We start from the raw sequence: 144,179 nt of genomic DNA, 5'->3' as shown, positions 1-144,179 counted from the left end.
GCATGAGTTGTACCACTCTCCCAATCTGGCAATGATGAGCAGGCAAGGGGTGTGGCAGCCCACCAGAAGACGGGTTCCTGGATAGGCATTGGTAGCACCCCTCCTCCCCCCCCAACCCTTCTGGTGCTGCTTTCCTGGTGCAGCCTTCCTGGAGGGTCAGTTTCCAAAGCTGCCGCCAGTGGGCAATCACTTATTTGCAGGGTGAAACAGCCCATAGCATGAATGCAGTTTGTGCATACCTGCAACAAAAGTAAGGCAAATGAACACCCAACTATTTGCTGGTTTTTTAGAAAAACTTTTCTCTCTCTCGATCAAAAAGTATTTAAAGAAAATCCTAAGAGGCTGATAACCATAAGCCAGAGGGAGACGGAGAAACAAAAAAGAGCTTGCATGTTTTTCTTCCTCTGGTAAACAGGATATTCTTAGCCTCATCTTGTTATCTTCCATGGACAAAGCTCCCATGGTGAATGCTTCAGAAAATGGGTTTGGTAATACTAATATGTCACTGCTATTATTAAGTGTCATCTATTGAAGCATCCTAACAAGAATCAATATTACAGTCGGGTTTACGAGACTGCATCATCCAAGCTGCATTACTCAAAAATACATTTTAGAAAACACCGGACTCACTTTCGCTTGTCGTCTTTCACCTCTAAACATGAGTAAATTGAGGGGAGTGCCTATTAAATTAATATCACCTTCATAAAGAGTAGCAAGTGGAGCATTCTCTTCACTGCTGTTTCTTACATTCTGTATGCTGGGAATATAATGCTTTCAGCATCTACACTGAGCCAAAATGCACAAAAGAAATGAAAAATGCACTGAAGAAATGAAAAATACACTGGGGGGGGGGGACTGGCCTGCAACTAGCAATGGGGAAGTGCTTCTCCTTGAGTGAGGTATGTTGAGGGGGTCACATTGGCCAGGGAAAGTGATCTCAGGGAAAGAGCCAGTGTGGTGTAGTGGTTAAGAGCAATAGACTCATAATCTGGGGAACCGGGTTCGCGTCTCCGCTCCTCCACATGCAGCTGCTGGGTGACCTTGGGCTAGTCACACTTCTTTGAAGTCTCTCAGCCCCACTCACCTCACAGAGTGTTTGTTGTGGGGGAGGAAGGGAAAGGAGAATGTTAGCCGCTTTGAGACTCCTTAAAGGGAGTGAAAGGCGGGATATCAAATCCAAACTCTTCTTCTTATTATTTTGCCCCAAGAGAGCTCCATGTATGCTAAGTTCGTGCAAGCTGCACAACACCTTCCAAAATGGGATTTCATGCTGAAAACCATGGAGGCAATGAAATTAGGAAGTAAAATAAATCATGGAATTAGTGCAATATACAATAACCAGAAAGCCAAATTAATCATAAATAATGAATTAACAGAAACATTTAACATCGAGAAAGGTACTAGACAAGGCTGTCCACTGTCGCCACTTCTATTTATTACTATTCTAGAAACATTACTAACAGCAATAAGAAAAGAACCAAAAAGAAAAGGTATCAATTTGGGTAACAGATATTATAAACGCAAAGCCTTTGTGGATGACTTCATTATAACTACCGAGAATCCAACGGAATGCATATTAGAAACACTGACAAAAATAAATGAATTCGGGAAAGTCTCAGGCTTTAAATTAAACAAAGATAAAACAAAATTATTAGTGAAAAATATGAATGAAGAAAAAAAGAGAATTAGAAATTAAAACAGGATTAAAGATAACCAATAAAGTGAAATATCTAGGTATTTGTATCACGTCAAAAAATATAAATCTCTATAATGATAACTATGTAAAAATATGGAAATAAATTTTAAAAAATTGGAAATTGGGAGAAGATTAAATTTGTCACTTTGGGGCAGGATGTCCATAGTTAAAATGACCATGCTACCAAAGATGTTGTTTCTATTCCAAACAATACCAATAATTAGTGGAGTAAAATGTTTCAAAGACTGGCAAAAAAGATCTGGCAAAATTTATTTGGCAAGGCAAAAAACCAAGAATAAAATCCAAACGATTAACGGAAATTAGAGACAGAGGTGGATTTGCAGTTCCAGACCTTAATTATGTTGGAAATGCCAAGAGTCAAAGGGGACCTTAATATGTGGTGGTCATATAGGAAGGCTAAAGAATATTGGGTAATGACTTATGTAGAATTTAAAAAGATATTTAGGTTTACATTCCCAAAAAAACCAGATGCCTTTTTATTAGGTTTAACAAGGGTACTCTTACTCTTCCTCTATGCAACCACAGTGGCTAGATTATTATAAGCACAAAAATGGAAGGGTGACAAAATCACAACAATAGAACAGTAGCAAAATAAGATGATAGAATATACAGAGTTAGCTACTATGACAGCAAAGATAAGAACTCAAGATGAGACACAGATGAGAGAGGAGTGGGAATATTTGGAAGAGTATCTAAATAGGTATAATAGTCAAATAAACCTCCAAGTAGGGTTGGAATTGTGAACAGAAGTAAAAAACAAAAACAAACTAGAAGCAGTATAGAATGAAACTGGGTGGATATGCAGCAAATTTAGGATTAAATAGGATGCCATAGAGGGATGGACTGGGGAGTCTGGAGACATGAGATAATCAAAGGTAATGGTAAGATGTATAAATTTAATGTTGGAAAATATATATATATTAAAGGATTGTATCATGTGAGTGGCTTTTTAAAGGATAGGGCAGGTTTGGGACATGACCCTATTAGAGAAAAATGTAAGAATGGCAAGAAGCAAATCTTAACCTATGAAACACTACGCTGCCCTTCTATTTCCTAGACATCTTCTGACACCCGCTATCCTGAAATGAGATAATTTGGCTGTCTTGATTTTCCACTTCTTTTCTCAGCAGGTCCTCCGTTTAGCCGGTATGAAGCTTCATGCAGTCTCTTATTCTTACTTGTAATGGCAATCGATAAGTTACTAGTCAATACACGGTTGTAACCTCAGCTGCAACTCTTTAATTCTTTCACCTTTTTCTTTTGTATTACTTGGGGACATTGTTGTTTATATCACTGTTGTTTATAAGTCTTTATAAGTTGCAGTAAAATACAGGCACTAAGTATGCAATTTGACTAGGGAGAAGTAATCAAATATTCTATTTTGGAAAAAAGATACTTGCGAAGATGGTGTTCAAGCACAGAGAATATCTAAGGAGGAGGTGGTGCATCAGTCTTAATATTTTTCAAAAATGTGGCATCATCAGCTCCTCTGCTTCCACATACAGCAACACCTCCAAAAAGTCCTCAATACAAGACAGACTATCATACTTTAGTTGACATAGATTCTGCAGATGACAATCCTGACTATTCAGCTGATCTGGACCCCAAGCAACTCAAGACACCCCTGGGCCCTTGCACTGAGGAAAATCTGAGGAATGACCTTGAGAATACTGAAAAGAATTTATTGCACTCCTTCTGTGCTTTGCCACAAGAAGCCCAGAATGAAATATTAGATTTGACTTCTTCTGTTCGTGCCCAATAAGTTTGAAGAAGGCTCAGAAGGGATTGTGAAAGCAAAACTTGACCCTTTGTATTCCAGATCCAACCCACCAGATACACCACCGTGAGTTGAATTTATGGGCTCAGAAGCCATCCTTCCCTCACCATCAGCAGGTCACTGCAGATATGAAACCCTCTTTCCTACAAATTGGAGATGAAAAGCTTCCCCAGAGATTTGGTCCCCATGCAATCCCTTACAGAGGCCAATAGGGCCACAACATTTGCCTGGCTTGCAATGAGAAAGCTCAAAGTGTGTGAACAGGGATCTCCATATGAAGTACCTAACATGAGTGCATTAGTTGGCTACACTTGCAAGTGAGCACTGATCCTTAGTTATTATATGTACCTGAGTGGACAGTTTATTTGGAATTTATCTGCTGGTGAAGATCCTGGAAACAGTTGACTTATCCCGGAAACACTGTTCTGTTCCCGTTTTATTTGCTGTTTATTGCTGCATTCTACGGCAGTTTGAATATATTTTCCCTACGTTGAAGCACCTACCACTGCTGCCGCTCTGCCGTGAGTTTGTGGGGAGGACCGCTCCCCCTGCAAGCCCATTCTCCACCTTGGGCCTGGGGGCGGGCCCCATACTCCACCTCAGCATATAAGGCTCCAAGGAGGCCTCGGGACATTGCTGCCGCCGCTCTGCCGTGAGTTTGTGGGGAAGGCTCTTCCCCCTGCAAGCCCATTCTCCACCAGGCCCGGGGGGCGGGGCCCACACTCACTACCGCCACAACTTTAAGGACACTGGTGCTGCTGCAGCAAATGTTTAAAATGTTTTTATATTTTTTAAAGTGTTTTAAAAGTGTTTTTACTTTTTACTTTGTTGTACCACCATAAACGGTGGTTTTTATCCATGTATTTTTATTTTGTTTTGTTTTATTTTGGGGTGGGGTGGGATGGTTGTTGAGTGGGGTGGGGATTGGTTTTGTTTTGGTGTAATTGTTTTTTGACTGTTTGCTTTTATATTTTGTAAATGGAGGCGAGTATGAGGCTTGGGATTCCTACTGTGGAGGGGCGAGGGAGGTATGGCGGTGGGGGCAGATGTCATAGGCGAAGGGGATCGAGATACGGATATGCTCGTACCCCTTCCAATCTGCGCCCCATCCCGAGAGACGAGGGTAGGGTGAACAAGGATTACTCACCTCCGTCACTGGTGTTGTGCAATGCCAGGTCTATAGGCAACAAAACCGCCACCCTGCGAGATTTCTTCATCTCGCAGGGGGTCGACCTGGCTTGTGTGAGGGAGACCTGGGTGCACGAAGGGGATACTGTTACCTTACGAGAGATGGCGCCCCCGGGTTTCTCCGTCCTCCACCAGTCGGGGACTGTGGGCCGGGGGGGAGGGGTGGCATTATTAATCCGGGAAGATTGTTCTTTCAGGGCTCTACCATCGCCATCGATCCCCAGCATTGAATGTGTTGACCTAGTATGGGGCTCCAAGGTGAGCTTGGCTGTCTGGCAGGTGTACTGACCACCTAGGACATCAGCAGCCACCCTGTCAGGCCTGCTGGAGGCGGTGGCCGGCTGGGCCTTGGAGTTCCCTAACCTATTGGTATTGGGGGACTTCAACATCCATGCTGATGCCACTCCCTCCTCACAGGCTCTGGACCTGGTGTCTTCCATGGCGACACTAGGGCTCTCCCAGTTTGTTTCGGGCCCCACACATCAAGCAGGCCACACGCTGGATTTGATCTTTGGTGTAGGTATAGATGTGATCATGTTTCCTTTGATGAAGGTGCCATGGTCTGATCGCTACGCTCTGAAAGCCAGGATTGACGTTCCACCCCCACCCTGCTTAGGTGGCGAGCCGATTTGGGCTCACCCGCAGAGGCTGATGGACCCTGATAGATTCCATCAGGCCTTGCGGGACCTTTCTCCCCCTGGCAACTCATTGACTGAGCTTGTTGAGGGCTGGAATACCCAGCTCCTGGCAGCCATCAATGAGATCGCACCTAAGCGCCCTCTACGACCCCGAAGAAACCGGGCTCCCTGGTTTACCGAGGAGCTCCGGAAAATGAAGCGGGACCTCAGACGGCTAGAGCGAGTATGGCGGGGTGCCCGTGACGGAGCTTCAAGAACATCTTATAGGGTTTTTATGAAAACCTACGAGATGGCAGTGAAGGCCGCTAAGAAGTCCTACTTCTCGGCCTCCATTGCATCCGCTAGCTCTCGCTCGGCGCAATTATTTAGTATAATTCGGTCTTTAATGTCCCTCAAAGGACAGGCAAATTTAAATAACAATTTGACACACAGCTGTGAGGCATTTGCGAGCTTTTTTTGTGGAGAAGGTCCTGTTGCTCCGCCATGACCTCCCTGCCAATTTGGACACAATAAAGGAACTGGAGGCCCCTCGACTGTCCTCAGGTCCAGTATTGGACCACTTTGACCGGATATCCCCAGCCGATGTGGACAGACTCCTCCGAGCTGGAAAGCCCACCACTTGTCCTCTCGACCTGTGCCCATCCTGGCTGATTAGAGCGTGTCCAGACGAGGTGCGGGCCCCCCTGGGGGATATCATCAATTTGTCCCTTGGCACCGGGACATTCCCAGGGGAACTGAAGGAGGCAGTGGTGCGCCCGCTTTTAAAGAAAACATCATTAGATCCCTTAGATCTATCCAATTACCGCCCGGTTTCGAATCTTCCATTCCTGGGTAAGGTGATTGAGAGAGCGGTTGCTGAACAGCTTGGTAGGTTTCTGGATGAAACATTGGCTCTGGATCCATTCCAGTCCGGCTTCCGCGCTGGTCATGGGACCGAGACGGCTCTGGTCGCCCTAACAGATGATCTCCGCAGGCAGCTGGATCGAGGTGGGTCGGGGCTGCTGATTCTTCTAGACCTGTCAGCAGCCTTCGACATGGTCGATCACGAACTCCTGGACCACTACCTTGCTGACGTGGGGATCCAGGGCACAGTCCTTCAATGGCTGCACTGGTTTCTCTCTGGTCGGGGACAGAGGGTGGCGCTTGGGGGGGAATTGTCATCCCGCCACTCCTTGGTGTGTGGAGTGCCCCAGGGTGCGATACTCTCCCCGATGCTTTTTAACATCTTTATGCGCCCCCTCGCCCAGCTTGTCCAGAGTTTTTGGCTGGGCTGCCATCAGTATGCTGATGACACCCAACTCTATCTGTTGATGGATGGCCATCCTGACTCGGCCCCAGACACACTGATCAGATGCTTGGAAGCTGTGGCTGGATGGTTACGTGGGAGCCGGTTGAAGCTAAATCCTTCGAAGACAGAGGTCCTCTGGCTGGGACGGGACGATATGAGATTGAGGGGGCAACCCATCTCTTGCGGGGGTGCAATTAGTGCCAGCACCGTCCGTTAAGAGTTTGGGTGTAATCTTCGATACCTCCCTCTCCATGGAGGCACAGATTGCAGCTATAACAAAGGCGGCATTTTTTCATCTCCGCCAAGCTAAGCAGTTGGCTCCTTACCTCTCTCGCCCTGACCTAGCCACTGTGATCCATGTGATGGTCACCTCCAGACTGGATTATTGTAACTCGCTCTACGTGGGGCTGCCCTTGAGACTGACCCAGAAACTCCAGTGGGTGCAGAATGCCGCAGCGAGACTCCTTACGGGGTCTTCGCTGCGAGATCACATTCATCCGGTGCTATACCAGCTGCCCTGGCTCCCGGTGGAGTACAGGATCAGGTTTAAGGTGCTGGTTTTAACCTTCAAAGCCCTATACGGCCTAGGACCCTTGTACCTACGGGACCGCCTCTCCTGGTATGCCCCACAGAGGAACTTACGGTCTTCAAATAAAAACATCTTGAAGGTCCTAGGCCACAGAGAGGTTAGGCTGGCCTCAACTAGAGCCAGGGCTTTTTCAGCTGTGGCTCCAACCTGGTGGAACGCTCTGTCACAAGAGACAAGGGCTCTGCAGGACTTGACATCTTTCCGCAGGGCCTGCAAGACAGAGATGTTCCACCAGGCCTTTGGTCAGGGCGCAGGCTGATTCCCTCCTTTGGCAATCTTTACAAAACTTTAGTTTATGGTTGCCATCAATTTTGATTTTAATTAATTTTTATAATGTTTTTATACTGTTTCACTGTTGATAGCCGTCCTGAGCCTGGCTTCGGTTGGGGAGGTCGGGATATAAATAAAATTTATTATTATTATTATTATTATTATTATTATTATTATTATTATTATTGCTGGACACTGCCTATTGAAAGGCATCCTGCCTTCGTTGTGGTGTTCCCTGGAAGCATTTTTTACACTCATTATTTCTTGTTTAAGAAGAAGAAGAGTTTGGATTTGATATCCCACTTTATCACTACCCAAAGGAGTCTCAAAGCAGCTAACAATCTCCTTTCTCTTCCTCCCCCACAACAAACACTCTGTGAGGTGAGTGGGGCTGAGAGACTTCAGAGAAGTGTGACTAGCCCAAGGTCACCCAGCAGCTGCATGTGGAGGAGCGGAGACGCGAACCCGGTTCCCCAGATTACGAGACTACCGCTCTTAACCCCTACACCACACTGGCTCTCAGTGCTGTCCATGTAGAAAGATTTAGTGGTTCTTAATTGCTCGGTGATGTGGTAGTGTTGTGTTGTATTATTTATGCAAATTGATTTTCTCTGGAGTTAAAGATCTGATTGGGACAAACTTTTGCATAACTATACATACATTATATGTGGATGTTTATGATTTGTATATTTTGTATTATGACCTAACAATTGATGATACATTATTAGCCACGTGTTGCGGTTGGTTTTGCAACACAGGGGTTCCGTTTTTGTTACATATCATAGAATGTGCAGCAGAACCTGCTGAAACTACAAAATGGGTTAACGGAAATGAGTGCTGCCAAAGAAATTCAGACTGACCGCCCCGGCTGTCCCCTCTGTGGTGGAATATTGCAGGTCAGACAAAAAAGGCATCAGATCCCTTTTTTATTGAATTTATTCAAAAGCCTGGGATCGTATTTCTCCAGGAGACCTGGGTCACAAGGGACATACCTGTCAATGGTTTTGCCTCATACTGTTTAACAGGATTCCCTAGTGACAAGAGTGGGTGAAACAAAGGAGGCCTGTTTACCCTGGCATCAACAAGGCTGAGTGTTTCCTTTGTCAAATTGGGGGCCCTGAATCATCTAACCTCTGCCCTGCTAGCAAGTTGCAAATTTTATCATCTCCTATCAATCAATCAATCAATCAATCAATCTATATATTCCCCTTCAAAGAAAAATCTGATGGTAAAAAATGGTTGGGTTAAGTTGGAAGCGTATACAGTGGTACCTCAGGTTAAGTACTTAATTCGTTCCGGAGGTCCGTACTTAATCTGAAACTGTTCTTAACCTGAAGCACCACTTTAGCTAATGGGGCCTCCTGCTGCTGCCGTGCTGCCAGAGCATGATTTCTGTTCTCATCCTGAAGCAAAGTTCTTAACCTGAAGCACTATTTCTGGGTTAGCGGAGTCTGTAACCTGAAGCATATATAACCTGAAGCGTATGTAACCTGAGGTACCACTGTATTGACAATTTGACAAATAGGCTCCCCGAAGCTTCAGATTTGAAATTCTGGGCCCAACCTGAAAAATGTTTGTGGGCCCCGAGTTCACAGCCAAAGTCTGCAGAATCTTAAGAGATATAAAGATATTTAGCACTCCCAGAATCTGAGCGTCTCTGCAAATATAGTAAACAGGAACCCGATACTTTGGAGCATATTTTCTTTTCTTTTGATTTTGGCATTTATGCCAGAAGACAATTATTAGAGGCCTTACAATTCAACAGGCTCAATTCTATGCTACCAACGGTTCAGGACCTGCTCTCGGACAGGAATGATCAAATTACTTTAATAGTGGCTGAATTTTTGAGCGCTGTCCATGTAGAAAGACTGGGCCATTATAAACTAAAGAAGAGTGGCAAGAGAAACTGATGAACCATGCTGAGATGGCAGGACTAACAGGGAAAATTCGGAACCAGCAGGACCAGACTTTCCCATAGGAATGGAAGAAGTTTTCTTTTTTCTTTTTTTAAATCATTTTTATTGATTTTCCAATAAAAAACATCCAATTAAATATCCAATCATAATACTTCAATTAAAATAAAAAACTAAAATAAAAAAGATCAAATTATAGTCCAAATTGTATTTATTAATTTCTCGGAGCTCCCCACGGTCTAGATCTCTGAAGCATATCTCCACATCTTAGTCCTGCTTCTCCTTGTTGTTTCCATATTTTCCACATCTCGATTTTAGCGCTTCATAATTCTTTGTCTCTGGGTCTATGATTCTTATTCATGTCAAACATCATATACTTTCATCCGCTGCATACAGCTTTGTTAATATATATATTTCCAACTGTCTTTTTATCAGCTCAGCTTCCTCTGATTCCATTCCAATCTGGGATGTTGTCCAAATCTGTTATCTTTGATGGCGCAGCAACTCATTAATTGTCCAAACCTTCCTTTAGAGCTTTATTAAACCAGTACCTTCCAAATTAAGTTATTAGGCCAAACTGTTTACAATATTAAACTGTGTTCCACAATACCAGTCATTTGGCGATCGATCGACCTTTGCAGACTGAACTCCCCCCCCCGGGCCCTAGAGAGGGGGCTGCTAGACATCCCTTAGCCTTCTCTTTCGCTCATAATGAATATAAAAAGCTTCTGCAAACAGCTGTACTGTATATTGTTCCAAGTTTTTATCTCGATTCATCACAAAGTCAATTGGCACACAACTCCTCCTTGTCTCGAAGAAAGGAAAGGATATAGTTTTTCATGGGTAAAGGGTAAAGGGACCCCTGACCATTAGGTCCAGTCATGACTCTGGGGTTGCGGCGCTCATCTCGCTTTATTGGCCGAGGGAGCCGGCGTACAGCTTCCGGATCATGTGGCCAGCATGACCAAGCCGCTTCTGGCGAACCAGAGCAGCGCACGGAAATGCTGTTTACCTTCCCGCCGGAGCGGTACCTATCTACTTGCACTTTGACGTGCTTTAGAACTGCTAGGTTGGCAGGAGCAGGGACCGAGCAATGGGAGCTCACCCCGTTGCAGGGATTCGAACCGCTGACCTTCTGATCAGCAAGTCCTAAACTCTGTGGTTTAACCCACAGCGCCACCCCATATATTAGTGGGAGCCATCTTGTCTCCTCCTGCATCTCCGTCAAATCCCTCAAGTCCGAAATGAGGCTGAGCGGTTAAACACCTAATTATAAATAAAAGTCCATCTGTACTTTTTAAAATTATTATTTAAGTTCTTAATGAGGCTTGGCATAAAAAAAATTGTAATTGTTAAGTAGAGAGAGAGAGAAAAAAAACCATTCCAAACATAATCCAAACACCATGATGAGAATCTCTTTGAAGTTCAAACTTAACCCCCAGGAACTGTACACTTCTGCAGCTTTTTTCTCAAGCTTCTTTGATCCAGTCTGTATCTGTTAATTGTCCAAATCTATTCATTTTCCCAAACAGATGTTCCCAGCTATGAGAATGACATCGAGGAGTGCCAGCCGTTCTGTGCTCTTTGACCCAGTGCCCTGCCGCCTGCACCTTGATGCAGGTCAGCAATCTTGGACAAACCGCGGGTCTACGAGACAGTCCTCCCCTACCCTGAGGAGACTGCCAGGGCTAATTACCCCCATATCAGCCCTGAATTACCAGCACAGCTGGGGTCCAGTCGTGTGGGAGCCAGCCATTTCCCACTGCCGGAAACAGGAAGCTCCAGGAATGGAAGAAGTTTTCGATATATTTGGAAAGCAATTGTAATCAATTGGCATTGCTTATAGGGTTAAAAGAAGTTTTGTAAGGAGTAATTCATTTATTATTGTGAAAAGAATTAAAAATAGATGTATTGGAATTTTGAGTTTTTAACAATAATTATAGTAACAAAATGCATAATCAGAAAGACTTTAGAATACCATCAGTGGAGGAAAACTGATAAAATAGCAGAATTAACCAAATTTCTTGAATTCGCGGAGATGGCAAAATTAACAGCATCAATTAGAGGCTACTCTAATCAAAAAATTAATAAAGAGTGGGAATACATTTATAAAGTTGGTGCTAGAGCTTAATAATTAATATGCAAAAGTTTAAAAGCAGCAAGGAGATAGGATAATAATATATTAAGGATGGAATAACAAATTTGCAGTTGCCAAGTCAAAACTCCGCCCCTTCCTCTTCCTCCAACAGGGGAGAAAGCCCTTTTGCTTTCACTCTTTCCCCCTCCTCTCACTGACCTTTTCGCACCTTCGAGTTTTTGGGCTGGCTATTCCTGGCCTCCCTCCCTCCCTCTGTTTCTGAGCTCAGACTGCTGTTTTGTGTCTCTCTGCTCTGGCTCCCCTTTCCTTGTTCGCTATGCTCAGGGATCAGGTTACCATTGCTATCTGCTGCCTGCTCTCTGTTCCCTGAAGCCATGCCGCTAGGCTGTCCCTCCTCCCTCTCCCATTCCAGCTCACATTCCAGTGTCCTTATCTCTCTTTGTCTGTTCTCATTCCCAGCCTCTGTCAGCTCCGGAACGAAGCTGTCAAGAAAGCAGCAAGAAGTATCAAGTAAAGGTATCGGAGATGAGATCAGTGTAAATGAAAACATGAGATTTATGGTTTTGTTACTGAGGATATTTCACCCCTCCCATTGCAAGAATCTGCTGATGTTCCAGAGAGGAGGGGGCGGATTGTGCTCGCTACTTATTCCGCTCCAGCCTCATGTCAAAGGGGGAGACTGAGTGTTATCTCTGTATAGATGTGATACTCTCCCCGATGCTTTTTAACATCTTTATGCACCCCCTCGCCCAGCTTGTCCAGAGTTTTGGGCTGGGCTGCCATCAGTATGCCGATGACACCCAACTCTATCTGTTGATGGATGGCCATCCTGACTCGACCCCAGACACACTGACCAGATGTCTGTAAGATCAAATAGGTCCTTCTTGGCGCACAGAGAATGCATAGCCTCGAACGCATCCAAAGCAGCCTTGGTGATTAGAACCCTGTACTCCAAGAAACAGGCACAAACTGTCAAAGTTGCCTTGCGACTCTTTAAAATGAAAGTCCTCCCTCTTCTGCTGGTGGGCATTGCCTTGGGCTCACGTAGGGACTTTGAAAAATTGGAATCTATCCAAACCCAATTCCTCAGGGCCATACTCAGGATCCCCCCCTCCGTGGCAGGCGCGATCATGAGATTGGAAACCGGTTGTCAAGCCTTTAGGTATGTGGCCCTGAAAGCGAAGTTATGGCTATGGCTCAAGCTCTGTTTCAGACCGGTGTGTTTGGCCCCCTTAATTCTGAGGGATAACTTTAAATCTCCATGGTAAGGGGAGATAGTGGAGGAAGTGCAGAAGTGTGGGTTGTCCTCCCTTTATATAGAGTCCATGACGTATAGCCACGCAAAGGCGGTGATCGCTCAAAGATTAAGGGATATTGCCAGGCAGGAGGACATAGCCCGTGTGAAACCTGGGTTGTTTCTGGGGGAGCAGTTGTATCGGGCTGCTCCAGCTCGCTACCTGGCGGATATCCACTACGTGGAATACTGCAGACTATTTACTGCGGCTAGGCTGAATGTTCTTGACTCGGCGGTTCTGAAGGGAAGATATGGAGGAGTCCCATATGACCAGAGATTATGCCACTGTGCATTGGTAGAATCCACAGAGCACATTTTACTGAGCTGTCCCATTTACAATGATTTAAGACAGTACCTTATAACTCCACACTTACCCCAGCTCAGTTCCCGACAAAGAGGAAAGCAGACAGCATATCTGCTAAATAAGTCTTCTGGGAAAACAACTTTGTCAGTGGCTAAATTCCTTTTCCTGGCACTCAAGTGTCGGAAACGTATAACTGATTGCTTTGATGTGGGTTATCTGTGAGAGGTCTAGTACTGTGGCCCTACCTTATTTATGTACCCCTATGATGTTATAGTTTATAATTATTGTGTAATGTTTTATTTCTGACTATCGGTCGAATAAAGGAAATTGATTGATTTTGGAGGGGGGGAAGCGCCAGAGTCGTGGAAGGAAGCTTATATTACACTCATACCAAAAACTGAGTCTGAAAAAACACAACTCAAGAACTACCGCCCCATATCCCTACTTAACGTGGATTATAAAATTTTTGCAGACATTTTGGCTAAAAGATTGAAAAAAGTATTAGTTGAGGAGATACACAAAGACCAAGCTGGCTTTCTCCCGGGTAGACACTTGTCTGATAACACGAGAAACATAATTAACATTTTAGAGAAACTGCAAGTGAATATTAATACTAAAGCAGTTTTGATATTTGTTGATGCGGAGAAAGCTTTTGATAATATTTCTTGGAGTTTTATGAAGAAAAATCTTCAGGGGATGGGGGTTGGTCAAGGTTTTGAAAACGGTATAGGTGCAATTTATTCAGAACAAAAGGCGAAATTGATAGTTAACAACGTGGTGACAGAAGAATTTAAGATGGAGAAAGGGACACAACAAGGCTGCCCAATTTCCCCAGGACCCAATTTTCATTTCGGTCCTGGAGGTTTTGCTAAACATGATTAGAAGGGACCATCTGATTAAAGGTATTCAGGTCGGAGCTAAACAGTACAAACTTAAAGCGTTTGCAGATGACTTAGTATTGACATTACAGGAGCCAGAATCTAGTACTAAAAGAGTATTAGAATTGATTCAGGAATTTGGTCAAGTGGCAGGATTTAAATTGAACAAGTTAAAGACTAAGGTTCTTGAGAAAAATTTAACACCGATTGAGAAAGAGAGGTTTCAGAAGGAGACGGGTTTAACACTGGTAAAGAAAGTAAAATACCTGGGGGTTAACATGACCGCTAAAAACTTAAATTTATTCAAAGATAACTACGAGAAATGTTGGTCAGAAGTGAAAAAGGATCTTGAAATATGGTCAAATTTGAAGCTTTCCTTGTTTGGTCGAATTGCCGTTATAAAGATGAATGTATTGCCAAGAATGTTATTTTTATTTCAATCATTGCAAATTTTGGACAAAATGGACTGTTTCAAGAAGTGGCAGAGAGACATTTCTAGATTTGTCTGGCAGGGCAAGAAGCCCAGAATAAAATTTAAAATATTAACTGATGCAAAGGATAGAGGTGGATTTGCCCTGCCAGACCTTAAACTTTATTATGAATCAGCAGCATTTTGCTGGTTGAAAGAATGGCTGCTTCTTGAGAACACAGACATTTTGGATTTAGAAGGTTTCAATAACGTTTTTGGATGGCATGGATATCTGTGGTATGACAAGGTTAAAGCACACAAAGCATTTAAAAACCATATTGTCAGAAGAGCATTGTTTAATGTCCGGACAAGATACAAAGATTTACTTGAAAATAAAACCCCAAGGTGGCGATCATCGATGGAAGCGAAGGCTCAGAAAAAGCTCAATATGGAGGCCAAATGGCCAAAATATTGGGAGATTTTGGAACAGGAGCGTGACAAACTGAAATTGCAGAGTTTTGAGAAACTAAAAGATAAAGTGCGAGATTGGCTTCATTATTATCAAATAAGGGAGGTCTACAACTTGGACAAAAAAAATGGTTTCCAGGTGGAAAAATCAAAATTGGAAACAGAACTGTTAGATCCCAAAACTAAGAAATTATCAAGAATGTATAACTTGCTGTTGAGATGGAACACTCAGGATGAAATGGTTAAATCTGCTATGATAAAATGGGCACAAGATGTTGGACATAACATAATGTTTGCTGACTGGGAACAGTTGTGGACCACAGGTATTATGAAATTCACGGCATGTAATGCCTTAAGAGAGAATATTATGAAAATGATATACAGGTGGTACATGAATTGGAATACAAAAAAGGGAGGTGTGAGGAGGTCAGGAAACAAGTAATTGAAATCTAAGATACGAAAAGATTGATCTGTTTTTAATTGTTTTTTATTTATTTTTTATGTATTCTGTATTTTTCTTTGTATTTTTGTATCTTTTTTCTTTTTTATTTTTCTTTTCTTATTCTGTAACTTTTTTTGTCTGTAAAATTTCAATAAATATCTTTTTTTAAAAAAAAGAAAATATATGTAAAAACTAATTAAAAAAATATTATTATTATTTTAAAAAATACATTGCCCTGGTGTGGAGGGGTGCCTTAGGAGCAGGGGGCCCAATTTGGCCAAATTGTCCAATTGCAGCAAACTTAAAAGCAAATACCCGGTAAAGAAGAGGCTGAAGCTGCTACCAACTAACAGGAAAATGTACGTGGAAGTGCTGAACAAACAGGAATTCTACCCACTGTCATGAACTGCCAAATGAGCAGATCTGGGTGCTACTAACTAGGCTCTTTTAAGTGCAAACTCACGACTTGGCTGGCTGGTTGAAAGGCTCCTGCAGTTGCTGTAAAGATCCAGTTGGTCCCACCTACTGGGAGTGAACGCCGTATCTCTTCACCTGCTGGAATCTTGCTCTGTAGCTGTTTGATGTTTTAGTTTTGTAAGGAAAATAAAAAGTTTTTGTAAGAACCCTTTTGCCTTGACTTGCTATTTGAATCTGGATGGGGGAGTCTAAGAAGACGTTGTTTCTCAACACCCACAGCAAGAGTGTAAGGAAGTCCTGTCCCTCTGGAATACAGTCACCAGGTGGGTACCGGAGCAATGATCAATCCTGCTGACTTTCCCGCAGTGGAATCATTCTATCGAAGATTCATTGTCTGGCAGAAATGACAAGGCTCTTGCAGGACCACTAGACTGGTTCCATCCACAGGCAGAGTGTCAATCACCTCCCAGAAGGGCTGACCCATAACATTTTGCCGTTGTAGATAAAACACCCTGCCACCACCTCCCTCCTTCCCCAGTCAGGCCTTGCCCCCACAGCTGTGCTCTCACCCTCCATTTTCTGAGTAGGGATTTCCAAGGAGAGTCCCAGATGCATGGCTGCCTTGTTTTGGAGAGACCAAACTCCACCAGGGTCTCTCCAATACAAACAGGGCTTTTTTTCTTCCCTCTCCTGGGGGAGGGGAGAACTCAGAGAAAATGGGAGGGCTTCAGATTCCATTTCAGAGCTGCAGTATTTAAGAAGTGCACCAATACTAGCAATACTTCACCACCTCCATTGCATCTGAGGAAAACAGTACCAGGAGACTCTTTTTATTAATAATAATAATTCATTAATTTTAATTTGACAAAGTAGTAATCATAAATAAATGTAGTAATCATAAATAAATAAGAATAAACATGTGCACCACACCACCGAGACCATTCCATTGTGCCAATGCAACCTGCCAGGAGACTCTTTCTGGTGGTCCATAGTCTAACAGAACCACCTTTGCCATCAGGGTCTAGTAAGAACTCCAAGATCTCTTGCAACTACTTTGAAAAGCTTTTTTTTTTCTTCTTCTCCCAAATAAAACCTTTCAAATCTGGAAGCTGAGGAGAGAGGAAAGATTAGAGAAGGAAAGTACAGAATTAAGAGAGATACAAGAGGCAACCTGGGACTCGATTGCAATTCTTGAGATGAAACAGAGAGAGCTGATATTATGCTTTAGGGGAGAATCAGAGATATCAGAAGAGAATATTGGAGGAGAAATATAGGAGATAAGTAAAACACAAGAAGAACTATTGGATAATATGTCAATGTTAGATATGAGGCAGAAACAATTGAATTTGAAATTCAGAGGGATTCCTGAGGGGATAAATGAAACTATAAGAGCTAAATTAATTAAAGAATTAGCAAACTGGCTGGACATGAGGGAAGAGGAGATAGGTTATACAATAGCAAATGCATTTCGAATAAAGGTAAAATCTGCTAGAGCAAGAGGGAAGAAATTGCCGGGGGACGTACTGGTTATGTTTAATTCTATGGACATGAGGAATGAGATATTGAGATTAAATTATAACAAAAACTTATGCATTGATGGGAAGGCAATTATTGTATTCAAGGAGGTTCCAGCCAGATTTCTTTGATGTAGAGACATCTATAAACAACTAGTGGGTCAGTTAAAAAAAAATGGAATACAAATCAAACATTCCATAAGACTTACCCAATGGGCTGAAGGAAAGAAACTGATAGGCCCCGAGCAAGCAGGATTCAGACCGAACCAGTCAACTACGGACCATGTTTTAGTCTTGCACCATCTAGCCCGGAAATATTCCTCTTCAAACCGAGGCCAACTCTGTGCGGCTTTTATCGACCTTAAGGCTGCATTTGACAGCATCCCCAGAAGGAAAAGTTGGCCTGATGGGGAATTGATAGAAGACTTTTATGGTTAATAATCCAGCTGCATGAGGGGTCGGCTGCTAGGGTGAGAATAACCGCAGCCGGCGATCTCACAAACTCTGTGCCCATCAACAGAGGAGTCCGGCAAGGATGTATCCTAGCTCCTTTTCTTTTCAATTTATTCATTAGTGACATGAGGATACCATTGGCTGAATCTCAGGAAATCACCCATGCCCCCCGTCTTGCAAACTATCGTTGCCCATTATTACTCTATGCTGATGATGCTGTGATTTTATCCTTCTCAAGAATTGGCCTCAGGAGAGCATTAAATTTTTTTGTTTCATATTGTAAAACAAATTCCCTCACTATAAATCAATCTAAATCAAAAGTACTAATTTTCTCAAAAAGTCGGAAATCCTATAAGTGGCAATTAGATGGAAAACCTATTGAACAGGTCTATAAATTTCAATACCTGGGAGTTTTTCTCCAATATAATCTGGGTTGGAAGGCGCATATTGCACATATTTTAAACAAGGCCAAGGCCCTATCCTTTGCGCTTTTGCGCTTTTTCTTTTCGGACGGGGCTCTTCATGTTCCATCTGCCCTGAAAGTATTCAAAGCTAAAGTAATTGCAATATTGGCATATGCTGTTCCTTTATGGGGGACCGCAGTAAACTTGATGCCCTTGGAGGTAATTCAAAATCAATTTCTAAGACGACTGCTAAAACTTCCTCAGTGCGTTAGTAATGCAGCTATTCGCTTAGAATTAAAAACTACATCTTTAGAAAATACTCTTTGGAGGCGCAGCCTTTGTTACTGGTTGTCCTTAAGGCATAGGCTCCCGAATCTGTATTTGATCCAATGCCTCTGGAGAGATAATTTTCCCGTCCTAGGGGCAAAAGAGATCCATTCTAAAGTAGTGACCTATGGATTGTCTCCATCAGAATTATTGGAATCGGACCTAGCCACAGCAAAAAAAACCCTCACTCAAAAACTTGAGGAGATTGACCTACAACAAAACACCATTTTGGGTAGTGGCACTTGCTCACCATTAAATCTTGGCATAGTGCCCCCACAGCAGATACCACCTTATTTGACTTCCTTGTCTGTAGCGGCCCACAGATATGCCTTTATTAAGGCAAGATTTAACGCCTTTCCTTCCAATGTCTTGAATAATAGATTTTCCAATGGTCAGATCTCAGCAGTGTGTGTATGTGATAATAGATCTATAGAATCTTTACAACATATACTATTCTGTTGTTCACTACATTCAGTTTCTCGGATCAGATTTTTGTCTCCTTTATTAATGGAAATCTCAGGTGACTCCTTGGAAACACAGCTAATACATTTATTGCAAGATTCTGATCCGAGTAGGTCCCTTTCTGTTGCCAGATTTCTGATAACAGTATTAGCCTATAAAAGGAAAAATGGATTACTCTATGATTATTGATTTTGCCTAAATAATATTGATTTATACTGATAATTTGATATTTTAAGTGTTATATTGTTCTTATTTTAATGGAATTTAGAAACTTACGGTTTGAGATGTACTTGATTTAAATGTAATTTAATTTATTAATTTTATCTTGTTATACCTGTTTTGCTGTATGATGTATTGAATATGGGCCTATGGCCGTAATAAACTATCTATCTATATAAGAAAGAGAAAGAAGACGATCACAGAATAGAGGACTATCTACAAAAACATCAAATACAACAAATTACAAAAGAAGAAAGAGAACAACTGAACCAGTTAATCACAGAACAAGAAGTCAGAAAATAAAGAAGATGAAGATTGGGAAATCTCCAGCACAGACGGAATATCGGCCAAATACTACAAAACATTATGTGATCAAATAACAGCAGTATTCTGTGAGATTATGAATAATATCTTGAAAAAAGGCAAAATCCCAAATATGTGGAAAGAAGCCTATATAACCCTAATTCCAAAAAAAGATACTGACGGCCTAGAGGTTAGGCATTATAGACCCATTTCATTACTGAACAATGTCTATAAATTATTTGCAGATGTCTTGGCAGAAAGACTGAAAAGGCTCCTAAACAAAGTAATTCATAAAGATTAAGCTGGCTTTTTACCGGGGAGACAGCTGAAAGATAATGTAAGAATTGTAGTAGATATTATTGAATATTTAGAAAATAGAATTGAAAAACAAGCAGCGTTGATTTTTATCGACGCCAAGAAAGCATTTGATAATGTCTCCTGGTGATTTATGAAAAAGAATCTAAAAATAAAAGCAACCAAACTACAGTCTTGAACCCACCTAGGACCCCTGCAGCAACTGCAAACAGAAGTAAGTCGGGGATCTCCAATATAGACGGGAACCTGCGGGAACTCCAAGCCCCCAGTAGAAAAAATGAATGGATCCTGGTCCTAAGCCCGGAAAAGATGGTATTCACGAACTATCCAAAACCACTGGGTCCTCGCACAGGGACAGACCGCGTGAGGCACCTGCTGGCTATTATAAACAACATTCTACCTGGGGCAGTTGAAGCAACTGACATAGACAGTATAGACTACCTATATCAAGATGGACATTCAGTCTGTGCCCTGATCACTTTCACAGATCATAATCTGGTCAACTTCATCTTTAGAACAAGAAATCAATTTTTAAAGAAAGGAATAGATTTATTAAGAATCTCCCTACTGGCAGCCAAGGGGGAAGGGAGACCAGGAACAGAGGAACAAAACGATAGAGTGCATATGCAACAAAACCAACAAAACCAGAGCCTAGTGCACCAGCAGGAAAACATAGCCCCTATTGAGACTCAACTTCATTTGAATGACAGAGAGGACTTTTTCTCCATAGAAGAACATACCCTAATAAATCGGTTCTGGTCACTGCAGATGCCAGCCCAAAAGGAAATCTTGGTTAGACTGGACACCCTGAGAAGCAGACTGACCAAAAAGGAGGCCCATGTTGAGACTACGGAAGGCCCACACACACGGCCTATATCCCCCAAGTGCCTAGTGGACAAGAGGACGGTGGGAGGCGCCTTTAAATGTGTAGATTCGGAAGACCAATCGCAGCCCCCGCTGGTGTATGGTAAGGCAAAACTAAAACAGACTGTCACATCCCCGAGTACCTGGTTCAACTATCTAAAACTCGCCCCAAATGAAATAGCTACTCCCCCAAGTCCAAACCACCCCCTTAAGTCCCTAAGAGTTATGGATAATCATTCCCTTATGCAGCAGATGCCTATTGACAAACTTAATGGGAGTGTTTTTTTAGATGTAAAGGGGTCACTGGACACCGTGGACCCAACAAATCTACACCATGGAGGGACAAAGAATAAAAGCTGCTGTCCTGGAACATTGCAGGATGGCGCGCTAAGAAAAACAATCAACAACTTGCAATGTTTCTTAAGCGATTCGATATCATCCTCCTGCAGGAGACCTGGCACAGCGACCCCATTCTGTTCAATGGGTATTCGTATTCTTGTCACTCCCTATTTGCTACTCCATCTGTGAGGGGAGGTAGGCCTAGTGGAGCTTTAGCTAGCCTTATCTCCACAGAGCTTGAACATTCCTTAAAAGCCCTCCCAAACTGCAATTCACTAGCCACGGCAGTCCTACTCAAATTTAAGAGAGATGCACTGGTAGTGGTCAATGTCTACCTGCCTCCCTGCCAAAAAAAATCTATAGTGAAAGCTAACTGGGCAGAGTTAGAGGCATTCCTAGAGTCCATAGAATCTTCCCACCCTTCCACACTGATTATAATCGGAAGGGATTTCAACGCCCGTATGGGAATTGATGATAACAATCTATATAGCCAATATAATCAGATTGTTTGGAGGTTCTAGCAGGGGAGCGCAGCTATCGTATACCCTTGACCGAAGAACGGTACACTCCTTCTATCTGGGATGGTTGTCCTCTTCCACTGAGCGCGCAGCTTCGGGAGGGACGCACATGGAGCGGTGAGGGAGGAAGGGGACACCCGCCTAGCCAGCCAGATCAGCCGAATCAACCCTGGCGATCAATGGGGTGACAGATGTCGCAGCCAGATCGCCCTCACATCCAGAGGCGGACTGGTTTATCCCTTGGAGTTCTGATGAAAAGGTCCTGAATAAGGCAGGTAATACATTACTGGAGATTGCCTTTAAGCATAATTTGTACAACCTGCATGGTACTTACATGGATAGGTCAGGAGGTTTCTTTTCTTTTATCGGCCCTCGTGGTGCAAGTGTGATTGACCATATCCTGGTCTCTCCAACAATTTTGGAGAGGGCACAGGGTCTCAGCACTTTTAACAGAACTGAGAGCGACCATCTTCCTAGAGCAATCTCACTAACTCCCCTCGAATCAGGGGGATTACAACAACTACATTGTGCAGTCCCTCCTCAAGCACCGGCCCCACGCGGGCGTAAATGGAACAGCGAGCTGGAGCTTAAAATTAAACAACACCTGCACTCTCCAGATTTATTGGTTCTGAGAGACCAGTGTCTCTTACCTAACTCTGATCCTTTTTCACTATATCAGCGGGTCTCAGAGTCTCTTTTCCCATTACTTACAAACACCAGGCCTCCCAAACAACATAACAAATTGGGGGTCTGGTTTGACAAAGACTGCCGGAAGCTAAGATCCTTGCTTAGGAAACAACAAAACAAGGTAAAACAGGAGAGGACTCTGTCATCTATGGTAAACTTCCACAGATGGCGCTCTTACTATAAAAACACCTTAAAACTCAAGAAATCCCTTTATAGGAAAGAACAATGGGAGGCACTTGATAAGGCGATTAAATCGCGAGACGATAGAAAATTTTGGGCAATAGTAGCACAGGGAGTCTCATCCAAAGGAAAAATTGTAAACAACAGTATTCCATCTGATGTGTAGTTTCAACACTTTTTCCAGCTATACACACCCTCAAATATTGCTAATTCGAGACCGTCCCTCCCATTGAAGAATGTTCATCTAGCTAGTTGGGATCCTGTTACGGAATCAGAGTGCCTACAGCTAATTAAAACATTAAAAAATGGCAAAGCTCCTGGTGAGGATATGATCCCCCCTGAGGTATTTAAATCAAATACCCAATGGTGGGCCATCTTTTTGGCCAAACTTTTTACGGCAATAAACAACACATGTAAAATCCCAGCAAACTGGAAACTAAGTGTGGTAGCCCCTATCTACAAGAAGGGAGATATTCAAGATCCAGCAAACTACCGCCCTGTAAGCCTCCTGGACATCGCATACAAACTTTATACCAGGTACTTATTAAACAAGTTGGTAGACTGGGCGGACCATTCTAACCTGTTCAACCAGGAACAGGCAGGATTTAGAAAGGGCCACAATACGATAGGTCACTGTATGGTACTACAGACCCTGGTAGCTAAATATGCAAAAGCGTTTAAGAGCAGACTTTTTGTGGCCTTCGTTGACTTGACATCTGCCTTTGACTCAATCTGTAGAGATAGACTATGGAAAAAATTATATGAAACGGATATTGATAGATGACTTTTAAAAATTCTCAGAGAGTTACACACAGATACTACAGTCAAAATCAGAACTGGGCCATTGGGAACTCTTACGGACCCACTGCCATTGGGGAAAGGGGTCAAACAGGAATGCCTGCTAGCCCCATTTCTTTTTAACTTTTATATAAACGATATTGTTCAGTACATGACAAAGTACAAGTCATCGGCTCCAGCCATTGAAGGTAAACGTTTGAATATATTGCTATACGCCGATGACATGGCTTTAATGGCACTCACCCGAAGAGGCTTACGCAGCATGCTGGAGGGGATCGCAGCCTACTGCTCCCATAACTCACTAAAGATAAACTATGACAAAACAAAAATTGTGGTGTTTACTAGAGCTCGCCACACCTTTAGATGGTCTTTAGATGAACATGTGATTGAACAGTGCCCCTTTTTTAAATATCTGGGTGTTACATTTCAGGCTACATCTAGTTGGCTAGCCCACTTTAAGGCTGTAACCATCCTAACACGAAGAACAATTGGTGTCCTGCTTAGTTTCTTCCATACCCGGGGAGGACAACTGGTGATCCCGGCATTAAGAGCTTTTGTTGGGAAAGCTATTCCCCAGATGCTATATGGGATAGGACTCTGGGGGTGGAACCAGAGGCTGTTGGAACGGCTTGAAATTTTGCAAAATTATTACCTCAAGAGGATTCTAGGCCTTCCTCAAGGAACACCAGCAGCTTTCTTGAGGGTGGAAGTTGGATTACCCTCTGTGTCTGCCAGGGCCCACTTAAGATTCCTACGATTTTACATCAACCTTGCAAACACTTCAAACACCTTATTGGCCAAACAAGCCTTTGTATCTCTTCAAAAGAACACCACTTGGCGTCAAAATCTATCTGAGATCCTGGTTAGATACACCCTACCGGAGTTTAATATTCTCAAACTGTGGAGCCCGGACAAAGTTCGGGAATGGATCCTGGAGAGAAACGCTCTGTTAGATATCACAAAAATACAGAACCCAGGGTCCTCCCACTGGTTTCCCCGACTGAAAACAGTCAAAACCTGCACCAATTATTTGGCGAATATCACCAATCCCACCCTTCGGAGAGCTTTCACCATGGCCCATTTTCAAACCATTCCTACGGCCTATTTGTCAGGCAGATATGCAAAAATCCCAGTAGAGCAGCGTATATGTCCTTGTCATATGAGAACCAAAGAGGATCTCACACATTACATGTTGTATTGTCCCATCTACTCGGCCTTCAGGGATGCGATGTTACAAACTATTCCCAAATCAATAGCCAACTCTGAGGACCAAGTAAAGTTTTTACTGGTGGACGCTGATCCACGGATTTCTCACGTGGTAGCGGTCTTTGTGGTGAAGGCTATGAAAACTAGGGTATGGTTCCTGGAGGAAATGGTGAGGTCCCTCCCATTGCTCTCCTAACCTGTTGCTGTATCTTCTTTCCTGAATGGCGAGGTTTTTTTGGGTAGTTTCCTTGCTGGGACAGCATGGCATGAATTTTAGCTTATTTTTATAATTTTATTGTTTATCTTTTAATAATGTTTTATGGTATTTTGTGTAAAGGCATGGACCTCACAAATCTAATAATAAACTTTATAATCAGATTCAGGACCCTGAAAGTCCAACCGAAGCAGGCGTTTCACGACTTTCTAAAGATGATAAATGCAACTTCTCGGGACTATGTCTAGCCCAGGTCGCAAAAAGAAGGGAGCTGATGATGATGGGAATAGGAGAGGAATTTATGAAGGGTGTAGAAGCCATATATCACAATCAAACAGCCAAACTTATTATAAATAATAATGTTTCGGAGACCTTTGATATCTCAAAAGGGACGAGACAGGGGTGTCCTCTATCCCCCCTGTTGTTTATAACCGTACTAGAGGTACTTAAGACCATGAGAGAAAATCCAGAAATTAAAGGGATTAAGGTTGAACATAAAGAATTTAAAATAAAAGCGTTTGCGGACGATATAGTATTAACTTTGGAAGATCCAAAGAGAAGCTTAAAAGAGGCATTACAATAAATAGAAGAATTTGGCAAAGTAGCGGGGTTTAAACTCCATAAAAATAAGACTAAAATGTTAGTGAAAAACATAAGCAAAGAAGAGACAGAAGAACTGCAACAAGAGACAGGAATCACAGCGGCTAAGAAAGTCAAATATCTTGGAATATGGTTGACAGCAAAAAATATAAATCTATATGAAGATAACTATGAGACCACATGGAGAGAAATTAAGAAAGACAGATATTTGGAATAGACTGAGACTCTCTTTCTTAGGGAGAAGATAAGACATTTTGGGTATCAAGAGAATTATCACTGAGGAGAAAAAACAGAGGTTCGGCCAAAGACCTTGTCTGATCATAACCCAGTCTTATTGCTCCTGAGAGGGGAAGGAAAAGCACCACAGTGACCAAGATTGAACGAAGGAATTCTGAACGATAACGTGATCTTACAGAAAGCAGGAAAACCATTAAATGTTTTTTTTTGAATTCATATTAAATCAGGGAACAGATATAAAGGTAGTCTGAGACATGAGCAAAGCCATAATGAGGGGCTTTTCCATACAACAAAATTTGAAGCCGTAGATTTGAGAAGTGGAGATAGAAAACGCAAATCCTGTGAGATGGGCAAAAGCAAGAGGGAACTCTTGTTAGCACTCTGCAAAGGAGTAAGTAAGAAAAGTGAGCCAGGGAACTAGAATGGATGAACTCGTCAAACAATAATTTCCCTAGCAATAAATTGCAGCTTAGGGGAATTAATAAACCATACCTAAAGTGTTCTCTGGAATCAAAAATATTTCTCCTGGGACCTAACATCTTTGTGTGCACATATAAATGTTATCAGATAGACTCTGCATCCTCTGAAGAACAAATAAATCATTTGCAATACCTTAAAACTTAAAAAAACAAAACCCTTCCCCATCCAAGGTCAAATCATCCAGCTTTAGCTTCCATCTGATTTCAATATAATGTTGAATCCACTTGTCATTCCATTTACATAAGTCATTTAAAGCTTTATCTCTTGTGAATTATGTCTGTGTCCACAGGCCTGGGGAAAATGGTTATTTTATCACTTCTTTCAAAATCAAGGGTGTTTTTCTTTGAACTGTGGCTGCTCATAAGAAAATCCTGCAGCCTTTCAGAAGTGGGTTCTGACGGCTTTTTAACAATGGCTCCAACCTGAAACACTTAGTACAAATGATATGACAAAAAATTTGCTTTAATGGTTACTTTGGGATAGCATTGGTTAGATGTGCACACATTGAAAAAGAAATGTTGAAGGGCAACAAGGAAAAGTTTAAAAAGTTGGCCAAGTTCATTTGACTGCTTAGCCTGAAAAGCCCCAACAATGATGCAGTCGACAATAAATACATAAAAACAATGAGCATTAAGAAAATTTCGGGGGTAGCTTGCCAAAATAAGACTCCCATGCTTTGCCAGGTCAAGCAATGTATCCCATTAGTATTCAGAACATGCTCAACCACTCATGATGATGGTGAAAGTGATGAATCAACTGCTGCATTGAGAACTAGTGTTGTATAGCAGCTGAGCAACTAAACAGTGCAATCCTATACCTGTTTACTCAGAAGTATGCCCCATTCAGTTCAACAGGATTTCCTCCCATAGTTGGTGGAATCCTAACCATGTTTAATCAGATGTTAAGGCCCACTGAGCTCAATGGGTCTTTGCCAGGACACAAGGAAGAAGAGTCAAGACAACCAAATGGTATATTTAATAAATATAACCTATTTATCCACAACTCGAGAATCTGCAAAACCAGTTCCTCCCATGGTTAATGGAATCCTAACCATGTTTAATCAGATGTTAACTTCTACTCAGCTCAAAGAGTCTTTCTCCAAAATGATGTAAAGATGGTACTTAACTCCTGTAAAACTAGTAAAGATCTATCATAACAGTGATAATCTATGTTGGAAATGTAAAGAAAAAGAGGGTACCTTTTATCATATGTGGTGGACTTGCCCCAAGGTGGAAGATTTATAATGAATTGAAAAAATGTTGAAATATACATTTATTAAGAAACCAGAAGCCTTTCTTCTTGGAATAACAGGTTTGGAATCGCCCAAGAAAGATGTTAGACTGTTTTTGTATTCCACAACAGCAGCTAGAATTTTGTTAGCCAAGAATTGGAAATCACAAGAAGTGCCAACAGTGGAAGAATGGCAGATGAAGATGATGGATTTTTCGGAGCTAGCCCACCTGACTGGAAGAGTCCGCGACCAGAAGGAGGAGGAGTACCAGGAAGAATTGATGAAATTTAAAGACTATTTAGTTAAATATGCTAAGATAACTTAATTGGAAAAACTTGCAAATACCAGATAGGCCTAGGATTTAAATATGTAATGTTAGAGAATAATAAGTTTAAAGTTAAAATGAAAAGAAATAAAGATGTTAAGTGAATAAGTTAATATTATGAGAAAAATTGGTTTTGGAAAACAATGATATACACTGAAATTCAGCTAGGGGGATTTGAGGAAGTCACCTAACAATGTTACTAAGATTGGATTAAGTTCAGTTATGATTTTTGTTTGTTTGTTTGTTTGTTTAAAATTTTGGAAAATCATTTTTTTTTTGGAAAAAAACAAAAACAAAGGGTCTTTCTCCATGCCAAGTGTACTTAAATTTGTAGCTTAAATTTGTAACTTTCAGGGCTCAAATCTTTTTGCAAGGCTCTTGCTTGTATGGCTGGGCTCATATATGAAACACTTTGTGAAATTTCATTCACCACTAACAAGCCCCTAGAAACTGACAGAAGCAAGGGGCGGGGGACACCAGGGACTGCCCCTCCACCCCCTCAACAATCTAATGGTTGTGACTATTTGTGCACAGAAAAAGCAGGAGTGGGTACATAGACACTGGCCCTTTTCAAATACCTTTACCCATGGAAGCCCAATATATTAATTTATGCTTATTCAAGTGCCTCTTTATATTTATTAGCAGTTTCACTGAACTGTTCAAAAGTGGATCAGAGCATGCATATTGGTAAGAGATGGAGTGGTAGTATACAGCAAGCATTTCTTTGGGGCAGTTTTCTACTAAATGTTTATAATGGACAGTCAGAAAGCATGTCCAGCTTTCTGGAGGATGCCTCTGACTTTGTTTCCCATTGGATTTCCAGTAAGTTAGGCATCCATCCATCCAAATCATTTTTACTCTGTTCTTTGCCCCTATCTCCACCCCAAAAAGGCTCCCAGAGCAGTTTACGGATCAAAACAAGTTAAACCACCCCTGCCCTCAAATCTACCGTTTAAACAGATATAGCACAAAAGGAAAACAGGGAAGGGAGACAAAATATACATTATAGTGTTTCCAATGTATATACTGAAGACACACCTATATACTCTGGCCTTTGAGGTGTTTGTTTTCAGAATGCACTCTATTTTAAGGACTAACTTGTCTTAAGTTTTCAATATTGAATTTTAAATGGTTCTAAACCACCCTGGGACCTGCTGGCCAAGAGCAGGTGATAAACTGAACATTGTTCTGAAATTTCTGAATTATCAGCCCTCAGATTCTTGTCTGCGCCCTCACAGCTATGACCGAAGAAATCCAGCACATCTCAAACTGGTTCAAATACATAGCAACAAAGCTCAACCTTACAGAAAGCATTTCATTGTCAGAAAGGGGCCTAACACCTTTCTTTTAATAGATAAAGAATGAAATATGTTATCTCCTCCGGCCAAGTATTTGTATTCCCCTAGCCACTTTTAGATACTAAAGTGGACACTCTCCTTATCTTATTAAGTAAAAACCACAATCATTTATTCTGAATTCACCAGAGTCATTTATCAAGCATTGGGATTCATTTGAAAAGTGTCTTTGTGCAGCTTTTTATTGTACTAATCATTTTGTGACCCAATGCTTTGGACAAGATACAACCCATCTCTTAAAAAGAAAAGTAGTGTCTTTTAATCTCTCTTATCAGTTCTGCAGCATTTTATATTCCAATCTTGTTTCCCTAAGTGAGACCTAGCAATGACAAACTGGCGAGATGGCTTGGAGAGAGTGAAAGCTGGACAAATAGGAAAGGAAAGGATTTTTAATCATGCCATTATAAAGGCATTGATTTTTTTGTCGCAACACCTGCATGACTTAGGTAGCAATTATAATTTTAGATCAGAACAACTTTAATAAAGAACCACTATCCAATTTTGTTCACTTTAGGCATGACAGTTTCAATAAAACTGCATTGACCCTGCAATCCATGTGCCAGCTCCTTTGAAGTAGTCCCACTAAAGACAATTACAAGTATCCAAAAGTATTGAAAGATGACAGCTGAACTCAGGAGGACAGATTCATTCATACTTTATTTCTCCTTCTGTCAGCTCCTCGGCTTAGTTTCTCGACAATCCTAACAGAAACAAATCTTGACATGATATAGTTAAAGATGGGACGATGAGTGTATTGCCAGAGAGAGACTGAGAATGAGAATAACCTTGCTTGGTTTTGTAGAGGCTTTCCATTTCTCCTTATGCATTTTGCTGACCACCCCCTTAAATCCCCTTCTGTAATATCACTGGGTAAACAAAATAATGTTTTCAACAAGCAGCTCCCGCAACAAGTTTGACTGAAAGGATGGGAACGAGAGCAGATAAACTGGAATAAAATGTAAATATGATCCGATTATGAATGCGGGGCCATTCGGCAATGAAGGGGCTGCCTCAGGCAGTTGGTCGGTGGTAGTGAAGAGATGCTGGAAGACAGAGCTTTATGCACCATACACAGACTGCGCAACACTCCCTAAGCTAGCCCTCAAATGCAATAGTGGATGCTGTCCAGTTGCCAGTGTGGAAATAAGGTTTATCTGTCAGCCTAGTTAACTTATTGGGAGGGGATGCCATCTTGTCCTTGGCCTCAGGCAGCAAAATGCCTTGGGCTAGCACTGTGCTGATGCAATGGGTTGCAAAAAGTGACTTTCGAACTTGGTGCAGTGCATTTGGCAAGCAAAGGGGAACCTAACAATCAGACCCAAGGCCCCACCAACCCCTTCCAGTGATTTGCTTCCCAGCCACACAGAAGTGTTTTGCTTGTCACTCACCATTTCCTGCAAAAATACAAAAACAGTGGATTCATCAGAAATACAAGTAATTCCAATACAGAATATGATTCCGACTATATTTCCCCTGTGTGCTTCAGATAAGAGGTGCAATGTAAAATTTGCAGTATAAATTGCAACCTTAGGTAGCGCCCAGATCTGATTTTCTGTGCACCTGATAGGTTTTTAGAACTATCTGGTTATTATCTTTCTTTATGTGTAAGAAACACACATGTGTACACACACCACCTTATTTAGAAGCTAAGCTGCAATTGCAGTAACAGGACAGGAAAACTGGAAGCATGCAGTTCATAGGCTTTCTTGACAAAGATAAGAGAAACGCAATTAATTTCAACACAAGCTCATTGTGTTAACAATACTTGGGAACAAGACAGGGTTGGGGGGAGTTTATTAAAAAAAATGCCTAGTGAATAATTCATTACTTACTTCATGATATAAAATGTGTAGCAATTGCTAGGCTGACAATATTAAATGATGCACTCATTCACTCTGAAACATTTACTAAATGGATAAACGCCTTCACAATGATGCAGATTTATATTATCTGACAATTTATCCTACCATTGCAAATCTTGTTAATGTTGTCATCAGTTACAGATATATCAGCAGTAATTGTCCTACACATCGTATCTAATGATCTTGTCAATACACGTCTCATGCCTCAGAACTGAAACGACTGACCTTGTCAAGAAGAGAGCATAGAAATGGCATGTTTATATGCATATTTTATTTCCATCACTTTTTTCGAGGGGATGGTCTGACGACAGGGGCATTTGGGTTAAACCAGCAAGCATATCTGCACTTGTGCACAGGCAGGATATAAACATTATTGCAAAGAAAGTATTGTTAATCTTCACAGCTGCCATGTTTACGTGAAATGGCATCTCAACCGGGGGGGGGGGGATCTATAAATGACAGTGTTTTCCAAAAACACTGTCCATGGTACTTTATACCACAGTAGAATGACAATTGCGGTTTTAGCAGCCTTAAGAGAAGAGTTGTTACCAGGTTAGAATAAGTTGGTTTTGCAGCTTTCTTGCAAAATGCATGGGCACCCTCTTGTGGAAGTTTCCCATAGATGCATTTTCATGGGTTTCTCTATTAGTTTGCAAGCAATTCCCCCATATACAATGCATTGTTAACGACAACATTTCCTAATATATTGAATTTTCACCCACCCACCCCACTTTTGGGCAGGAGAATAGCACCTCAAATGATACGTTCTGGTTTGCACATTGGGTTAGGAACGTGCAAAATCAGGTGGGGGGGGTCACATTAACTGCAAACCAAACTCAATGTCTCTCCTATCCCTCTTCTCAGTACTGAATTACATTGAAAATGTGTAGCACAGCTTTTGCCCACAAACTCCTTCTGACCAAGCACTCAACTTATGCCATTACTTAATCAATATGTTTATATTCTACTTTTCTTCTAAAAAAAACCCTACAAAAACTGGGGCAGGGACATGCATGATGTTCCTCTGTCTTTTATTGTTCACAACTTAGGTCCAGTTGTGAACCCTTATATCCCAGGAAGATCACTGAGATCATATGCAGGAATGTCACTGGTTGTTCCCCAAGCTGGTGAGGCTCATTTGACAACAACAAGAAACTAAGCCTTCAGTGTAATCAGTCCACAATACTCTGACAACAGAAATACACCATCTTTGCCAACTGTTGAATGCCTTCTGGAAACTTCTATTCCGCAAGGCCTGTGCTGGCAATTAAGAACACATCCTTCCAAAATGGTTAACTTCTGTTTTTAACTTTTATGTTTTTTTATTGTATGGTTTTATGACTGTAAACCATGTTGGTAATTTTTTTAAAAAAATGACCCAGCAATAAACAATTTTTTAAAAGAAATAAACCCTGTGAGGAATAACTGGCCTAAGGTCACCCAATACAGCTGTGGGAGGACTTGAACTCAGGTCCCCCTGGTCCTAGTCTGTCCCTCTACTACCCCACTACACGTGGTCAAATATTGTTAGAAGAACAAAGGACAGCATTGATATAATTAAGTGTCAGATTGTGGGTACACTCACATTAACACAAGCCAACATGGATTCGCTGCATGTGACAGAGTCTCCCTTGTGTGCTGAGGCTGCCAGTCAGATAGTAGCTAAGCCCAAGATAGCAAATTCTCCTGGAATTGCTTCATGCTGTCTTGGCAGATCTTTTCTCCCCAATCCTAGGGAACGACAAGTACTAGGTGCTAGTGGATCTCTCTATAGTTCTATTTTGTGTCAAAGACCAGGAAAACTGCATTATAGTAGATTAGTTCATGATGTACCAGCACCTCTTAAAAGTTCGTGTAGCTATGTAGTTTATGTAGCTAGTGTGTTTAGGCTTCTCTTGTGCCACGAGACAACGAACACTTTATGCTCTAAAGTGAACTGAGTGGGAAAGGTGTTATCTTAACTGGGATATCTGGGAAAAGGCCGACTGCTGAAAAGCAAGAAAACTCTGATGTTGTTCTAGAAGACTCTACTGGAGAGCTTCAAAGAGCCCACCCTCAAGAAGACTCCCACAGTCCTGGCTCTAATGCCACAGTGCAGGGAAGAGACAGGTATCTCAACTGCAGCTGACTTCTCCCTCCACTCCATGTTAATAAGAGTTTCAAGGGACGATTTATACATGGGAAGGAGGAAATTATTCATCCTCTCCCCCACTGCCAGGCCCATGATGGCTTTTAAGCCTTAAAAAAGCCGGGGTATTTGTTTATACATCATCCACACCCAGGTGTGACTGCTGCCAACTGGAACTGGTAAGGCAGAAGGTAAGGAAACCAACCGTAGGCGCAGCAATAGTCAATGCCAGAAGCAACTAATGTTTCATCTCCATCCTCCTTCTCCTCCCTATTGAGTTGCCCAAGGGCAAGACAGTGCCATCTCCTGGGCTGCTTGCAAGGAGGAGGGCAACATGGAGGATGGAAGTTGGTGAGGCAGTGCTCCATTTGCCCAAGTAGACCACTGCCCATGTGACAACTACCTGGGTCCCAACCTAAGGACAGAAGGTGCCCCGTGACCTTCTGACGCAGCCCTTCCTCAGAGGAAGGAAAGGTGCAAGAGCCGGGCAGCAGGCATGTGTAAGCAGGAGAAAAGAAGAGGGGTGTGTGTGTGTGCGTGTGCGTGTGTGTTTCAGCCCTTCTCCACTTTTTGAAATTGTGGGAGGACTGTGCATGTGCAAACGGTGACAGCTGGGTGGAACCACTGTAGAAAGAGGAAAACTGCAGAGCGGGGATAAATGGCCTAAGAATAGAAGAAGCAGGATTCTTTGAGGGCTGGGGTGTTGCTTAGGGACTTTTGGGTGGGGTTGTTGCTGTTAAGTTTTTTGAATCTGTTTTGGATCTCGTCGTGTTTTATGTGGAAATTGCTCAATTTGGTTGGTTGCGGCTTTCTTTTTTAGCGTTTCGTTTATTGTTTATGGCTACTTTTGTTATATTGTGGTTATGTATTGTTTAATGTTGTAAGCTGCCTTGTGCATGGACTGAACTATGTAAAGGTGGCATAAAAATAAAATTACGTATGTATGGGGTTTTTAATTTTTAAAAAAATCTGCAATGCCACATGTGTCCACAGAGTGACAGCAGATTGTTGTTTCTGCTAGGTCTTCCTACACAAGCGGTTTCCTAAATCTTTTTAACAAAAACAAGCTGTTGCATTTTATGCCAGCCAAAACAGCTCTTATCCATGTTAACATCTGGACTACCATTTATTTTGAATTCATTAACTTCTTTTGCCAATCTGCCTCAATATCCAAAAGTAAGTCAGGAAGCACGACATATGTATCTCAAGTAATGCCTGCAATTGATAGGCAACAGGGGGGGGAAAGGTGTGGGGAGGGTAATTAAACAGGACTCTCAATTTTAAAGGTCTGAAATATTTTATTGATTAAAAATAAACTACCTCACAGTGAAGTATTTCTATGAAAATACACATTGATCATCATCTCGTTTATTCACAAATTCCTTGGGAAGGTATCAACTAAAGATGGAGGCTCTGTTCACCACCACAAAATCTTAAAAACATCTCTGATCCAATATATTATCAGTATTGGATTAAGCATGCAGCAAAGAACTCAAAGCCACCAAGAAAATAACTATCAATTGTACTTTGAATCAAAAAATACTACTACAAACTCCAGGCTATCAAAGGATGCTGAGGGCCTCACAGTGACAACAAAAGCAGCAACCAAACAAAGATGAAGCAATTGTTGAAATTCTTTGGACAAAGAGATGGTAGCACGGTTTGACAAGCTTTGCCAAGATCTGATTTCTGAACGGAAATGTACCATCATGCTGCTGAGCGCTCAGGTTGACGGAGCACAGAACCACATCTCGGACATGTCTAAGACGGCCAGTGAAGCCATTAACTTAAGCATGAAGCAAATCACTGAAGTTCAACAAAAAAAACCTTACTGAAACCACTCAGGATGTTCTGTCTCCATCCCAAAGAGCAGTGGTTACATAACTTCATGACCACTGCTCCATAGCAATTGTGTTATACAATTCCATTCACCATATAGATGGGTTTATGAAGCATTTCTGTATCCTTCTGCTGTGCTGAAGAAGAATTTCACAAAACAGTGGGTATATCCGGGATCACTATTCACTATGTTTCGAACCACTTGCAGCATTGGACGTCATAAAACAAAGATTTCTGGCTTGTTTTCACCAGGTAAGAATCTTTCTTTCTCGGGTGCTAAAGCGGCTTTTTGGTGTCTTTTCCTGTATGGTCTTTCAGTAATGGCCGCCGCCCACTCCATTCAGTCTGCTGAATCACCACCCTTTCCACCCTCAGCTCCACTCCACTCTGTCTTCTCCAGCCTTCTCGTCACCTCTCCAGATCCCCACAAGCCTCTGGTAAAGAGCTCTCCTTATTTCTGTCGTCTGTTTAGCCCATCTAAACTACTCCCCCGCTCCAAACTCCAGTAACACTTCTTGGGTTGTTTGTGTTGTTTTGGGAGCGCAGAGAAGCCCCTCAAAACCTCTACCGCAATGCTGGTTCTGCAGCGTTAATTTCTGTTGTGAGGGATGACCCCCTTTTAGCATTCCATTTGCAACTTCTTAATTTTGTCTGTTTGTTAGTTCCCCCCCCTTTTTGTTTCCGATATATTGTTGGAGCTTATCACTGTATATATGTATTTGGGGGGGGGGAATGCTCCTTGAGTTTGTGTCAATATCTTACTGGAGAGTCCAGCGCTAGCTCATGGGGTTTGGAGGCGAAGAAGAAGAGGAGTTTGGATTTGATATCCCGCCTTTCACTCCCTTTAAGGAGTCTCAAAGCGGCTAACATTCTCCTTTCCCTTCCTTCCCCACAACAAACACTCTGAGGTGAGTGGGGCTGAGAGACTTCAAAGAAGTGTGACTGGCCCAAGGTCACCCAGCAGCTGCATGTGGAGGAGCGGGGACGCGAACCCGGTTCACCAGATTATAAGTCTACCGCTCTTAACCACTACACCACACTGGCGAAGGCACCAGAGGGCGGTCTCGCTCCTTTGTGCTGAGTTTCTCCCCTAAATTCCTTCTTTTTAAGGTGTCTTTAAGTCCAGTTCTAGTGTGAGGAAACCCCTTTTTGTGCCGCTGAGCCTCTGCTCCCAGGAAATCCACCTCAGTAGGGGCAACTTATGCCTCTTGTTGCTCCTGCTTAGCCTTTCCAGGTGCTGAGTCTATCTCAGAGCTCAAACTCCTACCCAACGCTGAGCACGCTGTTCCAGAAGCCTCTGACCCATTGCTTCTTTCAGAGACTTGCATAGTCTACAAAGACTTTCAGAGACTTACAAGATTTATGTTGATTTGGTTCTCTGTTTTCAAGAGAATCCATCAAGAGTGCATATTTTGTGACTTGCAGAGATTTGTAAGATTTCTGTTTATTTGGTTTTGCAGAGAGTGCATATTTCATATATTTCATACTGTTCAATCTTCTGTATAGATTATATAAAGAGTTTATTTTGACATCGCATTGTTGTACTTGGTCATCGTGTTGCCTTGGATATTACTGATAATTGTTTGCAACACAGGGGCTTAATTGTTTGGTTACTCCATCCCAAAGAGGCAGACTATAGTCCTTGCTGTTTGAAGCTTATAATAAAAGGAATAGCAGAAAACTTCAAAGGACCAGATATGTCAACCTTCCTCATTGCTTGGTTCCAGAACATCCTACCAGGCGTTACAAGAATACAATTCAGCTTTTTGAGAAGGACTTCTGCAGTGGCCTAACAACTCACTGCCTAAACATGATTAAATTTATGCAGAAAAGGGCAATCAAAATGATCAAAGGGATTGAAGAATGGTTGCAGAATTTGGGACTTTTTAATTTTGAGGAAAAGCTGAGTTAGAGGAAGCAATGTTGAAGTTTTTTAAAATTATGTATGGCATGGAGAAGGGTGGATAGATAAGTTCCCCCCTCTCTCCTAACAAGATAATTTTTTATTCTAAGCTTTACAGTACAGTGGTACCTCGGGTTACATACGCTTCAGGTTACAGACTCTGCTAACCCAGAAATAGTGCTTCAGGATAAGAACAGAAATTGTGCTCCGGCGGCGCAGCGGCAGCAGGAGGCCCTATTAGCTAAAGTGGTGCTTCAGGTTGAGAACAGTTTCAGGTTAAGAACGGACCTCCGGAACGAATTAAGTACTTAACCCGAGGTACCACTGTACAGAAGTTCCATCTTTACAAGCCATAGATTTTAATCTGCAATATATGCAATATATTGATAATGATCAAAGACAAGTTCTAAATCAGGTGACTGATGAGGAACTCTTACAAGGTGTGAAAAGAAGTGAAACCATATTGCCATTAATTGCTGAAAGAGTACTTGCTGTTTCAGCAGACTGCAATCAATTACTTGAAATTAAGAGCATTCCTAACAATGAAAGCTTCACAACCAATTCATAGCCCCCCCCTGTTTGTTTTTCTCCAAAAACATAAAATAATAGGAAGCTGAAGCATATTGATCTCGTGTAATCTAAAAGGACCAAATTCATTTATAAAGAGAAAAAATTGCAAGGCTACTTTGAAAAGGCATCAGGGAGACTCCTACATGAAACACACTTAAAGAAGGTTGACGAGTGTTTGTTAGAAGGTTTAAAAGTGGGAGAAACATTTTCAGCATGTTCAGATACAAAGGGGGGGGAGGATTTGAAATCCACACAAAAGCAGCAAACACAATGGAACCACAAATGGGTTTGCTGCATCAGTGAACATGGTTCTACAGATGATCATATACAGACTTATTCAATGGGCCGAAGAGAAAAAATTAATTGGGCCCGAACAAGCTGGATTCTGCCCAAAACAGTCAACAATAAATCATATTCTAATTTTACAGCATCTTGCCTGGAAATATTCCACCCCAAAGGGTGGCCAACTCTGTGTGGCATTCATTGACCTAAAGGCAGCATTTGATAGTATCTCCAGGAACATCCTCTGGGAAAAACTCACCCGCTGGGGCATCGACAGAAGGCTTCTCTGGCTAATAATCAAACTCCATGAGAACTCAGTGGCAAAGAGATATTTCCAAATTTGTCTGGCAGGGCAAAAAGCCCAGAATAAAATTTAAGATATTAACTGATGCAAAAGAAAGGGGGGGATTTGCCCTGCCAGATTTAAAACTTTATTATGAATCACCAGCTTTCTGTTGGTTGAAGGAATGGCTACTACTTGAGAACACAGATATTTTGGATTTAGAAGGGTTTAATAACATTTTTGGGTGGCATGCATATTTGTGGTACGACAAGGTTAAAGCTCACAAAGCTTTTAAAAATCATATTGTCAGGAAAGCATTATACAATGTCTGGACAAAATATAAGGATTTGTTGGAAAATAAAACTCCTAGGTGGTTATCGCCAATGGAGGCGAAGGCTGTGAAAAAGCTTAATATGGGGCTGAAATGGCCGAAATATTGGGAAATTGTGGAACGAGAGGGGGACAAATGGAAATTGCAGAGTTATGAGAAACTAAAAGATAAAGTGCGTGACTGGCTTCATTATTATCAAATAATGGAGGTCTTTAAGTCAGACAGGAAAAACGGCTTTCAGGTGGAAAAATCAAAACTTGAGACAGAACTGTTAGAGTCCAAAACTAAGAACTTGTCAAAAATGTATAACTTGCTGCTGAAATGGAATACACAGGATGAAACAGTTAAATCAGCTATGATCAAGTGGGCACAAGACATTGGTCATAACATTATGTTTGAAGACTGGGAACGGTTGTGGACCACCGGTATAAAGTTCACGGCGTGTAACGCCTTAAAAGAAAATATTATGAAAATGATTTATAGGTGGTACATGACCCCAGTCAAACTTGCTAAGATTTACCACTTGTCTGACAATAAGTGTTGGAAAAGTAAAGAGAATGAAGGTACATTCTTTCACCTCTGGTGGACGTGCCCAAAGATTAAGGCTTTCTGGGAGAAGATTTATAATGAAATAAAAAAGGTATTTAAATATACCTTTCCGAAGAAACCAGAGGCCTTTCTCTTGGGGATGGTCGACCAGTTGGTGTTAAAGAAGGATAGGATATTCTTTATGTATGCTACATCAGCAGCAAGAATACTGATCGCGAAGTATTGGAAGACAGAAGAACTACCCACCGTGGAAGAATGGCAGATGAAAGTTATAGACTATATGAGACTGGCAGAGATGACTGGCAGAATCCGAGACCAGGGAAAAGAGACAGCGGAAGAAGAATGGAGAAAATTTAAAGACTATCTTAAGAAACATTGTAAAATTGTGGAATGTTGAGACGTTGTGGATTTGGAAAATATGAGGTTGAATGCTGTAACCATTATGTAATATGAAAAGAAAGGTTAAAATTTATTTATTAGAAATTAGGGAAGGATTTGTTGATCAAAATTAATTAGAGATTGGAATGCAGTAAGGGGAGGTATGAGGAGGTCGGGAAAATCGTTTATGAAAATAGGGTTTGAAATTATACATGTGGTGTTTTTTGGTGTTTTGTGTGTGTGTATGTTTTTGTTGTGATTTGTGTTTTTATAATTTGTGAAAAACTAATAAATATTCAATTAAAAAAAAAAAGAGAACTCAGCGGCTAGAGTGAGACTCACCCCGGAGGGTGATCTCACCAATTCAATTCCCATTAACAGAGGTGTCCGACAGGGTTGTATATTGGCTCCACTCCTGTTTAATTTGTTCATAAGCGACATGAGGACTCCCCTAATAGAGGCTCAAGAAAGGATTCATGCACCCCGCCTAGCACTTTATGGCTGCCCTTTGTTACTATATGCGGATGACGCAGTCATCCTTTCTTTTTCTAGAGTAGGTCTTATGAGGGCCTTAAAAAATTTTGGATCATATTGTAACGCAAATTCCCTTACAATTAATTATGATAAATCTAAAATCCTAATTTTCTCAAAGAGCCGGAAACTCCATAATTGGAGAATTGATGGGAGAGTCATCGAACAAGTCTATAGATTCCAATACTTGGGAGTTTGGTTACAACATAACCTTAGATGGAAGGCCCATGTAGCCTATGTTACAAATAGAGCCAAAGCTATCTCCTTGGCAATCTTGCGATTTTTCTTCACCGATGGGGCCCTTCATATCCCATCGGCATTGAAAGTCTTCAAGGCCAAGGTGATCCCGACAATTGCTTATGCCATCTCAATTTGGGGGACTTTTGTCAACCTATCTCACCTAGAGGTTATTCAAAATCAGTTTTTAAGAGGGATATTGAAACTGCCCAACTGTGTAAGTAATACAGCGCTACGCATGGAACTCAATATTGTATCCCTGGAAAACGCTCTGTGGAAGCACATACTTTGTCACTGGTTATCTCTATGGCACAATCTCCCAAACTTGTACTTGATACAATGTATGTGGAGAGATGATTTCCAGAGCCCATGGGTAAAAAATTTACAACTGAAAATTACGGCAATGGGAATCTCCCCATCCAAATTACTAGAGCAGGATATAGTTCCAGCTAAAAGAACAGTAACCTGTAAACTAGAGGAGATGGACTTGCAGCAGAAAATGGTCTTGGGCAATGGTACCTGCTCACCTCTAAACCTTGGTTTATTACCCCTCTTAAGGCTCCCAAACTATTTGAATTCCTTAACTTCTTCGGCTCATAGATATGCCTTTGTAAAGGCAAGATTCAACACCTTCCCATCGAACGTGCTGAGAAATAGATTCTCCAATGGACAGATATCGCTCTTATGTGATTGTAATTGTGGGGCACCGGAATCATTGCATCACATAATTTTTGATTGTGCTTTTCACTCATCGGCCAGGAGCAAGTTTCTTGCTCAATATCTAAAGGGAATTGCCGATGATACGAACGAAGCCAAACTGAGATATCTATTAAATGATGATGACCCCCTAAGATCACTCATGGTTGCCAGATTCTTGATCAGCGTCCTATCCCTAAAGAAGAGAAACGGACTCCTGTGCGGCTCGGATAATCTCTTTAAACTATGATCTATGTATTAGGATGTAATTAGGTGATTTCACCATTGATGTCTTCTACTAATTTATGAGTAGAGGGCGATGTTTATGTTACAAATTTATTGTAATGTATGATGTTGGTCTTTTGTTTTTGTTTTGCTTTGGTTCTTGGCGGTTTTTTGTAAGTCTTGGCGGTTTTAAATTTGGAGGTTTAAGTACATTATGTTGGTATGGGAAACTGTCGTGTGATGGGCCAATGGCCGTAATAAAGATCAATCAATCAGATGTTCATATAAGCCATGTAGAAACCTTGTTGTTTAAAAGGGGGATTTCCTCTTTAAAATTAAAAACACATTTTAGGGCATTTTTTCAAATGTTGAACAGCAACAAATTAAAATTAAAAATGTCTTGAAAACAGGAAAGCCCTGTTGTGTTATTTTGTGGTAAATATTTCCATCCCAGCAAACAACTATTTTGAAGATGTTCCTCACCTCTAACCTAAAAATGCACATCTGTAAAACTGTGGAAGACTGGACCTTCTTTGCTTTACTCCCAAACCCTATATTGCCTAAGGCTGCATATTTACTTGGGCATTTTAACACTTCAGGTGTTTTGGAACCCACTTTAACTGGACTTACTGTGCTCTGTTTGAAATAGTTCTACTTATTTTCCCTCAATGTAACGTCCATCTCTTTTTACACCAATTTTATACACAAATGAGAAAAGCCCAGCATTACCCTGTATTAGGTCTAACCTCCCATCATTTGTGTGAAAGGGAAGGGAAGTAAATTTTATTTTACCCATGCAGGTACACACAAACTTTCCAACTTTTACCAACTAGTTGCATTGAAATATTTTGCTTTTAAAAGGGGTGTGGACCAGAAGAAGCTAGTTTCAACTGTCTCACTGTCCACTTCCGCTGTTGGAAATAGCTACCGAATGCCACCCCCTGACTCCAAGAAGTGCCCCCTTCATTCCCATCTCTTATTAGGTGTCAACTCCCTGCATAAACAAAATTTCCATGAAGGGGCCAAGCAGCCACAAATTTCAGTGCCAGGGCCATGACACCCACGGTTATGGGGGCCAAGCTGGCACTCCCGCCGCCATGGGCAAAATGGGGGGGGGGAGTAGGGGGCAGCTGCCCCGCCCCCACTGATTCAAGTAAATAAAAAATACTTAACTAAAAAAAAAAGAAATTGCAGAAAGATTTTGACAGGCTTTTTTCTGAGCACTTGGGGTCAAAAGATAGTAATTTAGAGCAACTGTTGTTGCAACGTTTCATTCCCAATCATAAAGCCAGACAGAGGATGAAAGCAGGCGGGTCTCCTGCCCCCTCTAACAAACCCTGGCTACGCCCATGCAGCCTGCTTTCCTCCCTCCTTTGGTAATAATTCTCCGCCCTAGCCGTCGAGGCACGACGGCGCCCTGGACGTCCTAACACGCTACCCCTCCCTGTCTGCTGCTGGATCCCTAGAGACCGTCATGAGCCGAAGGGGTTCCTTTGGGATTGCTCCCAGAGCCTGGCGTTTGCTTTTTGTCGCCTTCCCTGCCTCTGCCTCGCTCCCTCCCCGTCGCACAATGCAACCTCTGCCCACCCATCCCCGCGCGCGCCCCTTCCGAAGTCTGCAGCTGCTGCTGCAGCCGCTGCTTTTATGCTGCGCGCTGAGATTGCCTGCTGCTCTCCCGGAAGAGCTTCGCTCCGCCGCGGCGGCCAACGCCCAGTTAAAGGGGCGGAAGGGCGGGCGCGTGTTGTCTCTTCCCTGCGCTTGGTGCGTGCCTTCCGTTCCGTTCCCCTCCCAGCCATTAGCTTTCCCTTGAAAGCCCCGGGGAATCGACAGGGCTTTTAGAACAGATTGCTGCTTCTGTCTTCCACGAGCTGCAGGGCGGACTGGCTCTTTTCCAGGGTTTAACCCTTCGCGAGCTCCCCCCCCCCCCAGGTTTCCCTTTTGGCATAGATCAGCTTCAACACCAGACGCGTGGGCAGCAGGGGCGCATGGCATTCATTCTGCTAATGAATCCGTAAAATCCTTCGCCTCCCCGCCCGGCCAGGTCTCAATATTTTGAGAGGCGGATGGAGTACATAGAGGGGCAAGATGATTGGTAAATCGGACACTGCTCCTGCACCTGTAATAGCTGTGTGGTTGAGGGAGCCCCAGGCGGTGTAGCGTGCATTGATTTCTTTTTTGAAGTTTTTTGTATGCTGTTGTTTGTCAAAAGGGTGCAGGAAGGTGTGCTACATTGGTAGCACAATTCGGTCCTGTATACCTGAAGGAGTGTCTCCACCCCCATCATCCAACCCGGACACTGAGGTCCAGCTCCGAGGGCCTTCTGGCGGTTCCCTCGCTGCGAGAAGTGAGGTTACAGGGAACCAGGCAGAGGGCCTTCTCGGTAGTGGCACCTGCCCTGTGGAACGCCCTCCCAGCAGATGTCAAGGCAATAAACAACTATTATACTTTTAAAAGGCAACTGAAGTTGGCCCTGTTTAGGGAAGTTTTTAATGTCTGACGCTGTATTGTTTTTAATATTTGGTTGGAAGCCGCCCAGAGTGGCTGGGGCAACCCAGCCAGATGGGCGGGGTATAAATAATAATTATTATATTATTATTATTATAACAATGTAAATAGATAACATACAATACAAAATGAAAAAAGACAGTGGTAACATAAATACATTTCATGATAATAAGCAATGCAAAAGAGTACATAATAAACAGCTGTGGCAAATGATTCGCAATGTCAATCCAGCAGAGGGATCTCTCTGTCCTCTTTGCCATCCCAGTGAAATATGGAAATATGTGTCCCTTGCCCCACCCTCCAAATCACAGTGCATACTACCCAAGCTCAGCCTGATTATTTTAGCACCCCAGACAGAAAATCTCACAAACACCTGGTAGTGTTTCTATCCCAAATAATTAACAATTTGCTGCCCTTTTATGACACGCTCAAGTGAGATGCCACCTCACTCTGCCCAATAGAAGGACAAGCCTCGCAAAGTTTTGCTGTTGCCCTGCAAGCACTTCTGCAGGTGTGCTGTGCCTTTATCATGGTCTGAAATTCATCAAGTAAAACATTTCCCAGCACAGAAATTGAAGTGATTGAAGAGGGCTGGGGTGGGGGTGGGGGAATGGAATCACCTGCTGACTTTCTTTCTGCCATGCCATTGTGTGTATATTTGTTTACAAGGAGTGGTTGCCAATTCCTCTTTTTTTTCCACGGGTCCCATGCCTAATACCTTCACAATAGTCCTTTCTCTCTTCCTCCCCCCAAACAAAAGGCCATAGATGAGTCATCTATTGCTCCATCTTTTCCATGCTCAGAAAATGTTGGATTTCTGCTCTTTTGTGCAGGAGGCATAGGAGCCCTGCCAGAGAAGGAGTTGTTATCCCTACCTAAAACACACATACACAAATGAGATGAAGAAATTCAGCAGGTGGTGATTATCCTATTGCTTTTATGTCCATGCTAGAGAAAGTTGAAGTTCTGGAGTTTAATGGGCTCAGGAACCCTGCCAAGAACAAGATGGCAAATCTACACTTTGGCATGGTACGCATGGTTTAAGACTGTCATTACTTCACCCTCCCCCCCCCCAAAAAAAAACAGGCATCTTGTTATAGGTGAAGAGCAGGCAGAAATTCATTTAGCACAGAATTACCCTTCACAACTCTGCTTTAGGGAGAAACATATTGTGTGCATTAACTATTATAACCACAGTTCTCACTTAAGAATTCCATGTTAGCACCATTTTGCTTCCATGACACTGGCAACCAAATTTGTAGCACACAGTTTGGTAAGCTTCTAGGCTTCATTTGCTTAGAGGCAAACTACATTAGAGCTGTGAATGGTTCAGCCAACATTTATATTTCTAGTTGAAAACAGCCAAGGACAGAGGCTGAACACTGGGCCATGGCACTGTTTAACTCATGCCCCATGTGCACCACACATTTAAAGCAGTATCATACCACTTCAAACAGCCATGGCTTCCCCCAAAGAGTCAAAACACTGGACAGTTAGAAGTTACCCTTTGTTGTTGTTGTTGTTTAGTCGTTTAGTCGTGTCCAACTCTTCATGACCCCGTGGACCAGAGCACGCCAGGCACTCCTGTCTTCCACTGCCTCCCGCAGTTTGGTCAGACTCATGTTTCATGTTTGAAGTTACCCTTAGGGTCATCCAATCCAATTCAGGAATCTTGGCTAAAGCATTAATGGCAGATGGCTATCCAACCTTTGTTTAAAAACCTCCAGGGATCTTGTGAAGTGTAGTTTGTTAAGGATGCTAAGAGCTGGTAAAGGTAAAGGGACCCCTGACAGGTCCAGTCGTGGCCGACTCTGGGGTTGCGACGCTCATCTCGCTTTTTTGGCCGAGGGAGCCTGCGTACAGCTTCCGGGTCATGTGGCCAGCATGACTAAGCCGCTTCTGGTGAACCAGAGCAGCGCACGGAAACGCCGTTTACCTTCCCGCCGGAGTGGCACCTATTTATCTACTTGCACTTCGTGCTTTCGAACTGCTAGGTTGGCAGGAGCTGGGTCCGAGCAACAGAGCTCACCCTGTCGTGGGGATTCGGACCAGCGACCTTCTGATTGGCAAGTCCTAGGCTCTGTGGTTTAACCCACAGCGCCACCCGTGTCCCTGGTTTAGCTGTTAAAGGTAAAAGGTAAAGGTACCCCTGCCCGTACGGGCCAGTCTTGACAGACTCTAGGGTTGTGCGCTCATCTCACTCTAGAGGCCGGGAGCCGGCGCCGTCCACAGACACTTCCGGGTTACGTGGCCAGTGTGATATCGCTGCTCTGGCAAGCCTGCACCAGCGCAGCACACGGAATGCCGTTTACCTTCCCGCTATAAAGCGGTACCTATTTATCTACTTGCACTTTAAGGGTGCTTTCGAACTGCTAGGTGGGCAGGAGCTGGGACCGAAAGACGGGAGCTCACCCCGCTGCGGGGATTCGAACCGCCGACCATACGATCGGCAAGTCCTAGGCACTGTGGTTTTACCCACAGCGCCACCCACGTCCCAGTGGATTAGCTGTTATGTAACCTTTATTCCCATCACAGAACTACGATTCCCAGAGGAATTTGTAGTGCATTTAGGGGAATAGAGGTCTCCTAACAACTCCTAGCACTTTTAACAAACTACTGTTCCCAGGATTCTTTAGGGAAGCTATGACCGTTTAAAATGTTATGATACTACTTTGAAAGTTTAGTGTAGCTAGGGCCTTATCAGTGGTACCACCAGAGATGGGGAAGAAGTCCAAAGTTCCACTCATCAAAATGAACAGGAGGATTCCCCCAACTCAACAGAGGTGGCTTTCATTTTTTTTAAAAAAGATATTTATTGAGTTTTTCCACCTTTATACATTAAAAAATCAGTATAAGTAATTTCACTGGAGGATAAGAGCTAATTTTGAGAGCTGAAGTGCCACCCCCCCGGACCCGGGAGTGATCCGCGAGAGAGCCTGTTGAGGAGATATAGAAGAGTTTGACAGCTGTCAAATTAGCTGTCAAGAAGGAAAAAGAGAACTTTGTTTCTGCTGTCTCTGCTGGATATATTTGCTACAATTTGGTTATATTTTGTTGAAAACAAGGAAGAACTGATACAAACTAACTTGATTTTTGGATTTGAACTGGAAGGAAGATAAAGTAACCAAAATCCCTCTAGAGGGGATTTTGGGACATTACAAGAATGGCTGAAGGAGGAAAAATTCAAGCTAAATTGGACAGAGTGTTTCTTCTCTTGGGAAAGTTACAAGGCCAAATTGATGTTTTGGCTACAAATGTTGCAACTCTGGACTTAACAGTAAACAAATCCATTGAATTTGTCAACAGAGGTGGCTTTCAACATATTTAAGAGAAGTCATGTGCATTTCTTTTTAAAGAGCCCCTCCTCAAAGACCCTTAAGTTCAGAGTCTAAACTTACCACTGATTAACCCCAACACACACACAAACACAGACACTTCCTTGATCAAAATTCCATTTCCAGAACTACTATTGGCATTGTTAGGGAATGTTCTGATCCAATTTGGGGGCATCTGCAGTGCTGAACTCAAATCATGGAGTTGAAAGGGACTCTGAGGATCATCTAGTCCAACCCCCTGCAATTCAGGAATACTCAGCTATCCCATAGGGGAATCGAACCTGCAACCTTGGTGTTACCAGCACCTGATCTAATCCAGTGGTTCCCAATTAAGGGTCTGGGGACTCCTGGGGTTCCATGGAACACACTCAAGGGGTCCATGGCCTTATCCCTTGCCTCCTCCCAACTAATTTTTTTGTTATTTTTGCATGGTAATATCACAAATTTTACAGTCCGTTTTTTAGTATACCTAAAATCCTTCGCTTATTAGGGGCTGCCTCACATTTTGTTCAAAAAAAATGCTTTGCAGAGCTAACTACCATAGAGTTATACATTTTTTCAAAAGTAGGAAGTCCGTTACTTGACTTTTGAAAAATAAAGGGTCATCAGTAATTAGCTCATTGGGAACCACTGCTCTAATCAACTGAGCTATCCAGTCCTCAGTGTTTATGTAAGATCTGATTATGGATATCCAATGCCTTGACTAGTATCTCGCCACTGTTTCAGTGTATCTGAAGAAGTGTGCATGCACAGGAAAGCTTATACCCAAAACAAACTTAGTTGTTCTCTAAGGTGCTACTGGACAATTATTTAATTTTTATTTTGACTGTGTCAGACCAACACTGCTACCTACCTGAATCTAGAATCATGGAAGGCTTATCATGACATTCTTTTTTTCAATTTAGCTTTTATTCAAGATTTTTTTGTGTGTGATACAAAAACAGATAAACAAGGAAAAGTACATATAGCGTCTTCACTTTCCATTCATAGCACTTCCCCCCACCATCCGTTTACATTCAGCAAACGAGACACTATTCGGTATTGGGGGGGGAGGGGGGATGCTGATCTTTTTATTCTATTGCATAGAGTCTGTGCAGGGCAGGGGTGACAACTTGAATAAAATATGGGGGGGGGGGCGATAAGCCCCACCCTGTACAATCGAGGCACGCACACACGATTTGAACGGCCATACCTATCAACGGGGGGGGGGGGACGGTCCCTCAAATATTTTAGGAGTTGTCAAGGTTTTTGTGTGCTCCTTTATTTGGCTCCGCTCCTTCTCAAGCGACGGCAACCCACTCGCTTTCGCTACAGGTTGCCGAGTGTGTTCCAGCTGCCTTGGTGGCTTTCAACAGGCGTCTCTGGTCTTTGGCTCTCTCCGCAGCCCGATCCCAGATCTTTAATGGTGATCTGCTTGGGCGACACAGCCCTTTCCTTCCTTCACCCCCCACCCCCCAAAGCGGATTGCTCACCACCCTCCCTAGCCAAGCCTCCCCTCCACAGACGACACTCTTTCTCTCCATCTCGACGCGCGGGAGACAGGGCGCCCCGAGCGCAAAGCAGCCACCCTGCGCGCACCCAGCGGCGCCAACTTCTCCCCGGCTCCCTCCTTCCCTTCCTCCGCCTCGCCGAGCCGCGCCCTGTTGCCCGCCCCCCTCCGGCAAGTCCTCCAGCGCCTGGGGCTGATCGGGTCCCCCGAGCCCGGGTGGGGCCGGCCTCGCTCAGCTCACGTGGGCGGAGAGGGGGGGGGCAGCGCTGGCGCCGCTGTTGCTGCCGCCGGTCGAGGGAAGGCAGGCGCTGAAGTGTTTCTGGAGAGGGTTTCTCTAGGCGCGACGACGCTTTCCCCTTCGCTCTTGAGGGAGTACCTGGAGAGAGAAGGAAGAGGGCGAGAGAAGTGGCCCAAAGGACGGGAAGAAAGTCCGAGAGGGAGCCTGCGGCGAGCGGGGCGGGGGGACCAAACCACGGAGAGCGCCAGCTGGGGGGGGGGGCGACTTCACTTGTAGCTGGGTGCCGAACTCCACCTTCGGGGCATGGGAGCAAGTAAGTGCTGGTCTCTCTCTCACCACCCCCCTCCCCACTTTCCTTTCTCTTCGTGGCGCGAACGGGGCTAGCTTTGCGCGCGCTCAGCTGCCACTTGCGCGTCGGGAGAAGTCGCCTCACAGCTGTCCGTCGCGCGGCAGAGGCGGCAGCAGCAAAATCGCCCCCCCCCCGCGCCCATTATCTCGGGCTGTACTGCTTTGGAACTAATGGGAGAAGCTGGGCAGGTGAAGCTGGAGCCGCGCCTTCTTGGAACACAAAATCAGCTCGGCTTGCTTCTCCCCCTCCCTCTTTCCTTAGACCCTGAGTCGCCCAATGCTTCTTATTGGTTTGGAGCAGCTAAAAGCCACTCGCTTCGATTGTGTTGTGTTTTAAAAGAACTTCCCTGGCTGGGAAATGTGTTAATTCCCCCCCCCCCCCATCTGCGTTGGAGAGAGTCAGCCTTAGGGATAGGTGAAGCGCGTCTACCCTTTCCTCCATCCTTTCTTCTTCGCTGGTTGCTAAGCACTAGTGACCATATTTCCTGGAAGAGCTCTGGTGACACAAGTCCAGAATGGCAGCGACGAAAGAGGAGAAAGGGGGGGGGGAGGCAGGGCTTGGGGGTCCCCCTCCCCATCTCCCCCCACCTGCCTTGCCAATAAGTTGTGTATACTGCTTTCTTTTACATTTTGGAGCAGGTTTGTTGTTTAAGTTTCTGGTAACACACACACACACACACACACACACTTTTATTCCGGGTGAAACATGCACTAAGAGTTGTATCCACCTATGTCCTGCTCAGAGGACATCCATCTAAACTGATGGGCTTAAGTTAGTCAATTCCACTGGTTTCAGTGTGTCTACTCAGATTAGCACTTGGTGGCATACACTCCTAAAATACCTAGTTTTAAAAAAATATGCTGAACAGCCATGCCTAACAATGTATTTCTTTCTCCCTCCCCCCTTCATTTGCGTAACAACCAACCTGAAAAAGCATTGTGCTGAACTTAGAAGTGCATACATGTGCTGTATTGATTATTATTTAATTAATAAGAACTTGAAAGTTTACTTAGTACTTTGTGGCATTTTAGTTGGTTCCAATACAGGCAGGATAGTCAATGATAGGGTTGGTTGATTGGTTGGTTTCCTAGAGCATCAACACATGTGACATACATTTGTTTGTTTGCTTGTTTGTTTGTTTGCTTGCTTGCTTGTTGGACAGGTGCTTTTTGAAAGGTTGGTGTTGGCAGTGTTATAATCTATATTTGAAGTGATTTAGCTTTGCATAGATATTTATTATTAATGTATGCTACCTAGTAACAAAGTTCTCTGAGCAGCTGACAAATAACACTAAAAACATAAAAAATACAACAATGCTTAGTCTCTCTCTTTCTCTGTGTGTGGAGTTCAGTGTCTACTCATACCATAGAATGTTTGTACAGGAACCTATGCATATAGCAGTGTGTAGGTGGTGCAGTTGGTGCCAACGTGTGCAGGCCTTTGTGCGCACAGTCTATAGGTCACTTAGTGGGGACAGGGATTCGCTATCATGATAGCGGTTTCCCTTTCACACATAAAGACGAATAAATGTGCAGGGCTTTTATGCTCAGCCATAATGCCATATGTCGTAGCATAATTTTTAATCAATATGTGTAATCAATGGCTACTTATAGTGATGGCTGAGCACTCCTTCGAGCTCAGAGGCTGCATATCTTGGAAAACCAGTTGCTGGTGAACGTGAGCAGGAGAGAGTGATATTGTTCTCATGTCCTGCTTTGTGAGCTTCCTGTAAGTGTCTGGTTGGCTTCTGTGAGAAAGAGATGCTAGACTAGATATGCTTTCAGTTTGCAGGCTTGTAAACATGTCCTTATATCACACAGCATCTCAAGCTTTTATCAGGGTGCAGTATATTTATTTTCATGGTTTCTCGTTTTTGGGAACGGCTTTAGTTCAACCCCCAAGCCATGCAAAATGGAATATTTACACCAAAAAAATGAAAAAGTTTATTTCTAATAAGAGGCAATGGAACTAAGGCCTTATTCCTATGTACTTGTACTTCTTGGCCCCATTGGACACAGTAAGATACACTTCCTTTTCAAATATGTATGCATGGGCTTGAGCCAACAGCTAGTTCAACTATGGAAAAGTTACGTGGTTTTAATGGCGGACCACTCATTCTGTTCTATCCCAACAGGATCAAACAGCTGAGAGTTGTTGGAGACTGTTGTTATACATTGTTGTGATTTATGTGGAAATTGAAATGTTTTCCTTATTGTTTATGACTGCTTTTGTAACATTTGCAGTTACGTATATTTTTTTCATGTTGTAAGCCTCATTGAACATGGTTTGAACTGTGGAAAGGTGGCATACAGATAAAAATAATGTATACTTGTATATTCTTCATAGCCAATGAAAGTAATCACAAGCCTTCAATGCAATCCTAAAGGAGTCTACTCAAATGTAAGTAAGAGATTAGGTACTTGCTGGTTACTAGTAAGCGTGTGTCAGGGACTCAGGAGCAGGAGCTCTGGGGAGAGAGGAAATGGAGAGCGAAGGGGAAGAATCCGAGGGCAGCGTAGGGGAGTATGACAGTGGCCCGAGAGATTCCATGAACTTCTCCAGCGAATCAGAAGATTCCCAGAAGGGGGCGCCTATGGTCAGGGCAAGGGGGGTCCCAGGGGGGACGCACCAGAAACAAGGAGACAGAGGGGAACCCCAAAGCAGCAGTGGGGGATTGGGACCAGTTTCCCCACCAGAGCGTAGTGGGGGGGAAGAGTCACATGTGTCAGGGCCAGCGTCTCCTCCAGCGGGGAGAGAGAGTGAGTCAGGGCTGACCACGCCTCCAACGGAGGGGAGGTCAGTTGCAGCTAGCCCCCCCAGAGGGGGAAGCAGTGACAGCAGCAGCAGTGAAACGGTCAGGAGGAAAGTTACCGGCTGGGCGCGCGCGCCAAGTTCAAATGTACAGGCGCGGGGAACAGCAGGAGACCCGGATGGGGAACCAGCTCCTAAAGCCCGCCGGAGGGAGGGGGAAGGCTCAGGGGATTCAGCGTCAGAAGAGTCCAGAAAGGGCGAGACCCCAACGGCCAGGCGGAACCAGAGGCGGAAGGAACTGAGGAAGAGGTGGAGTAAGGCTAGAATATTAAATTGGTGTCAGGGGGGAGGAGACTCAGACGGATCATCAGCGGTCTAACAGTTGAGACGTAGAGCTGCGCGCTGCGGCTCTGGAAGTGAAACTGAACTTCAATAAAGACTTTTGTACTTAACAACGAAGCAGCGTTGGTCCTTTGTGAGCTGGGACCTTGGGCAGCCCTGACAGCGTGCTTGACACATAAATTCTGCCTTCCCACTTTCACAGCTAGTGGGAAGCGTGGCATGTTTTCGTTTTGACAAGAAGGATTAGGGTGAACAGTATTGAATCCATAGCAAGAGTCTTCAAATTGTCATTCAGCAATGGTTAACATTAAGTCAGGGGCCCCATGCAACAAAAAGCTTCTTCCAACTACCGTGAACATAGAACAGTAAATTTTGGCTTGCTCTTAGTTATTTATGAATATGCAAAAATAACTTGTCAGAATACAGTATCATTGAGGCTTGTTTCCAAGTAGATGTGCATAAGATAATAGTAACCTTTGAAGTTTTCCAGTCTCTAAACTGTACTCCTCCCACTTGGGTATTCAGCTATTGTTATCTAGTATTTCATCCCCCTAAATAAGATTTTGACTTCGCCTTCCGCTGGAGGAGAACAGCTTTGCATGTTTGGAGTTGATAAAGCATCTTCTGAGAAGTTTAGATGTCATTATAATAATATATGTATAGTCCTGGAGAGGAGTCACACTTTCTGAAAATGCCTAGCTGCTTATTCTCCAACATTTCTGGAGTGTCGTGCATTTTGTTAGACTGACACCACACACATTTATCAACTCTGCTGAATGCTTGCTTGCAGAACGTGCTCAGTTTCTTTTTACTTGCAAGGTGTTTCTATTTGCACTGCTAGCGTAGCAGCAGGTGTGCCTTTGTTCAGCATTTTCTACTGGTTGGCATTACTATTTATTTTGTAAAAAATATGTGCTCTTTATTAACCATTCGTATTTATGAATACTGTGCTTATTCACATACTTAAGAGTATTTACCAAGATGTTCCATAAATCCAGGGTTATACAACCTGTAGCCTTCCAGATGTTACTGGACTTCAGCTCCCATCATCCCTGACTATTGACTGTGCTAGCTGGAGCTGATGGTAGTTGGAGTCTAACAACATCTGGAGGGCCACAGGTTCCCCATCCGTGTAGAAATGACATGCATGGGGTTTCAGAAACCTTCTTGGGTTGCTTACCCAGAGAATAGCCATTTTTGTCCAACTCTCAATTCTTCTATGGTGTGTGTGTGTATTGTTAAAAATACAGACATAACAACCTTGTGATTTACAAGCATGACAAGGCCCATTTTCTGATGCCTACGAAGCACAAGAGACGCATCCTGGAGATAACTGAATGTGCTCTAATCTGGACAGGGTTTGAGTCACAAGAATATGATTCAAGAGCAAACTTTTTACAGAACTGGAGCACATTTCTTCCTAATTTAAAGAATTATTTTAAACAAACCTCATTTTTTAAGAACTCTTCTGGATATAAATTTTCCTAAGTTAAATATTGCTTTGAAATAGAATGTGGTTATTGTAAGGATGTTTAAATTGTAGGAATTTGGAGGGCGAGGGGGATGGGGAGACTCTGGACACAGTTGCAGAGTCGAGCCTTCTCTAACTTGCAGCAGAGTGTATCTTTATGAAAAAAGTGAAGACCGAGAGCTTTGGGCTTTGCTGTACTGCGGAAGACCCTTAGACTATTTTTATTCGACTGCAGCATAAAAGTCTGCAGCAGCATAATTAATCATATGAATTTGCTCTCTGAGCCTGTGCACAAGGATGTCCCCTTTCCCAACAATTTGTCACCGAAAAAGACTTCATAAGTCAAAATGCATCTGGTGTATCTGTTTAGGGAAGTTTTAAATGTTTGAAGTTTTATTCTGTTTTTAGTGTTCTGTTGGAAGCCGCCCAGAGTGGCTGGGAAAACCTAGCCAGATGGGCGGGGTATAAATAACAAAAAATTATTTATTTATTTATTTAGAAACACCTCTATTGTGGTGTTCATCTTCAAATCTTCATCTTCAGCATATCAGTGCTTTGGGCAACCAAGTCTTTGTATTGCATTGCTGTGATGCAATTAGCATTTGAAGAATGTATCCAGTCATCCCAGCTAGAAGTTGCAGAATACACTGATATATACAGTGGGCTGGATTCAACTGACCTGGTGCTCTAGTGGAAACCAGCTCCAAGACTCCTGCTGATACAACAAGGCTTTCACGCCTCTTCTCCCCTGTGCATCTCCCCAGATCTACTCTGGAAGGTTAGGAGAACCTCTGGAACAACTCCATGGGGGGGGAGGGGAGATCATGCCATCTGGCAAGCAGAAATTAATGATTGTGCTGATGTAATGTTGAATTCCTTCTAGTGTCTGCATTTCATTGTTGTGAAGCCATAGGTTTGCAGGTTTGATCTCCATATGGGATAGCTACATATGCCTGCATTGCAGGAGGTTGGACTAGATGATTCTCCAGGACCCTTCCAACCCCACGATTCTGATTCTAATATTATTTGGTTGTTAGTGTATATACTGTGGACCACAGGCCACAGAGTAATTCTTCATAAAGCTTTTATGTCCTTTCATATATGTGTTTCTGCAGCCTGGAGGTGGGCAAATGTCCCCATCTTCAAAAAGGGGGAGGGAGAAGGCCCAGGTACCACTCAGTGAGCTTGATATCGATACCAGGAAAGGTCCTAGAACAGATAATTAAACACTCAGCTCTTAGAAATGGATGCTGTGATTACTAAGACCCAACATGGGGGTTACTCAAAAACAAGTCATTCCAGACTTCCTTCTCTCTCTCTCTCTTTCTGAGTTACAAGCTTTGTAGATAATGTAAATACTGTGGATGTAGTATATCTTGATTTCTGGAAGGGTTTTGACCAAGTCCCCCATGGTATGCTTGTGGAGAATCTGGTAAAATATGGAGTGGGCAAGAGAACTGTTAGGTGGATTTGTGCTGCAGGGTTCTGTCCTGGGACTGTAGATGAAGGTGTTGAAGGTATGCTCATCCAATTTATATAGAAGATACCAAAATGGCCACAGAAGACAGAATTGGAGTTCAGTGTGATCTTAGCAGATCGGAGAATTAAGCCCAAACCAACACAATGGCTTTTAACAGGGACAAATGTAAGCTTCTGCACTTAAGCAGAAAGAACCAGCTGCACAAATGTTAGCTGGGGGACCACCGGCTTGCTAGCAGTACATGTGAAAAGGATCTAGGGTTCTTAGTAGACCACAAGCTTAACATGAGTCAACAGTGTGATGCAGCTGCAGCAAAAAAAGCTAATGCTATTCTAGGTTGCATCAACAGAGGTATAGTGTCCCAAGCAAGGAAATACAAATCATGCTTTATCCTGCCTTGGTCAGACCACACCTGTGTCTGGGCACAACAGTTTAAGAAGGATGATGACAAGTTGGAATTTTCAGAGGAGGGCATTCATGATGATAAAGAATCTGGAAACTATGCTTTGTGAGGAATGGTTGAAGGAATTGGGTATATTTAGCCTGGAAAAGAGAAGACTGAGAGGCGATATTGCAGCCATCATCAAAATAAGTGCTGTCACATGGAGGATGGAGCAAGCTTGTTTTCTCCTGTTTCAGATGGTAGGACCCAAACCAATGGATTCAAGTTATAAGAAAAGAGATTCCTACTAAACGTCAGGAAAACTTTCTGACAGTAAGAGCTGTTCAGTAGTGGAAAAGACTCCCACAAGAGGTATTGAACTCTCCTTCCTTGGAGTTTTTAAAGCAGAGGTTGGTTGACTGTCATGTATGATCTAGACAAATTCCTAACCATAAGGAGCACTTGCATATTCTTGGAGGACTTATATTGAAGTTTCTTTATATTATAATGTAGCCAAGATGCAATTGAATAATAAAGCATAAAAGTTGACTGTAACAATGTTGTTTTATTCTAACCCATTCCCCATAACTGGTCTACTATTCATAGCATTTCTACCATCAGATGTTAAATGTCATAACATTTGGATGAAATGATATTAGTGTAGCACTATTTTTAAAGTTCTTACAATATTGTGTTGTTTTTAAGCAGCAAGTGGGCTTTAAAAGTCCTAAAATGTTTTTTCAAAGAGCGTGCAAGCTTTGTGACTCCTAAAACTGAAGAAAAATAATAAAATGTTTGGTTTTGGTCCTCTGTCTCTTAGTGGCTTCCTTTCTTTTCAATACTCCAATTTTCTTAAAATGCTTCTCAACCATTTCTCCTTTTCTACCTTCTGTTGCATCACACTGTTTGTAGCTGGGCAATGAAAAGGACACCATGCTCACAATAAGAGAATTTTCACTGTGCTTTCCATAAACAGGCACAACATTTTTATTCAGTTTGGTTGTGTATCAGACACAGAGGTATTTAACCTCAGGACTGATACATGATGTAACCATGGCTTTTACTGTTGGAACTGCTGAGTCACATGCAGATACGTAGCACTGTTTGCAAATAAGTTTGCTTCCATTTATTGAAATATAAATGGTTATATAGCTAGCTATACTAGCTTTGGTACTTTGGTTTTCAGCCTTGAGAGTTTCTAGGATGAGAACAGATTGTTGGAACTCTACAGTGATTACCATTTTGCCATGGTATCTAGAAGCACATATTCACCAATTATATCTATTATTTTAGATACGTACTGGTGGTGCTATCAAGCCTACCAATATTAGCATTAGGAAAGCACTGTATGGGGTTTACCTTTGAAAGTTATAAAACTGCATCTGATAGAGGGCACAGAACTGCCTCACACTAGGAACCATAGTATCATAGAATTGTAGAATTTGAAGGGACCATGAGAGCCATCTCGTCCAAACTCCTACAGTGCAATCTTTTGCCCAACGTGGGGCTCAGATCCATGACCCTGAGATTAAGAATCTCATGCTTTACTGACTGAGCTGTCCCAGGTCACAGGAAAATATGTAGCTGGGAACACCAGCCATTGCTGGTACAATCGTTGTATGTTGGTGCACATGCCTTTCAAAACATGTGTTTGTTGCTGTTACACATTTCTGGTTTTAGTGACAACTCCCACCAGGCGCAGCAAGCATGGGCAAAGGTCAGAGACAGAGTTGTCATTCAGCAATATTTGGAGATCCAACGTTTCCCCATACCTGTTGTATATAGTACCCAAAAGCTCTGGTTTGTTGAGCAATAGAGAGTTCTTTTCCTACTCTGGAGGCCTATGAATTACAGGTAAATTTATTGTTGCAACTTGATTCTTCTGGACAATCAATTCACTGCTCTGTAGGAAGAAAAGAAAGTGTTTCTTCTACATGACAAATGTTCTCTAATAAATGATTCCAAAATATGACCTTTTGTGGTCTGGGGCTGCTTGCACCCTGGGTAAAAGAGTGAGTCTCTTTTCCGTCCTTCCTCTCTGCACTTAACGGGGTATTTATGAAAAAGTTCACCTGTTGTATTTGCTTATTAGGATGTGGCTCTTGAACACATTCCCAACCTTACTGGGTTTGGATTTCCAGGAACTGGCCTCAAGCGAGCTTGCAATGTAGCCTAATTCCCTCCCTCCCTCACCCGCATTATGCATTTCCAATAGCAAAAGGGTGTAAGAGCGATTTGGGAAAGCTTTGCCAATAGCTCTTCCACTGCTCGCTCAAACCAAAGATAACGCAAGTTAAGTGAAAGAAGGCTTTGGCTTCATAAATATTTGATAAGGAAACATGGGAACTGTGCTTAAAGGCAAGAGTGCTAGTTTGCAAATAAAAACAAAATTCCTTAGCTAATGGCTGTGCAGCCTTCTGTTACCTTTTCATTGCTGTTCTTTGTATGTTTACATGTTAGGACAAGATGAAACCTGGACACCCAAAAATATTGTGGTGATTAGACAATTCAAGAGCCTTTTTTTAAAAGAAAAGAGGGGAAAGGAGTGCTATCTTTTCCACATGTCAGTTAATATTCTTTCTCCTGACATCATTCCAAAAATATATGTCCTTTGACTACTGGCTCTTGGTTTAATTTAATTTCATCTTTGAAAGGAACAGCTATTATTTAAAGGGCGTATGTCACTGTGCTGATTGTAAGCCATCTCTGCTTGCGTCTTTGTTTTCAAAAGCTCTGTTGCATTGTGGTAAGTGCTTCCCTCTCCAACAGTTGAGTTGAAATCAAAGAGATATGTATGGCTACAGCATCCCATTAACCTATTAACCCCACCTAGTGAGTTATTTGGTGAGCAGTCTTTTCCTCTGTTCTGTTCAGTATTCTTGAGTCTGTCACTGGGATTTCAATGACAAGAATGGCCTAGGGGGTTAGTTTTCTAAATCTCAGATGATCTAAATATTCATGCTGGTTTTAAGCAATGGTATATATCTATAGTAATAGTGTCCAGATTAATTTAGCAGTCTTTGAAAGGATAGGAGTGCAGTGGAGAGAAACATGGGCAGATTATGTTTTTATTCTCCTTTGAGATCTTCATACTGTATTTGTCATTATTGTTAGTCCCCCTCCTATGGGTTATCAAGTGGCCAAATATGTTTGGTCCACAGATGCCTTCACCTTTGTATAACCAGTCACCACCTCAGACAAAAATTAGCCACTTCTTCACTCTTCTAGAAGAGCCTACACTTGAGGAAGTCTTATCAAATGTGGTTTATTTCAGCATTTATACATTGCCTTTGGGGATTCCAAGGTGCCTCAGCACTTATTAAAAATGCAGAATTTGTTTAAAAAGTGGTAGCCAATGTGGTGCTCTCTAGATGTTGATGGACTCCAAATCCCATAATCCCTGACCATGCTGGCTGGGGTTTATGGAAATTTTAGTCCAACAACATTTCTAGGGCACCATGTATAATTGCGTTCTATACAACCAGTCTGTAGAACATTTAAAATATAGTAAGTTATATGATTTCCTTTGGATACAAGGCTGGCTTGGATATAACTTTGTCTGCAACAGTAGAAGTAACAACAACAGTAGAAGTATTAAGTAGATGTAATGTTCTTTCCCCCTTCATTGCAGAACATCTTAATATGCCTCCCTCATTTGCTAAGAAATAGCACAGGATGATGGGAAGGTTAAATTCCTGCCATTATAAGATAGCAAAAAGGGGCTGAGCAACAGGCACATGATCCTAGTGTCAAGAGGCAGTGGCAGAGGAGAAATCCCAGGGTTCTTGGAGTGCTTGTGAAAAAAGTGCCTATGTTGCATTAGTAGGCATACAGCGACTAATCTCTGGGTTCTAGCAGAACCACTCTGCAGCGGGATTAGGCTTGGAGGAGGAGTAGCAACAGAATTACTTCAGAAGGTTTATGCTAGATAAAATCTCAGTAAGCAGGGCCATGGCAAATTGCAATGTTCTCCATTTGGGGGGGAAATTGTGTGTTTTATAATTGCAGTGGCTTTATTTTCCATTGCTGTAACACCTTGCTGCCATCTCTGGGACTTTACAGTGAAGGGCAGGTAAAAAAATAAATCCTATAAATAAAAAGAAAGTCAGTTTCATAAGAACGTAACCCGGCTTGGTAAGAAAACCAAAGATCAGCCAGGCCTTTTCAGGACCATGGAGAGTTCCCAGTTAGCTCTGCTGGCTGTTACTTCTCTACTATAGACAGTGGAGAAATGGACAATGACTTGTTCTACAGTTCTTCCTCTGTTTCTGTAGCCCTGGCTTCTGTGGCGCAGGGGGAAGGAAATGCTGTTGAAGGCAGCATGGCCACAGACTCAAGCTAGAAGGGCATGGGAGCTGTGTTGAAGGCTCCTGAGTGGAGCAGCCTGCAGCTCTTCGTCTGGGTCTCCTTTGGTAGAGCAGGAAGCTGGGTTTGAGGGGTTGTAACATTTTGCTGTTAAACTGAGAGAAAAGAATTGAGTGAAGTTTGACAGCCTAAATTAGTTAGGTGATTCTCACCTTGTATTGGGACTTCCAGGGTGAGGGTTAGATGCAGGATGTGGTTGGCTTGGTAATATTTTGACTAGAACACAAAAATACTCAAGAATGTCCCCAACTAGGGATCCAAATAAACCACAAGGATTTATTCCATTATATATGATTGTGAATAATAATTCTCCAGGCCTTCCAAGAATGTAAGACATAGGATTAAAACAACATGCAGCATAAAAATTATTGCAGTGCTGTAGGTGTAACATCTCATCATGTTTCACATTCACTTACACTAATGTAGGCATATGTTTCCTATCCATCATTCTGCCACACACAAAACCTCTTAAATTAGATATCATTTCAAGACTGGGATTATTTGTAGTGAAGTTGGTTATTCTTGCAGCTATTCTTCTTCTTGTTGTTGTTGTTTAGTCATTTAGTCGTGTCCGACTCTTCGTGACCCCATGGACCAGAGCACGCCAGGCACTTCTGTCTTCCACTGCCTCTCAGTTTGGTCAAACTCATGTTGGTAGCTTCAAGAACACCATCCAACCATCTCATCCTCTGTCATCCCCTTCTCCTTGTGCCCTCAATCTTTCCCAACATCAGGGTCTTTTCCAGGGAGTCTTCTCTTCTCATGAGGTGGCCAAAGTATTGGAGCCTCAGCTTCACGATCTGTCCTTCCAGTGAGCACTCAGGGCTGATTTCCTTAAGAATGGATAGGTTTGATCTTCTTGCAGTCCATGGGACTCTCAAGAATCTCCTCCAGCACCATAATTCAAAAGCATCAATTCTTCGGCGATCAGCCTTCTTTATGGTCCAGCTCTCACTTCCATACATCACTACTGGGAAAACCATAGCTTTAACTATACGGACCTTTGTTGGCAACTATTCTAGTTATCCTTAATTCCACTGAAAACATTTATGGGGGTATTGGAAAAAGATCTGTATTTAGGGAAATGGCCTGATATCTTAGCACTCTTTAATCCCACTGATCTCTCTTTGCATTGTGGTGTAAAATATATGTCCTAAGGATGCAATCTGAAAGAAGTGTTCACATTTCCATGTGTCTTAGACAGGAGATCTCGCTAACTGAGAAAGTAGATGGGGAGGGAAGCAGATCAGCCTAATGGGTTACCCTGCACTGATTAGCGATTCACTAAATTATTAATTCCTCCTGCATAGCTGAATAATACGTTTTTCCTTCTGCAGAAGTTGCTTCACTCTGGATGTGGGAGAAAGATTCTTAGTGGGCCGTTCTGAGATCATAGGGACTTTGCTACAATGTGTGCTGTGTTTGGGGATTGGAGACTTGCAGAACTGAGTGTTCCATTGTACTATTGAGCTGTAATATAATATATCCTCTCCAACTAATATTTATTTATAAAATGTCAGTGAATTAAAGTGCAAAAGCTAGAGTAACATGATTACCTCAACAATGAGCAAATGTATTCTCCTGGTTCACAATCAGCCAAACTATGACTTACCAGGACTTTCCAAACATGTGGGTGCCAGAGAGGAACAACTCTTGGCTAGATGACAAGCTAACCCAAACAGCTTGTTGCAGGAGCTAAAAAATAGACTAGGGAAAAGCAAAGTGGCTGCCAGCTGATCTCTGGGAGCCCGCAAATTTGTGTGGTCCCAGAAAGCTGTGGTGTAAGCTTTAATGGACTGAAGTCCACATCATTAGATGCACCTATATTTGCATAGCACCTTCCTCTTATAGGTAGGATTCTATGTGTAAGTATTGTGTGGCCCACAGGTATGTACCTCATTATGCAACTACTCTGGTTTTTCATGCAGAAATTTCACTAAAAAGAATGCACTGGACAGGAGGATTCACCTAATATGCCTCTGCACAAGGGTTTCTGTTTGTTCAGAGAAGCTTTCCCCCCTCTCCTCCCTGCCTTGTGCCCTCATGCTCCCTCAAATTGCCTTGAGGAGGTTGGGAGAATTCCTAGAAAAGTAAGTGATGGAGGGGGAAATCATTCCATCTGGCAAGCTGCAATGCTTGCCCAGATGGAACATTCAGAAGTGAACAACACTGATTTCCACCCACTATCTTTGGAACATTGTCCTGCAAAATAATATAAGCTTTTATGGAGATATACCAGAGCATAGCACGTGCAGTTGCTACATGTGTTTAAACAATATTAAAATCAGTCCATTGACTTGCCACAATGTAGGCTTTAATCATACTGGCATGGCATGTCTGTTTTAAAACTGTTTACTATGGCAAGTACCCTCAGTTTAATGGAAATCATATTGCACTGTGTTACTGCTAAATAACTGTTAAGGTATATGCAGCTGTTTACCTAGAAAGTAATTCCCTTGAAATTCAGCTGGGAATATTCTCAAGTAAGCATGCATCCAAGAGGGATGTGGGTGGTGCTGTGGGTTAAACCACAGAGCCTAGGGCTTGCTGATCAGAAGGTCGGAGGTTCGAATCCCCCCAACGGGGTGAGCTCCCGTTGTTTGGTCCCTGCTCCTGCCAACCTAGCAGTTCGAAAGCATGTCAAAGTGCAAGTAGATAAATAGGTACCGCTCTGGTGGGAAGGTAAATGGCATTTCCGTGCGCTGCTCTGGTTCGCCAGAAGTGGCTTAGTCATGCTGGCCACATGACCCGGAAGCTGTACGCCGGTTCCCTCGGCCTGTAAAGCGAGATGAGTGCCGCAACCCCAGAGTCGTCCGCGACTGGACCTAATGGTCAGGGGTCCCTTTACCTTTACCTTAAGCATGCATGCTTGAGTTAATGCTATAAAGAGCCATCGCAGCATCTTTCTGGTGATGAACAGTGCAAAATAGCTGCAGCTTTTTATGTTGTGTGTCTCCTTTTTGAGTGGTGGCGAGCAGGAGTAGCTAACTGCCAATATGGCCATCTGATCCCACTCCCCAGCATATTCCTTTTCTTTCTTTTGCCTTTTCCCTAAGATCCCATTCCCTTGCCAGGGGCAACCAAAAGAGGGGTGTAAATAAAGGAGACTCAGCTAAGGAAGGGGAAGAAAGAAGACCCAGGTAACTACCGACAGGTCGGCTTCATATCAATACCAGGAAAGGTCCTAGAACAGACAATTAAACAGTCGGTCTGTGAGAGCTTAGAAGAGGGTGCTGTAATTACTAAGATACAACATAGGTTTTTCAGAAACAAGCCATACTGAATGAATCTCATTCCTTTTTTGGGGGGGGGGGGAGTTACAAACTTGGTGAATCAAAGGAATGTTTCAGGGACACAGCAAGGAAGAAAGAAAAGGGGGGGAGCCCAGTTGCAGTATTGGAAGTCTTTGCCTGGGCTTCTTCTAGTGGGAAGCCCTGCTTAAAATCTCATGAAAGAGAGCAGGGACTGCACTGGCAATCGTGCCCTGTCAGGCCTGACACTTTCCTTGTTTATAGCCCTCCATGAGGGCAGCCTTGCAGAGTGGGAAGCCTCCTATAGTCCTGACATGGTTTGAGAACAGTCTCCTTCAACCTTGCATCTCCAAATATTGTTGGACAACAACTCTCATCATTCCTGATCACAGGCTAAACTGGCTCGGGATGATGGGACTTGTAGTTCAAAAGCATCTGGGTACCCAGGGTTGAAGAATACTGATGTAGGACCCTGCATAATTCTGCTATGTTTATTTTGTAATTGGTATGGACTGCCTTGAGAGTTTAAGGTCAGCATACCAATTTATTTTGTCATTTGTTTGTTTGTTTATTTAAATAAGGAGTAGCCAGTGTGGTGACTACATTCCCCATCACCCTTAGCCGGCCTTCTTACATATCACACTTTGGAGATAAGGCTCCACGGAGGGGCGTAACAACAACAGCAATTTTATTTATAGCCCCCCCCCCCAATCTGGCTGGGTTTCCACAGCCACTCTGGGCAGCTTCCAGCACATACAAAAGCATAATAAAACGCCAAACATTTAAAACTTCCCAGTGCAGGGCTGCCTTCAGATGTTTCCTAAAAGTCGTGTAGTTCTTTATCTCCTTGTCATCTGACTACCGAGAAATAAAAATGTAAAGGCAACACAATAAAACACAGGTCAGTATAACAGCAGTTCCACGATACAATAAGAAAAGGCTGCATTAACCTATTCATCATTTCCGTATGATGAATCCGGAAGCAGGAAACAAACCTGCCCCACCCCTCATCCAAAAGCCTGCTGAAAGAGATGTGCCTTTAGCATTTAACTGATAAAATAAATAAGTAACAAGAGACATTTTAGCCCTGGAAGTGAAAAGTCATTTTCTTAATGGCATGCAGAGAAGAAGCCTGGAAAATACTGCCCTTCTGGGAATCAGCAGCCTGAAGTATCTGATTCCACTTTCATATTGCTTCATGGTAAGACTCTTCCTGGTAATCGCTGCCTGGACAGGGCTGCTGGGATTTCCTTTAGCTCTTGCGCTTGATGTTGGTGAAAGTATAGGAAACTGCTTAATACCTTTTCTTTCTTTCTTTGCTAGCATTTTATGCCAGTTAAAATGTCTTGCATCTCATGGTTGTCTTCACAGATTTGCTGGAGGTGCAGACAAGAAAAAGCCACATATTTCCTTTTTTAAAAAAAAGATATTTATTGAAATTTTCAACTTTAATACATTAAAAAAGAATCAAAAAAGGAAAAACAAAAAGGTTTAAAAACACATAAAGTTCACAATCCTTATTTTTCTATAACATATTTCCCTGACTTCCCCACACCTCCCCTTCTTATATTCCAATTCAAAATGTTAGTTCAGCAAGTTCTTATCCCTAATTTTAACCTTTTTCTATTTAGTTCATTTTTAAAAAGCAATTTTGCCTTATCCAAACTTAAACACAATACTTATGCATCAATACTCGTTCTTAAAACATTTTTCTAACGTCGACCCAATTTCCCTTCCACGAATTCCCCAATTTTCATACAAATAACAAAATAAAATAAAAATAAAACAGATTGTAATTATACACCCTTTGGATTCCCAAACTCCACCCCCCCTTTCCCGGTTTCAATCCCCAACAAATGTCCATCAGTCTTAGTCTACTATCAGCCTGGAGATCTCACGTCCGAGGCTCTTAATTCTCTCTCAATTCCCCTCTGCCAGTTTTTTTTAATAGTCCTTAATATTAAACACCAGATCTCGGAGAAGCTCTGGCCCAACGGGATCCATGTTTCTTCCAGCCAGACCTCCATACTTAAAAGTGGAGCCCGAATCATGTTTCTTATTCCTTTCAAGTCCAAATGTCCCCAAAGCTCCAACTTCCACCTTAAGCAAATTTGTAATCCTTGGGTCTTCAGATCTCCACATGAGGAGATCTCTCCATTCTTCAATCTCCAATTCAAGCCAGATTTTCGACATCAAGTTCTTATTTTCCTTTGTAGCCATCATGTCAGGCCTCTGGCTCTCCTTTATCATCTGCAAAGTTACAGCTCCTCCTTCCTTTTCCTCAGGAACAACATATATCTCCTTCTCCACACTCTCAAAGCTCTCAAGTTTCTCTTTTTGTCCAGCTGCATGGGCTTCCTGAGTCAAATCCTTATCAAATTCAGTGATGTTATTTACTGTTAAGTTCAGAGTTGCAACATTTGTAGCCAAAACATCAATTTGGCCTTGTAACTTTCCCAAGAGAACAAAAACTTTGTCCAACCCAGCCTGAATTTTCCCTCCTCCAGCCATTCATGTAATGTCCCAAATCCCCCTCTAGAGGGATTTTGGTAACTTAATATTCCTTCCAATTCAAATCCAAAAATCTAGTTAGTTTGTAACAGTTCTTCCTTGTTTTCAACAAATTGTAAAAATTGTAACCAAATTGTAACAAATATAGCCAGCAGAAACAACAGAAACAAAGTTCTCTTTTCCCGTCTTGACAGCTAAATTTGACAGCTGTCAAACTCTTCAATACCTCATCAGCAGGCTCTCTCGCGGAGCACTCCCGGGTCCGGGGGGGTGGCACTTCAGCTCCCAAGATTAGCTCTTTATCCTCCAGTAAGATTACTTATATTGCCAAATCGTGAAATTAATGTCTTTTACCAAGTAAAAAAGAAAGGGTTCTCTCGACCTTAGTTAGCAGGTCCTTGCTTTAAATTATTTACAAGACGGGGAGACGGACTTCCTGTTTGCGCCTTCCCCAATCGTGCCTAATTCAAAAAAAAAAAATTCTTTCCAATTTCCGTACTACTCACGGGTTGTTGCTTTAAAGTCCAATTGTTCACAAAAAGAAGTCAGCGCTCTCCGACCATGGCAATGCGGCTTCACTCCGCAGAAGAAGCAGTCGACTCTCAGCACCGCGCCGCTCACCCCGTCCCCCGCTCCGAAGCCTTTAAAAAGGCTCCTTCACAGGTTGGGGGGGCACAAATGGTGCCCGCCGAGTCACCAGGTTCACAGGCTTCACCACCTGTGATTTTTGAGGGTCCCCGCGTCACCGCAGCGGTCAAGACCCAATCCTGCGGAGCCGATTCCCTCCAGAGCTCGGAGGGAATCTGCCATTAGCCGATGGCGCTAACCCGGAAGTGAAAAAGCCACATATTTCCATCTGTAGTGGTTACCCAACAAGATATACTCCCAGTTCCTACCCTGACAATTTTGAACTTTTGGGATGGTCAAAATTTGGGCTGTAAAAACAAGGAACTGATTGGCTACTTGCTAATGGCAGGTAGACTGATCCATCACATGCGTTTGGAAGTACACTGATAAAGTCACAGTGGAAATTTGCTTGACAGAGTCTGGATTCTGGCCATGTCAGAAAAGCTAATGCAAAAACTTCACACACAAAGTGGGATATAAAGAAAATACACCTTCTATCCAGTCTAATTTTGTTAAATATATAAATTAGGGAGCAGAGTGAGTTTATGGAACTATTAATAGCTAGAAGACTTGACATGCAAGATCAGTGACCGGTAACTTGTGAACTCTGTACATGCTTGTGAAGAGAGACAGAATCATCAGACTAAATGCTGCCTTTTGTTTCACATTTTATTTTATTTTAGTTACCTACCTCTGATGTAATTCTGAGGGTTTCGTTAATGCGTTTGTTATTTGTGATTTGTAGCCTTGTCTTTTGCAAAAGTGTAGCCTTGTCCTTTGCCAAATTTAATAAACATTAAACAAACAGACAGACAAAGCTCTCATTGCAGTTTCTTAAGTGTCATATAAAAATTGATGACTGCACGAGATAAACTTACACCTGAGGTATGGGAAAGTGTATGTGTGTGTTAAGCAGTTTGGAAAGACAAGCATGAAATACTCAGATTTCTTTGGAGAGCGAGAGTCCTTTGCCAAGCTACTTCATTCTGTTTACTTTCTTTTGGTGTGTAAGCTCTCCTTTGCATAGCTGCCAAGTGGTAAAGCTGCATGAATTATGAATCTGGCTTAGTTGCCTGACCTGGGCGCAGTCTACATACACATAAAAAAAATGCTGTGAAAATGCTTTTAAAAAAAAGTTTTGAAAAATACATTGAATTTGGCATAGCTCACTGTCGCCATCTAGTGTCAAATTTGTGTATTGCACTTCACAGCACCTTTAAAACGTTTTATTTCCAGCTGTATAGCTGAGTCCCTGTTGTTCTAGCAGCAGCACAATATACAGAACGTAGCTTAAGGATTTCAGTTTAGTGTATACTAATCAATGCATTACGGGACGCGGGTGGCGCTGTGGGTAAAACCTCAGTGCCTAGGACTTGCCGATCGCATGGTCGGCGGTTCGAATCCCCGCGGCGGGGTGAGCTCCCGTCATTCGGTCCCAGCTCCTGCCCACCTAGCTGTTTGAAAGCACCCTTAAGTGCAAGTAGATAAATAGGTACCGCTTTATAGCGGGAAGGTAAACGGCGTTTCCGTGTGCTGCTCTGGTGCCGGTTCGCCAGAGCAGCTTCGTCACACTGGCCACGTGACCCGGAAGTGTCTGCGGACAGCGCTGGCTCCCGGCCTCTAGAATGAGATGAGCGCACAACCCGCACAACAAGACTGGCCCGTACGGGCAGGGGTACCTTTACCTTTACCTAATCGATGCATAGTGCTGCTGTGCTGACAGTTCTCCCTTGCTGTGTCATAAAAGCCCCAAGACATTTTTAAAAGTTGCACTTGTTCTGCCATTGAACTGAGTGAGTGTGTTTCCATTCCCCAAATACATCAACTGTGGTTGTTCCCTGCCCCCAGGACTTCCGACTCATTCTGGTGAATCTTTGAGCTGTGTGTCAATGCCATTAATTAGTAAATTATATTTCCAGATCCTTAAATATCCCTAGTGACATGGGTACACTGGTGGTGAACAAGCAAGGAAACAAACCATTCCAGATGCTGCAGCCAATAAAACTGCCCAGATATTTGCGGCAGCATCTGATCTACAAAAGTACAGAAAAGTAAAAAAAATATTTTATATATATATCCCCCTACGGGAACTCAGAGACACAGCATATATGGCTTTTGTGGGCATGTATGTAAATTAGTGATTGGTAGTAATTCCTCCTTTAAATATTTATGTCAGCTGTTTTGTAGTAAATTGTCTGATAGCAGAACTAGTTCATAGTAGTCAGCAGTGAAACATTTATTCACCTTAAGAGTGAAATGCATTATTCAGTGATACCAAGATGTTTGCTTGGTTGCATGTAGGTGCAACACTTAATGCCTGGCATATGAAGGTAAGTGTGAACTTCATGCTCTAGAAACAGGATCAGCATTAACAGAGTCATGTTCATGTGAGCTGTGAGTCCTTTATGTGAGCTGTGTGGCTGGAATGCCCTCATTATGCGTGGTGTGTCAGATCACCAAATCCAAGAACTCTTCTAGTCTTCGGTCAAAAGGAAAACCTGTTGCTCTGTCTGTACTGTTTTAGTGAAATGGTGTGAAATTCACGATTGCGTAAATGCATATATTGCGCTTCGCTGCCAAAATCAAAACTCTTAAAATAGATAAAGGCTGATTTGTGTCTTCTTGCATTCACGGAGTTAACACAAAGCAACAAGTCCATATCCTCCAACATTTCTCCGATGAAAATAGGGACGTCCTACTCCATACTACTGCTGCTGCTACTACTACTAATTTTATTCTTTATACACCGCCCATCTGACTGGGTTGCCCCAGCCAATCAGGGTGGCTTCCAACAGAATATGAAAAACATGATAAAACATTCTTGTCAAAAGGTTGTATACAGCCGTACCTTGGAAGTCAAATGGAATCCGTTCCGGAAGTCCGTTTGACTTCCAGAATGTTTGCAAACTAAATTGCAGCTTCTGATTGGCTGCAGGAAGCTCCTGCAGCCAATCAGAAGCTGTGGAAGCCCCATCGGACGTTCAGGTTCTAAAAGAACGTTCGCAAACTGGAGCAATCACTTCTGTGTTTTTGGTGTTTGGGAGCCAAAATGTCCGAGTTCCAGGGTGTTCAGGATCCAAGGTACGACTGTAGTTTTGGCTCGGGGGTTGCATAAGTCCCATGGCACTTTGAAGACTAACACTCATAATTATGGTGCGAGCTTCCATGAACTCCAGTCCATTTCATCAGATATGTGAAGTGTTAATCCTGATTTTCAGTGTATAGCTAAATGAGATATATATTACCCTTTTGGGAACAGACATAATTTTCCACTACATTCCCCAATGGCAGAGTTTGTCTTATCTTGGAAAGAAGGGGGGAGGAATCACTTCTGATTATACAGATATATTTTCATGAGATGAACTGCTGACTTTGGAACTGTCATCACAGGGTGCTTTGGAGAAGTGTGAAATACTAAGGAGTGTGGAAAGCATCTTTTGCTCTTAATTAATGCCCGGAGGGCAAGGATGGTAGAAGTCTGCGAACCGTTCTTTCTGTAGCCTGCTTGTTCTGCAGAGAAAATTGGGTTCTAAGAAAAGGACAGCACCAAGTGCCAAAGTTATTGAATGGTTTTATTTTTTTTTATTTTGCAAAATTAATTTCTTCTGAAACCAGTAACTTGGGTCTGGCTGCACCGTGTAAATAATTCACAGCTAAAAGAAGAAGAAGAGAACATTAGGTCTGCATGGCTGAAGGTAAATTTAGGTCTGTAACAGGGCAAGCTACTTCGTTCTATTCAGGAAGAGTCCATAGATTTATGAAGTTGATTCCTCCTCCATCCCCTGCCCCCCCCCCAGTGTAGCATGATGCTTAATTTACTAATAAAGGGGCTGAGGTGTGTATTTGATGGTTCTAAAATAATCAAATCATTCAACAGGAGACTATCGCTTCCCAATGAGTATGTGTACTCTCACTTACACAATTAACATCAAATTAAGGTTTGATTTCTTAGATGCTTAAACCCTGAAGGCAATTTAGCATTTTGATAGAACTTCTGTTGTGGTGTTGCACAAAGGGAAAAGTTTAATCGTCCTTAAGGCACTGAATTCGATACTGCTTTTATAGTTAAGTAAATGTGAATTTTGAGTGTATGTGCGTATGAAAGAAATATAATTGCTAAGTATTGGTTGATAATTACAATAAATATAAGAAATACATTCAATAGCAGTTACCTTACTGTATGTTCATCTAAATTTAATGTTTCATTAGGCCCATGCACATCATAAGCCTATGCATGTTTTCTTGGAAGTAAATCCCACTGTGTTCACTGGCGTATTTCCCAGGTAAGTAAGTACACATAGAATTGCAGCACGCACATACACACAGGTTTTCTTAATTAAAAAACAAATAAAATTTCTAGCCATATTTAAACAATAATTTAACTGGGTAGCAGAGTCCAACAGCATCTTGGAGACCACAGGTTATCTGCCCTTGCACTATGCTAATGCCAAGTATGCCGCATAGCGAACCAGGGAGGGCATGCTGGAGAACCTGCAGCCGCCTGACTTCCTGACCGGTCAAGAGATTTAAAGGCATCTGAATGATCTCTGGCCTTGAATCTGGTGACCCTTGTCGAAAATGAACACAAATGACTTTAGACAGAGCTGTGAAATGAATCTGTGAGCCGGATATAGGGCCAGAGTCCGAAGAACCGAGGAGCTAGTTTTTAGTAGAGTGATTTAGCAATCAGTCACTCTAGGAATAGTATCTGGGTGTGGAGAATAGGGGCCTCCTAACGGCTCTTATTGTCCTTCACAAGCTGCAGCTCCCAGGATTCTGTGGGGGAAATGCATGATTGTCAAAAGGGATATCATAGTGCTTTCATGTGTAGGAGGGTGTTATTGTTTTGCTGTTTTGTTTTGTTTTAATTATGTACTAATTTTTATTCTGTGTTTTATTCTGTGAACCTCCCTGAGATCTTACGATGAAGGGTGGTTATTCTTCTTATTATTATTATTACTACAGTGGTACCTTGGTCAAGGGACGTGGGTGGCGCTGTGGGTTAAACCACAGAGCCTAGGACTTGCTGATCAACAGGTCGGTGGTTCGAATCCCCACGGTGGGGTGAGCTCCCGTCGTTCAGTCCCAGCTCCTGCCCACCTAGCAGTTTGAAAGCACCCGTAAGTGCAAGTAGATAAATAGGGACCGCTTTCTAGCGGGAAGGTAAATGGTGTTTCCATGTGCGGCGCTGGTGCTGGCTCGCCAGATGCTGCTTAGTCACGCTGGCCATGTGACCCGGAAGTGTCTTCAGACAGCGCCGGCTCCCGGCCTCTTGAGCGAGATGAGCGCGCAACCCTGACGGGCAGGGGTACCTTCACCTTGGTTCTTGAACTTAATCCATTCTGGTAGTCCGTTCGACTCCTGAAACCATTTGAAAACCAAGGCACCGCTTCCGATTGGCTGCAGGAACTTCCTGCACTTAATTGGAAACCGCGGAAGCCGGATCGGACGTTCGGCTTACAAAAAAAGTTCGCAAACCGGAACAATTACTTCTGGGTTTGCAGCGTTTGGGAACTGATTTGTTCAGGAGCCAAGCCATTTGAGTACCAAGTTACCACTGTATTATTATTTCTGTGGTATCCTCTTGCTTGCACAATGTGCAGCATGGCCTGTGGAATTTCCTGGCGGCTTAACTGACTATGATGGGGAATATAAGTGTGGTTTCAGAGAACCATAAATCCTGAGGGCAGTAGCGTGTACCACATCTGCTGAAATCTGATAATAAATGAAATTCATTTAATCCTCACACATATGCTTTGGATGTGTAGGAGCTGATCCACGTTTGTGTTAATATCAGGGTGTGTGTGTGTGTGTGTGTGAGAGAGAGAGAGAGAGAGAGAGAGAGAAAGAATGAACTCAAAACAGTGGGAAATTGCTCAAATTTCACTGCCATTCAGTTGTGGCTTCCCAGCAGATGAGTACCTTGTAACTGATCTGTAACTATCAGAATATGGACTTTGCTTACAGATAGGGTTAAAAATGTTTTAAAATGATTGTGTTTCTCACAACACGTTTTGTACTGAGGCCCCACTAAGGGGGACAAAATGACAGGTGCTTTATCTGAATTTCTAATTTGATTTCTCTACACACCCTTCTTCCATTGGTACGCCAAGAACTAACGGCACTGTGTTCTATTCAGAGCCTTAGTAGAGTTGCACAGGGATGATGAAGAGTAGTAATAGCTCATTGTAGTGGAAGGTGCAGCCAAAACATGCATTTGCTTTGTATTTGATGCCTTGCCAGGTCGCTTCTAATTTGTTCTTCGGTGGCACTGACTGATTTCATTGCGCTGCTGCTGCTTTTCAGAGTTTCCTTATAGATTTAGCTATAGATCAGGGATGGGGAACCTGTGGTCCATGAGAGATGGACTTCAGGGATGGTGGGAGTTGTAGTCCAACAACCTGCTCCTCATCCCTGATACAGATACTGAGATAATACAAGATAATATTGAAATCTCTTATATTGTATAGCTGTTATTAAGCTGTTTCCCCCTCTTATGTCATGGTGTAATATGGCCTTGGCGGTTCGAATCCCCACGACGGAGTGAGCTCTGGTTGTTCAGTCCCAGCTTCTGCCCACCTAGCAGTTCGAAAGCACATCAAAGTGCAAGTAGATAAATAGGTACCGCTGTGGCGGGAAGGTAAACGGCATTTCCGTGTGTTGCTCTGGTTCGCCAGAAGTGGCTTAGTCATGCTGGCCACATGACCCGGAAGCTGTACGCTGGCTCCCTCGGCTTATAGAGTGAGATGAGCGTGCAAATCAGAGTCATCCGCAACTGGACCTAACGGTCAGGGGTCCCTTTACCTTTTTAGACATATAGATGCCCGGTTGCCATGCCATAATTGGGTGACTGGAAGCACCCAGTGAGGTCATGTACCCAAGTGGGGTCATGCACTCCCCATCTCCTCCCCTCCCCCTTGCAGGGGCATTTCCTCTGTTGGTTTTGGAGACAGCAGTTGCGATTTTCTGTCAACAGGAAGCTGGCGTTTACAAAGTAGCTTTTCATCATTGTGTCAAACCATGTGGCAAAATGTTTTTGGAACTGAGTGGGCTTGCAAAAACAGTTTGCAATAAAGTGGGTGGCAGGAAGGTGCAGTGAAATACATTGGCATTGTGGAAAAAAACCCTTACTTTTAGTAAGTCATTCCTGGACAGCTTCTTTGTTCCATAGTTAAATTTTTTTATTTTGCCAGGCAGTAGTGAAAGCTTCACAGCTCTTCTCCTGGCAGCTCAGATACCCAAATAACACCAACATGGTATCTTTTTTGGTGCATTTGGGGGTGGGCTATTGTGGCCACCACTAATATCCCGCCCCCCAAATACACCAAAAAAAGACACCATGTTGGTGGTAGGGGCTCACAGCAGTGGTTGAAAAGCTCAGCATGTACCTCCTTGGGGAGGAAAAGGCACATTTGCTCCCCACCTACCAAAGGTTCACTCAACCCTCCCCCATACCTAAAACCTGCTAGAGTATTGCTGAAATAGCGTGCCCATTCATAGTGTTTGTGATTCAGAATCAAATTGTAGGCACTGGAGAACCATAGAAAACTAAATGTCATGCACAGTTTCCTTTATTCATCCCACATAAGGTTAGACATTTGATGATAGTGGCATGTAGATGCTTATAGAAATGTGGTCGGCTCCATAGCAAAGGCACGATAAAAGGGTGTTCTCCAAATAATTAGTTCCCACTAGTCCAAGCAGTTTTGACTGCACAATGGAACTTCCCCTCCCCTGCACCAGTGGCGAAGCTGCCGGCGTGGTAGGGGGGTGCACAACGCGTGTCCGAGGCGGTGGCCGTGATGGTACCCCCCTCCCCAATGGTGCCAGGGGCAGGGCGCTCCACCTGCCCGCCCCGTTCCTCCGCCAGTGCCCTGCACATGCCCTAAATCTGCTTTGGAGGGTTGGGGGGGGGAACCCTGAACATAATGTAGAGACGTACAAGGGGGTGGGGTGAGGAGAAGAGAGGGAGAGGAAGTTCTAGTACGTAGCCAAAAGCACTACAGGATATGTCAAGTTGGATACTACCCAAAGTTTTCATAATTTAATTGGGACTTTTAGAGTGTTGGAGGAGTCCCTGAATAGAAGTAGCTCACTACATACATGGACACGGCAAAGTATATTTCTCCTATGCTTAAGGCAGGCTGTGGCTGCTTCCATTGCTCTCTTTTGCCCAACCTTCAGAATAAGCTCCCAGATCTTCAGATTGCCTTGGTATATCACAAATGCAGGGAGATTACCTTCCAGTTAGCATTACCTGGATTCCAAGATTTCTGGATTGGGACTTGTGCAGAACTGTATAAAGACCTAAGCTTATAGAAGCATTAGGTTGGGCAAGCTCTGTAATTTGGGGTAGGAGCAGAGGGAGTGGGTGTGCCTTTCTTCAGGCAAAACTGTACCATACTATTACCAAGTATGTTCAAAGATAGTGGGTTGTTGAATGGCCTTCCAGTGGAGTCTAGCTGCAAAATCATCAGCCTTGGCTGGGTTTAGTTGGCTGCCACCATTGCCTTAATGGAATGGACACATGCAATAGGTAGATTTGAGTCTCCCTTTATAGCACTGCCTGTCCTCCTGCCATGGACCATACTGAAGGCACTTCATCTTTACTTTCACTCTGAAGAATGCTGTCAGCCCATCATCTTATGCACTTGAATGTCTGCCAATGATAAGGTCTGTTCTAATATAAGCATAATCACTCACCATTGAAACCTTCTTACTTGTGAATGTGATAGGTTCCTTAGTCCTTTAAAGCCTTTATATATCAGTCCCGTGCCAATGCACACTGAATAAGAACATTTGTGCAGAGTACAGAGCCTAAAATCTTTGAGAATCAATGTAGTGGCTGAACTAATAAATGATGGGCTTCATCAAAGAATTAGATGTAATTCTATAGTTTACATTATGCCATTAGGCAAGATTTTGCAGGTACCATTTTAGGCTGTTGAGCTCCTAACTGTTGCAGGGTTACTGATGGTTCACTTTGAACAAATTAAAATAACCCAAACAAAGTGCAAATTGCAGAACCTTGTATATATTTTGAGGATATTTGATGAGGTAAGTTGTTCCTTGGCTAAATTTGATCCAAAATCCATGTTTTGTTATGCAACTTATTAAAATCAGGTAGGGGTGTGTATCAGATTTGGATGAATTCCGAGCTGAAGCAAGGTGCCTTGGATGGATTTGGAGTTTGTCAGAGATGAAACGGGATCTGTATGAGCTGACATGGACCTTGAAGTTAAGAACATAATGAGAGCTTGCTGAAATTTCCCAATAATGAATTGGGAGTGGGGGAATAGACTTGGACGAACCCCAAGCTGAATCAGGCAGCCTACAAAGCACCTCGGACCAAGGCAGGCTGTTTTCTGAAGGGCTGCTTTGGCACACAAACCAAACTTTGTGGCTGGTGCACACCCTGATATCAAGCAATCCTTTCTTTCATCTCTGGCCACAGGCCCCTACTGCCTTTAACATTGAAGATATCCCTTAATTTAAAAAAAAAATGCTATATATAGCAGCAGATAAAGTGTGACAAATGAGAAAAATCTATTTCAGTGTTGTATTTTTAGAAGGGAGCAGTGGTCAGAATTTTGCTTCTGTATAAAATACAGGAAAGGGATTCTGCTGATACATTTTGGGGGCCCCTGAGGCAGCATTCAGTATGACCTGAAGTATTGTAGGTGGAAGAAGGTTGTTGGATCCTGGTCCAACAACCATTTTGTTTCCCAATCTGGTACCCTCCAGATATTTTGGACTACAATTTCCATTATGCCTGATCCTTGCCTGTGCTGATGGAGGCTGGTGGGAGTTGGAGTCCAACAACACATGGAGGGCCAAAAGTTTCTGAACCTTGATAAGTGTTTGGATCTCACTGAGGCAACTAAAACCTACATCTGGGCTGGACCACTTTAGATTGGAGGTGTTTGGGTTCCTGTGGGGAGTTGATATCAACTCCGTGCCACTACTGCTAAAAAAAAATGCCTTCTACATAGAAATTGAGATGTTAGAAGGATTCTAGCCTATCTTTACTCACTGACAGGCTGACTTTTTACATGCAGGGAATTATTGTTATATGGAGGGACACTGGAGGAAGAGAAGGAGGTGATTTTCACCAACATACCATTTTCTCTCTAGTGCCAGTGGCGTAGCATGGTAGGAGCCACAGCGTCACTTGTCCCAGGTGCTATTTTGTTGGGGGCGCAAAATTCCAGCACCTGGTGTTGCCTCAATACAGCTGTGCGCTTCTGTTGCTGGGCTTCATTGAAAACGGCTTCTCCATGTGAACCAGGAAGTGACCTTTCCAGACAACAGTACAACTCTTCTTTTCTTATCTCTGTGGCTGCAATCTCCTGGGTGATGTGGATGCCATTAGGCAATTGAATGTGCATGCTCACTCCATGCACATTCTCTTCCTCCCACCCTCCCCTCCATACGGCCCCAGGCACTTGCAACCCACGCTATGCCACTGTCTAGTTCCCAATGTCCTTTGAGAAAAAGCTGCCATGGAGCAGGTGGGGGGGTCCCTCTGGAAGAGCATGGGAATGTTGGAGGTATTTGTGGAAATCAAGTCATTTTTAGGAGCCTCGGCTGGATCAGAAACCCTTTCTCAAATAGAAAGAGCCCTTCTTTTTGCAGAGGGATAACAAATTGAAATTAGCTGCCTGTCAAATGTCTTCTCTAGCACCACCTCCAAGCTTGAGTTTGAAAGTGACCCAGGCATCTTGATTTGGATTTATGAGTAAAAGATGGATCTTCCAATTTGGCTACTAACTTCTTCCCATGGTGAGCGAGTGAGGATCACACGAGCTGGGGATCTGCTTTAGATGTCTCCCCAGTACAATGTTGTAATAAATGTAATTGTCTCAAAATGGCTACCAAAAAAAGAAGACAACACCCACGAATGAGCAGCCTCCGCCTCAGCTGTATTCTGAGTAGACTCACTGAAATCAAGTAGCATCAGTGGGTCTATTCTGAGTAGCACTTAACTGGATACAGCCCAGTGTTTCCTTCTAGGAACATATAGGCCAGAAAATTAGCAAATGATCCAATTTGATTTTCAGTTAATGTTACTTAATTTGATTGTAGAATGGTGTTTTCTGTTCATTTGCTTTTGCAAATGTAGGGTAAGGAAGAGCAAATAAAGAAGAGCAGACCTGTCTTGAGATGCAGGCAAACAGCAGAACAGGAAAGACAAAAATAAAGCGAACTGGAGAAAGGGAACAAATCACTAGCAATCACGCATTAGCATCTGCGTGTCTCTAGCGAGAATCTTATTCTCTTCTCTCCTCTTTCTTCTCTTTGTGCAATCCCACGATGTACTCAGCCAACAGAAGAGCTACTGAGCCATTGCAACTGCTAGTTTTGGATACACAGACAACAGTCTGAATAATATAAAGTACTCAGCCATGAAAATCCCAGGATCGCTCAAATCTGGCTCAGATAAGCTCCATGTTTGTGACAGAGCGCAGATATTAAAAAAAGTACAGCATGATATTACCCTTTGTTTTGCAGCCTCGTTGATAACGTTACTCATGTCAGATATGATGCAGTGACTAAGGGAAATCTTCCTGGCATTGTGCTTCTTTTTCACATAAGGGTTTATTTTAGACCATTCAGTTGATAGGCCATAGCCCTATACCCAATTACTGACTCCCAGCTGAAGTCAGACAGGCGTCCTCCCTGTTGAACTTCCAGTGCCTACTGAAGACCTTTTTTTATTTCAGCAGGCCTTCTTCAGTAAGCTTTTCCTATTTTGCACTCGCTACAACAACTGATTGTATCTTTATTTTATCTTTTGTGTACTTGCTGTACGCCATGTGGAGATGGTGATGTTAAGCAGCATATAAATGGCTGAAATAATAATTATTAGCAATAAATTTAAAAATGGCAAATTTCAGGGCTCCTTGTGGCCCATTTCCACAGTCCATGTGTTGCTTAAAAGGTAAAGGTAAAGGACCCCTGACAGTTAAGTCCAGTCACAGACGACTCAGGTGGTTGCGGCGCTCATCTCGCTTTACAGGCTGAGGGAGCCAGCGTTTGTCTGCAGACAGTTTTTCCGGGTCATGTGGCCAGCATGACTAAGCTGCTTCTGGTGAACCAGAGCAGCGCACGGAAACACCGTTTACCTTTCCACCAGAGCAGTACCTATTTATCTACTTGCACTTTTGGGGCGTGCTTTCGAACTGCTAGGTTGGCAGGAGCTGAGACAGAGCAACGAGAGCTTACCCTGTTGTGGGGATTCGAACCGCCTACCTTCTGATCGGCAAGCGGTTTAGACCACAGCGCCCCCTGCGTCCCTATGTGTTGCTTAGGAAGGTCTGAAGTTGGAGGCTGTTCTGTGTGAACAGACACCCCACACAACTCAGAAACCTGTATGAACTATGTTTCAAGTTTCAACTACTTTTCAGTAGTAGAACAAGTGAAAACACAGAACTGTTGGCCACAGAGAGATACCCTGTGCATGTGTGCTCTTGAAAGTCCATCTTAAGAGGGGATCTCCGATGTGGCCAGAATCTTTAGATAGAGGAAGTTAAAGCAGTATTTAAGAGCTCCTCTTCTATTGATTAAACAGTTATATTGTTTGAAATGTCTGTAGGCTGGAGACATTATTTGCTAGCACATGTGCAGCAGCGTAGCCCCAAAGTCTTCCTAGGGACTGAACCAACAACAATAATTTTTCAGACCCCCAAGGCCAAAGTGTACACTTGTTCTATTGTTGCTCTTTTGGTGCAAAATGTCTGGGTACAAAACCAATGTAACATCACTGAAGTGCCAGCGGAAATACACATGCTGTGTTCACCTGATTTGCTTCACTGCAAAGTAGAGGGGTACCCATTAATCTAGAAGAGTTGAACTTCTTCCTCCTATTTTAAGGAGATTAATGATCTCCAAGGAATAGATCACGCACAGCATGGCACCCTGATTCACATACAGAATTCCTGCAAAGACAGCTTCTCGCGTTGCAGGGGGCTGAGTATCGCCCTTTTCAGAACTCTTAAAGGACCAGACAACCTGTACCTTATGCAATATGTTTGCTGTAAATTGAAGATTGCTCTATGTGTACATGCATATGCACAGACATGCTTCACTATAATTCTGTGTACAGAGTGCTTGACAAAGCTCATGTATCCTCGCAACAACTGTAATAATAATAATAATAATAATAATAATAATAATAATAACAACAACAACAACAACAACAACAACAACAACAACAACTTTTTATTTATACCCCGCCGTTCCCGGTTCAGAAAACCAGGCTCAGGGCAGCTAACAACAAATTTAAAACACTTAATTGTAAGGTGTTTTAAGCTTCAGGCCCCTTCGTTCATTGACAGAAACAAAGACCTAGATCAGGCTTCCTCAATCTCGGGCCTCCAGATGATTTGAGACTACAATTCATCTCATCCCTGACCACTGGTCCTACTAGCTAGGGATCATGGAAGTTGTAGGCCAAAAACATCTTGAAGGGCCGAGCCTGACCTAGATTCAAGTTGGGAAATGTGGAGGGAACTCTGACCAGTTTCTGGGTCCCTGCCATGTGTATGTTTATTTCAAAAGATGCACTCATCTTCTTAGTGTGTGTGGATGGAGGCATATCATATGAAGTTGCCTTAGGAAATAGTGAGAAGTTGCCTGCACTACAGAGCAAAAGGTTGCAGGACTCGCTTTGGTTTTTAGCTCAATGATGCCCCTCTTGGAAAAAGCTTGTCTGTTGAAGCAGACATCTAGTAAGAGTAGCGTTTCATGCTCGGCATGTCCTCCTCGTCTTCCACAGAAGTGACTCAATCTTCTGTATTTTTTAATATGGCATCTTTATTGTGAATTATTTCCAGAAGCATGTAAAAAGATGAACTGAAGGTGAAAGGTACCATTTTATCAGCTTTTAAAAGAGAAAATAATTATTTGGCTGGGTGCAGTTTGGCTTAGATTGCTCTGAGGACTCTTTCACAGCTGTCTCTCTAAATCAATTTAATGGCTTTGTTTTACGTAGGGGATTGTGTGATCCACATCAGAACATAAAAAGAGCTCTGCTGGTGACTTAGGTAGCCCCTGTGACTGGAAGTGCCTTTTGCCAGCTGCTGTTGGTAGAACAGCTATGACCATTTCTGGATGGGCAAGCTTGACCACAGTGGTTCCCTTTATGTGGCAATAATGTCTGCCACAGCCACACCATGGTTTGTTGGGATAGATGAATCAAGTATCTCCAAAAAAAAGTATCGCCATGGGGAACATGCACAAAGCAGTTGCTTTGTGACCTCACATGTTTTGGAAATGTATACAGTGGTACCTAGGGTTACAAACTTAATTCATTCTGGAGGTCCATTCTTAACCCAAAACCATTCTTAATCTGAGCCATGCTTTCACTAATGGGGCCTCCTGCTGCCATTGTGCCGCCAGCACGCAATTTTCGTTCTCATCCTGGGGCAAAGTTCTCAACCCGAGGTACTACTTCCGAGTTAGTGGCGTCTATAACCTGAAGTGTTTGCAACCCGAGGTGTTTGTAACCCAAGGTACCACTGTATCCCCCTTTCACACTGCAAACATTGCTTTAGCTGTGCCAGACATTAATCTAGGAACGTATTAAAAATTCTTACACCAGACCAGCTCATCTGCCCCTGTGACCCAAGATTATTCAGTGAGGCTTATGATTTAGCAGGTAGTTAGAACCTGGGCATTCCCTATCCAAGCCCAATGTTCACTCTACACAAACACACATGCAGGTTGTCAAAAGCTTTGGCCTTCTAATGGATCTCCATGGCCAATCTCTTTTACAAAGATTCACTTGCAAAAGTGGATTATAGTTTTGTTTTTATGTTATATTTCACGTCAAAATGAAATTGCAGGTGTATCTCAGTTGGCCACCATGTAGATAAAGTAGAAGTGATCATTTCTCCTGCTAAAGGTAGCTAATATAGATGAAGCTCATATGTTTCTGGCATCTTGGAGAAACCACACATTGTGTTGTTTTCAATTATTCATTGACAATAAATATTTTTAAATGAAATTGTTGTTGAATAAAAAATAATGTGGCCTTCTCCTTTGAATGCGTTTGGATAACAGAAATGGATATTCTCCTTTCACCCTCCCCCTTCTCTTCCTCCCTAGCATATTTATGTATTTATATGTTCAGGCAGGGTGAAGTCTGCCTGCCTCATAAATCAGGACTGAAAGCATGAATGCAAGTCTTTTCAGATCATTAAAAAGATTTAAAATGGCTGTGGCCAGGATCCAAAGATCATTTGTGTGCGGTAATTGTCTACTGCTTGCAAGAGAACCTCCCCCCACCCCTTCACACAACCAGCTTGAAGTAGAACCTTGAATAAGGAAAAAGAAAGCTTTGGCCAGATGTTTTTGTACTTATTTATTTTCAATATTTATGGACAGCTTTTCACCGTGGATGGTCACAAAGCAGTTTATGCAGCAGTTAATAAAACAATCCTTACATCAAAATAATACGGTGTTTAAGATAAATAATAGTAATCCACAGCTAAGTTCAGTAAGCAGGTACAGTGCAACTTATGATGCCCATTGAAATAGAAAGGGGATTCCTCAAGTACCTGAAGTGCAGTGAACAGCAGGACTTTTTGACCTCAGATGGAAGGGGGTTCCACACCAAACTTTTAAAGCACATTGAACACACATTTAAAGCACATGACTTCCCCCAAAGAATCCTGAAAACTGTATTTATGTGAGGGGAAACTACAGTGTCCATTCAGTGTGTTTTAAATAGGTCCCCCTCTCACCTGAAAAAAATCCCTCTGGAAAACTAATTTGTGGTGGCTTTCTGTAAAGCACTATGACACACTTTCCATGCAAAGGTTCTTAAGCAATTAGCTACAGATTGCTTCTGTACATATACACACATATACATTTTATATATATATATATATATATATATATATATATATATATATATATATACACACACACACACACACACACACACATATATATATATATATAAGCAATGTGGACTGACTGCTGGTTACGATACATTGAACAAAGAGACAGCACTATTATACAAATTTGTCTTCACACTGAATGGTTTCAGCCAGCCGGAAGAGGGAATAATTACTATGCTTATTAAGTTTATAGACCACACTATAAATATTAGAAGTAGAAACATGCATGCAATATTAATTTAAGGGTTTTTAAATGGAAAAGAGTAGTAGAGCAGAATAACCCTATAAGATTTAGTTGCTTCATGCAGGAGCCAACATACATTTATAGAAGAATTCTACTACACTTTCTGAAATGGCACATTCTAAAACCAGCCTTCCTCTTGTCTTCACACCTGATCATATCAATGGCACACATTTTCTTACCTGCTGTCCATTCAGCATCCTGCTTTGTTTAATTTTTCCTTGGCTCCCTGCTTCCCCCACCCTTTCTTTCCATTTCCTGCTTCTTTTCTCCCAGCCCACCTCTGCCCTTGCCTTTAGTCCTCACAACCGTTACATTCAGGCAGTACCGGTACTTAATTTATACAGTGACAACTTACTGGGTCCCAGCATGGGGGGGGGGAGGCACACCCATCTACTCTGAAAATCCTTCCCAAATATGGGAGACGAGGAGGCACCCTACACCTGCTCAAGAACACCGTCTTCTTTACTGATTCACCTAATCCAAGGTCCGGAATCTAACACTGAAAACAGGTTCTGAGTCTAGTAAGCAAATCTTGGTGCAAATTAAAGTGCACACACCATTTTAAACATGGATAGAAATTTGAAACCCAAATCAAAATGTGATCTCTCCGTATAATTTTTCAAGTATGACCTCTGTTGTGAAATACCTTCCAAACCACATTTGTGCATATGCTAAAGGCACTTCCAGCTGCTGATGTTGTTTATCAAATAAATATGCTATATTTTATTTACTGCTGATTCAGTGGAGTAAATTGTTAATTGGATGTGTTTTCTTGCTTTGTAGAATTCCATTACCCAATTTCATTATTAGCTCTGAGGGACCTTGTAGTAATTGTTGGCCACTGTGCCTCTGGGGATTCAAAAGATGGAGTTCATTTCAGCCCTGAGGGTACCACTTAAGCACTGTTGAATAGAGCAGTGGAGAAGAAACATTTAGTTGGAAGTCTGGTTGCTCTCCCCTCTGGTTGTTTACAAAAATAATGAAAGAAAGAAATCCAAATATACCACAGTGATATTTACAAATATAAATAGTCTTATATCTTCAAAAATGTAGTGTTATGTGGCAACTAAAGGATAAGTTTGGCTTGAATGCATAAAAGGCAACATCACTTACTGATTATATTTATCATGCGTGGAAACAAAGGATATTTCTATTGGTGGCATGCTGTAAGGTGGAATTAATTTCTAAGAACTCAATGAAAATGCATTCTAATGCCGTTGCTGCTGCTGCTGTTGTTATTTATTAAGTTTCCATAGTACCCTTCATTCGAGGATCACAGGGTGGTTTACAATATAAAAACACAAAAATAGTAACAAACGAAATCAGCACTTTGAATTGGGCCCAGAAACTAATTAGTAGCCAGTGCAGTTGGGCCAAGATTGGCGTTATATGCTCAGACTGTCTTGCCCCGGTGAGCAACCTGACCGCTGAATTCTACACCAGCTGAGGTTTCTGAACCATCTTCAGAAGCAGCCTCTTGTATAATGTGATGTAGTAACCTAACCTAGAGGCTGCCAGAGCATAGACAACAGAAGTTAGGCTGTCTCTGTCCAGATATGAGTGCAGCTGGGCCACCAGCAGAAGCTGATGGAAGGTGCTCTGGACAGCTGAGGCCACCTGAGCATTAAGCAACAGCAAAGGATCCACACGTGCCCCCAACTGCATACCTGCTCCTTCAGAGGAAGTGTAACCCCATCAAGAGCAGGCAGCTTCCCATCCATCCAGTCTAGGGAGCTACCCACTAACAGTGCCTCAGTCGTATTTGGATTGAGCTTCGGTTTATTTTAGTTTGATATACGATGCTCCCATTTCCTTGTGAGGGACATACAAAAAGCCAAAACACAGTATTCTGTCTCATAGCACCAGTCCCAACTGAAGGTGCTCACTTTGGTCTATAAAATACCATATGGCTTCAACCCAAGTTCTGAAAGGAGCTCTTCTCCATTGCCTGCAAACCCATGCCTTAAGATATTCTGGGAAGACCTTGGTTATAGTTCCATATATTAACTGAAGCATGTTCCGCAATGACTTACAGTATGCGGGACCTTCTCGGTAAGGGTTCCCCAGGATCAGAACTCTCTTCCATTGGAGACCCATTTGTCTTCCTCATTGTTGCCTTTTTGATGTCTGTTAAAGACATATCTCTTCCATGTGGCCTTGGGGGCCTGAAGAGTGGTTGGCTGATTCCTGTTCACTGTGACTTTCTATACTGTTGCTATGTTGTGATTGAACCAGGAGCCGGAATATTTTATGATTTTATGTTGTATTTCACTACATTCTTTTATATCTGCCAAAGATATTTTAAAGATCATATACCCAGTGCCACTGATCATAAATCAGTGCTATCAAGCGAGTGGTTTGAAAATACAGGATTGTATCCAAATAAGCTCTACTGATAGCAGACTTGCTGAAATTAATTATTTCTATTAATCTCAATCAATCTTCTCTAATTAGGGCTAACATTGGATGCAATCCCTGATTAATAAGAAAAAAATAGGGCATTTTCCTTTTTGTCCACATATAATGGATTGAGGAGCCCTCAGCACCCCCAGCTCAGAATCACAGTATAAACCATGGGTATGCAAACTAAAGCCCAGGGGCTGGATCTGGCCCAATCGCCTTCTCAATCCAGCCCGTGGACAGTCCTGGAATCAGCATGTTTTTACATGAGTAGAATGTGTCCTTTTATTTAAAATGCATCTCTGGGTTATTTGTGGGGCATAGGAATTCATTCATCATCCCCCCCCCAAAGAATATAGTCCGGCCCCCCACAAATAACCCAGTGGTTATAGTGGACTGGCCCCCTGCTGAAAAAGTTTGTTGACCCCTGATATAAACCAAACTTTTCTCAGTTCTTTCAAATCTAAAAAACCCTCATGTTTCTCTCTTTGATAGTAGTGATTTATGGCATCTGACTGCCATCTAAAGGTACAAAGTGTATCTTCTAAAAAAATCTTTTTGGCTGCTATAAAAGCCCACTCCCCCCCCCCCCCAATTTATGAGTCTGAGTTTTTCAAGTGGCTTTCTCAAGCCTTGTTTATATTTCAGGCAAGTTGTGTGCTAGGTGCCCTTTAATGGGTGCCTTGTTTAAAAGTAACCCTTCTGATGGAGAAGGAAAATTTGTTACTTAATATCGAAGGTAGGCAACTCTTTTTTTCCCCTGTCAAGGGCTGCATTCCTTCAGAAATAATCTGCCGGGGGTTGCATGCTGGTTGTGTGCATGCATGGTTGTGGCCGGTGGTGAATGGCGCCAAAGCCCAAAGTGGCTGGGTCCATCCTTTCATCTCTGCCACCTCTTCCCCTTCTCTTGCACTGCTCAGCCGGCTGCCAGGGAAGGGACTGAGGGCCACATTAAATTAGGCTGCGGGCTGCATGCAAACCTAGGGTGACAGTTTGCTCAACCCTGCTTTAAGTAGCTGAGGCATCTTCCGCGAAGGCCAAAGACACAACAGTGAGATTGCTTGTATGAAACCAAATAAAAACCAAGGAGCGGAGGTGGACCCAAATGCTCTTGTTTTCTTAGCAAGGAGCTGCATCGGCACCCACCAACTCTTGAACAATGGAGGTGCAGTATGGGCTGGTGGGCTCCAAGACAGTCTCTGAGCCAGAGTGGAGAGGTGAAATTTTTGTGCCGTTTCAGGTCTGCACCCTTGGTGGGGGCAAACTTATCCAGCCCCTAAGTACACCTCTGCTCAGAAGCATTCATAGGCTTTCAGCCTTCTGTCTCTACCTTCCAGTTCTGGTAGAACTGGACAAAAGAACCAGGAGAACATGTGTCTGTTTCAGTGTGGAATCCTTCTGCCCCTACAGCAGGAGTCAGCAACCTAAGGCCCATGGGCCACAAACGGCCCATGGGGGTCTTTCACCGGCCCACGAGCCGCCTGCTTGGTGAGTCCCCATGTGCTACGCTAAACCAGTGCAGTGCAGTGTGGGGACTTGCTTCTGCTGCGCCAAAAATCACGCAGACACGATCCAGCCCACGGAGGGATGTCTGCTGGAGTGAACCGGCCCAGGCGAGGTAAACCTTGCCGACTCCCGCTAACAGGATGAAACAGCCTTTATAGGGATTGACTCCTTCACTTTTCCTGCAGTGGAGGGTGCAGAGAGTCCAAACCTTGCTCCTGTTCTTTCTCCTGAAAGTGATGCATTATTCAAGCAGGGCTGAAGAACTCAGACAGCAAGAGCTGGCTTTGTGCTTCGTGTTTCAACTCAATTACTCTCTTGGAGTTGCTTTGTATTCATGGGGGCAGAATCATTTTGAGTGAGTTCTTTGGTTGTTCATTGGATTAAGAGCTGCTGTTAGCATGAAAAGCCCAGGACCATTCGGGGAGGTGGGGGGGGGAGAGGACCCACATGACCTGAGTACAGTGGTACTTCGAGTTAAGTACTTAATTCGTTCCGGAGGTCTGTACTTAACCTGAAACTGTTCTTAACCAGAAGCACCACTTTAGCTAATGGGGCCTCCTGCTGCTGCACCGCCGGAGCACAATTTCTGTTCTCATCCTGAAGCAAAGTTCTTAACCTGAAGCACTATTTCTGGGTTAGTGGAGTGTGTAACCTGAAGCGTATGTAACCTGAAGCATATGTAACCTGAGGTACCACTGTAATAACATAGGAAGGAGCAGCTCTGATGCCATACCTCGGGAGTAAACCTAAGTAAAAATCTACAGGTTAATGGTGAGTTGCAACTTAAGATAAAATGATTTGTTTGTGAATCTACCCTCATATAGAAGATAAAAGTCAAAAAGGCCAAGTTGTGTGCAAATTAACACACCCTTACAAAATGTTATTCTGATAGATGTCAAGATGGAGCAAAACTGAAGTATCCTTGGGTTCATTAGTCCAATTCTAAGGTTGCCATACTCCAAAGAGTAAAAACCAGGACACCCTGAAAGTTTTTGAGCTTTTTTAGACAATGCCAAATACGCTTTTTCCGTTTACTTGCTGAAGATCCAGGACAAAAATCCCCCCCAGACATCAAAAATTCACTTCCACATGGTAATGTATGGCAGCCCTAGATTATCGTATCCAATACTGTAATTTCAGAAGCAGAAGCGAATGCAGTACAAACCATTTGAAGATTTCAAAGAATTGCTTGGTTTTGGGTTTTGCAACACTGCAATTTATTAACAGAGATAACCAGTAATTGTATTTCAGGGCCTAAATTATATCGCAGCTCAGGGGCAGGATACAAAACTCATATTTTGAAAGGTTATTTCACCTTTTAAAAAAGGAGCATATGCTTGTCTTGCTTATCTGTTTCTTAGCAACCAATTTTCAGAGGCTGCAATAGCAGGTTACAAGGGAAAGCAGAATAGGAAGAGAGAACCAAAGGAGGTGAGCCCAGACTCCAAACAGTCAGAATTACTCCACGGAATTGAACTTAGATTTATAGCATTTCCTGATTTAAAGGAGTTGGAGCTGAAATTGATTTCAGAGAGTGAGTAGAATGTATATTTAAAATACTGCATAAGTAAACTAGGAAAGCAGATATGAAGAAAGGTTTTTTTAATATATATATATATATAATTTAGATAGGTCAGTTTATTAGAGGCTTTGGAAAACAAGTTAATTTTGTAATAAATTCTGAGGAGCCAAGGTGTTAAAAGTAAAATGAGTCTATTTGATTTGTCACCCACATGAAACATCTTTACTGAGGAGTAAATCTCACTAATAAATTCCTTCCTATTCAGTGTGCAAGGGTTGATTTAAGCCATAGTATGAACAGGCTTGCTGAGGAGTTTGTTTGTGCTTCAGTGCTATTTTCACTTTCTGCGATTAAAAAGCAGGTGTGGTGAAACTACTTCGAAACCGAGCCGTGCATCTATTACCAGTGGATAGCCTGGATTCCAATTTCCCTAGGCTTGGCCTTTTTTTATATTTGCATGCTCTTCTTTGTGTATTTTTATGTCAACAGAATCACATCAGTGCCACCTGCTGCAAAGGTAAACAGCGCGATGGAACATGTCAACATTTCTCCCTCATTGCCGGCTACCTGATCAGGTTGCCCTTTTATGTAAACTAAGTGTGCCCTGTGAGATATGAAAAGGCCAGCTGCCGGCTGAAGGGAGCCATGCACAGCCTTGTGTGTCAAAGCAGCTGGGGGGAAACATCCCTTTGGGATGACTTGCTCTAATTGCTGCTTCGGAGCAAGAGGAGTCCCTGGTACATTCTCTGCCATGGTGATGATGCTCAGGGCACACCCACAACAAGTTCAGCCGCTGGAGGGAGTGCGCCTCTTAATTGCTTAAGCCTCAGCTCTGTTGTTCAGCTGTCAGCAGGCAGACACAACAAGCACGATTTGCATCACTTTATCCTACCTGTAGAGGCCCTTTGTGACACTGATGACTCTTTGTATCCGTGGCCCAGGACTGAGCACTCTCAGCATCTTCCAGTGTTGAGTTTATAAGAGAGGAGCTGCAAGTGTCCGATCCTTGCATTTTCTCTCACAAATCCAAGACTTTGTTCACTTGAAAATCAATGTATTTGGCTTGTTTCAACAACATACACGTAACAAAGAAATACATGAATCAGCAGAATGGGGAACTTAATTTAAGCCAGTTACCTAAAAACCAACCTTTCCTCTTGGTGATTGATATTACCTTGATTGAAACAACTCCAACCTTAATAGGCTGCTGGAAATGCAACAGTTAACAAACAGAAAGGAGAAGCTTCTGCTTCAACTATCAGCTTAATTAAATTAGCCAGTATTAATGGTTACCAGCAGTCGTGAAATTTTAAGAGCGTGGGATCTTGGAGCATGACACTTATTTTGGAAACAGGTTAATCGCATTCTGCTATTAACACTTCCATTAAATAAGTTAACAGTGTATATGTAAAGCAGCACAGAATACCATTCTGAGGTCGTGAGTAGCATATCACGGTGGAACATGTGTGAGGTGGAAGCTGAGGACACAGAGACATGTTTTGCTCTGCTGTGGCTAATGGAGGAGCAAAATCTTTTGGGGTGTTGATTCTGTGAGCCTCTCCATCTTATATGTAAATAAAGCCATATGTCCTAAAGACACCACAGTCCCTGCTGACCTTCATTCCAAGGAAACCAAACCCCAGTGAAGTGCTTGGAACCCCCTTGGAATCTTTCACTGCTTGGAGATTGGGGCAGCATATAATAATATAAAGGCAGAGAGAGAGAGAGAGATGCAGACAGATACATACTCAGCAGAGGAAGGTACATATGGACAAACAGGAAGAGAGAGACATGCTCTCTTAAGCAGGTCATTAGAGGAGGGAGATTCCCTGTGTTTTTGCTCCCCATTACAGTGGTACCTTGGGTTACATACGCTTCAGGTTACATACGCTTCAGGTTACAGACTCCACTAACACAGAAATAGTGCTTCAGGTTAAGAACTTTGTTTCAGGATAAGAACAGAAATCATGCGGCGGCAGCAGCAGGAGGCCCCATTAGCTAAAGTGGTGCTTCAGGTTAAGAACAGTTTCAGGTTAAGAACGGACCTCCGGAACAAATTAACCCGAGGTACCACTGTACAGTGCTGGGAAGGAAAGCTCTCTTGCTACCTCAGAGCTGCAATATGGAATATAAAAAGTTCTTTTCCTCCCCAGCACTGGAGTGGGTAGGGAAAATGTTTCCTGAGTACAGTGGTACCTCTGGTTATGTTCTTCATTCATTCCGGAGGTCCGTTCTTAATCTGAAACTGTTCTTAACCTGAAGCACCACTTTAGCTAATGGGGCCTCCCACTGCCCCTGTGCCGCCACCGCCCGATTTCTGTTCTCATCCTGAAGCAAAGTTCTTAACCGAAGGTACTATTTCTGGGTTAGCGGAGTCTGTAACCTGAAGCATATGTAACCTGAAACATATGTAACCTGAAGTGTATGTAACCACTGTACTTAGAGAGACTTGCAATGCTGCAGTGCTGCAGAAGAGGGAGACAAGGTGTTTTTGCAAAGTAAGTTGGTGGAAAAGCTCATGGTTTGGAAGGGCTGGTGGAACCCACTACAGCATCATAGCTGGAATGCCACAGGATCACGGTAGATACACCCAAGCAAAGCTATGTTTTAAACATTGTTTAAAAAAAATAAAAATTGCCAAAATAGAGGGACCTTGGGGAGGTTGAATCCAACCTTGCATTGGAGGGTAACGACTGATTTCAAGAAATGTTTCCTGGAAGAAGACGACGAGAGAGAGACTGTAGGTCAATATTAAGTTTGCCAAGAAGCAGGATGAGACGGGAGGAACTAGAAACCATAATTGCGTATCGCATTGCAAGGAAGCATTTGTCCAGGATGTTTCCTGTGGTTGCACATTCTGACAGGAAGCAGCGAAATGAAGGTGGCTTTTAAGTGTGCTCTTTTGAAATGCAGAGTGTAGCTACGTGTAGGTAAAAGCATGGCACCCTTGTAATGCTGTGTACTTGCACTTTTTTCATTGTGTATGGGTGTGTAAAAGAGAGAGAGAGAGGGATGATTACATGAGATGATCTATAAGTGGTTTAGAACCTTTTTCCTAAACAGAAGTTCCGAATATAGACCCTGGACAGAATAGCATCCAGCTAAATGAAAGATAACAATACCTGCCTTTCTGCTGTAGAATGCATCCACCCTATTTGTAGGAAAAGGAAAGCTTCCATGGTCACATGAGGCCTTAATCTAAACTGGGCCTTAATCTGAACTGGGGCTTCAATAGGAAGCAAAGCACAAAGTCCCCCTTTATTCTATACTGGGGTCCTGATCCCTCCCTCCCATCCCCCACCTTCTACTAACTTTTGAAATGCTATTCAAACAACTGCTAGTTGCTTCTCATCTGATTTGGTCCCAAATTGTAATTACAGTGGTACCTCAGGTTAAGTACTTAATTCATTCCGGAGGTCCATTCTTAACCTGAAACTGTTCTTAACCTGAAGCACCACTTTAGCTAATGGGGCCTCCTGCTGCTGCCGCACCGCCGGAGCACAATTTCTGTTCTCATCCTGAAGCAAAGTTTTTAACCTGAAGCACTATTTCTGGGTTAGCAGAGTCTGTAACCTGAAGCATATGTAACCTGAAGCGTATGTAACCCGACGTACCACTGTAGTAAGGAAGACCAGATGCCTTCCAGAAGAAGTGCTCAGGGAGATAATGGGAGATGGTTTGTGGGTAGGCAAAGTGCAGCTCAGTTACAGCCAATATGGTGCCCTTTGGATGTTGTTGGGTTATAAGGCCCTTCATTCCTGACCATTTGCCATGGAGGGCACCACATTTAGTTTCTCTGTCTGCACCAGGAGTAGCCTAAGTTCATTAGTAGCATTTAGAGTGTTTGTTAAAGTGACAGCTGCGTAGGGTTGCCATATTCCAAAAAGTAAAAACCAGGACACACCGAAAGTACAGTGGTATCTTAGGCTACAGACACTTCAGGTTACAGACTCCACTAACTCAGAAATAGTACCTCAGGTTAAGAACAGTTTCAGTTTAAGAACAGACTTCCAGAACGAATTAAGTTCTTAACCCGAGGTACCACTGTATAGCTTTTGTTGTTGTTGTTGTTGTTGTTGTTTAGAGTTTTAGACAAAACACAATTTTTCAATTGACTTGCCTCTAAGACCCAGGACAAAGCACTGCATTTTGGGAACTACCCCCCCTTGTCAATTCCACCTTTGAAATCCAGACACATGCCAGCCCTAATTTGAAAGTGCACCAGAACGTTCTAGCTCCCACTGATTTGCTTCCTCTTTGCTCGCTTGTCTTTTTTCCTCTCTGTCTTAATGCCAAATGCATTTTTTTTATTTCAGTTATAAAGCTGTGGAGTATTTTGTGGACACATGCATATTAACAAAATAGCGAACAGTTAATTTTATAGATGGTTTAATATAGTTTTAAAATGCATGCCTTTCATTCTAAGTCCAGTATCAGGGAATACATTCAGAGAAAATAATGCCTTTTTGACAGTACTGTATAGTCTTTCTGCTCACTGGGAAATATCGTAAACATGGTTATTTCCTAACAAGCAAAGTGACAGGAGGGTGCTGTCAGAAGCAAAACAGCTATTTTTCATATGCTCAATTTTCATCTCAGTTGCTGCAGAGGGTCTGCTTAAGACATTGAACATCAACACAAAATGTGCAATATATAATAGTATTTATTAGCCTTTCTAAAAAGTGTGTTGTGCAGTGTGTGTGTATCATCTTATTTAAGAAATGAACCTAAGTCCTGCTTTTGCTCTACTTACTGAAATAGCTCACTCCAAGCCCCCAACTGAATTGCTGGTTCAATTTTATGTCTTTGCCTCTTTCAATTATAGAATATAAATCTACTGGGCCTGTCTCGTGGCTATTTTTAAAATAGAATTCAAATGTCGCAAAGTTTTTAAAGAGATGGTTTTGAAATATATGGTCTGGATTGAAAGAATTGTGAAGCTGGCGCTCCCACCCACCCACCCAGGGGGCCTTTGTCTGCTTCGCCTACAAACATTAAACAACAGTTTCCCACTCCCCAGTGCCACCAAGGAAATCACTTTTCAGGCTGATGGCAGTTTCAGGTGTGCAAGTTCAGCCTTCTCCGCCCCCCCCCCCATTGCCCACTGCTGCTCCATGACCCAACAAAATTGCTTCTGCTCACAAACTGGATTCCCACGTCTTGCTTCGTATGACAAATCCTGATATACCGTATGCTGCTGCCCCTCTATTTTGAAAAGCCGGTTGCTTTTTCTCCCTGTGGTCACTTCCCTGCATTGTTTAGAAATAAAACTCCGCTTAAGAAATGTCTTTGAAGTTTTTATTATTTTTATTATTAAAATAGTTCAGCATTAATACACACATATTGCGAATATACAAGCATACAAACATACATTTCATACAATCCTTAAAAATGTTCAAACATACCTACACTCAATCCTACAGATAAGTCCTTTTCCCATCACCATCCACCACCCCTCACCCCACCTTTGTGTTAGACTTCCAATTGCAATTTCTTTCCACTTCTACTACTTTCTTTCACACACCTTTAACCTAATTTCATGCTCCTTTTTCTATTACACATTGTTATCCATCTTATTTAGCATTTCAGTATTTAAAACGGAACTTGTTTATTCTAATAGGAGTTCTGATTTTTCAATATGGTTTTGCAAGTATCCTTTAAACACCTTCCAGTCCCTGTCTATCTCCTCTTTTGAGATCCTTTTCTAACCCAGCATCCTACTACACATGGCGTGGACTGCAACTCCCATGATCCCTTTTTCGAGTGGCCATCTTCAAAGTGCTGATGGGAGTGGTAGTCCAAAACCTCTGGTAGGTACCAGGTTGGGGGAGGCTACTCTAACCTGTATCTCACTATGAAGATCTCACCCTTTGGTTTCAAATAATACCTGGGGAAAGGTAAAGAGACCTCTGACCGTTAGATCCAGTCGCGAACGGCTCTGGGGTTGCGGCGCTCATCTCGCTTTACTGGCCAAGGGAGCTGACATAAAGCTTCCAGGTCATGTGGCCAGCATGACTAAGCCGCTTCTGGCGAACCAGAGCAGTGCACGGAAACGACGTTTACCTTCCCGCTGGAGCGGTACCTATTTATCTACTTGCACTTTGATGTGTTTTCGAACTGCTAGGTTGGCAGGAGCTGGGACAGAGCAACAGGAGCTCACCCCGTCGCGGGGATTTGAACTGCGACCTTCTGATTGGCAAGCCTTAGGCTCTGTGGTTTAGACCACAGTGCCACCTGCGTAGACCGGGGTAGACGAGTCTAAAAAACCCTGGAACACAAATTTTCACAGCCCTCTAGTGGCTATGATGGCTCATTTACCAGATGTAATGTATTACATTAACTCAGGAAGTGTATATTCTATTCTGGAGGCTTAGTTTGGCTTTTTAGACTCTGCCCTTGTACTATCTGAAACCAAAGGGGTTCATGGGGTTGCCAGATGTGAAATATATTGGCATTATTTTCAGCTCTCCTAACACACTGATAGAAATGGCACCAGCCCATATAGTTCAAATGTTTTAAGTCCTTGGTTGAGCTCAATCCTGCAAGTACCTGCTAAGGATCATTTCAGTAAAAGAAAATGTTAGCTTGGGATTTCTGAAAGAGTTAATTAGAAGTTGAGCATCCATGCCTCATTGACTCTCAATGGCCTTTAAAAGTCTCGTCTCATTTGGCGGGGGTGGGATCTCCATGGCGTTGTTGCAAGTAACTCAGTCTTTGTGATTTAGGGTTTGTTTTCGCATTGCTGCTGCCTCCCCCCTCCCTTTAACTTTATTTTTGTGTGTCTCTGTCTTGTAGGTTATTCTTTCCTAAGAATTAAAAGGTAATTAACATTTGCAGAATGAAAAGATGGCACAGGCACACCTCGCACCGCCAGGACCCGACTGCTTCTTCCGATTCACGCGGGAGTCCCTTGCGGCAATTGAGCAAAGGATTGCTGACGAAGAAGCAAAACAGAAAGCTGATCAGGAGCAAAAGGATGAGGACAGTGAGGAAAACAAGCCCAAGCCAAACAATGACTTGGAGGCAGGGAAGACTTTGCCTTTTATTTATGGGGATGTACCCCCAGGAATGGTGTCAGAGCCCTTGGAAGACCTGGATCCTTATTATGCAGATAAAAAAGTAAGTGTTCATGAAGACCAAAGCCTTCAACATGGTTTCTCAGGTCCCAGAGCTATACAATGTACACAAGTAAAGGTATATTTGTTCATAGTGCATTATCGCCAAATGTCTGTTGTTGTTAAAATTTGTATACTAGGGGCCTAGGACCCACGTACCTACGAGACTGCCTCTCCTGGTATGCTCTGTGGAGGACCTTAAGGTCCACAGATGACAACACCATGGAGGTCCCAAGTCGCAAGGTGGTTAGATTGGTTTCAACTAGGGCCAGGGCCTTTTTAGTACTGGCCCTGACTTGGTGGAACACTCTGTCACAAGAGGCTAGGGCCCTGTGGGACTTGACATCTTTCCGCAGGGCCTGCAAGACAGAGCTATTTCGCCTGGCCTTTGGTTTGGACTCATTCTGACCCTTATGTTTCCCTCCCCATATGGTTTTGATCTATGGGCTACTTTTAAAATGAGGCTGCATTTTAAATTGCATTTCAACCTGGATTTTAAATTGGGTCCCCCCCCCCATTATGTTTCTATTGTAATTTTACTGGTGTTAGCCACCCTGAGCCCGGCTCTGGCCAGGGAGGGCAGGGTATAAATAAAAATTATTATTATTATTATTATTATTATTATTATTATTATTATTATTATTGTCATATACCCACAAGCAGTGCTTTTTTCTGGGGGTACGCAGGGGGATATTTTGTGAATCTAGGTTTGGCCTCATTGAGGGGCAGTATTTCAATACGAGTAGGAAAATGAGAGTACCCCTAAATATGTTTTTAGGGGGGAAAACATTGGCCACAAGTCTCAGGGCAGTTGCAACATAAACTCACAATATAAAAGTACAAAATACATAATAAAAGCAAAAGCAACCCAATAAACCTCTCCTCCCCAACACATTTTAAAAGGGTGTTGGATGTCAATCAGCCAAAGGCCTGGTTAAAGAGGAAAGTTGTTGCCTGGCACCCAAAGGTGTATAATGAAGGTGGCAGGCAAACCTCCCTGGAGAGAGCATTCCACAAATGGGGAGCCACTGTGGAAAAGGCCGTTTCTCGTGTTGCCATCCTCTGGACCCCACGGGGAGGAGGCACATGAAGAAGGGCCTCAGAAGATGATCTCAGGGTCTGGGTAGGTTCATGTGGAGAGAGGCGGTCCTTGAAGTATTGCGGTCCTGAGCCGTTTAAGGCTTTATAGGTCAAAACCAGCACTTTGAATTAGCCCAGAGACTAATTGGTAGCCGGTGCAGTCAGACCAGGATCTGTGTAATATACTCAAGCTGTCTTGCCCCGGTGAGCAACCTGGCCACTGAGTTCTGCACTAGCTGAAGTTTCTGAACCGTCTTCAGAGGCAGCCCTACGTATAACGCATTGCAGTAATCTAACCTTGAGGTTACTAGAGCATAGACAGTAGTTAGGCTATCCCTGTCCAGATAAGATATTAAATGCCAGACAACTCTTCTGCTGTTGCTTCAGTGACTAAATCCCACCCCAGAACTAACTGAATATTCATGCATCATTTGCTGTATGGGATACGTTGGTGTTTCATTTAATTTGGCAGGCCTATAAGTGTTGGGACAGCATTCATGTCCTTTTGGCATTTCTGTGATAACCAGTGCACAACATTCCAGGAACCGGGAACTTAAATCTTCACACGGTGAGGCCCCGCTTAGTTGTAATACGAAAACATGGATTTCCTGCTAAAAAATTTAATCTGATTTCTGCTGCCGCTTTCTCTCCTCCTTTACATATCAGAGGCAGGAACAGCTCGCATGATAGGGCAGAGCTGCAGCAATGACCTCCTGGTAGCAGCGACATGACAGGAAAGTTGAGGCTGTGTGAAAACATGAGTGGAAGTACTGGGGTGAAGGGTTGGGGGAGTTCAATCCTTCAGGGATTGACGTTGCCCATCAAGCCCCACCCATCGACTGACATATCCTGCCGATCAGGGTGACATCATCTGTTTGACAGATAGCCATGGTTTCACAAAATAGCCCTGTGAGCCAAACTGGAAGCTCTGGTGGATCAAGACTGGCCTGCCCACCCCCCAAGATGAGGAGACATGACACACACACACAAAACCCCTTCATTCATAAAATAGGAGGGGAGGGGATAGTGGACAAGCCCACTGTTCACTTTGGTACCGACTCATAATTAGAAAGCATGGTTACCTGTAAATGTTGGAACTGGGCCTAAGAGTAAACCACAGCGAATGAAATTGTCTCCCCCCCCCTCGTTTTAAGATCTCCTCAAACGTTATTATAATCCTGCTTTTACATGTGTGTATTTTTCCTCTTTTCAGACATTTATAGTATTGAATAAAGGGAAGGCCATTTACAGATTCAACGCCACACCTGCCTTGTACATGTTAAGTCCTTTCAGTATACTTAGAAGAATTTCTATAAAGATTTTGGTTCATTCATATCCTTTTTTTCTTCTACATAATACTTGTTTAAAGCACTTCTTTGAGAAACTCAGTAGTAGCACGAGGCTATTTTAATAGTTGAGTGTGGTTTTATTTTCTCTTAATTTCACCATTGAAGTGAACACAAATTGTTTTGATGAAATCACTTGGTTGAATTTCAGTAGAAGTAGAATTCTGTGGTCAAGATCCAACATCATGCCAGCAGACACAATGGGACTTACCCTTTCTCTGCTCTCCCTTTGCAGCCTCCCAAACTGCTCTGGAGTGTGCCCCAATCCCCTATAGTGTGCCCTATAGGTGATAGGAGAGGAATAGGAAGTTCATTGCACAAGTGGGGTGCCACAATTACAATACAACACCCTAAATAAATTAGCAGCACATAATTCATGCTATATTATGATGTTAAACGTTTTCATCTTGGATTTATAGATATTGCTGGGATGGAATTTATGAATTCATATTCACTTAGAAGCCTGTTTCATAAGAAATTATATGCATTTGGGTGATCTAACTTATCTAGCATTTGTCATGTGTTCCTTGACTTAAGCCAACATTATTTGGCATCTTCATCATGTTCACTATTCTGACAAACTGCGTGTTTATGACCTTGAAAGATCCTCCTGAGTGGTCAAAGGCTGTAGAGTAAGTGCATTCTTTGTTTTCTTCCCAGTGACATTTGGTTAAATATGCTCTGCATAGCACCATTGGGTTGAATCTGGTGAAGGAACTTCTTGAGCCAAATGACTTCCACCCGTGCAACAGAACTTTCCCTCCCTCTCATCACATGTGTGCTCCCACCACCCAGTACCCCCTTCAGAGACCTGGGGGGCAGGGGGAACCAATAGCAGATTTTTAGGGTTCTGTGGAACATACGAGAGAGGAAAGAATGTTCTATTACACGAGGGGAAGTCATTCCACATGTGCCATGACTGAATTAGGTTCAACCCATGGCATTGTTTTAAAAGGTATACAGTGGTACCTCGGGTTACAAACACCTCAGTTTACAAACACTTCGGGTTACAGACTCCGCTAACACAGAAGTAGTACCTCGGGTTAAGAACTTTGCCCCAGGATGAGAACCGAAATTGTGCGCCGGTGGCGCGGCAGCAGCAGGAGGCCCCATTAGCGATAGCACGCCTCTAGTTAAGAACAGTTTCAGGTTAAGAACAGACCTCCAGAATGAATTAAGTTTTTAACATGAGGTACCACTGTACATTCCTGAAATTAATTATGGAGTCCGTTAGATTGAAAAGTAGATGTAAGACTCATCAGCACAGCAGTTGAAACAGAGTCTGTGAGAATTAATGAGGTCACGGGAAAAGAGTGAAGAGGAAAGGAGATGGATGGATGCTTTAGTTGATATTCCTGCATTGCAGTGGGTGGGACTAGATTGCCCTCAGGGTCCTTTCCAGCTCCACAGTCCTTTGATTCTATTGGTGTATTGAGAACCAAGTCCTATAGAACCCCATGGAGAACAGTAGAGATGAGGGGATGGTGGCGGAGCAAAAATGCACTTGCAGAATTTGCTGCCAATATATTGAGGCATGATGGATTTCTGTCTCTTGTATCACCAGTTGCCCTTCTTTCAGACTTCCTCGTTATGTATCAGGCTCTTTTCCCTGCACTCAGCTAAAGGGAAGTAATAATTTTCCCTTTATTGAATACTTGGGCGCATTGAATCTGAACTCCTGAACCTCTGATCACATTTATAAACTTCCCCAGCATTGTACCTTAATTTCTGACCTCTGCCTCTCTGGCCACCAATGCTTAATGAGGACTTAATGACTCCTTAAGAACTGCATCCTCCTCTTCCTCCTCCTCATTATATCCTGCTCCCCCCCCCCCGCAAGACTGGGACTGTCTGCACTTCTGCAGTAATGAAAGTTTCAGTGTTCCCATTAAAAAAAACCTGATATATTTTATGAGTAATATCTTCATTTTAATGACAACACAAATATAGAAAGAAGATGGGTGTGTGAGAAAGAAAAGCAGATATGGCCAATGAAGAACATCAGATTCATGTAATGGGCTGCTATGAGCTTCTCTCTAATAATTGTCCAAAAAAAAGAAAGTTAATTCTTAAAAAATAAATGAACAAGTATTTATAATTCGTGATCTAGCCTATAGATTGAAAAGTTTGCTTGGATTTTTTCTCTCTCCCCTGTAGATACACGTTCACTGGAATTTATACATTTGAATCCCTCGTTAAAATTTTTGCAAGAGGTTTCTGTATAGGTAGTTTTACTTTCCTCCGAGACCCCTGGAACTGGCTGGATTTCCTTGTCATTTCATTTGCGTAAGTATCCAGCATTTTCCTAGTGTGCCATCTGAGTAGACTTTACAGAAATGAGTTCCACTTGTGTGAGTCATAGCTTTAACAGATACAGTCAAAAGTAGGTTCCAAAACGCCTCCATTTTGGAACATTTCAGTTCCCGAACGCCGAAAACCCAGAAGTAAGTGCTCTGGTTTTCAAACATTTTTCAGAAGCCAAACATCTGACGCGGTTTCCACTTGAGTGCAGGAAGCTCCTGCAGCCAATCAGAAGCCGCGCCTTGGTTGTTGAACATTTCGGAAGCTGAACGGGCTTCCAGAATGGATTACGTTCGACAACTGAGGTTTGACTGTATCAGTATTTGAATTGTTATGAAATAGTGCAAAAAATTATACATTTTGGGGAAACAAATGACAAATCTTGTCTTTAGATTTGAGTAATTTATGTTTAAAATTGGCATATTTCCTCTTGTTGAAACAATTCAAAAGTTGACAGTAGTAGGCATACTCTAATGTTGCTCCTAGGATAATCCTTTAAATGCTTTCATTATTATTATTATTTTAAAAATAAGTATGTGGCAAGCCTTTCTGGTTTCAGAGATAAGCTTTTAAAAGTGATCCATATTTTGGCAAATAGCAAGACTGTGGTGTATTCCCAACATGATACTTGGTGCTGAATTTCCCACCCTAGTTTTAGGGTCTTGTGGGTAAGGTAGGAAAATATAAAAAGAAAGAATGCAATGGTTTTGAGCCTATGCATGCTTACCTGGGATTAAGCCCCATTGAATACAGTGGGTCTTCATCTCAGGTAAATGTGCCCAGGATTGCACTGAAGGCAAACACGGGGGGGAAACAACTTGTTTAATTGTAAAAAAAAAATAGATTAAATAAATCTTTAGGTAAGTGGCGTAAAATCTGCCTCGATGCTGAATAACTGTGATTTGATTCTACAGGTATATAACAGAATTTGTAGACCTAGGCAAAGTTTCAGCTCTTCGAGCTTTCAGAGTGTTGAGAGCTTTGAAAACTATTTCTGTAATCCCAGGTAAGAAGTGAGTGGTGTAAAGTGCTAGGTCCCTCGTGCCTCCCAACTGTTCCTTTTTATCCTGTCATTGTGTTTGTGTGTGAACTCCCCTATTGCAGATATGTGACAGAGTTTGTGGACCTGGGCAATGTCTCAGCGTTGAGAACATTCAGGGTTCTTCGGGCATTGAAAACAATATCAGTCATTCCAGGTGAGAGCTAGGTTAAACACGGAGGCTGACTTGTAGATTTGCCACAGCTGCAAGTCACGCGACTTTGCACAAGCTTTGCTGCTAACCATGTATGGTTGTTGTTTTAAGGAATGTAGATTTTTAGATGCTACCGGAAAAAATAATTCACATTTTTTTTTTTAAAAAAAGCAAGTCAGCCTTTGAGTTTAACATATTCTTGCATGAGACAGTATACAGAGTTTGTATTTTGCATATTAAAATACTAAATTTTCTCTCCCACACCAATATGAAAAGTAGTTGCAGCTTTCATATTAAGATAAACCTTGCCGTTTATTGAAATAATTTGGGATGGAAAATTTCAGCATTTGGAAAGCTGAATCACTAGTAGAAATTAAGCCAATATGGTGATAAAGAATAGCATGAGCATTGCATGAAGTATTGCTTTAAAAAATACCTTTCCTCAGCAAACTGTCTTATGGGTTGAAAGGATGTGTGCTTCATGAGCGAAAAAATGTACAATCAGTACCTTTTTTCTTTACATGAGATTGATACAAAGCATGAATAACCATGTCACCAGCTTTTAAATGGCTAGTATAGACTGTGCTTTTCATTTCCATTTGCAATTTTACATTCTGAACCATTTTTCATGAGGTAAAGGGTCTTTCTCTTTTTACCTCATGACAAAAATGATAGCTTCTTTCATCTAGGGGCTGCCTGCATGAGATTTTTAAATTTCGGCAGCCGTACAACCATATTCAACTACTCAACACCTAAATCAATGAGTTGGCTATTGTGATTCCACATTCTTCTCTCCTTTTAGGTCTGAAGACCATTGTGGGGGCCCTAATTCAGTCAGTGAAGAAACTCTCGGATGTCATGATCCTGACCGTGTTCTGCCTGAGTGTATTTGCACTAATAGGGTTGCAACTGTTCATGGGCCACCTGAGGCAAAAATGTTTGCTTTGGCCCCTAAGTAACGATTCTGCTGAAGAACCGTACTTTGCACAATACTACAATGCAGGAATAATCGACTGGGATAAATACATTGGTGACACAGGTGAGGTTTACTGAAAGGGCCTCTGTGGTCCAGTGCGGACACCTGGATACAAACCAAGGCGCTGCCGTGAATGCAGACAACTTGCATTCTTGGGCAAGTCATAATAGGCATCATTCAGAAATTAAGAGTTGAGCAGGATGAACTGCTGAGAGTTCAGAGAACCAACCTATGTGGGTAGCATTGTTAGGCACCTGTCAGGAGGACTCAAGCCCTAACAGGTGGCCTATTGCTTATTTCTGGAACCTTCTACCCATGCTGTTGAAACTCCTTTTCTTTTCTGTGAATCTGCTCTCTGTATCTGTCCGTCGTATCTAGTATTTCTATACCCCCGTCTCATAAAATATCAAGGCGGTGTACCACCTTAAAACTGGTAAAACACCATCAAAACATTTGCAGCACCTTTAAGTGGGCAAACAGTGTCAGCAGTGAAGAGAAGGATGAGCAGCCTCCCCTGGCCTGGCACTTCCCCCCGGGTGACACCACTGCAGGGATCTTGCCAAAACTCACTTATATCCCTCACCCTCACCCCCAGCTGCAAAAAAAGACCTAGAGCCAGCACTGCTTTGTTCATTTGGTGCTTGGGCCCAAAATAAAATGTATACTGCCTGGGTTCAGTGCCTTGCCTTGCAACAAATGCTAAGAAACTGCTTTTACTAGCTTAGGAATCCTTTCTTGATTACTGGGTAGCAGAGCTCCAAATACTGACATCTCAAGTGTGAGGGACATATACATGGGGCGTCCCTTGTGCTTGATCTGGAAGCTGCTGTTGGTGAAGAGTGCTGTAGCACGCTTGCTGACAGGAGTGAGACCCTGCCAGAGTATATATCACCTCTGCTGAAAAGACCTGCACAGGATGCCGATTCGCTACTGGGTAGAGTTTGAGCTGTAACTAATTAGTATTTAAAGCCCTTATCGAGTTGGGGCCAGTTTACTTGTGAGATTGCTTTGCCCCATGTATGTCCATTCAGCCACTTCGGTCTGCAGAACTGGCACCATTATAGGTGCCATATAGTAAGTACACTGTTGCGCGTTTGTAAGAAACTGATCTTCTTTGCGTGGCAGCATCCACACTTTGGAACTCCTTGCCTGTTGACACCAGGCAGACCCCTGGGGCCAGTAGGACCCCCCTGGTGAGCGCTGCTTAAATGGCCATGGGGGCAGACCCGAGGGAAGGCTTCCTCCTCCGTCGGCTCTGCCCCATGGCCCAGCTCATGTCCTAGCCTGCATCCCCATTTGCCAATCTGAGATGCAGGCTAGGATCCGGCCTCTGATACGCCCACGCTCCCCTATCTGGATGGGGCTCTGAGGATGCTGGGGCCTTGGAGGAGCCTCTGCCGTCCCACAATGCCGCCACACCCGAAAAAGGTGTGAGCAGACTTGCGCAAGCTTTTACATTGGATTATCATTTTAAAGCAATCGTTTGAATGAAAGCTGAAGGTAACATATTTCTCTCCCCGCCCCTTTCCTTCCTCCTTAGAACAAACAAAACATTTTTATACTTTGGAAGGATCACCAGATCCCTTGCTTTGTGGTAACGGCACAGATGCTGGGTAAGCAAGCGCAAGGGGAAGCCACCGCTAATCATGCAAGTGAAGCTGGCTAATCTAATGGCATAATTCAGAACCTAAGAGCTGTGAGCAGAATGAGGTTAATGGAATTGGGTTCTCTGCTGTCTCTTTCCCTCCAGAGCCCTTCTCTCCCACACCCCAAACAGCCACTTTTGGGGATTGGGTGGGAATACATTAAAATAGCATGGAGAATGGCAGCTGGCGGGAGGAATGGGTTCCCCCCATTGTGGGAGGGTGACTCAAGCCATTGGTAATGTTTGGGTTTAACAAGGACTCAATTTAGCACAAATGTTTATTTCCCACAATTTCTTTGTAGAAATGCATATGAATCCTGTGATAAGCTATTTTTTTTTTACTGTTTATACTCTCAGGAGCCTAGTTCATACCCCTCCCCCTTCTTTTTTTTGGCAAAAGGAGAGGAGGAAGAGCCCCCAAAGGTGGAATCGACAAAAAAGAGAGGCAAAGTCTCAAACTGATGTTCAGACAATGGAAATGTGCTGTGGTGTGTTCTAAGCGATGCAAGATTGCTATTTAGACAGTGGGAAAAGGGCTGCAGCTTGGTAGCAGGGCATCTGCCTTGCAGGTAGAAGGTCTCCGCTTCAGTCCCTGGCATCTCCAGGGGGCTGGGGCAGGACCTGTCTGAAACCCTGAAGAGCGGCTGCCACTCAGTGTAGACAGTTCTGAGCTAGATGTATCAGAACTTCCTGTGTTCCCAGCTTCTTAGGTTCCCAACCCATCCAAAAGGATTAGAAATATCACACACCGCAGCGCATCTCTATTCTGCAAGCATCAGTTGTGGTTTTGAGCTAGGGTTTTTTACTATACTTATGCTCTTTCAGACACTTAAAATGGACTAACACGGCCCATTCTATATGCATGTATTTGACATAGTAGTAGCAGCAGATATGGATAGTTCATCTACTTCTGTCCGTTTCACATGTGTTCAATCACAAGTCTCTCCCAGCCTGCTACTGCATTAATCTGTTAATATCTTTTTAAAATAGAAAACCCATACTCAAATCCATATTTAAAGATGTACCTTGTCACAAAATATGCGGTTAAATATACATTTTACCTCAACGTACACATTTCTAAATTATGTTATGCTAAAATACACATTTTTAATGCATCTTGGTGCTTTATTTTTCTTTTTACTGAGAACTCTATTACAGTGACCACTCCCCACCTCAAATGGGGGGTGCTTTTTGCGGGGGGCACAGCCACCTGATCCTGCACGATCCCCAGCAGTTCAGCCTGGCTTCGCCTCCCCAAGCTGGATACCTGGAGGTTCCCGTCTAACCTCAGACAGTAGCCAATCCCAGCTGGGGAGGTGTTGCTAGGGGAGTTGACCAGGTAGGGTTAGGACCACCCTGCACACACAATAGAGGGTGGAAAATTGAAAGCAGTGGATTTTATGAAATTCTCCTCCATCCCTAGTTAGTAGGTGGAATGTCAATTTAGGTACAGAAACAAGTCATCTTTCCCCCCCTCTCCTTCCATTGCTTTCTTTCACAGCCAGTGCCCAGAAGGATATATATGTGTAAAAGCTGGTCGAAACCCCAACTATGGCTACACAAGCTTTGATACCTTCAGCTGGGCCTTCTTGTCGCTCTTTCGGCTGATGACACAGGACTACTGGGAAAACCTGTACCAGCTGGTGAGAGGGTCTCAAAACCAAATTCTGTTGATACCATATGTAAGGGGAAAGCCTAATACTACCCATGCTTAAAAACACCTTTCCATTCCTATGAGAAAGGCCATCGCACAGTGGTAGACCATCTGTTTTGCATGCAGAAGGTCCCTGGTCCAATCCGCAACATCTACATGTAGGGCTGAGAAAGACGGACACCCACACCCTGCCTGAAACATTGGAGAGGCTCTGCCAGTCAGTGTGGACAATGAGCTTAAAAGGACAATGGTCTGACTCAGAAGATGGCTGCTCTCTACAGTGGCATAGTGTGGGTTGCCAGCACCCGGGGCTGCATGGATGGGGGGTGGGAGGGAGGGCGGGAAATAGAGTATGCATGCAAATTCAGCTGCCTTAGGCATCTGCATCACCCAGGAGTTTGCAGCTGCAGAGATAAGAAAAGAGTCGCTCTGTTGTCTGGAAAGGTCACTTCCTGGTTCGCATGGAGAAGCCATTTTCAACGGAGCCCAGAAATGGAAGCACACAGCTGTATTGAGGCAGCACCAGGTGTTGAAATTTTGCGGCCCTAACAATTTTGTGCTTGGGACAACTGTCCTGGTGTCCCCCATCCCGTCCCATCCCGCCCCACGCTACGCCACTGTCTCTCTATGTTCCTATGAAATGCTTACTCAACTAAAAACAGCAACGACAAATTGCTGCATTTGAAAGCCAGTTTTATTTTCCGAGAGAAAGGGCTGAACCTCACAGACTGCACAGCAAAGGTTGGACTTGTCGTTGGAAGTTGTAAATGAAATGTAATTCTGAAATGTTGTTCAAAGCAGCTGTGCTGTATTGCAAATATATTACAAATACTCCCACCACATAAGTGTTCCTGAACACTTGGGTTGGTTCTGGTGTAGCCCGTCCAAGAAAGATGGAAGAGCTACTTTTGTTTGCAGAAAGGGCTGCAATCTCGCGTAGGTTCCAGTCTGTGGAAGGGGAAGAGAGGCATTCTCTCCCTGATTTCTCCTCCTCCCCACTTCCACAATATTCCATAGGGTTGTACAACTCTTAAGAGCAGATTTCGGGGGGGGGGCGGTGCTTGGTAACTTAAGTAACACCACAAGCCTAACCATGCCTACTCAGAAGGCATCCCTGTTGAATTCAGTGGGGCTTACTCCCAGATAAGTGGGGTTAGCATTGCTGCCTTCATACCTTAAGTCCACTGAGTCTAATCTGAGTGTGGCATAGTCACTCATACTTGTAAGTTTGTTGTCTTACTGATCCAGTAACCTACATTGTCTATGATTTCCCCAGACTCTGCGTGCTTCTGGCAAAACGTACATGATCTTTTTTGTCCTGGTGATTTTCCTGGGTTCTTTCTACCTGATCAACCTGATCCTGGCCGTTGTTGCCATGGCCTACGAAGAGCAGAACCAAGCCACCATGGAAGAAGCAGAGAGGAAGGAGGCCGAATATCAGCAGATGCTGGAACAACTGAAAAGGCAACAAGAAGAAGCCCAGGTACTGGAAACTTTTGCGCTAGTACAGCATTTCCCCACAAATTTGAGAATAGAAGGCATAACTGCCCAGAGATTCCTTGCAGAAGTTCCATCGTGCACTTGGGCAAAAAGCAACATGTGCAAATGAGTTCATGCATGCAACTTAACTGAAGAAGACGAAAATGTTTTACAAAAATATACATGAATGGATAACCCTAACAGCAGGTAGACAGCAGTTGCACAAAGCTCTGCTGATTTGCAGCGGGACTTGTGTGGGATTCCTGTGCAGTGGGATTCCGGTGCAGATTTCCAGTGGGACTTTGCAGTGGGATTCCAGTGCAATGCTAAGTAAACTCTCTACTAGTAGAGTGTACAATTTGGAAAAATGGAAGTTAATGCTGTAAGCTCAGAAACAACAGTGTGTCTTGTGCCACTGTAAATACTTGACAATTTCACTGTGGCGCACCTGCAGTAATAGCCTCCCTACAGAATTGTCCCTGCTACTTACTAGAATAGAGTCAGTGTGGGTGCTCTGGTGGGAGCACTGGATTGGCTCCACCGATGTGCCCCCAAATTGTTGCTATCTCTGCCCTCTCAGTGAACGGCAACGATGCCACTACCAGGAGATTATTACTGCTCTGCTGCCCCACTGGGTGAGCTGCTCCTGCATTGCGTATAGGCAGACACTTACAGTTAATCATTTGGATACATATATTAGATGTGCTTTTCAACAGAAAATATATTTGTACACCTCAAATATATTTCTACACCTCAACATGCAAATGAATATTGGCAAGTGAATATTCTTCAGCAGACCTCTGTGAATTTCTCAAGGTGTTAATTTCTTTTAGAGTGATTCTGACAGCGGAAAATTTGAACGTCTTTTGGGACAATAAACCAGCTTCATGTGTCATTCATATATGTGTGTGTATGTGTTTGCTTGTGTGTGTGTGTGTGTAATAATAATAATAATAATAATAATAATAATAATAATTTATTTATACCCCGCCCATCTGGCTGAGTTTCCCCAGCCACTCTGGGCGGTTTCCAATCAAGTTTTAAAAACAATACAGCATTATACTGTGTGTGTGTGTGTGTGTGTGTGTGTGTGTGTGTGTACACACACACACACACACACACACACACACACACTGTATATATGTGAGAGAGAAGCATGGGTTTTAGAAAACTGAACGAGAACTCTCACCGATCAAATAATGATTCAGGAAAAGATGCAAATTATTTTTGCATCTTTTTTTAATTTAATTATTATTAAGTGTAAGGTTTATGGAACAGGGAAGTTTTCAATGTTTGATGTTTTATGATGCTTTTATATTTGTTGGGGGGGACGTGGGTGGTGCTGTGGTCTAAACCACAGAGCCTAGGGCTTCCCAATCATAAGGTCGGCAGTTCGAATCCCCGCAACGGGGTGAGCTCCCCTTCTTCAGTCTCAGCTCCTGCCCACCTAGCAGTTTGAAAGCACGTCAAAGTGTAAGTAGATAAATAGATACCGCTCTGGCAGGAAGGTAAACGGTGTTTTCATGCACTGCTCTGGTTTGCCAGAAGTGGCTTTGTCATGCTGGCCACATGACCCGGAAGCTGGCTGTGGACAAACGCTGGCTCCCTCGGCCTATAGAGCGAGATGAGTGCGCAACCCCAGAGTCATCCGTAACTGGACCTAACGGACAGGGGTACCTTTACCTTTAACTATATTTGTTGGAAGCCTCAGAGTGGGACAACCCAGGCAGGTGGGCAGTGTACAAATAATAACATTATTAATATTAATATTATTTCTGACATGAAAAGTGGAACAGCCCTAACACATTGTGCTTTCTGTGCACTAAGGCCAGTGGATTGCAGCATTGTGTAGAGCAGGAGCAGCTGGATTTTGCTGGACTCTAACTCCCATCAGCTCCCAGCATGGCCAGTGGTCAGGGAGATGGGGATTTTAGTTCAACAACATCTGGAGGGCAATATGCTGTCTAGGTAAAGGTAAAGGGACCCCTGACCATTAGGTCCAGTCGTGACCGACTCTGGGGTTGCGGCGCTCATCTCGCTTTATTGGCCGAGGGAGCCGGCGTACAGCTTCCGGGTCATGTGGCCAGCATGACTAAGCCGCTTCTGGTGAACCAGAGCAGTGCACGGAAACGCCGTTTACCTTCCCGCCGGAGCGGTACCTATTTATCTACTTGCACTTTGACATGCTTTCGAACTGCTAGGTTGGCAGGAGCAGGGTCCAAGCAATGGGAGCTAAACCCGTCGCAGGGATTCGAACTGCCGACCTTCTGATCAGCAAGTCCTAGGCTCTGTGATTTAACCCACAGCGCCACCCACGTCCCTTAACATGCTGTCTACCCTGGTATAAAAAAGAAACAATCCACCAGCATACTATCTTCAGAGTATATATTACATTGGTGCATACAAAAAAATACTCCATGAACAATAAATATATACCCCCAAGCATCCTGGATCCTCCTTCCAGATCCTCATTTGGAAGCTATTTTGTTAATACTTCGGCAGAGGAAACCATCCATCATCTTGTATTCTTGAAGCATATATAACTCATCCAGAAATAGTTCTACAATAACTATATGGTAGTTGCAAGTCTTCATCGGCAGAGCTATGACAGAGCTTGACCTCTCTTTATACAATAGGCAATAGCAGCCGCAGCCGCTTACAAAGACTTTAAGGATGATGGCGCACTTGGAAGACTTTCCCAGACTTCTTCGGAAATGTCAAGGCTGAGCTCCAAAAGCGCTAAGGAAAGAAGGAACCGGAGGAAGAAGAGACGGCAGAGAGAGCTGTCTGTAGGAGACGAGAAAGCCAATGGCAAAAAGTTTCCAAAATCTGAGTCTGATAGCAGCATCAAAAAGAAGGGTTTTCAGTTTTCCCTGGAAGGAAACAGGCTCACGTATGAAAACAGGATCACCTCTCCATACCAGGTACGCTGTGGCGCTAGCTGTGTTGTTGCAAAATGTTCAACTTACAGATGGGCTTTGGGCGATGGGACCAATCTGTTTTAGGCTTGACGTTTCACGCCAGGATTGGGCAACCTGTAGCTGTTGTTGGACCACAGCTCCCAACATCTCTGACCATTGCCCATGCTGGCGGAAGTTGGGAGCCCAACAGCATGTACAGGGGAAGAGGAGGAAGGCAAAGCCACAGGAACAAGTGCAAAAGCACCATGACCTTCTACCAATCTCTTCTGTTCCACAGGTTTCAGGGATTGCGTGTTCAGACCTTTAAACCTCCCCCTTAAATAAGTTCAGACAAGACTCAAATTTTGGTTTGGGTTTTGGCAGAATTAGGCCACAACTTCATTGATTACAGCAGGTGAGTGGTTGCATGTGCTCTGGTTCGAGTAGCTCCCTGCACTGTTGCAGGTAGCGCTGACCCAGGGCACCAGCATAGGTCAACCTAGGGTGAACACCTGGATAAGTGGAAAGCCAGGAACAGGCTATCTCTGCCACCCAAATGCCCCCCTGGACTCAGGCACGGGCACAGCCCCCTCTCAGGGGTTGACCATTGAGTCCCTGGATTCCTTTAACGGAATACCCTTCACATAGGGATGGCGAGAGCATTCTCCCATCCCTATCACCTGAACCAGAGCCTATCCGCAACCTTACAAGTTGTGACAATTTGCTACGCGGCAGGCAAAGCCCAAATGGCACCAGCCAATCAGCCATGGGGAAAATTCCTGCCGTGCCCCTGTCCCAACGACAGACGACACACGACAGCATAGCAAGGTCAAGCACACAGCCCTAAATATAGGGAGAGGTGGGCGGGTGTTCCGATGCACGCACCGAAAGAGGGAGCTCTGGGTCACATGCATAGGTATATATAGGCCCATTGATCCGTTTAGCTTGCGTCCCATTGGCCATTGAACCCAGCATCAAGGGGACCTACTAACTGGGTGTTGTGGCTATTCAATCAACCCACCCACAACACAGGGTTTGGTTGCCAGGTCTCACCACAACATGTGCCCTCTTTAAGGGAGGACCCGATTTAGTATCATCTGAATCTATTAGATAATTTTGGGGGGTTTAGTAGAGAAGTAATTGGTGAAGCCCAGGCCTTGACACCTTTTAATTGCTTGATGTTTAAGCAAAGAAAAAGAAGCAGGGGGAGTGTGCAACTTGGTACATGAGGGCATCAAGAGGGACGTGTGACACAGAAGAGCAGACTTAGCCCTTCTCATATTTGTTGCTTCTCCCCTACATACCTCTCCCTCAGTGATTTCCCCCCTTCGACTTTTTATCTTTTGCTTTTTTCATCTTCGTTACTTGTTCAGTTGTTTGTGGTGTAGATATTCAGAAAGGCAGGCTAGTGCCCACTGAGTAAATTTTATCAGCGTTCAAAATTTGCCAGGCGCATTCTGCACCTCTCTATCAACCACTTTGAGACCAAGTGAAGATGCCCAGGCATTGGGGTGGTGCCCAATGTCCCCACCATCTGGAGGTGCATGCCTGGGGACCCTTGGATCTTGACTTTTTTCACACACTAGCAACACATCCTGTAGAATTCCATCCATTATATTTTATCTGCACAGTCAGAATGAATTTCAGGAACCAAACAGTCATATTGAAAAATACGACTTTTGAACCAGTCTGCCCCCCAAATAGCAACTTGGCATTCCATTTTGGCGACTGTGACCCTAGTTTAAGGAGCCATTTGGCACCTAGCTTGTATATCTGAGTTTCTAGCACTGGTTATTGTATTGAACCTGTTTTGAAAAATACATTCACTTTCATAACATAAATGCTTAACCGAAGAGGAAGGAATATTGCTGTTGTCATTGTGAGAACAAAGCTGGGGAATGCATATTCTTTTTTAGAGATTGTCTTTTAACTAAATACTATCAAGCTCACTATTTCCCCCACTGCCACCCCAAAACCTGAAAAACCAAAACCTGAAAAACCTTCTGGATTTGGGAAGAGTAATCTGGGTTTTCTTCTTAAAGCAACAGCAGTGATGATTTAGCTATGGCTTCCTAAGTTTCATCTAACCATTCTGTTTGTATCTCCTTAGTCGATGCTGTTTTCCACAAGACGGAACAGCAGAGCAAGCTTTTCCAGCTTCAGAGGCCCGACCACTGAAGGGGGCTCGGATGCTGATAGCGAACAGAGCACCTTCGACGACAACGGGAGCCGTAGCGGTTCCTACTTCATCCTACGCAGGCACAGCGAGCGGTGCGGAAGTAACATTAGCCAGACCATGTTCCCCGTGTTCCCAGTGAACGGGAAGAGGAACAGCAGCGTGGACTGCAACGGGGTGGTTTCCTTGGTCGGAGGGCCCCCAGCGCTCCTCTCACCCACTGGACAGCTTCTCCCAGAGGTGATAATAGATAAAGCAACTACCGATGACAGTGTAAGGATGTTTTAAGTAGCATAGGCATGGTGGGTCTACAGAATGGAATCCAAGCTGCCTAAATGCATCTGCATCCTGGGGTTGCGGCAGTGGTGATGGTGGGGAAGCAAAGCTTTCATGCTGCAACTCTCCGGGCTTTGAAAACTATGCGACACAGAAAGGAATGGCCCTGCCTCTGCCTGCATGTGCTTTTGCAAACACAGCCCTGAGTCGGGCAGTTTAATATGGCCAAATGTACATTTACTTTGTGCACAGCAAATGCTTGTTCAGTGGCAGAGGCCACTTTCCTTTTGCATTCTCCCTGTTCCTGCACATCCTCTTCCTCTCACTTCATCCTTCTCCCTGATTCTCCTCCTGTTTCACCTGATCTCCTTCGCATTCCCTCAGCAACACCTGTACCATTACCTTCCACAATTACCCTGAGAACAGTAAAAGAGAAAGGGGCACCTCCCATCACCTTGCAGGCCATGTGGCCTTCCCTAAAGCAGCTTCCCGACAGCCTAGCAGGGAAGGACAGGGGGGGAGGCAACAGCCAGTGCCCTGATTTCTATTTACAGTGGGACCTTGGTTTTCGAACATAATCTGTTCGACTTCCGAAACATTCGAAAACCAAGGAGCGATGGGTGGTCGGCAAAATCCATTGAGAAAAAAGAAAAACACATAGCAGAAGCTGTTTGACTTCCAAGGCACATTCGAAAATGGAAGCAATTACTTCCAGGCTTTCTGTGTTCGGCTTCCGAAACAATCGGCTGCCAACACGCTTGAAAACTGAGGTTCCACTGTATTTATCATTTATAAAGCTCCACGTTTATGGATGTGTCTCTGTGTGTGTACTCCACTGCTGGAGAAAGACCAGACATGATACATAAATGGGGGAAAGGAACAGAGGGAAACTGGGCAGCATTTGAAGATGGATATGTGAGGTCCATTAGTGACCTTGTGGGTGATCAACAGCCCCTGGCATTGCTGCAATCACACTGTGTTCATTTTGAAGCCTAACGTTGAGGGGAAATGGCATTTTCCAAGCAGTAGAAAATTATTAGGCATGTCTGCGTGGATTTTGAAGCAACAAATATCATCTAGACTTAAAACCTGATAAGGCCTTAGTTTAAAAACTTTGCTCAGCAATGGACTTGCTGGTAGTAGCAGCTGGTGTGGGGGTGTTGGTGGGGCACCCCTGCTATCCCAACACAGCTTGCGCTTACCAGAAGGCATGAGAAGAGGAGCTAGGTGTGGGGAGTGCCAAGCTCTGGAGCCAGTGGCTCTCGCCATTATGCCATTACACAGCACCAAGCTCCCCTCCCCTTTTCTCTCCAGTGAGTGCCAGCTACACATTGTACTTGGAAGCCAGGACACCAGCAGTGCCTCACCTTTGCTGCCTCACCAGCTGCTTCTGCTCACCAGAAAGCCTTTTTGTCTTCGCTCCAGATCCCCATCTGTAAAAATGGGAGCAATTGCACTTTTTCATTTAAAAGTCGTTGCTGTGCTTCGTTTAGTTGTTTCAGAACCATTCTTTGTAGTCCGTAGACACTGATGGAGGACTCCTCACTTACCTATGCATTGTGTTTGAAGATACACACAACATTTTATCCCACTAATTTTTCCCTGGTTCTGATTGGCGTGGTAAAGCTCAATTAAGTCAGACTTTTATTGCTAATTTATTTAGGCAAATGCGACAAGCTCTAAATGAGAGAAATCAGGCATTTAACTTTGCTAGATGTTTTAATAAGGCGAAGCAATCCTGAATGGATTGAAGACCTGAAGGAACACTTGTTCACAAATTGGATGTTGATGAGTGAAATCATTGTTGTTCTCATGTGACCTTTTTTCCTTCTTTTTTCTTTATTGACCCCCCCCCCCATGTGAAAGCTATTTGGATATCTAAGCATAAAAACTGGAGATTTCTGAGCTCTGGTTCAAGTTCTTCATGTTTTAAATAACGTACAGTTTATTCTACCTTCTCCAGGGATGGAGAATCTGTGGCCTCCTAGATGTTGTTGAGACTACAACTCCCATCATCCTTTAACATTGGCCATGTGGGATGGAGCTGATGGAAGTTGCAGTCCCAAGAGCAAAGGCACGGCTCCATTTGTTGAAGGGCTTCGGTTCTGCTCACAGGCAGAGAGAACACCATACTCAAGAAGTTGTACGTGAGTCAGGAATGTGTGCAATACTCACAATCCTGACACCACTTTGGAGGAGCAGAAGCACATCAGACAGTTCACATCTAAAAAATACCAGGCTAATGCATATGCTCCTTTGCATGATAACAAATGAGAGAGTTCCTGAGATGTGGGTCTGATTCTGCTCACACACATCCATTACACTAAGCCAGATGCCTGAACTGAGCGACTGAAAAGCTGTAAGAGTTCAGCTGGCTCTTTGTGGCATGTACAAAATGCACTCTGCTATTTAAATTATTTCTTTAAAACCAGATATATGAAACATCTTTTTTTGGAAGGGCTAGATATTGTAAAAAGTCTGGCATAACAAAGGCAAAACAAAGGCAAAAATCTGAAGAAGTGTGCATGCACATGAAAGCTCATACCAAGAACTAACTTAGTTGGTCTTTAAGGTGCTACTGGAAGGAAAAAAATTTTTTGTTTTGACTATGGCAGACCAACACGGCTACCTTTCTGTAAAAGGCAAAACTGCATGTGGCATGAAAGCTTTGATATTTTGTGGGGTTACCTTTACAATGTATGCTTCCCTGTATAGTTTATGTTGATAATCTAGCTGCTTTACTCCACTGCAGAGCACTGCTTCTGAAGTAGATAGCAGAAAGAGGAGGTCAAGTTCTTTTCAGATACCAATGGATTTACTGGAAGATCCTGCTATAAGGCAAAGAGCAATGAGTATAGCAAGCATAATCACAAATACCATGGAAGGTAAGTGTGTGTCGGGGGTGTAAATGCACTGTGAGGGTTTGGTTCATGAATGAATGGAATCTTTTAAGAAGATGAGAAGTTCTGAGAGACGTTATTAAAGAAGTAAAATCTGGAAAAGCACTAATTATAATTATTAGGTAGAGACAACTCAGAAATAAAGCAAACTTTTAGTGAACATGCATGTTCAATTGCAGGATCAAATGATCAATGCATCACCATAGAGGTAATGGTGCCAACAGAACTTACGTAATTAATTTTGCAAATATTGAATAATTTAGTCAAGTTGCATTTTCTTAATTAGCAAACAGCATTGAGTGAATATTTGGTCCTCATGTTTTCAATATGCCTCTCTTCAGAACTTGAAGAATCCAGGCAGAAATGTCCACCATGTTGGTATAAATTTGCCCACAGTTACTTGATTTGGAATTGCTGTGATACTTGGTTGAAAATAAAGAAAACTGTTCATTTCATTGTGATGGATCCGTTTGTTGATCTTGGCATCACCATCTGCATTGTCCTAAATACATTGTTTATGGCCATGGAACATCATCCCATAGACGACGCCTTCAAGAATGTTCTATCAACTGGAAACCTGGTAAGTCAGGGTTGTTTTTTTGCTTTTCAACCCATCTTATCATTTTCTAATTAAAACTAATTCTGGACGACTGAAAATGCTTTCAAAAATGGCTGTATCTCCACTGGGTGTTCCTAAACCTGTTGAATATATGAATCTGCCTTCTACTGAATCAAGACATCATCTAGCGCAGTCTTATGTAACCACCACTAGCTCTCTGTGATAGCAGGTAAAGGGGTTTTCCCCAACCCTACTATCTGAAGTCCTTTAAACTAGGATTGAACTGGTGTCCCCAAGGTCCTGCTTCCTCCTTCTTCCCAAATTCCTGCTTCCATCGGCTTCTGTCCTGCAAGAATACCTTGCTCTGTGCAACCAAGCATCTACCTGGGGTTTGCTTGCTGCTGCTCCAAATTCCTACCAGATTTAAAGCCCCTTTGAAAATTCCCAGCTTCCTCACCAAATATTTAGCCAGGAAACTTCCTTGCAGTAAACTCTTCCTCAGATAGCCAAGACCTACTCGTGTTTCTCTGTCTTCCGCTTTCATACGAATGTATCTTCCACATGGACTGGTTCCGCTCCCATCAACCTCTGTGTGTTTGGCAAAAGCCTAAAGGGAAGTCAGTATGAATAGGCTCCTCTAAGGAGCACTTCCAGCCCTGTCTTCTGTATACTGCAAGTTGGTTCTTCTAAGTTCAGAATCAGCACCCTGCCGCTTTGAACAGGGCAGTGATGCAGTCCCAGCACTTTCACTGTTAGATTACATCCATGCATTGCTTCTTTTTAATATAAAACATGCAATTAAATGGGAAGGGGAAGACGGGGTAATAAAATGCAGAAGTTAACTTATTTCATTCTGCACTTAGGTCTTCACTGGGATCTTCACTGCAGAAATGGTCCTCAAGATAATAGCCATGGATCCTTATTACTATTTCCAAGAAGGCTGGAACATTTTTGATAGCATCATTGTCAGCCTGAGTTTGATAGAGCTGGGTTTTTCAGATGTGGATGGATTATCTGTTCTACGGTCATTCAGATTGGTAAATAAGAAGCAAAGTCTCATTACTCATTTGATCATAGACTTGAGGAGGGGAAATAGTTAAAAACCCTCCCTCTGACTGGATCTGAGGAAGGGCACAGAATCTACAGGAAAGCAGTGAGTGCTGGGCCTACTTTGGAAAGGTTTCCACCCTTTATCCCAACCACATCATTAATTTTAACGAAGCTGAAGCTATTAGCAAGTGTGATAAATGAGTGTGAAGACCTAAAACTGCCAGCTTCAGTCATCTCTCCAAGGCCTCATAACCAGCAGAGAAAGGGTGCAAGCTTTTCTTGGAGCACCATAATCTCATATTTTCTTTTGATTTATGCTGCCCATTAACAGCACCCCTTTGCTTATCCATCCAAGATGTCTTCTTACACCGACACTGGGAATTCTTACGCTCAATAACATGGTTCTGCTGCTAAAGAAGGGAAAAGAGTGTCCATGCTATCCTTACTTTATATCCACAGCTACATCAACAGAGAAGCCACACTAGCTAGGAGGAGTGAGACATTAACTTGTACCTCTGCAGGCAATTCCTGCTTGGGAAAGCCTGCCTTACACTGTGACAACTCTAGTTACAGGCCAGGGATGGGGAACCCATGTGGACCTCCGGCCTCCAGCTCCCATCAGCCCCAGGCAGCATGGCCAATGGTGAGGGATTATGGGAACTGTAGTCTAGCAACATCTTGTGGGCCACATATTCCTTACCACTGCTATAGGCCGTAAGCTAAGTAAGTGTGTCATATGGGTGTTGCTGGAGCTTTCCCAAATAGAACTATGGAAACACTTGAGTTCATGGCTCTTTGTCCAGTATATAGCTGGTGATGTGAGTCTCTGAATCGCAACCACCGTCTGTATCTCATTGTCATATAAATAAATGCCTCATTGTCATTTTCAGCTTCGAGTCTTCAAGCTGGCGAAATCTTGGCCAACTCTGAACATGCTGATCAAGATTATTGGCAACTCTGTGGGTGCTCTGGGAAATCTGACCTTGGTCCTGGCTATTATTGTCTTCATTTTTGCTGTGGTTGGCATGCAGCTGTTTGGCAAAAGCTATGATAATTGTAAGTGCAAGATTTCAGAGAACTGCTCACTTCCACGCTGGCACATGAACGACTTTTTCCACTCTTTCTTGATTGTGTTCCGAGTCCTTTGCGGAGAATGGATAGAAACCATGTGGGACTGTATGGAAGTTGCAGGACAAGCCTTGTGCCTCATTGTGTTCATGCTGGTCATGGTGATTGGAAACCTTGTGGTATGTAATCAACAACTGTCCTTTCAGTTACCGTATTTTCTGTTGATTGTCTGATTACCTGCTATTATGATCCATTTAGGCAAACCAGTGCGAATAATTGTTTAGAAAATCTATTGACCCCCTTTCTTCTGTAAATAGCACCCACGGTGCTATTTCCATAGAATCGTATAGCTGTAGGGGATTTCAAGGATGAGCCTGCTCAGCTGGCCGCATTGACAGGCACCAAAGGTTTTGACAGGCACTAATTATTTGCCCACCAAAATACCAGATTTCCTTTTCATTGTAGGCATCACCTGGGCTGCAGTTTGATGTCTTATGGCCCATTCCAGCAGAAGGGATTAAGTTATTATTTGTTTGTTTGTTGGTCACCCAGTCACCAGGTTCTCGGGATGGCATATAATTTTCAATGCCTGGAAGCAATTTTGTTGTGCTTGGCTCTTTTGCCTGCACTCAGGGCTGGTGGCCGGCAGTGTGGGCAGAGGAATCCGCATGTAATGCCCTCCTTGCATTACAGACAAGACAGCAAACAAATGTTCAGCATTAAAGATACATTGCAGATAAGAGAGTTCCTTGAGTGCAGCAGAAGGCACATAGCCTGTTGTTAGTTTGGGTGCTTTCCCGGCCAATGCAGCAATGTTAATTTGTTTGATTTAATCTATGTTTGAATTTGCAAATTAGCAACCCAGTGAGTCAAGGAGTTAAAGCATAACCTGGTGATAAAGACCACTGAAATATACTGAAACAAATCAATTGGTTTATTGTTATACAGTTCTTTATTCAAAGCATATTGTTACATTATTTATTTTTGTTTTTATGTCAGAATGTGTACTTCATCCAGAGAGCACTTCAGCAGTGTGCAGAAATAGAATATATTTGAATAAATTGAATAAATAATAATACAGTGGTACCTCGGGTTACGTACGCTTCAGGTTACAGACTCCGCTAACCCAGAAATATTACCTCGGGTTAAGAACTTTGCTTCAGGATGAGAACAGAAATCATGCAGCAGCAGCGCAGCGGCAGCAGGAGGCCCCATTAGCTAAAGTGGTGCTTCAGGTTAAGAACACTTTCAGGTTAAGAACGGACCTCCGTAACAAGGTGCCACTGTAATCATCTGGACCAAATGGCACTGCTGCTGTATCCTAGTTATGTCCTAACATTCCAAATTTACTTGTGCTTTTTCTGTCATCTTTGTATGGAGCACTTCATATATATTGAGGTGTATTTTCGCAAATATCCCACTCTGTTTAAGAAATAAGTATGTTCCATTGGTGGAAGTGGTTAAAAAAAATAATGATGACAAGATAAATAGGTCCTTCTCTACAGTTTCTCTGATACACAAATTGCCAACATTTGGTAAACTTGCAGACACAACACACACTGGATTGTTTGGTTCTGCTATCAAACAAAAGCATTGTCAAATATAAGACAGCAACTAAGAAAGGATAGGTGACCACTGATTTCATATCCACAAACCCTGGAAGTAAGCACTTAATCAAAGAATTAAAAAAAACCTATAAAGTTATTCAGACATTGAAATACGAATTCATGAATTCAGTTTGAGAACACATGGGAACAAATCTGACTTTTAGGTTTTAGGAATTAACTTAAAGGGGGGAAAGAGCCTAATTGAATTCTTTTCCCCCCACAGGTCCTGAACCTTTTTCTGGCCTTATTATTGAGCTCTTTCAGTTCAGACAGCCTCGCTGCTCCAGATCAGGATACAGATGCGAACAACTTACAAATTGCCATAGCAAGGATCCAGAGAGGAATAGATTATGTCAAAAGAAAAATATATGAGTTTGTGCAAATGACCCTTTTGCAAAAATGTAAGGCCTCCACTGGAATTGGCTCAGCTGATGGGCAAAATGGCAAGAAAAGTGGGTGTGTCCCCAACCACACTGTAGCTGACTATTACAATGACAGAACCACAACTACCATCTACGTGGACAGCGGTGATCACATGTCATTCATCAACAACCCAAACCTCACGGTGACAGTACCGATAGCTGCGGGAGAGTCTGATTTTGAACACCTGAATACGGAAGAAGTTAGCAGCATATCCGAGCTCGAGGAAAGTAAAGAGGTAAGGCAAGGGATAATTTTCCATATTTACACTTTGCCCTTCTGTTTATACATTATCAATTGTGCCATAAAATGTATATGCACTCATATTTTAAAATATAATCTTCATTTTTTTCTGAAAAGCCTGTGAGTATTGAAAGCAGCAGTGTACCTACCTCCCTATTCTATAAACATGGAATAGTCTGGTGTTGTTTCATTACTTAATGAAGTGACTCTGGCAATGCATCTTCACATTGTTGAGTGCAGGCTGTGGACCAGCTTCTGTGAAAGAGCATTTCTTCACCAGAGTGACGTTTTAGAGGACTCTGGATGTGTGCAGGACAGGGCACAACACATGCCAAAACTGGGTGTGTAGTATCAGCATCCTAGATGCCATGAAGTAGCTCTGAATCTGTTACTGTTAATGTTCTGAAGTAATGAATACTCAGATCTTATTTATACTGCAATTATACACTTCCCTGGTAAATGGCACCGCTGACGAAACCATTCAACTTATCCAGGCCCATGGTAATCATTAAAGTATTCTACTTTTGAATATGTAGCTTACAGTAATCATTCTTGTTTGGATACCTCATTTGGACATACTGACTGCCTATATCAATTCATATGTTCAAGTCAGTATCGATGGGATATTTTTTTTTCATTAATGCCAGATGATGATGCTTCTCTCTCTTTTCCTTCTGTTACATTTTTTTTAAAGACAAAGTCATTGCTCATATTTGTCTTTCTGTGAAAACATGATGGTGTTTACGCAGAATAATTTTTAAACGTATAAATCAGAATTGTTATTTCTTACTTTAACAAATGACCATGGTGTGCTAGGTGTGTATATCTCTATATGTCTTTGCTCAATTGCTGTGTTTACCCTGCTTTTTCAAATGTGTTTGTGTGAATAATGTATTAGAAAATACTTTCGCAGCTATGTTTGTGGTATTTCCAGAACTACAAACCCAGAAGTATTTGCGCCTTCAATGTTGTTTCCTACCGTTCTTACTTCTCACAGGACTAAACTCAAACTGGATCAACCAAGAGTGCAGCTCTGGTGGTTTTTAACCAGGCACAGCAACGAGTGTCAGCCATTTTGAACAGGTTACCTCAGCAATTCATATATACATGATCACTGTTGAACAAAGATTGACTGGCATGCATGCTAATCTGTATATTCCCCTCTTCATCCATTGTGATACCAACAGAAATATGCACAAGCTGATCTGCAATTGGAGTCATGTGACGCTCATCCCAGCATGATCAGCACACTCCAACATTCACTGTGTCTGATGATTTCTACATAGCATTTTGATATGTGAACTGCATGGTCTATGGCACTGGTTCTCAAGCTGTGATCTGCAGGCCACAAGAGCTCCGCAAACCTCATTCAGGTGGTCTATGGTGTGTCCATGAAGAACACTTGCAGTTTGAATTCTTGAGGAATTCTATGGAATTCAAATTGCAATACAGTAAAATATAAGAAATAAAAGAAGTGATTTTTTATTAAAAAAAATACGAGTCATACAGCACCTAGCACAGCACACTACCATTGCTAGCACAACAGAAAGAATAATTAAGTAGTCAACCCATTTTCATGTGGTCTTGGGCTGGGAGGAAGGTTAGGTCCATCAGTATAGTTGGGTCTTGAATTTTAAAGTTCCAAGCGTGCTCAAGTTTAGTAAGAGCTAGTTGTAATTTTGAGAAATTACATAATCGGTCTTAATGTGATGAATATTAACATTGCATTTTCATTAGTAAGCTCTTTAATATAATAAACTGATATATGCATTCCTTAAGGCATAATTCGTTAATTTACAGTTCATATTTATGCATATTTGCATACGTCCTAGTATGCTCAAGGAGGCTTAATGACGCCTAACTTTGAAACAGGATTTCCTTCGTTTTTCATGAGTATAAAAGCCTGACAACTCTTTTCTGTTTCATGATTACATTTTTAGGGATGAATAGGAATCAAATGAGGGTGTTGTTGCTTTTGTTCCCTAAGTGCTCATGGTAGTGTTTAATTTAAATTTTGATAGATGCAACTGGGTACTGGTGGACTTTTTAGTCCTCTTGTCTTCTGTGGAAGGCTAGGAAATACAGGGATGGGCCATTCTGTAACTAACAGCAGAAAAATGGATGTAGTGGCCATACCCTATGGTAGACTTACATTGACATCACCACTAAGAGTAATTTGCACTTTATCATGTTTCCTGTTATGTGTTTGGGCAATTGGGTCCTCTGGCTACATTCCAGTCAGGTAGGGCGCCTTCAGGGATGAAGGATCCTTCACTACCTTTCCTCTTAGCCATGAGGAGGAGACCTGAGGCTTGGCAAACTAACTGCTACCTCAGTGGCTGCAGCTGAATATGGTGATGGCCAAGGAAGTGATTGGCCATCCCATAATGAGGTGGTGTTGACAGTCTTTGCCTAAGGCCCTGGAAGACCCATGAGGGGGTTTTCCATGCCATGCGGAGTTTAATGAGTAGGAGGTAGTACCTCTGCTTCTAATCCTGTTTCACCACCTGATGAAAACTCATTCATTCGCCCAAGATTTTGCTGGCAATGAATACTTTCCTTTCTTAACCTTTGGTTTGGTTTTACTGTTTGTTTGGTTTTTTTACAATTATTGTCATACAAGTTTCACATTGTGCTTTGAGATTTTTAAATGAAAAGTGGTATAAATATATTTTAAAGTAATTTATTTTTAAAGGATGGCTCTTTGTGCCAACAGATGCTACAGGACTTGCCCCTTTTCCCGTTCTCCCCCCCCCCATGTGCTTCCATAATCAGCTATGGGGAATCCTGGAACCCTACAGAGCAGATTTTTGGAATGCTGGGCAGTGGGGGGAAGAGAGGAAGCAGCGCTGTTGTGCAAGCAGAAATCCATTGCATAGGTGAGGTGACACCGCTGGATGTCACCCTATACTTTTAAATTCTAAACATTTCATCGTTGTGACAACCGCTCTCTCGCAAACCTTATTTTAAGGCACAGGGTGCAATCACCGAAAGTAAAGCTGGTAGAGTACCTACTTGAGTTTAGCTAGCGCATCAGAATCTGCAGTCTTGCTGAGTTCCATTTCTAAGTTCTGAAGATTTAATAAATTCATGTCAAAACAGAACCAGCTGGCTTCCCAAGCCAATCCCATGCATGTTTCATCATAAATGCTGAATAATAATAATAATAATAATAATAATAATAATAATAATATTTTATTTATATCCCGCCCTCCCCAGCCGAAGCCAGGCTCAGAGCGGCTAACAACAGTAAAAGTAATACAACATTCAAAAATCAATTCATTCGAAAATCAATTCAAAATCAAATTAATGGCAACCATTGGGCTAGAGTTCTATGAGGATAACCAAAGGAGGGGGGCAGGCTTTGCCTTGGCCAAAGGCCTGATGGAACAGCTCTGTCTTGCAGGCCCTGCGGAAAGATGTCAAGTCCCGCAGGGCCCTAGTCTCTTGTGACAGAGCGTTCCACCAGATCGGAGCCACAGCCGAAAAAGCCCTGGCTCTGGTTGAGGCCAGCCTAACCTCTCTGTGGCCCGGGACCTCCAAGATGTTTTTGTTTGAAGACCGTAATGTCCTCAGTGGGACATACCTTTCACTTGCTAGTTTGTGTGTCCTCTCACCATGAGTTGATTTAACCACTAGGCAAATTAGGCCACTGTCTAGGGCAGCAAAATTTTAGGTGTAGCAAAATTAGAAGCTTAGTAAAATTCAAAAGGGCTGCTCCTTCCTAACCACTCATCTGGGGTGTGTCCTGCTCCTGCCAGGTGTGGCTGTCCTGTTTTCTCCCTTCCCAGGGTCATTCTGACCACTCTCCATTTTGCTGCTGTCAGGGAAAGAAGAGAATAAGATGCACCCTTCCATGGGCTCAGTGGATGTTGGGTAGCTGCAGCTGCTGATTAGCAGCTGTAGTAATGTTGCTTTCACTATTCTGCATTGGACCAGCCTAGGAGTGGCTCATTCCGGATTGGCAGGCCCCATGGATGCATACAAGGCAGGCTGGCAGGCTGTTAAGTAACAGAAGAGGAAAATGTAATATATATTGATCACTTGTGATCTTTATAATCCAGTTCAGAATTATTTCACCCTGTCTCTGCTACAGCATCTTACAATAAAAATGCTCTCCATATTAAAATGATGAAAGCAAATGTTCATGTAATTAATTAGATTTGAATTGGTATTTTCCAGTTCAGAATAATTAGAAGAGTATTAATTGCTGCTTTTGTATTTTTTATAATGCTTCTTGTGTATAAAGACCTTCACAAAATTTACAAAACAGCCTTGTGAGGTAGATCATTCATAATTTCACTTTACAGGCAGGGATACAAGTGTTTTGCAGTTTACCAGTTGCTTGTTCATCTGGAATGAACAGCAATCTAACTGTCCTCATAAAATACCTGAGTAGCAAATAACATGAAAGTCTATCACAGGGATAATTTGTGCTCGTAAATCTTTCTGCTATCTGAGGGTTGACATATGCCTGGAATTTTCCGGACATAGCTGGAATATGCCAATCGAAAGCAGTGTCTGGGTGCAAATCGCTGAAATGCCGAATTTCCTGAAAAATAGCTTTTGTGTCCGGATTTTCACTTTTTGAACTATGGCAACCCTATGCTATCTGCAGCAGATTGAAACTAAAACAGAAAAATCCAATCTAGCATTTGTAGGTACAGTCAATAAGTATTTTTTCACCTTTCATTTGACATAAGTTTTAAAGTGAATTGGACCTACAGAGGTTCTGTTCCATCCATTTTTCCAAGCAGCTCCCAAAACGATGACCTTCCTCCACTTGAGTTTGATGGACTTAGGCTACATTGATCAGGATACCTTCATGAGAATGAAAAACCACAAATTATTTTTGTGACAATTACTTTCCCAATGATTAGCTTTGATGGAAGGAGAATTGGCAATATATTCATATGGGCGGGGGCTGGAGTGTGCTTGTGACTGGTTCATCTCTGAGTAATTATTTACATGGTTGGTTATACACACCCATCGGGTCCATGGCAGCACCGTACTTAACACCATATTCAGGATAAATATCTAGATTGTCAATAGGATTATCACTTTCAGGAAAATATTTGCTTTTCTAAAAAATGATTAGGAACAGTACCTTTAAACATCTTAAATAAGTTTTTAAATAATTGGAATAAAAGTTTGAAAATCACAGAAAGGTGTACATCATCCCTGAATCATGTAAGTCAGAATGCAATAACTGTGATTAGAATCACCCTGTTTTGTTTTAACTGTGCTTTTATCATTCCCCACATTCATCCAGCTGTTGGTGCCATTTCTGATGTTATATACTGTATGGTAATAACATTGTATCAGGCCAGAGAATGCCATAATCACAACTACTTTGGTTAATTTTGCTACTCAGACCTATCGTGGGTCATGCTGTTTATATTGGCCCTGCCTTAAATTCCACTGCATATTTGATCTCGATGGTCAGGTTCGAAGGATGCCAAACCAATTGCAGTCACAACCTAAGATGAGAGTTCTCTAGCACCTGAATCGATAATTCTCTGAATACATCTAAGAGTTGGTCTGAGTACCAGAGTAACAAAGAGTTTAAAAATGCATAGAAACCAACACATCTATGCACTTGCAAGAGAGAATGCAAAATAAAGGCTGTGGGAATGAAATAAATATGTTTCTTTCATTGTTGACATTTCCTTTTTTTTAAAAAAAAAAAGTAGTTTGGGGGTGAAATGGTATTCTGTGATTATCTGTTGTCTGGTGAACTCCAGTTTACTGCACCATATCCAATATTGTTCTGGAGGGTCCCTCACCCACCAGGAGCTGTTTTTCAGGGAAAGAGGGAATGGATAGGGAAGATAGTCAAAAATTGGTTGCCATGCCTTGCACAAGTGCTTTCTGCCTGCATAGAGCCACCCCTAGATAAAGCTCAGTCTTTGTGGGGGTGGCGGGGAATTAATCATTCACGTCCAAATTGAGAGCAATTTGGGTCTTGCTGCTGATTTCAACTTCTTTTGGGGGGGGAGGGTTTTCTGCCTGTGGTGCAAGCTTGAATTTAGCATTATAAATAATATTGATAGATAAAGCTGTTTAGCAGTATTTTTTTTCTGCTGATCAACTAATGTCAGTTAAGTCAGAACTACTATGACAAAATTGTTCTTTTTTGAAAAGAACAATTTTAAGAGCAGCAGGAAAAAATTGCACCCTCTATACATTTATTGATAAATTATACAGATTGACACCAGATTTTTTTGGGGGGGGGATATTCTTACCATCATTGCCCAAAAAGCATTTGAAATTTCCTTTGGTAAGTAACAATGCACAGCTGCATATGGGTATGTTTAGATGTTCTAAGGCACTTGAACCGTATTCAGGTGTTGCAATTTCCACCCGGTGGTTGCAGAGTATGGCTGTGTGCTCTGTCCCCACCTCCACTGCCCCCAAACACTGGCTGCATCCCTGACTTCCCATGCTGATCAGGAAAGTCTGAAGGGAACAGGGGGCATGTCTAAGTTCATTTGGTTGTGTGCATTTGGAAGCCTCTGCTATTGGAACTCCTGTATTATCAGGGTTCCCAGTCACAGGGAGGCTTCTCGGAACGTTAACATTAACATTCCCACTCAACACAGGAAGCTGGGAGGTGGAGTGGACATACAGATGGGCTGGCATGTAAAGGTCCCGTAATCTGAAGTAGGCTTTTGTGAACACAGCTTTGCTTTTCTGGAAATCTGATTTGAGATGTGTGAACATACTCCCATGCGTGCCCAGTCACATTAACCTCAGCTCAGAATACAATACATACTGCTTTTTTAAAAAATGCATTGTGTGATCTTGCTTACAGAAATTAAGTATTTCCAGCACCACTGAAGGCAGCACAATTGATGTCGCTCCCCTGGGAGAGGAGGAAGCGGAAGATGCAGCAGAAGACCCATCACAACCAAAGGCTTGCTTTACAGAAGGTATCAAGGGCAGCAAACCTAACAGTGGGGATTGCATGCAGGACAAAAATATGTATTTGGGAATTGCTGTATCCTGTGAGTATGTGAGGAAGCAGGGGGGAGATGTTCAGCCAAATGACTTTATGCTTATGACAAAGTGGGTTGTGGCTCATGGAAGCTTATGACACAATAAATGTGCTGGTCTTATTGGTGCCACAGATCTCTCTGTTTCTTTTGCTACAACAGACTTAACATAGCTATTCCCACTGGGATTTTTCCTTGAGGAAATGCTATTTTAAACGCAGTTGCTACTTAGAGTAATGAAGCTGTTTTAAATTTACGTTGTGTGAGTCAGTTTAGCAAACAAATGTAGGGATGGCAGAATGTCTGGCACCAGCAATATGCATCTGGGTTGTATTCAGCATAGCGCTACGGCTAAGGTTCCATCAGGGCAACAATTTTTCCTGCAGGATTGAAACTTCACCTCTTCCCCAACCCTGCACAATTGTTCTGGGCTTTCCATAAATCATAAAATTGGCTAACAGCTATCCGATCCATATATTGCCAGGAGGATTTTTTCCTCTTTTAAGTCATTTCTTTAAATGAGCATTTGTGGTGAAACATATCAGATTAATGGCAGACTATCAATCTGTTACAGTGACGTTTCTCCTTTTGGAGTTGGGAATCAATATGTTGGCCTGTTCCTTGAGGAAGGACGTCAAGTCTGTGCATTGCTCCAGATTGTCAGTTGGAAAAAAACCCCATCCCTTTGAAATTGGAGTCTAGAATAAGTTTGCTGACTTTGTCCCAGAGGATTTCCTACTCTTCAGGATGCAGTTAGCAAATTGTTTCCTGCTTCCAGACTCCATAGGAAGATCCTTTCCATTGATCCATTTTCGTCCTGTCATTAAGCAGAATGGTAGAGAGTCCTGGGGGTACTCTGTTTCTTTGTCTGAGAAAAGAGAAAGTAGAAACAGTACCAAAGGTTTCCTTAAAAAGAGGTATTAAGCTGGAGCGTTGCTAGGTACAGACCTCTGGTGACAAATTAGCAAAAAATAAATAAAATTGCATATGCCATTTTATATGTATAGATGCAAATTTAGACTGACTTTCAGAGGTAGTAGTAACAATAATGTGAGGGGAATAATGCATGCTGTCACATAACACTGGACATTATGAGTGATCCAATAAGGTCAGAAACCATGGTTTCCCACTATGAGAATGAACCATGGAGAGCCTCAGGCTTGCAGACTCCTCCTTCCCACATCTTTCCCGTCTGCAAGGAGGCCAGAAGCTCTTAAACAAAACATGACTCCCATTATGCTGGAACTCAGAAACTGTGGTTTGTATTAAGACTAGTTAGAAAAAAGTCAATCTGAAGCCACAGTTTGATGCTGACTTTCCCCTGCTGCCTAGAGTTAAAGCAAACCACAGCTCCCTGCTTTTGTTGCACTAGAAACTAAGGTTTGCTTAAAAGCGGAAGCAAATATTCATTATGAAAGAGTTCTAGCAGTAGTTCTAGCGTTATTTCGTTCATATAGCAGAAAATCATGTTTTTCTGATTACATCATAACTTTAACACTGTACTCATTATACTTGTGGAAACACATTCCCCACAACAGTCATATTTGCAAGAGTGAAATAAGAGAATCACATTTTAATGCAACAGAGGAGAAAGAAGATGTAATTCCCTGATAATGTATCTCTGAACATATATGAAATCAGTTTCTCAGAGCAAGAAACTGAACTTATTATGTTTGTTATTCCATAATACACATAAAATACATAATGCCATACACATTGATGATGCTACATTAATAATCACCATCATTGTGCACAATGAATTTAGAAATACTGTTGTATAATGTTTAATTAGATAAATGAATCTGGCAACAGTAAAGACAAAAGAGCAGAAACTAATAGTTTGTGTCTTAACACCTCAAAGACCTGTGTTGGTGGTTGATTTTATAGCCTCCATCAAATTCATACATTAGTTTCTACAGCACCACAGAACATTTTGTTTCCATAAACATACCTTCGATTGCATATTTCAGTATTGTTCATTTACAACAATGGCTTCAGGACATGAGAAACTCATGAGGCTGGATCCAGAGAACTATGAGCAGAACTATGAATGGAAAGGCGGTGGGGTGGGGGGGTCACACCCTTGTGGCTAACAGAAGTCTCTTCTAGAGAGTTGGGGTGCCTTTTGGGAAACTGTGGGAGGTGGCACGTGAGGCTGTAGGGAGAAATGAAGATCTATGAGGATTTCCTTCCATTTGCAGAAGGGCAGCTCAGGGCCCAATCCATATCCTGGAGTTTGCCTAAATATTTTACTTCATTTTATTTTACTTTGATCATTTCATCCACCAAATATTCTGATTCCAGGCTGTGTACGGAGATTCAAATGCTGTCAGGTCAGCATAGAATCTGGAAAGGGCAAATTATGGTGGAACCTTCGCAAAACCTGCTATAAGATAGTGGAACACAACTGGTTTGAAACCTTCATTGTCTTCATGATCATTCTCAGCAGTGGTGCTTTGGTAAGTGGAATATAGATCATTATGTTGTAGAACGGAGTATATTAATTAATTGGGATGGGAGGAATTGTCCCAATTTGTACCCAAATGAATTTATTTTGGGGTGGTCTTCTATTCCCTTCTAGTTATATGACTTTTTTTACATATATTTCTCCCTTTGAAATCCAAGTAGCTATTCGTTAAGATTCTCTTAAAGTCACAGCTGGGTTTGTCCCTTACCATGCTACCATTTTAGTTTCATTTCCTAATCCTGACCTTCTCACTTAAAACAAGTTGTGGGAATGTGTCCCTCTAGACCAGCCTTTCTCAACCTGTGGGTCCCCAGATGTTGTTGAACTACAACTCCCATCAGCCCTAGCTAGCAAGGCCAGAGCTCAGGGATGATGGGAGTTGTAGTCCAACAACATCTGGGGACCCACAGGTTGAGAACCACTGCTCTAGATGGACTACAACTTCCATCATGCCTGACCTTTGGTCATGCTGTGTGGGACTGATGAGAGCTGGGAGTCCAACAACATCTGGAGGGCTATAGGTTCTACATTCCTGCTTTAGTTTTCAAGCCTTTTTTGGATAAACTCCTAATTCCTTCCCATGAATTATACTGCATTATGCCGTATTTTGGGTGTTGGGTTGCTAGTTTTAATGAAACAGAATTACATTTCATTTTGATTTTTTTTTTATATTGTTTGGTGCATTTTGATGTATTGGGAAGAATTTTATTCTTGAGAGGCTATGTTGAAATCAGTTAAATAAAATAGCAGAAACTTCTTTAAAAGAGTATTTTAAGGAGTGTTGGTAGCCTCTAGATGTCTTATAACTTGTCAAACCAATTTGGTTGAGGTACGTGTTTTGATAATGTGTAGATTCTGCATTTCAAGCAAATGTTAGAAAATCTTCCAATGGAATAGCAAGTCACAAGTGTCCAAAACGTAATTGAGATGTACATAAATATAAAGCATAGCCTTTAAAAATATCAGGCACAGCGGAATGAGTGACATTTTGTCTCTCCGCGCCCCACCCCCAGCCAATATGACCTTATTTGTAGTAGCGTTTTCCTTCATAGGCTTTTGAAGATATATATATAGAACAGCGCAAGACTATCAAGATCGTACTTGAATATGCAGATAAGATCTTCACATACATCTTCATTTTGGAAATGCTTCTGAAGTGGGTAGCTTATGGGTTTCAAGCCTATTTCACAAATGCCTGGTGCTGGCTCGATTTCCTGATAGTTGATGTAAGTACTTCCTTTGCCTAGCAGCTTTGTACATTGAATTGTTGGTGAGCCATGCTTTCATCATAATGCATCATAATATTTAAAGTGGGCTATTTTGGCTCAGTTACGCATCGCAGTCAGAGCATGATGCATTCTTGTACTCCCAGTCACCTTCAACAGTTTAGGTCTCTTACCTAGTGGGTGTTTGCTTCAGCGACCTAACACATAGTACCTATGGGAAGAAACTGGTAATAGAAGTCCCTTGCTTTTTATTCAGGTGTGTTCTGTAGATATAGGGATTTGTTCAGGTCTCTCATGAACTGGGCTGCAACACTGCCCTCTGTTTGTGCTCAGTGCCCTTTCTACAGTGTTACCCACAGTTATCAATTTCTCTTCCCATGTGTTCTTGTGTACTCATGACTGCCTAGATGTGGGGATGTGGCAGCGTTGTAGTGCTGTGCCATGTGACTTGATGTGTTCATAAACTTCTCCTTCTATATCTCACGTAAGCTTGATTCTGTGCTATGTTTGGCTACTGGGATAGTCAGGAACCTGGCCTCCAGCATGCCTGGATGCAGATTGGTGGTCTTGTGGTTAGTAGTGGGGCTCATTCTGTACCCATTACTGAATTGTTTGTCATTTACAGTATAGGTGGGTAATTCAGGGAGGTGAATAACAGTAAGATAATTCAGACTTTAGGTGCATCAGTTGCTAGAACACTGTCCTGCGATGGTGCAAGACCCATATGGAGTGAATTTTGAAAAGCACCATATCTGAGGGCACCGTATCTAAGGGCAGGAACCTTACTAAGCAGACCTAGGTCTCCTCAAAGACAACCTGGGAAACCCATTTCACTGCCCTAAGTTCGCCCTGGAAAAAAAGGCAGGATATACATGTGGGTAGGTAGGTAGGTGGAAACAGAAATAGCTTGCCCAGCAGTGGCTGCAACAACAGCCTCCCATCAGCAATTTTGCTGCCACTTAATGGGAAAGGAAGGGACAAGGAGACAGAGAGCACAGAGAGCACTTGTGTGGGCAAGCTAGCGATGGCAATGTGATGGTTCTGCCAGTGCGTCCACACAGCCCTAACCTTGCAACCACCTCATCTGACCCCCTCTTAGTCTGTGGAGGTATTGCCGCTGTTGGCAGGCTATTGTTGTGACTCCATCCCACCAGGCGAGCTGTTCCTGGGGAGGAAGGAAGGAACATTCATCTCTGTTTACTTGGCGTAATGCAGGTTCCCCCTCTGGTTTAAGTTTGTAATCGAGCTAATATTTGTATTCTGTTTGTTGTTGTTAAAAAGATATAATTTATACTTTTTCAATAATTCTGTAACTGTTGTCGTTTCTGAATAGGTTTCTATAGTGAGTCTAATAGCCAATGCCTTGAACTTTTCCGAACTTGGTCCCATTAAATCGCTTCGGACACTGAGAGCCTTGAGACCTCTGAGAGCATTATCGCGATTTGAAGGAATGAGGGTGAGCAAGACAACATTAAATAACAATTGAGGGACTCGTGGTCAGAAACAGCAAGCGGTATCTCTGTTTCTTAATGTAAGGGTATCAGTGCTGTTTTAGTTTGCAGTTGCTAGCAGGAACATTGCTTTCAACCAGGGATGGAGGGTTGAGGATAACCATAATGCCCCAAAAGGAGTCAGTGGGATGTGTTGTGAGCCACTTTGTGGTCTTTTGATAAAGAGTGGTATAGACATTTAATTATAGTAAACATTACATCCAAGGCGAGCATAACTTGACTTGGGGAGAACGTTTTGTGTGTGTGGCATCCACACGGAAAATTGTTGTTACTATGATTCACTTTTATCCCATCCTTTTCCAAGGACCTCAGGACTGCGTACATGGTTCTCCCTTCTGTTTATCATCCCAGCAGCCCTGCCAAGGAGCTTAGACTGAGAGAAGAAATTCCCCCAGTAGGCTTTGTGAATGAGTGGGGCGGTCTCAGTACCAAAACACTAACTGAAAACCAGTCCCACCCAAAATTGACTAGAGCTGGTCAGAGACCACCCACTTAAGAATCTTTCCCAGAAAGGGGGCATTTGCAATCATTCTATAGTTGTTCAGATCTTTGAGCTCCAGGGAGAATTTCTGAAGGAGTGGTCTTACTGCTGCCTCTTCCAGGCAGCCCAATACCATTCCCTCTTGGAGTGAGGCATTGATAAGCTGCCTTCTCCTTCCATCACCAGCCATGAGGGTCAAGGGTCAAAGAATGCAAATAGTCACCTGCACCCACCCAGGAACCCTGCCAACATACGCAGGCTGTGGTAATGAAACTCATTCAACAAAACTGAACGACACAGCATTCTGGACACCCCTTGAGATTGACCTGCTACAACAGTGGAGTCAAGGTCCAAGCAGATTGCAAGCAAATCACAGCAGGCCACAACCTCCTTTGGGCCAGTATGCAAGAGAACTTGCTCCATGCAATAAAACTGAACTACATGGTATATAGAGGATGCACTGGAGGCAACGAATTCAGCCAGTGTGGTGTTAAGAGCAGTAGACTCGTAATCTGGGGAAGCGGGTTCATGTCTCCGCTCCTCTACTTGCAGCTACTGGGTGACCTTGGGCTAGTCACACTTCTTTGAAGTGTCTCAGCTCACTCACCTCACAGAGTGTTTGTTGTCGGGGAGGAAGGGAAAGGAGAATGTTAGCCGCTTTGAGACTCCTTCGGGTAGTGATAAAGCGGGATATCAAATCCAAACTCTTCTTCTTCTTCTTTGGTGCCTTCACCACCACTGAGTAGGCTCGATAACAAGCACATACATATCTTCAGTCATATTCACCAGGAGTTTTTCTGCACTTGCATTCTAGCTGCCCCCCCCCCCATACAGGTGTCCCAGACAATAGCCTCTTACCCAATCTCCTTCTTTTGGTTATAACCCAAGTGAATATCATCCCTTCCCACCCACTCTGCAATAAGCTTATATCTCCGCCTGTAAGAGATTAGCTCTCCTGTTATATTCACAGCCTTCTGTTCTCATTTGTTCTCGAATACATTATTAAGCACATAATAGGATCCCACTTTCCCTTCCTCATTTTTTCTAGAGGAATATATTTATTTAGATAGTTATTTGAACACGCAATATTCACATTACCTTTTATATTAGACTTAAATAATTATTAGGGCAGCAACAACAATCTTCCTTTAAAAAATATTTTTAAACGCAAAGTGACAATATCGTCTTAGAAAGACGTGGTCTTCTGTGACGTGTGTATCGTCACAGAGCCAGAAGATGACTCATTCCATCTTAGAAAAGGGATTATGCCTTGGGGGAAAGAGGTGCGGGGAGGGGTTTGCCAAGGGCAGCTGTTCTGGGTGGATTCAGTGGCAATAAACATGCTTTGGATAAAGACTGCAAGTTTTATACATGTAAAGCAAGAATAAAGCATGAAATGCAGATAGGTAGCCTGCTTCTGAGCATAATGCACAGAACTAGCCTGCATAAAGCACATTAAAGCATGATTTGTGCAATAAGACCACATCATCCTAACTAACAAGACTAAGGCATAAGACCTTATCACTGGGTAGGGTGAAACATAATAAGGCATAAGGCAGGAGCCCACTGCTTTCGCTGGAGTTGCTAAGAGCCCCCAGGACAGCGACAGACATGGCCTCTTAACAGCCATGATGGTAATGGCTTGCTAATGGTTTAGAAACTTTCCCCCAGAACTGTGGTTTTTATTTAAATGCAGATTTATGTTAATCAAACGGATCAGTTGATTAAAATGCTTCAGCCAGTTGACTGGGATTTAATTGGAATTTACCATTAAGTATCTGATAAAATCTAACACCAGCATCAGAAGCTACCTAAATACTTTTCCCAACATCAAATCATTTGCAGTCGTTTCAATAACTTCTGTTCACTTCTCTTGTCGTTTTGTCTAGGTGGTTGTGAATGCTCTGGTAGGAGCCATACCTTCCATCATGAACGTGCTTCTCGTTTGTCTTATATTCTGGCTAATTTTCAGCATCATGGGCGTCAATATGTTTGCTGGCACGTTCTACTTTTGCATGAATAATACAGATCAGAAGATGATTTCACATGAAATAGTTGCGAATAAATCAGTTTGTGAAAGTATGCCAAATGTATCCAGATGGACAAACGTTAAAGTAAACTATGATAATGTGGGAGCCGGATACCTTTCTCTACTTCAGGTTGTAAGTAATCCCCCATTAGATACCGGTAATAACTTTCATTGGCAGTAGGTTGGATGTCAGTTTTGTCGGGTGGAATCCCATTGGTGTCCTTGCGCTCATCGAAGGATGCCTGCTATGAAGGGAGGGGGAGGCAATCTTTCCCAGTTTCCGCCTACAGCTGTGCATGTGTGCTAAAATGGTCACCTGTATATGCAAGTGTTTTAAGCTCTGCTTTGGAAAATTTGCACAATATTCTCAGCTATTAGAACTTAGATCGTGGATAGCTTTTAACATATCTCCTCTTTATAGGCCACCTTTAAAGGATGGATGGAGATAATGTATGCTGCTGTGGATTCCACAGGTGTAAGTACATGATGGTATCCCTCTCTTTTTCTTTCTCAGATGCTGATTATGTGTGGGTGGGTGTTTTAAAGCGCTTACTATCATATTTATTCTCTTAACAATGAAAACAGTCTTGTCTTTCCAATTTGTTTTTAAAAAACACCATCCCCCCCAAAATTGCGCATCTTGTCTAAGATTTGGTACTTGGCAAGTAGGGGAATATTCTGGAAGTGGAAATTGCTTTCCTATGGACCAAAGAGCATGAAGTTAACCTTTTACTCTTAAGTCTGTTTTTTAACTTGGTTAGTCCCAAATCTGGGAACAGTTCAGGGTACCCTACTAAAGGGGTCCAAGGTTTGGGTTCTGTCCGATAGCTCAGATGGGGGCCAACATGCCATAGGACATCCCTAAATGGCATCTTGGTGGGATTTCTCCATTAGATCTGCATAAATTCTTTCACCAGGATTAAGCCTAATGGTGATATCAGCCAGCAATCGGGTTTGCTGTTACGGGACACAGACTCAATGCCAATGCTAAATCCAGTTTACATCTGCTGTCAATAAAATTGTGGCCATTTTCATCCCAAGCTAGTCTTATGTCTTTCTTACTACGTTTACAGTGTTAGTTCCCACCCCGCTCTCATTAATTGCCAGTCCACCCACAAATTAACCCTTTACCTTAAGTCTGTTGGTTAGGAAAGTGATTTGAGCAGCTCTGCCTCCTGTTTGACCTTACTTTCCCTTTTATTTTCTCCCTCACTTACGTCCTTGTTTCTATTCTCTTCCCCCCTGCCTCTCCTTAGTGACAGCTAAGGGAGAGTGGGAGCAAGCACTCATGCACTAGAGGCCCAGACCTGGGAACATAAGAGGCTGCAAAGTACCAGAAGACCATTAGTTCATCTGGATCAGTATTGGAAGCAACCCTTCAATATTTTAGACTGGGGTCTTTTCCAGCCCTACCAGGAGATGTCAGGGATTCAAGTCCTACTGTACCATTAACTCTTAGAAACAAATGTATCCCTAGTTTAAATTGCCAACAAAACATGTGAATAAACTAATCCCAACTGTGGTTCTCAGGAAGCAATTGCAAGACCAAGGCCATTCTGTAGAACATTTTTCAGCATCTATGAGGGAACATTGGGTTTTGTTTAAATATGCCCTAGTTTTGTGAACTGGCCTTATGTATTTTCTACAGGCATCTATATGCTTATTCTTATTTCCTTGGTATTGGTGTTTAAGCAAGCACCTACATGTTTTTAGCAGATAATCTATGCAGCCCATTGGGTACTGATCTATTTTTATGTTTCCTTGCATTATAGTTGGATAAACAGCCCAGATATGAGGCCAACCTGTACATGTATCTTTACTTCGTCATCTTCATCATTTTTGGTTCATTCTTCACCTTGAATCTTTTCATTGGTGTCATCATTGATAATTTCAACCAGCAAAAAAAGAAGATAAGTGTCCAGATTATTCATTTCTACTTCACACAGTGAGCTGTGTCTCACAGAAAATACAGTGGTACCTCGGGTTACATACGCTTCTGATTACAGACACTTCAGGTTACAGACTCCGCTAACCCAGAAATAGTACCTCGGGTTAAGAACTTTGCTTCAGGATGAGAACAGAAATCGTGCTCCGGCGGCGCGGCAGCAGCAGAGACCCCATTAGCTAAAGTGGTGCTTCAGGTTAAGAACAGTTTCAGGTTAAGAAGGGACCTCCGGAATGAATTAAGTACTTAACCCGAGGTACCACTGCATTCAGAATGTCATAGTTGCGTACCATTCCAGAATCAGCACTATGTTTTCTTACTGCCATAGCATTTGGAGGTGCTTATACAGTACGACTGGTGTGTTACTTAATTTACACCAATATTCAGTTTTCTGAATGGTCAGCTGAACTTTTTGTTACAGTGTAAAACCTGATTGGCAAGTTTGCAATGAGACATTTGTCCTTTTCCAGCATCTCTTACAAATGGATAAACGAGTGTAAGCCATAAGGCAAATGGAGTGCCTGAGTGCACCTCACGTTGTCCATTAGCAGCAACAAACACTGCTTTAGAACTTGACCAGGTTACTTGAATTTGGAAGGAAAAAGAGAGATAGAGTTGGGTGTCATCAGCATATTGGTGATCTCAAAACCCAGACATCCTCCCCCTGTGGTTTTGTGTAGAAAGATGGGGGAAGAAGATGGAACCCTGAGAGACACCATAGACCAAAGGCCAAGGTATCAAACAGGAGTCCCCTAGCACCTCCTTCTGAAACTGCCCCTCCAAGAAGGTCCAGAATCACTGTAAAACTGTCTTCTATTCCCACCATAAGGTCTAGAAGGATAGCATGACTGGTGGTATCAAAAGTCATAGACAGGACCAGCAGAACCAACAGGAACACACTCCCCATGGTCCTACATAGATCATCCATCCAGGTGACCAAAGCAGTCTCCATTTCATAACCATACCTGAAGCTTGATTGACTTGGCTGTAGATAAGTTTCCTCATCCAGGAATACCTGGAGCTGAGGTGCCACAACTTACTCAAGCCCTTTGCCCCCAAATGGGCCAAGAGTTTCATATTCTGGTATGTATGGGGAGAAGGGATAGGAACTCCAAGTGTACATCAGAGCATCATGGCTCTGAAGTTGATTAGTTAGTTACGGATATGTATGATTTTTAATGGATCTCGTTGTTCTCCATTCAGTCCTTCCCTCCCATAAACCACCACTATATTTTTTTGGGATTCCATTTCTTGAATAGAAGGAATTTCATTGGAACGAGTTTTTCTCTGACAGGAACTCTTTCCTTCTAAGGAAGCTGCTTCCATCTCAGGAAGAGGGAATCTTTTGATCCAATCCAAACTGTTGATAGAATTACTATTCCTTCTGCTGGAGGTCAACTGATACAACAGCAGTGCAATTAAATCAACATTCTGCACTGTATGCAAGCTGTCAGTATCCTCTAATACAATTTGCAGTGACCTATGGATGATGAAAATAAATTAAATTGAAATGTAAAGCGTATGTACCAAAAACCACCACTAAGCAAGTACCAGAAGTAATTCAATTCAAGAAGGAGTTAACTGAAGCCAGTAAACGGCTTCTTTCGAGGATATTCCATCACTTAGGGAACAAAGGGTATTCATCAAATAATGATCCGCATCAAATATTTTCATTTTCCTCTTTAAAACAAACCCTACATGAATGCAAAATAATGCCTACACTGGTAGACTGGGCAGGTGAATGTTCCATCTTTGTGGATGGAATTAAATGCCGATGTTCCATCTACATGAGCATATCAGCTTTTGAGACAGAATGATGCATCCCCCTTTCCTCCCATAGTCCATTCTGGGAGTTCTTAGGCACTCCAGAGCCAATTTGAGGGGCACAGGGAGAGGGGCGGAAACCCCATAGTGCAAGCAGAAGTCCTTACACAGAGTTTCCACACAGGGCTTGTTAGGTGAATCCCAAAGTTTTGTGGTTAAAATATATCCATGAAGAAGTAATGTGCTTGCCCATCTACTTGAAATAAATGGGGTTTACCCATTTATATATGTATTAAAAATGTTTTTGTGTCGCTGCGTCATAAAATATCAGTGTGGTGTACAACAATTAAACATAAAGCACTATTTTAAAAAGTCAAATAATCATTAAAGTGACCAGCTAATCAATTTAAACAGGTGCAAAGGCCTACCAACATAAAAAAGTCTTCAAGAAATGCACAAAAGTCAAAAGTGAAGGGGCTGCCATATCACTGATGAAAGAGTGTTCCATAGCTACACTAAATTCCTGGTTTCTGTTTGAAGCCAGTTGGGCCTCTGCAAGATGAGGTACAACAGGCAGCACTCCTGCAGATGATCTCTGTGATCAAGCTGGGATATTAGGGCTCAAGGTCCTTAAGGTATCCTGGATCCAAGTTGTTCAGGGTTTTGTGTATTAATGCAAGAACCTTGAAACTTGAAGCTGGCCCATGAGCACATGGGCAGTCAGTACAGATGTTTTAGCAGATGTGTCACAGGCTGTCTGGCATCTGCTCCCATCAGCAGTTTTCACCTGCTGGAGCTTCCAGAGCAGCCCCACATAGAGCACATTGCAGTAATCCAGCCTCAAGGTTATCAACGCATGGAGTACAGTGGCCAAGTGTGTACTTATGAGTCTAAAGTTATGGTTATAACCAGTGGTTTTTTTTAATTCCTTTACTTAGGAGGACAAGACATTTTTCTGACAGAAGAACAGAAGAAATATTACAATGCAATGAAAAAGCTGGGGTCCAAGAAACCGCAGAAACCCATACCCAGGCCAGCAGTAAGAATGTCTTGTATCTTTTTTAAAAAACAAAAATTGCAATAATCAGACAAAAGCTTTCATTGAAGTTTAAAAAGCAAGTTCACCGAGAAAAACAGCTTTCCCTTGCCCATGAAATGACATCACACCCTTTTTCTGTCTTACTTCTCTCTGTCTTGTTTCTGCAGAATAAATTCCAAGGCTTTGTTTTTGATTTCGTAACCAAGCAAGCCTTTGACATTGGGATCATGGTTCTCATCTGCCTCAATATGATCACCATGATGGTAGAAACAGATAACCAGGACCCCTCTGTGGAAGACACTTTGTACTGGATCAATGTGATTTTCATCATCCTTTTCACTGGGGAGTTTCTCCTGAAATTGATTGCACTCCGCTATTATTATTTCACTATTGGTTGGAATATATTTGATTTTGTGGTCGTCATTATCTCTATTATAGGTAAGAAATATTTGGGGCTCATAAGTGAAGAAAAGGGTCAGCTAAAGAAAGTATTTTGGAGATTTGGCATAAACTGTTGTAAACGTTGCTGGTACCCACTTAATTCCCTTTTTCTCCACTTGAGACTACAAAGTCTACATTGCAGCATGCATGGCGAATTGTTTTAACATTGTATTGCATCAGAAATGACACAAAGGTCTTTTATAAGTACTTGAGACTTTGTAGATGCAGGGGATTCAATTTAGTGGGGTCAGAAATGGTATGAAGAGTGGATGGAGAAAAACCTATGTCAACTCCTCTCATGACACATCAGAGGCACCCAATGAAATTGATTGGCAGCAGGGTCAGAATGGGCAAAATAAAAACACTTCTTCATACAGTTAACAATTAACTTCGTTCCTGCAAGGTGCAGTGATAACCACCAGGTCAGGCAGCTTTCAAAAAGGAGTATTATTTCATAAATCACTATTATTTAAATCCCACCTTTCAGGATATAAAACCTTCCAAGGTGGCTTACAAGGCCTTCCTCTGCTTGTGGAGGCGACTTTGAGCTCCTACTGGCAGAAATTGTCTGTTCCCCTGCAGTTACCCTGCCTTACAGGTCTGAAGGTTCCCTCACCCTTCCAGAGCAGATGTTCAGTGGCCACAGGGGAGAATTTCAGCAAAATTACCCATACCCCCTTCATCTAGCATGGACATCCTGTGAGCAGGATAGAATTTTTGAATCCATCCCATAGTATACACAGAGAAAATTAATTATCCCAGTGACAGCAGGAGCTGTAGACATCCCAATGTCAGCCTAGCCTAGCATTCTCTCCTTGACCTTTCACAAGACAGTTGAGTCAGAAAATAACCACAATATGTGAACTAAAGCCAATTCCAGGTAAAAATAAAAAACATGGGGATAGTGATTTGCCATTTCCACCTCACACTGCAGTCCCTGATTGAAAATGATGTGATTGTGTATTACATTAATATGTAATATTATAAAATGGTTTGCCCTATTTTTTAAAACAGGTCTTTCCCTGTCCAAACTCATTGAAAAATACTTTGTGTCGCCCACCTTGTTCCGAGTGATCCGACTTGCCAGGATAGGTCGCATCCTGCGTCTCATCAAGGGTGCTAAAGGGATCCGCACTCTGCTTTTTGCCTTGATGATGTCTCTCCCTGCCTTGTTTAACATCGGTCTTCTCCTTTTCCTGGTCATGTTCATCTATGCTATATTTGGAATGTCCCAGTTTGCCTATGTGAAAAAGGAAGTTGGGGTTGATGACATGTTCAACTTTGAAACATTTGCCAACAGCATGATCTGCCTCTTCCAAATCACCACCTCTGGGGGCTGGGATCGCTTGCTGGCTCCCATTCTCAACAGCAATGCACCAGACTGTGACCCTGAAAAAGTCCACCCAGGAAGCACAACCAAAGGAGACTGCGGCAATCCCTCTGTTGGGATCTTCTTCTTTGTCAGCTACATTATCATCTCATTTCTGGTTGTCGTCAACATGTACATTGCTGTCATTCTGGAGAACTTCAGCGTTGCCACAGAAGAAAGCGCTGAGCCTTTAGGCGAAGACGATTTTGAGATGTTCTATGAGGTTTGGGAAAAGTTTGATCCGGATGCAACCCAATTTATAGAGTACTGCAAACTCTTTGATTTTGCAGCTTCTCTGGAGCCGCCTCTTTTAATACCAAAGCCAAACCACCTCCAGCTTATTGCAATGGATCTTCCCATCGTCAGCGGCGACAGAATTCACTGCCTTGACATCTTGTTTGCTTTCACGAAACGTGTCTTGGGCGAAAGTGATGAAATGGATGCTCTCCGTGTTCAAATGGAAGATCGGTTTATGGCTGCCAACCCTTCCAAAGTCTCCTACGAACCCATTACAACTACTCTGAGGCGGAAACTGGAGCTGGAGTCCGCTAAAGTCATCCAGCGAGCCTACAGGCGGTACCGTGCCTCAAACCCGGTGCGTAAACCTTCATTCATATATGACAAAGGCAAAAACAAAATGGACCCTGATAAGTTGAGTTTGAACTTGCCCCTGGAAACGAGGAAGAGGAGCTGCTCCACCACGTCACCACCTTCATATGACAGTGTGACAAAGCCAGACAAATACGAACAAGAAAAGTCAGAAAAAGAAGAAAAAGACAAAGATGACAAGGAGAGCAAAAAGTAAAAACGAAAGTGAACGTGTGATCCTGTCTATAGCAAATTTGTTTACAGCATAAGGAAGTTACCACTGATAACTGATAGGGATTGTGCTGGAAGTTTATGCCAAACTGCCTGTTTCTACAGTTATCCAACATAGTACACTTGCGCACCCAAGGCCAGCATTGAACATAAATAAGGCAATCGTCATCTTATTGTTGGCTGAATAGTAGGGTAGCAGACTTGTGAGGACAATGCTGTGCTTCAAACCAAGAGGCGCGGATGGAGATGGATGTGCAAAATAGCTACAAACTGTCAGGACACGTCCATAATTGTGTCTATCATAACAAAAAAAATACCCACCACTGCTGAAGTAATTGTATCCACTGTGTGCATCCCAGTCGCCACATGTGTCCTGTTTGACAAATTTCTCTTGGTGCCGCCATTTTTCTGTTTACAAATCGCTGTTTAATTATATGTTGAGCAAAGGAGCGAGGTGCTCCCTCTCATATATTTGTTTACATGCATTCCCTCCCCCCCACCAACACACCACCCTTTATAACTTAGGATATGGATGTGATATTTTGGACTTCTACTCATTGTGGGTGTGGTCCAATACAAGCATTTAGCAGAAAACCCTGGGTCTGCTGCAAAGAGATGGCTTTCTAAAGAGGCATGTCAGGTAGGCGGAACAGTCAGAAGAAAGGAAGAAGCGTCAACGTGGTTAAAGGATGTCGTTGTGTATGTGCCAGATTCCGTTTAGATATTAAGTTAAGCATCGGCTGTGCTTGCATAGACATGGCATAGGGCTTAAAAATCAAACTGCCTTTGTAGATATGTAGAAAAGGACAAGTTTAGTTAAAAGTTACACCCCCACACACACACACAATCCATGCAGTCCCCAAATTCTGGCTCAAGAACAAATAATGGCCACTGCTAAAAAATTTTTTATTTTTGCCCCACGTTGGGCAAAAGATTCCTGCAGTGCAGGAGCTTGAACTAGATGACCCTAATGGGTCCAGTCCAGCTCTACAATTTTGTGATTCTATGAAATAAATTCAAATCCTGATCTGGCCTACCTTAGTCTGCTCCAGAGAGCTCCATTTTGAGAAAAGAAACAGGAGGGTGAACAATTCAAAATTCCAGCATGAAAAGAAAAGCTCAGAGCGACTCCTCTGAACAACCGACAGGTGCTCAGCTCCTCAACACAAGGAATCAGAAGGGGCAGTGAGGAGGAGATGCAAGGCAGGAGAAAAGGCCAAGTGGAAAGCAGTAGCTGAGAATGGCATTAGCCAACACTTGGCAGGCTGGAGAGGAAGCACAAGCATCTTTGCAAAGGAAGGTCCGATCCAGGCAGAAGTGGCCTATGAAGTGGTTCTCCAAAGAGAGCCAGCAGCTGCTACAGGGGTACAACCCTCACCCATAATCCCTAGGGGAAAACTTGAGGCATTGCAGCCAACACCATAAAGGCATGTGCTCTGTGATTTTGGTGGGGCTGCTAGACTGCAGCTGTCCACTTCCATGGTGTTGGCTGTGATGCTTGCTGTTTCCTGGCACTTACAGCTGAGGATAGGAATTCACCCTTGCTCTGCTCTGCAGAATTAACCAGTAATTTTGTCTATTGAACTGCTTCACTGGCTGCTGCTGACTCCAGGCTCCTCCGCTTTGAAAGGAACCAGTGCATCTCACAGATAAGGCCATTGGCTTATTTAAACTGCCTGAAACTTGCTCAGTGCCCTTAAAGAGGTGAGATAGTAATATCGAAAGCCACCAGGCACTGTTTTCACCTGGTAGTTCTAAGGATCCCTCTGTCGCTTCCCCTTCCCAAAATCGTTTAGTTTGGTCAATTCCGAAAACTTCAATGGCTGCTCCTGAGAGATTCTCATGGTTTTGGCCCAGCCTTCGCCAACTTGTTGCACTCCAGATGCTGTTGAACTGTGGCTCTCGGCATCGTTGGCCATTGGCTGGGGTAGGCTAGTTGGGCCAGTTTCCCTTCCTCCACCTCTACTATTCTGATGTAATTTTGGTTTGTGTGCGTGCACATGCATGCACATTTATACTAGAGAGGGAATGCTGAGGTGATATTTTCCTTCTTCAGATGAAGAATGGTTCCAGGAATTGCTGTGAAATATGGTAAAGCCACATGGTAGATCAGAATATGAAATTACCATCCACCTCCTCCCTAAGGAGAGAGGGGTGCCATTGGCAGAATCAACCCAGAATACATATACATCCTATTCAGGCCTTTATCACAAGGATTTAACATGTGAGGAGGGGGAAGGTTTAATGAGTGTGCTAGCTTTGTCCCCATTGCCCCATTGCCCTCCTCATGTTTAAAGGCAACTGTCTGCGGTGGGGGAGCCTCCTATGCTGGTGGAGATTCTTGTACATTTTTGGACCCTGATTTTTCAAGGTTCCAAGATGTGTTTGAGCCTGCAGAAGGACAGGAGGCTTATTTGGTGCAAAACATTACCCCTGAACACCTCAGTTTGAATGCCTGAATAGGGCTATGCATATTCTAAAATATGGCATGGAATATGCTCTTCCTAGGTATGCACGTGCCTAGTTTCTATCTCAGAAACTAGGCACATGCACGCATAATATGATTGATCATGACAAAATATAGGTGGAAGCTTGCTTTCAAAACTGCACTTAATATCTACACAGTCCATGTAGCTTATACTTGTCCAGTAGTCATTTTGGTTAGATTTTAAAAATATATATATTCTTTAACTTACATATTCTTCTTAAAAATTGATTTGGCAAAAACAAAAACGAAGTTTAATAATGCCACCATTAAAAGATTAACTGATTTACAAAGTGTTTCATTTCATTTCTATTTATTTTTTTTGGCATCACAAGAATCTTACGTGTATTTCCTGCAGTAGACTAGCATGGCTACCCCTCTGGTGCTTATTTGGCAAGTTAGTTTACCCTGA

At 42.8% G+C, this 144,179-nt stretch overlaps 1 protein-coding gene across 1 annotated transcript; it reads left to right on the top strand.

Moving 5' to 3' along the window:
• The first annotated feature begins 48,166 nt into the window (after positions 1–48,166).
• On the top strand, positions 48,167–143,244 carry LOC128423520 (sodium channel protein type 2 subunit alpha-like). Its single transcript, XM_053408769.1, has 27 exons — positions 48,167–48,415; positions 94,004–94,327; positions 96,617–96,735; positions 97,292–97,381; positions 98,907–99,035; positions 100,155–100,246; positions 101,046–101,282; positions 102,760–102,832; positions 104,366–104,507; positions 105,795–106,001; positions 108,634–108,921; positions 111,008–111,313; positions 114,102–114,234; positions 114,591–114,829; positions 115,672–115,845; positions 116,749–117,105; positions 118,757–119,191; positions 126,011–126,128; positions 128,496–128,650; positions 129,711–129,884; positions 131,218–131,340; positions 133,766–134,038; positions 134,327–134,380; positions 135,678–135,819; positions 138,553–138,653; positions 138,821–139,091; positions 140,109–143,244. The coding sequence occupies exons 2-27, from the start codon at positions 94,055–94,057 to the stop codon at positions 141,266–141,268; spliced, it is 5,865 nt and encodes a 1,954-aa protein (XP_053264744.1). The 5' UTR covers positions 48,167–48,415; positions 94,004–94,054; the 3' UTR covers positions 141,269–143,244.
• The last annotated feature ends 935 nt before the right edge of the window (positions 143,245–144,179 follow it).

The sequence above is a fragment of the Podarcis raffonei genome, chromosome 1 (assembly GCF_027172205.1).
Source record: "Podarcis raffonei isolate rPodRaf1 chromosome 1, rPodRaf1.pri, whole genome shotgun sequence".
Taxonomy (NCBI): Eukaryota; Metazoa; Chordata; class Lepidosauria; order Squamata; family Lacertidae; genus Podarcis; species Podarcis raffonei.
Note: the sequence above shows the minus strand (reverse complement) of the source record. Positions and strands in the feature narration are given on the sequence as shown.

Excerpts from the sequence above, each read along its gene's own strand:
- LOC128423520 (XM_053408769.1), top strand. The coding sequence starts at position 94,055 with ATGGCACAGGCACACCTCGCACCGCCAGGACCCGACTGCTTCTTCCGA. Across the intron at positions 117,106-118,756 it reads TGGTGATTGGAAACCTTGTG|GTCCTGAACCTTTTTCTGGC; the intron begins GTATGTAATCAA and ends TTCCCCCCACAG. Across the intron at positions 128,651-129,710 it reads TTCTCAGCAGTGGTGCTTTG|GCTTTTGAAGATATATATAT; the intron begins GTAAGTGGAATA and ends TTTCCTTCATAG.